The 143358-nt window shown below is 47.5% G+C and overlaps 2 protein-coding genes across 3 annotated transcripts; both read left to right on the top strand.

Annotated features, from left to right (window-relative positions):
• The first annotated feature begins 46911 nt into the window (after positions 1-46911).
• Garnl3 (GTPase activating Rap/RanGAP domain like 3) lies at positions 46912-125075 on the top strand. Its single transcript, XM_038337076.1, has 27 exons — positions 46912-46956; positions 56061-56160; positions 58547-58665; positions 63679-63743; positions 64859-64922; positions 68765-68791; positions 74814-74889; positions 75470-75568; positions 78094-78197; positions 82917-83025; positions 85904-85949; positions 86655-86761; positions 91544-91659; positions 93716-93820; positions 95958-96032; positions 99875-99986; positions 104240-104338; positions 104667-104783; positions 107045-107223; positions 108298-108456; positions 109350-109416; positions 114439-114546; positions 116025-116143; positions 118026-118164; positions 120442-120657; positions 121832-121958; positions 124728-125075. The coding sequence occupies exons 5-27, from the start codon at positions 64863-64865 to the stop codon at positions 124903-124905; spliced, it is 2544 nt and encodes an 847-aa protein (XP_038193004.1). The 5' UTR covers positions 46912-46956; positions 56061-56160; positions 58547-58665; positions 63679-63743; positions 64859-64862; the 3' UTR covers positions 124906-125075.
• Positions 125076-127682: 2607 nt separating this feature from the next.
• Positions 127683-135947, top strand: Slc2a8 (solute carrier family 2 member 8). 2 transcript variants are annotated; one of them, XM_038337808.1, is made up of 10 exons: positions 127683-127789; positions 127864-128026; positions 128163-128369; positions 129424-129523; positions 131660-131859; positions 132563-132628; positions 132761-132869; positions 133281-133454; positions 133814-133959; positions 135220-135947. In XM_038337808.1, the coding sequence occupies exons 1-10, from the start codon at positions 127734-127736 to the stop codon at positions 135355-135357; spliced, it is 1359 nt and encodes a 452-aa protein (XP_038193736.1). In that variant the 5' UTR covers positions 127683-127733; the 3' UTR covers positions 135358-135947. The 2 variants fall into 2 exon arrangements, with proteins under 2 accessions (XP_038193736.1, XP_038193735.1); XM_038337807.1 differs by having other exon boundaries at positions 132485-132628.
• The last annotated feature ends 7411 nt before the right edge of the window (positions 135948-143358 follow it).

Here is a 143358-nt window from a genome sequence, read left to right as displayed (position 1 = left end):
GTCCTATTGGCTCATACGTTAAGGGGCGGGGCCTAGCCAGGGAGGAGGGCGGGGAGTGTTTGCAGCCACTGGGTGGGCCACATTGCTAGTGGGGTGGCTGGTTTCCCTTTGGGAAGAATCACTTTAAGCACCTAGGCCCTGGGGAAGCTGCGGAGTGGTGCCTCCTGGGTTGAGACCTTCGCTGGCAGTCAGTCCTCATTGCCACATAGGAATGGGTGGATCAGGACTGCACTAGGGACAGACTAGACTCAAAAGGGTTTCTACTTGGAGTCCTTAGGAAAGCAGGCTAGAAAAATGTTTATTCATGAACTACCCCCATGCTGTGGGCTGCTCATTCATAGACTCATCAGCTACTCTCAGTCACCTGTGTACCAGATACTTGCGTGAACATTCACCTAAATTCGTTCTCTTATTTAGTCATAAAAAAACCCATAACAAACCAGTCATTGTTAACTGTGCTTTATGCTCAAGGACGTAGGGGACTAGGGTGGCCAAGAGACCTGTGCAGTTGTGGCTGACTGGGGATTTGATCCTGTGTGTGGTCTAGTCAGTGCCCGCCAGTTAACCTTGGTGCCTCAGGGGAAGTGCTGGTGGGACAGCAGTAGCCCCAGATCATGTTGGTAATACCGAGTTGTAGACAGAGACTGCTTTTTCATTTTCCAGCCGCTCAGACCCAAATAATCACTCAGAAACTCTATTAATTACAACACTGCTTGGCCTATTAGCTCAGGCTTCTTATTAACTAACTCTTACATCTTAAATTAGTTCTATTAATTTATTATTAATTATTTCTATTAATCTTTGTATGGGCATTAGGCTGTGGCTTACTGGTAAGGGCCCAGTGGCATCTGTCTCCCTTTGGCAGCTACATGGTGTCTCCCTGACACCTTCTCTCCTCTCTCTCTCTCTCTCTCTCTCTCTCTCTCTCTCTCTCCTCTCTCTCTCTCTCTCTCCTCCCTCTCTTTCATGCCTTGCTTTACTCTGCTAAGCCATTGGCCAAAACAGCTTTATTCATCAACCAATAAAAGCAATAAAAGCAACCTTATACATCCCACATCATCAAGTACTGTTCTTGGCAGACACCCATGGAGTTAACCAGAACGGTGCTGGATGCTTGCTAATGTTCTTGTCCCGCAGAAGCCTCTGGGAAAGTGAAAGTTTCCTGAGCATCTGTTTGTTGTGATTGGGTTCACACCAGGAGTTAGTTACTTGGGCATTTAATGCCTTCTCAGCAGGATGAGCAGCTGGAATTTGGGGACTTTTCAGTAAGTGTAGAGAGATCGTTCCTAAGGCAAGCATCCTAAGACACCCTGGGTGCTAGAATACCCTGAGCAGTCTGGTTTGGATAGCAGTAGAGTAGTGAACCGTGGGCCTGGACAAGTTGACAGAAGCCAAACCACTGAGGGACCTGGGCCTGGACTCTCCGGATGGGGCAGAAACTGCTCAGATTTGCTTCCAAGAGGATAATGACTTCAGGGCAACTAGGCTTAGGTAGGATGGGTCTAGTGGCAGTCTAAGTGCAGGAACCATGGGCGTGAGTTCCAAATGTTTTGGAGGAATGTTAGGATGGGCCTGAATATGCGTGGGGAGGCAAGGAGGTGAGCTTCAGGGTTCTGACTCTGGCATCAGGGTAGTTTTGGATCTTGTCACCAATGGGGCATCCTTAGGAGAGACTCGAGGAGTGGGAAATGGACTTGAAAAGCTATAGGACCTCCTTTCTCTTCTCTGTCTTCAGTGTATCTATAACTGGGCCGAGGTGTGTGGGTTCCAGGAGGCAAGGTCAGCATGGGCAAGGCACAGATGGGAGGAGCAATTTTCCTGGTGAGCTGGATTGTCAAGAAGTGACAGGAAGTGTAGAAAGTCAGGGTAGGGACTCGCTGTGAGATGCTGAGTTCTGAGGGCATTGTGAGGCTCCGTGAGCCTTGAGGCAAGCAACTGTTTGAGGTGTGTGTGCAGGAACAAGTCCCAGCCCATGTGTGTTTAACGAGGAAATGGAAGTAAAAGATGGACTAAAGAGTCCTGTCAGCTGTCAGTCACAGAATCCCAGCTCGGATCAGTGCGGCCGGGAGGGAGGGTAGAAAGCTGGTGACAGGCTGGTGACAGCCGTAGTTCTGGCTTCTGGCATGGCGAGATCCAGGGTCGCCAGCGCTGTTGTCAGGATGGTTTTTCTTTTCTCTCCACCCCTGCCTTCCGCCCTCCATCCCCAGCTCTACCTCATTTACCCGCAGGTTTCACCTGCTCCGTGCCATGTGGTTCCAGGCAGCCCAGACTGTCTTTAGAGCTTTGGGAAGACTCTGGGAGGGCTCCAGTTCTCCAGCCTGGGTCACAAGCTCTGTCTGGCCTCCCAGGGAGTGTCCCTATCGAGGACCAATGCGGTAGTGCTTACCTTGGTGAGCAGGGCAGCCTTGGAGAAGAAAAGGAGCAGCCGGGAGGCAAGAGGACTCATGCAGCTGGGTCATGAAAGCCGTGGCTGAAGAGAGTGGTGTGGCTCACCACAAAGATGACCCGGGAGGTTTTGTCAGAATCGTAGATCACGGCATCTGTTTACTGAGAATTCCTCATGGTAGGAGCCAGAAATCTAGGTGGTGATAAATGCAACAGAAGCCCTGGTGGTGAGAGTCGGTTGGCTGTGCTGATCAAGGAAGCATGACACAGCTCTGAGAGCAGGGTACACTGGGGATGCAGGAAGCACAGCTTTCTGGGTTGTTCTTTGCTTTTCAAATCTGTGAGTAGGGGCTGGGGATTTAGCTCAGTGGTAGAGCACTCTCCCTGGGTTCAGTCCTCAGCTTCGGGGGAAAAGAAAAAAGAAAATAACAAATCTATGACTAATTAGACCAGGAGATAAAATTTCTTCGCGGGGGTGTCATAGCTCAGTCTATAGGGGAAAGCAAGGGAGATGTCAGAAGGATGGCCATTCTGGGCCGTGTTCCCTAAAAGGATGGCAGTCAGGAAGGAAGGAATTTCAGTTTGGACTCCCTTCCATCATCTTCCTGTTCTTGTTTGTCGGGTCGTCTTCCCCATGCAATAACAGTGTGCGTTTGAAAAGTCTGTAGCTCAGACTCAGTTCTCTGCCAGACTTAAAGATGGTTTACTTTTGATCTTTTGAGGAAAATTGCCATGTATTTGAAAGTTTGTCACCAAGACGTATTGCTGAGCACTATTTTATGTAGGCATTAAAAAAATAGCTTTCAAAGGCGCTGAAAGACCACATGTGCTCCTGGTGAAAACCCAGTGCTGGGGGTAACTTTTTTGTTTACAATTAGGGACATTCTATTCCCTTTTTAAAAAATGTTTTTATGAGAAAGGGGGATATAGGAGATGGCCCTAATCCTGAGTGGCTGGCCAGAGAGTGGCAGTCCTGCTGACAGAGTCGGGAGAGTCTGACTGTGAGACAGTGTGTGTGTTTGCGGCTGCTCAGACGTCCTAACTGCGTCCAGTAGCTGTGGGGCATGTCAGACAGGGGTTTTTAGTGTGGTGAGTTTATTAGATTTAAACCCTCCCCACTCCAGGAAGAGCCTGGGCAGCTCCCATGACCCCTCAGTGACCCCAATCTTTTGATCTGCTGCTGCTTGGGGGCTTAGACTTTATTTCACCTCCTGATTCCGTTTGAAAAACCCACCTGAGTCTTCTAGAGGCGGGTGTGGAGGCGCGTCTGTCTCCTGTGGGAGTTTGATAGTCATGAGGGGGCAGTTCCCCTGGCCACCACCACAGCCATCTGTCCCTCTGCACAGGCCTCTCACTGACAGGGTTGTTCACGAGTCTGGACTTGAGGGAAAGCAGAGGAGCCTGGTCAGATGTAGAACTTGGCCTATTTTGCCAGCAAAACACTGACAATAAGGAAGTTTTTGTTTTATAACCATCTGCCCGACTCCTGTCACTCCTTCTGACTGCAGCCAAGGAGCAGAGGAAGGCTCCGTTTTGGATTCTGCTTTCTCCGCCACAATGCAGGTCTGTGCTAAGACTAAGAGGGAATAACAGACAATGCAGGTGCTGCAAGGTCCACAGGAGATGCCACTGGCTCGTCGCTAGTAATAAAGTGCCAGAGCCATCTAAGTGGAGCATGCTGGGTAAAATAGGACACGTTCCTTCAGTGTAAGAACACAGGAGCCATACTAGATTAGGAAAACCACCGAGGTATATTATGCAGAAACTGCAGCAAGGGCATGAATAGGGTTGTGTGCACTTATGACTTGCTTTCCGTGGGCAACTCGTTCTAGGACACTTGGCTTCCTGCAGATGCAATTCCTTGCGTTGTATAGACAGTTTGCTTGTAACTCATGCATCTCTTGTTCAGCACATCATCCTGACACCACTCGTACACCTGTGTAACACTGTGTAAACATGCACTGTGCTGTGCTGCTTAGGGAATGAGAAGAGGAGAGGGGCTGCACAGTGCAGTGCCGGAGCTGAGAGAATGGAGGGAGGGCTGTAGATATTCTCAGTCCACGTGAACCTGTAAGCGCAGGAACCTGGTTGTAGTACGCTGCTCTTTGTGAACCTGGTTGTAGTACGCTGCTCTTTGTGTTAGAGAAGGAAAGGGTGGGCTGGGCGATGACTTAGCAGGTAGAGCACTTGCCCCACAAGTGTAGTTCAGATGCAGGTGGTTTGTCTATAATCCCTGTACTCATGAAGTGGAGACAGGAAATCCCTAGTGCAAACTTGGTAAGCTAGCCAAATCCATGAGCTCTGGGTTCAATTGAGAGACCTTGCTTCAATATATAATATGGAGAGTGATGAAAGAAGATACCTGATGTATCTTTGACTTCCACAGGTGTGCCCACATGTATGCATACACTCACACACATGTGAACATGTACACACACCACACGTGCACACACATGCAGAATTAGAGGTAGGAGGATCGACAGAATTGCTCAGTGAGTAAAATGTTTGCTATGCTAGCCTAGCAGCACATGGATTCCATCCTCATGACCCAGGTGAAGATGGCAAGATTCTTATTGCCTCCACATGCTGTCCCCCCAACATACCAAACACACATCGATAATAAATTCAAAGGAGGCAGAAGAAGGTGTATCTGTACTTCTCTTTGAGAATGTGTGCATCAGAATGTCTGGTAGAAAGACGAGAAGCCGCCCTTGTTGCTGTGGGCAGGGCAAGGAGGGCAGGAGAAGGGGATTGTTCCACTTGTGTCCTTGTGTTGCTGAGTTTTGAAGCAGGTGTACACACTGTCTCTGAAGAAGGAAATCCAGATACTCAGATATATCCCACGGTTTTGAAAAGTTGATGCTGTGGAGGGGAACGCGGTGCCTGGTGACTCTAGCTAGATACTGGTAGGAAAGGCGAGACCCTAAATGGCAGGACAGAAGGTGGCAGTCTGGTCCATGAGATCCAGAGAAAGTCTGATTTGGGTGTGATGTTCGGGGGACTGCTAGGGTATGTATGGAACTGTGTTCAGTGTGGAAAGTTACCATTTGCAGGTGGAAAGATCTGAGTTGGGTATTTGCTGTGAGGAGTTCTGTTAACATGGAGATCATGTCTGCAGGCTCAGGAGCAGTGAAGCACACAGGGAGGGAAGTGGCCTGAGTTGGAGGGGAAGGTAATCACTGACATTGACGTAGAGTTAAGGGTGTTACTAAATGAAGCACATGAAGAGGACTCATTTGTTGCTGCTTCATGTGACCTAAAAACAGGCAAGAAGATGGCCTCGCTCTCTGTGGGGACAGCCTGGCCCCTTTCTGGATGCCCAGAGCTCAGAAGTATTTCTGTAGCCCCTGCAGAAATAACCACCAAAAGCTACCATTTCTCCCTAAGGAGGTTACCCACGGCTAAGAATGGCGTTCCTTTGACTGGAAAATGTCGTTCTTTCCTGTTTTATACTCCGTAAGGACCAGAAACTCATTTGGGGTGCTCAATTCAAAATACAGAACCAGAACACTATAAGGACGCAGTGTAAATGCTGATCGTGTAGTAGCGCGCTTTTTAAACATCAGCGGCCTGGCCCAAATCCACCTCACCACACTCATTTCTGTAAGCCCCGCTTTGACCTTAGAAAGCAGCCAGCTTTCTCTTGTTGTCCCTTGGAGTAATGCATGTTCTTAATTCTAATGCTTCGTCTTCTCTATTTCTGGGTGTCCAGTTTTTCTGTTCACACTGAAGAACAGCATCCTTTCTCTCAAACACTCTGTACCATGAGTTTCATAGTTTCATTGTCTTCGGAGAGTCTGAGATGCCAGCTTCGAGAGCAAGCATTCAGGAGACAGTTTAGGCTCGTAGCTAGATCTGTAAAAGCACCAAGGAGGAGTTAGCTGCTTCCCCACAGTGTGGTCTGTGTGTGCCTGGGGGGAAACTAAGCACCGATCAGCCAGAGTAGACCTAATCCAGGCCACTCACAAAATACAACACAGAAATCACTTTAAAAAGTAGCCTGGGCCATCTCTCTCCTGGGTTTCCCTCAAGGCAAGTGTCATGTCAGTTTAGCAAACTGGTTTTTTGTTTGTTTGTTTGCTTGTTCGAGACATTTCTGACATATTCGTATTGACTATGAGGGGACAAAGTCGGCCATTTTGGCATAAGGGACATTGTGAGCTTGCAAATAACAAAGACAAGACACGGGAAGCTCTCCTACCTCTGCCGACAGCAGGGCCTGCATCTCCCCTGGAAGTTGCCTCTCCCCGGAACCAAGAGGAGAGCCATCTCGAAATGGAAAATGAAGGTACCAGATGAGTCTGCATAACCAACCTTGCTAAACAGCCCTTCCTCCCTCCAGCTTCTGCACGCTCACCTTTCCGAAGTGTCTACCCAGGAGCTTCCAGCTTCCCTCTTTTGTCTTCTAGTCACCTCGCTGTGCCGTGCCCTTGGTAAAAGGGGTACTAGGTCCCCAAATCTAAGTGTCCCTTTGGACTTTCTTTCCTTTTCTTTCTTTCGAGCCTCCATTTGTATAAAATTGGAAATGGCCGTGTTTGCCCTTGCTAGTCTGTTACCCTGTCTCTGGCCAGTTTACTCTGCGGGCACGAGGTAGAGAATAGAGTGGGGATGGAACTTTGCCTTCCCTGACGTCTAGACGTCCCACAGCGAATGTCAGCTTCCTGCTACGTTTTCTTCTCTGGCTGCTGATGTTCTGGTACGTGGCTCTTGATAAGGGGCACAGATGCATTTATTTCTCTTTTTATTGTGCTCAAGTTGGACACCATCATACGTACTTTCATGTGCCCTCTGCTCATTCCACCCAGCGGGAAGTACCATGATCAGCATCTGTTGGATTAGCTCGTTGATCAGATCCTGTTGTCATTACTGAAGCCCATGAAGGGGCTATTTATTGTCAGAAGTCAAAAAGAGAGTGACTTGTGGGATTATCAGACAAAGTTTGTGAGCATGTAACTTCTCTAAATGTATAGATAATTCGTTCATCTAAGTTTTGTTTCCTAGTTCTCTATTTTCTTTGCATGACCAGAGTTTTCATTAGACTATAATTTGTATGCATAAAATACAAGAATTTTAAGGAGAACTGTTGGGTGAATTTTGATGGTTGCAGGTGATGGAGTTTTTAGTGTTATGTCCATCAGTCTCGGTTGCATTGCCTGCTTAGGAAAGCCACCAATCTCAACACTAACTTGGTCATGAAATGACATTTGGTCATTGTGATAGCTCTCACTACGTTTTTGCTGTTCAGTCATACTACTGGCCTTGTATTAATTTAATTAAATAAATCTGAATTTCCTTTTAGATTAGCCTGAGACACATTTTCAGTTTTCATGTCTGACTCAGAAGCAGATTTCTTACATACACTGTGTAACTGGGCTCCCCTCGGTCACTTGTGGACTAGGAGTTGTCTCTCCAGGCCTGACCCTAGAGAGGGCTCTGAAATGGTCTGCGCTTGTCCTGTCTTATCCTCGGTCACTTCTGCAGTTAGCCGACCTCATCTCTAGTGTTATTCTCACCCTCCAGGACATGGCAGCTCTCAGGCATATGAAAGACTTTGCAATAGAAATAGACTTGTTTGGTATGGCCCCACAGGGCCAGCTGTCTTGCATGCATGCATGCATTCATCGACGCGTCCATCCTTTGTTCAGAAAACCCTACTGAGGGCTAAGTGCTATTATGTCAAGTGCTAAGGATTTTCAGCATTGAACAGAAGCAACAGAGTTAAATTCTGATGGAGACACAGACAGGTATTAATCAAATCCCTCTTTGTAATCTCTAGCCTAGGGGAAAAGGGTATGGAGAAGGTGACATTCAGAGAGGACATTCTAGGTAAGGCACGAAGAAACTCAGCAAGTTGAAGAAAGAGGGAGAAAGGCTGTGTGGCTGAAGGGCTGGAGGGAGAGGGGAGCAGAGCCAGACGAGACAGGTGGCCGGGGGTGTAAGTGACGGCGGGGAAGTTGAGGGAAAATGGAAGGGTGTCGATGGAGGACCAGCTGGCGGAAATTAAGCAGCAACGGATTGCAACTTGATATAGAGAAAACCTGTTTAACAGGAAGAAAGGAGACCCGTGGGGCATAGTGTGGGTGAAGAGAGCTTTTTGAAGTAGTTGGTAAAGGATACTCAGTCACAGATACGGGGCTGGACACCAGATGCTCCGTCAATCTCTGTACCTGGGAGTTTCTGGAATTCTTCCCCTACCCGAGGGAAAGAGACAGAGATGAGGTGGTTTCTGGGATTTTGTAGAGGAAATGCCTTGCGCTGGCATCCAGTGAGTGAGAAAGGAGCCTGCCTGTTTCACAGGCTGGCTGTAACAGCATTGTGGATGGAGTGTATTTTTGTTAGAATTGCAGGTACATAGATCCCACTCCTGAAGCTGCTTATCAAGGAGTTGGCAGTGAGAACTGGGCATTTCTATATTTAGGTGAAAATACTCTTAGAGCAAACTTTAAAACTTCTGCATGACATCATGGTGGCAGAGCATTTTGTATGTAAGAAAAATAAGACCATATGGAAGAGATTGAAAGTTTATCTACGTTCACATTTGAGGATTTTTCAGCCTGATCCACGAGGATACCAGGAACAGAATAAAACCACTGTCTGGAAGATTTTTGTAATTGATTCACCAAGAAGTGGTTGGTATTCAAGAGATATAAAGCCCTACAGGGTGATTAGGAAAAGTCCGTAACAAATAAGCAAGGTGTGGGGTAAAAGATGTGAAATAGGAGCTCAGGAAAGAGAGAACAGTGGCCAGTAAGGTTAGCAAGAATGTCCTAGGATAACCCGGGGAAGCAAATTAGAACCACACCTCCCTGAGACAGTGTTGCCTACCCTTCACACCGGCAGCCCAAGTGTTGGCTAGGATATGGAGCAAGTAGAGCCTGTGAGCTTCTCAGAGGAGAGAGGAGGGGGAAAGGAATTTGTCACTTGGCAGGAAAAGTAACAGTGTTACCTGACCTGACCCCACAGTTCCACTCCTGGATCACTTGTCCCTGCTATCAAGGGTGTGTGTTACAACACTGTTTAAATGTTAGAAGCAAGACCAGTGAAGAACAGGACTGAGCCAGTGACCTGGGCCGGAGCAGGCCTGGGACAGTGAACTCCACAGGAGCAGGAGCAGATCCAGACCAAGGACATTTGCAGAGGCAGGACTGAGCCAGTGACCTGGGCTGGAGCATACCTGAGACAGCGAACTCCACAGGAGCAGGTACAGGGGAGCAACTGCTAAGCAAGTGGGCCAGAGCCAGAGACGGCTGCAGGTCCGGGTGTGAATCAGGACCCTTCAAGGGAGTAGACCTGAGCCAGGACCCCTGCAGGTCTGGGTGTGAGTCTGGGACCTCTAAGGGAATAGGCCTGAGCCAGGACCTCTGCAGGACCAGGCATCTGTTTAGGGCCTCCAAGGGAGTAGGCCTGAGCCAGGTCCTCTGTGTGTACTGGTGCACCCAAGTCTGGGACCTCCTAGGGAGAAGATCAGAGCCAGAGACCTTTGCAGGACCAACCCCAAGCCAGGAACCTCTGCAGGAAATGGATCCAGACCAGGGACATTTAGAGAAACAGGTCTGAGTCAGCAAATTCCACAGGGTAACTAGAACCATGGCACTGACTATACCACGAGGAACAGCCATATGACCCTTGGATCCACTGACACCTAGAAGATTAATCAACAGAGTCACACACATCCCCAACCACACCAATTAGAGGAAAAGATGGGTAGAAAAGGTAAGAACACATGCAACACCACAAAGAGCAATATGACACCAGTAAAACTTAAGAGACCCTACAGCAGCAAGACTTGAACAACCAAATATAAATGAAGCAGAAGACAATGACCTAGAAAATAACTTCAGGAGAATGTTTGAGACTCTTAAAGAGAAAATGAGAAATTCCCTCAAAGAAATGGAGGAAAAGACAAACAAAAAATCGGAAGACATCAGCAAACCCCTTAAAGAAAACCAAGAAAAAGCAATCAAACATATGAAAGAAACTATTCAAGACTTGAAAACTGAAATAGAGACAATAAAGAAAACACAAGCCAAGGGAATTATAGAAACAGAAATCATGAGAAAACAATCAGGAACCACAAATGCAAACATAAATAGCAGAATACAAGAGATGAAAGAGAGAATCTTTTTATTTATTAAGTATACAATGTTCTGTCTGCATATATGCCTGGAGGCCAGAAGAGGGCACCAGATCTCATTACAGATGGTTGTGAGCCACCATGTGGTTGCTGGGAATTGAACTCAGGACCTTCGGAAGAGCAGGCAATGCTCTTAACCACTGAGCCATCTTGCCAGCCCGGAAGAGAGAATCTTAAGCACTGAAGATACAGTAGAGGAAGTAGACTCATTCGTCAAAGAAAACATTAAATCTAACAAAAGCTTAACACAAAATATCCAGGAAATATGGACCACTGTGAAAAGGCCAAACCTAAGAATAATAGGTGTAGAAGGAGGAGAAGAAGTTGAACTCAAAAGCAAAGAAAATATATTTAACAAAATCATAGATGAAAACTTTCTGAACCTAAAGAAAGATATGCCTGTGAAGATACAAGAAGCTTACAGAACACCAAATAGACTAGAACAGAAAAAAAGTCCCCTCACCACTTAATAATCAAAACACTAAACATACAGAATAAAGAAAGAATAGTAAGAGCTGCAAAGGAAAAAGACCAAGAAACATATAAAGGTAAACCTATCAGAAATACACCTGTCTTCTCATTGGAGAAAATGAAAGCAAGAAGGTTATGGTCAAGCATTATGCAGCCATTAAGAGACCACAGATGCCAGCCCAGACTACTATACCCAGCAAAACTTTCAATCACCATAGATGGACTAAATAAGATATTCCATGACAAAACCATATTTAACCAATACCTAGCTACAAACCCAGCCCTATACAAAGTATTAGAAAGAAAACTCCAACCCAAGGAAGATGGCTACATCAACAAAAACACAGACAATTGATGATTTCACAGCAGTAAATCCCAAAGAAGGAAACAACACACAAATTAATATCACCAACAACGAAAACTAAATTAACAGGAGATAGCAATCACTGGTCATTAATATCCCTTAATATAAATGGATTCAACTCATATATAAAAAGACACAGGCTAACAGACTGGATATGGAAACAGAATCCATCCTTCTTCTGCATACAAGAAACATACCTCAACCTCAAAGACAGACATTGCCTCAGAGTAAAGGGTTGAGAAAAAATTTTCCAAGCAAATGGACCTTAGAAACAAGCTGGTGCAGCTATCCTAATATCTAACAAAATAAGCTTCAATCTAAAATCAATTTTAAAAAGACAAAGAAGAACATTTCATATTTGTCACAGGAAAAATTCATCAAGAGGAAATCTCAATACTGAACATCTATGCCCCAGATACAAGGGCACCCTCACATGTAAACGAAACACTTCTAAAGCTTAAATCATACATTGAGCCCCACACACTAATAATGGGAGGCTTCAACGCTCCACTCTCACCCCTGGACAGGTCAGTCAGACAAAAAAATTAACAGAGAAATAAGGGAACTAACAGATGTTTTGACTCAAATGACCTTAACAGACATGTATAGAGTATTCCATCCAAACTTCAAAGAATATACCTTCTTCTCAGCACTTCATGGAACCTTCTCAAAAATTGACCACATACTCGGTAACAAAACAAACCTCAACAGATACAAAAAAAATTGGATAACCCCATGTATCTCATCAGATAACCGTGGCTTAAAAGTAGAATTCAACAGCAATACTAATTCTAGAAAGCCCACAAACACATGGAAATTACACAGTGCTCACCTGAATCATCAATCAGTCAAGTAAGAAATTAAAGACTTCCTAAAATTCAATGAAAATGACCACACAACATACCCAAATTTATGGGACACAATGAAAGCAGTGTTAAGAGGAAAATTCATAGCACTAAATGCCTACATAAAGAATCCACACTAGTGAATTAATAGAACATTTGAAAAACTTTAGAATGAAAAGAAACAAACTCATCCAAGAGAACTAGATGACAGGAAATAATCAAATTGAGAACTGAAATCAACAAAATAGAAACAGAAAACAATACAAAGAATGAATGAGACAGAGAGTTGGTTCTTCGAGAAAATCAACAAAATAGACAAACCTTTATCCAAACTAACCAAAAGGCAGAGAGAGAATACCCAAATTAACAAAATCAGAAATGACAAGGGGGACATAACAACAGACACAGAAGAAATGTAGAGAATCATCAGGTCATATTTCAAAAACTCGTACTCCACAAAATTGGAAAACTTAAAGGAAATGGACAACTTTCTAGATAAATATCACTTACCAAAATTAAATCAAGACCAGATAAGCAAATTAAACAGACTTATAACTGCTAAAGAAATAGAAACAGTCATCAAAAGTCTCCCAACTAAAAAAAGCCCAGGACCAGATGATTTCAGCTCAGAATTCTACAAGATTTTCAAAGAAGAACTAATACCAATACTCCTCAAATTGTTCCACACAATAGAAACAGAAGGAACATTGCCAAATTCTTTTTATGAAGCTACAATTACCCTGATACCCAAACCACAGAATGACATTACTAAGAAAGAGAATTACAGACCAGTCTCACTCATGAACATTAATGCAAAAATACTAAATAAAATACTGGCAAGTCGAATCCAAGAACACATCAGAACCATCATCCACCATGATCAAGTTGGCTTCATCCCAGAGATGCAGGGATGGTTCAACATATGAAAATCTGTCAACTTAATACACCATATAAACAAACTAAAAAATAAAAACCACATAATCGTCTCATTAGATGCCGAAAAAGCTTTTGACAAAATACAACATCCCTTCATGATAAAGGTCTTGGAGAAAGCAGGGATAAAAGGAACATACCTAAATATAATAAAGGCAATATGCAGCAAGCCAACAGCCAACATCAAACTAAATGGAGAGAAACTCACAGCAATCCCACTGAAATCAGTAACAGTACAAGATTGTCCACTCTCTCCATATCTCTTCAATATAGTTCTTGAGGTCCTAGCTGGAGCAGTAAGACAACTAAAGGAGGTCAAGGGAATACATATTGGAAAAGAAGAAGTCAAACTCTCACTATTGCTGATAATATGATAGTTTACATAATTCTACCAAGGAACTTCTACAACTTATAAACACTTTCAGTAATGTAGCCGGATACAAGATTAACTCAAAAAAAAAATCAGTAGTCCTCCTGTACACAGATGATAAATGGGCTGAGAAAGAAATTAGAGAAACATCACCCTTCACAATAGCCACAAATAGCATAAAATATCTTGGAGTAACTCTAACCAAACAAGTGAAAGACTTGTATGACAAGAACTTTAAATCTTTGAAGAAAGAAATTGAAGAAGACACCAGAAAGTGGAAAGATCTCCCATGCTCTTGGGTAGGTAGACTTAACATAGTAAAAATAGCAATATTACCAAAAGCAATCTACAGATTCAATGCAATACCCATCAAAATCCCAGAAAAAGTCTTTACAGACCTCGAAAGAATGGTACTCAACTTTATTTGGAAAAGCAAAATAATCCAGGATGGCCAAAACAGTCCTGTACAATAAAAGAACTTCTGGAAGCATCACAATCCCTGACTTCAAACTCTACTACAAACCTACAATACTGAAAACAGCCTGGTATTGGCATAAAAACAGACAGGAGGACAAATGGAACCAAATCGAAGACCTGGATATTAACCCACACACTTTTAAACACCTGATTTTTTTGACAAAGAAGCAAAAAATATCAAGTGGAAAAAAGAAAGCATATTTAACAAATGGTGCTGGCATAACTGGATATCAACATGTAGAAAAATGTGAAAATAGATCCATATCTGTCACCATGTACAAAACTCAAGTCCAAATGGATCAAAGACCTCAACATAAGGCCAGCCACACTGAACCTCATAGAAGAGAAAGTGGGAAGTACGCTTGAACGCATTGAGACTACTTCCTAAATATAACCCTAGTAGCACAGACACTGAGAGAAACAATTAATAAATGGGACCTCCTGAAACTGAAAAGCTTCTGTAAAGCAAAGGACACTGTCAACAAGACAAAATGACAGCCTATAGAATGGGAAAAGATCTTCACCAACCCCACATCAGACAGAGGTCTGATCTCCAAAATATACAAAGAACTCAAGAAATTGGTCATCAGAAGAACAAACAATCCAATTAAAAAAATGGAGTACAGACCTAAATAGAGAACTCTCAAGAAAGGAATCTAAAATGGCTGAAAGACACTTAAGGAAATGTTCAACATCCTTAGTCATCAGAGAAATGCAAATCAAAACAACTCTGAGATTCCATCTTACACCTGTAAGAATGGCCAAGATCAAAAACACTGATGACAACTTATGCTGGAGAGGTTGTGGGGATAAAAGGAACACTTCTGCATTGCTGGTGGGAATGCAAGCTGGTACAACCCCTTTGGATATCAGTGTGGCAATTTCTCAGAAAATTAGGAAATAACCTTCCTCATGACCCAGCAATACCACTTTTGGGTATATATCCAAAGGATGCTCAATCATACCACAAGGACATGTGCTCAACTATGTTCATAGCAGCATTGTTTGTCATAGCCTGAATCTGAAAACAACCTAAATGCCCCTCAACTGAAGAATGGATGAAGATGTGGTACATTTACACAATGGAGTATTACACAGCAGAAAAAAAAAACAACATCTCAAATTTTGCAGACAAATGGATGGAGCTAGAAAACATCATTTTGAGTGAGGTAACCCAAACCCAGAAAAACAATTATCCCATGTACTCACTCATAAGTGGGTTTTAAACATTAAGCAAAGAAAACCAGCCTACAAATCACAATCCCAGATAACCTAGACAACAATGAGGACTCTAAGAGAGACATACATGGGTCTCATCTACATGGGAAGTAGTAAAAGACAAGATCTCCTGAGTAAATTGGGAGCATAGGGACCATGGGAGAGGGTTGAAGGGGAGGGGAGAGGCAGGGAGGAAACCAGAGAAAAATGTAGAGTTCAATAAAAAAAAATCAATAAAAAAAGAAGCAAGCCCAGCAAGATGGCTTTCCAGGTAAAGGTACTTGCTGCCAAGCCTAATGACCAAAGTTTAATCTTCAGGAGCCATGTGATGGCAGGACACGTGTCTTGTCTTCTGATATGTCACATACACCATGGCACACCACATCCATATACATATGCAGACACAAAAGTACATGTATTTTTTAAAAGTCACAAACAACAGAAATACCTGACACTGGAGAGTGGAGTTGCTGTCTGGAAATGATACTCAGGATGCATGAACTAGGTCATGATACTCAGGATGCCGTACCAGAGTCAGGTGCATGGACTAGGGCTACAAGTGTGGTAAGATGTTCATATATGTAACAAAGTCCTTATGTGCAGTGGAGTAGCAGGCTGCATCTGTAGGCTGTGGAGGTATAGAGTATGGGCCAGGAGTAGATACCTGGTCAGTTCATGTTGCAGCAGAGGAAGGAGGGTGAAAATGGGGCCAGGGAGCAGCTTACCAGTGTTTCAGGTGTAGCTATAGTATTCATTATATTTCAAAATTAAAAAATCAAAGGAAAAAGTCTAAATCATTTTCTTAGATTTTTAAAAATTATGTGTATGGGTGTTTTGTCTATATGTATGTCTGTACATCACATGAGAACCTGGTACCCATGGAGGTGAAGAGGGCATCAGATTCCCTGGAACTGGAGTTCGGGTATTTGCGAGGTACCATGTAAGTGTTCTGACCTCTGAGAATTGACCCTGAATCTTCTGCAATAGAACCAAGTACCCTTAACCACTGAGCCATCTTTCCAGCCCTTCAGATGATTATGATATGAAGACAGGATTAGGAAGCAAGGCCTAGAATCGGTGCTTCTGCTATGTCAGTGTGATTATACATCCTGGGGAAGCTGTTAGAATTCGATTCTGTCTCATTAGGTCCAGAGTGGGACCTAGCGTTCTGCATGTCTAACTCGCTCAAGTGCATAGTGACGGTTCTTGCCGTCTGGACATTGCACAGAAGAATGCACTCTGGGATTGTGTGTGTCTCTTTAAGGTCTCGGTCAGTTGGAAGCAGATCTTGTCAATTCCAGGTAGGAAACATGGAGACCTGGAGAGACAAGCTTTGAAGGGTGTTCTAGCTTGATCTCAGTTGCTCTGATGAAACCACTAAGGCCATAGACAACTTGGGGGAGGATGGGTTTATTTGGCTTACACTTCCAGGTCATAGACTATCAGTGAAGGAAGTCAGGTCAGGATCCTGGAGGCAGGGACCAAAGCAGAAACCATGGAATGTTGCTCACTGACTTGCTCACTAAATGCTCAACTATGTTTCCTCTACAGCCCAGGCCAGGCCCTAGGGATGGTGCCACCCATGGCAGGCTGTCCCTTCTCACATCAGTGAAGACAATCTCTCATGGCATAGTCAAAGGCTAGTCTCATTGGGGCAATTCTCTCGTTGAGGTTTCCTCTTCCCAGGCGACTTTGGATTGTATCCTGTTAACAGTAAAAACTAACAGCACAAAGGGATTTCCTCAAAGATTCAGGCAGTGAAGGGAGGTGGCAGCAGCATATGATGTTAGCTGATTATAGATTTTTATATTGACCTTAGTTGTATCATTTATAGATTCCATGTGGAACAATGTTTCTCCCAAACACAATTAGGCTTTGAGCCAAAAATCCCTCTGGACTTGATCACACATAAGCCAACATTGTCACTGAAAAGTTGGGTCTTGAGCTGAGAAATGTGTGTCAGACTGGCTGTGCTAAAGGCAGGCGCTTGACGGGCATCCTGGAGAAGGCCTATGGCTGTGGACTCTGAGCCTTCGGAGAACAGAGCACATGCCTCTTGGGTGTAGCTCCTGGCTGCTCCTCTGTGTCTTGTGGGTGCTCAGTAGCTGTTCTCTGAAAGAGAGAACACATGTGGGTGTGGATACACAGGCTTGAGTTTTGCTTTTCATGTGTACATATGCATGTGGGGGTTGTGTGCGGGTGGTGTGTGTACACATGGTTATGATGCCAGAGGTTAGTGCCAGCTGTTTTCCTCTGATGGCTGCTGTCCTCCTCTACCTTTTTGTGAGTCACGGTCTCTCACTGACCCTGACTGGCAAGTGAGCTCTGGGGATCCACCCTTGTAGTACTGGTTACTGCTGTGCCCTGCTGTGCTTTTTCATGTGGGTGAACATACATCCTTGTGCTCGTGTGGTAAGCACTTTACCCACTGAGCGCGCGCTTGCGTGCGCGCACACACACACACACACACACAGAGTTTCATATATAGGGGTTTGTTTGTTTCTTTCTTTGTTGTTTTGTTTTGTTAGTGATGGTTTCCTTTTTTGAGAAAGATTCTCACCACATAGCCCTTGGCTGACCTGGAACTTGCTGTGTCAACCAGGCTGCCCTCAAACTCACAGAGCTCCTCTGTCTCCCAAGTGCTGGGATTAAAGGCGTGCACCACCACTGGTTTAGATATAGTTTTTTTATTTATATGTGTATGTATGTATATCTGTGTGAGTGTATGTCACATGTCTGTAGGTTCCTTTCTAGGCCAGAAGGTAATAGTTTCCCTGGAACTGGGGTTACAGGTAGTTGTGAGGTTCCTGTGGGGGTGCTGGGAACCAAACTTGGGTCTTCCAGAATAACAGAAAATTATTCTTGACTACTGAACTATCTCTCTAGCCCTAGTTTTTGTTTTGTTTTATTAAACTTTTTTTCTTTGAAATAGGATTTTGTTAGGTGCCTGCGCTGACCTTGAATTGCTCACTCAAGCCCTCCTCTTGTCTCGGCCTCCCAAGAAGCTAGATAGTTACAGATGTGTTCCTACTTTAGGTAAACTCTTTATTTTGGCGTATAATAATAGGTTCGTGTGCAGCTGAGGTGAGGAATAACACAGAGAACACCACTGGGAAAATCTTGCATGAGGACGGTACAGCAGCATCTCAGTAGGAAACGGTGATGGAACCCATCGGTCTTGCTTGGATACAGTCTGATCTCATGGGTAGATGACTGTCTTGTAGCACAGATAAGAAACAGGATCATTCCATCCCCAGGCGTGGGAGCTGTGATAACCAGAATCCTGTTGTTTCAAGAATTCTGTATAAAGCCAGGAGTAGTGGTGCGTTATCTAAATCCCAGAACTCAGGAAGCGGGGGCAAGAGGATCAGGAGTTTAAAGTTATCCTTAGCCACACAGTGAGTTCAAAACCAGCCCAGGCTGGTCTCTAAAAATAACAAACAAAGAAAAATGTTATATCAATAGAATTGTAATGAGTGAAACCTTTGGGACTGGCTAACTCCACGCACCAGGCTCCCTAGAGCTGACCACACTGTTGTGCGTAGTGGTTGTGTTTCTCCTAGGCGCTCAGTGGTATCCAAGTGCGGATAAGTTGCAGTTGGTTTTATTCTTTGCTCCTGGGAAGACATCTGGATTGTTTCCAGTTTGAAGCTATTATTAATAAACATATGCTGAATGTGTTTTACACAGTTTTGCGGGTGGACTATTTTTAATCTTCTGAAATAAATACCCCAGAGTGTACCTGTGGTTATATGGTAACCCGCAGGCTTAGTTTAGTCAGAAATGGCCTCTTCCGCGGTGAGTGGGTGGTCTAGCTTCACGTCTTCCCCAGTGTTTGCCGCTGTGGCCGCTTCTCATTTCAGAGCAGCAGTTCGAAAGACAGGTGGAGGTTGTCAGTTATGATAGGACTCTGTGTGAACGAGTCAGGTCAGATCTAGATACATGCCTTTCTTAAAACTTAGTGTGCACATAAATATGGGAAGATTGTGTTTCAAAGCATTCGGTGGGCGGGGAGGACTAGCAGGCTGGAGAGCTGACTCAGCAGTTATAAGGGCACAATCTGCTCTTCTAGAGGACCAGAGTTCAATTCCCAGCACCCACGTGACAACTCCCAACCATCTCTTACTCCAGTCCCAGGAATCCAGTGCCCTCTTCTAGTCCCGGAGGGAACCGCACACATGTGATGCACATGCATGCACGCAGGCAAAACACCCGTATACATTAAAAACAAATATTGAAAGTAAAAGAATCAGAGGGCCCTGACTTTTGGGATCCATTCACTCCAGAAGCTGTCCTCCTTGATCCCTGACTCTGGTCCAGACCTTTGCTAGAGGAATTCTTTTATGTCATCATTAGAAGTTAATTTATAATCACATCTCTGCTTTTCTGTGTCTCTTGATGCATTTCAGAGAGCATGACACTGGTCCCTTGTATGCCATGAGCTATTCTGGTGCCTGTTGTTGGGAGCCCCGGACTCCCTGCAAGCCTCAATCTGTAGTCTGGTACCATTAAAAAGTTCCTTGGCCTTCAGTGGGGGTCCCTGCCATCTGTGTCCTGCTGTGTGCTTGGTGGTGGTGGAGGGGGGCTAAGGCCCTGTGTTGGGGCTCTCAACATTGAATTTCCCTACTGGTAAGCTTCAGAAACTGCCTGGTGTTTCTCACAGAATCCCTTCACTGACCCAGGGAGAGTATTTATTATTGATGCTGAGGTTTTAACCATTATCTGGGTCTGAGACCCATGGGAACCTGGCTGCGTGGATCTGGCCAGTTGTGAGTGTTGGTACTGATATCAGGGCCAGCTGAGGGAACCACCAGCCTCCACTGGTCTCCTTACTCAGTTTCAGCAGCTCTTGACTCTGCAGAGGGCCCAATCCATCCTGCTTTCCAGGAATCTAACTTATGTAATGGCAGTTGGTGGAGCCTGCGTGTGGAGCGGAAGGCTTGCCTCCACCCCAGGCCATATGTAGAGATTGAGCATGGAGGTCCTCTGCACTGTGCAAGCCTGCAAAGCGTGATCCAGCATCCTTACACATCAATTTGCTGAAACAGAAGGGTTGCTATTTAGAGCCTCGACCACATGGCGTATAGGGAATTGGAGGCTTCGTGGCTCCTGTCCACACCTGCCTGGTTCTGGTGGCCGACTCCAGCCAGGCTTCACTTGTGTGTTCTGTCATGTCAACAGTGGGTCTGGCGTATTTTCTAACTGGTCACCCTGCTGGGCCAACACTCTTAGGAAAGAGATCAGGTGCTAAAATTGGTGCGTTCCCCTCAGTCTGGTTCCAGGAAACATGCTGCTGGGACCATACTCTCTTACTGATGCATGAGGAAAGAAGTTTTACTTAAAAACCCTTTAAAAGTTAATTGTTTATGCCAAGTGCCCCTACCTGGATCTCTCTAAAAACCTGAGAGAAAATGAGATTAATTATTGAGGCAATAATAATAGCAAGCATTCAGATGAGCTTCCGTGTAATAAGTGTCAATTTCGCACATTGGCTGCTTTTCCTTATGGATTCTTTGTAATCCTGTTAAATGGGGTATTTTCACCCACAGTTTAAAGATAAGAGAACTGACGTCCAGAGGGGCTAGGAGCCCAGGTCTGTGGCTGAAGCAGTGCGTGGAAGGAAGGCTCTCACCTCCTCCCATCAACAGAAATCGTGACCTAGGCCCGGAGCTTCCCCATGAACATGCTATAGCACGGTTAGCAGGTTCCCAGGGACTCCAGAAGCATCCCAAGAGCAGTTTTCAAAGCATCACCTGTGAACGCCTGCAGCCGAGCTCCCCGGGCTGCTTGTCTGGCTGGCAGATGGGCTGAGTGCGGCCTCGGACCAGGACCAGGGAATCCACATTGTTGCAGAGCTTCCCAGGGAGTCAAGCTGAGCGCTTTTGTGGGTATTAGGAATGTAGGGTTATGCGCTGCCCTGAGACCACCACAGGGCATGGCAGTGTGGGGTTTTTGTTGTTGTTTGCTTGGTTTTGTTTTCTTTTGAGAACTGCTTAGTAAATAGCTTGGGCTTTATAAGTCATCAGGGTTTCTGTTGGAATTAGTTGAGTCCACTGTTGTAATGCCAAAGCAGATGGACAGACCATAATAGGTGTGGCTGTGTTCCAAGAAAATTGCTTCAGAAGTGGACAGTGGATCTGTGTCCTGAGGTAGAGTCAGCCTGGCCTGTGCATCTTCTAATCCCCTTCTATGGAAGTTACCATGCACTTTCTCCAGTTAACTACAGAGAGCTTGTGGTGGGAGATGCCCTGAGTTCTGTTTCTTGGGTTGCAGGGGGCATTCAAAGTAGCTATGTCAGAAAGCCCCATCCTCCCCAGGCATCCAGCACAAAAAGTTACTATGTTAGGCCTAGTGATATAGGTCTATCTTCCAGAGATTTTAGACGGAGGGAGGAGGATCCAAGTACAAGATCATCTTGAGTAATTTAGCCAGACTCTATTCCAAAACAGAAAGTTAAAACAAACAAACAAACAAACAAAAAAATGTGCTGGGGATTCAGCTCCATGGTAGAGCACTTGAACACACGAGGCCATAGGTTCAGTCCCCAGCACCAAAAGGGAAAAAATCAGCTAGAAATGCTATTATAGTAGATAACCTGACGCCTAGTAATCTCAGACAGTGTGCTGTTTCTAACCTGACGCTTAGTGATCTCAAACAGTGTGCTGTTTCGCATCCAAAGCACAGCCCAGGGAAGCTATCCTGCTCCGACTCTTCCTGTAGTTCTTTAAGATCCCTGTTGTACCCTCTGTGGTCCCCTCCATTCCAGATTCCAGCTACTGGTTAAGGAAACAGACCACAGGTTGTTCACAGGAAATACTCCTGCTGAGATTCGAACAAGGTGCAGACACACCACACTTCACTAGCCAGAATGCTTCTTGCTTGGGGTTCAGAAACTGGTTCAGAAACCCTTGCTCTCTGTATTTCTATCTTTACTATTTCTATCCATTGTCTTCCTTGCTTTTCTGCAGTTGTGGTAAAAACGTTCTAACCACAAGCATCCTAAGGGAAGAAAGGGTTTATTTCAGCCTACAGTGCCAGGTCACAGTCTCTGACTGAGGGACTCAGACAGAGCAGAACTTGAAGCAGGAACAATGGAGAAATTCTGCTTGCTGGCTTGTTCGTGGCTGATGTTCAGCTAGGTGACTTCGACAGCCCAGGCCACCTTCCTGCAGGCAGTGCCCCCTATAGCAGGCGGACACTCCCACATCAGTCTCTCACAGGCTAGTCAAATTGAGGCAATCTGTCGGTTGAGGTTCCCTCTGAAGAGACCCTGGCCAGCTCAGGCATGGCGAGCATGGCTCTGGCAGGCCTTGCCCTTCTCTCCCATTCCCTCTGCCTTGCTAGAAACCATTAGGTTACATCCCTAAAACTAGCCACCAAGGTCTGCCCCCTTATTTGGCCACTTCCTCCTCCTTAGGCTGACTACCAAGGTCCAGCTATCAAAGTATTGAGGTCCAGCACTCAGAAGTCCCCTTTGGCTCACCTAATTAACATGCCCAATCAAAATTAAACATCTCATTCTAACATGGAGTTTCCCTTTGTACCTCTAAATGGGTCACAGTGTTGGATAAATGTATGTAGGCTTGAGAGAGAGAGGAAAAAGAGTATAGACAGTTAAAATATAAAAGAATAGTCATAGATTAAATGAGTAAAGATAATAAAATAAATATTAGACTTGTATAAAAAGTAATAGAATAAAAAATAAGCCACATAAAGATGGAATATACACAGAGAGTCTAGATTATGTATACTATTGTGTTTCCTTTGAATTTTTGACTGTAAATAAACTAAGTACAGAGAAGACATTTACTAAACTAAGCCAACCTATATATTTTAAAGGTATCTTGACTTCAAAATTTGAGTCTAAGGCTATGTTGCTTTGGAAAAGAAGTTCTGCTCTTGTTTCTACAGAGGATAGAAAGCTGTGGATTCCTTACAAGCCAATATGGTTTGATCAAACAAACTGCCATTAACCTATGGTAAACTGCCATTTTCCTGTGTGTCTTGTTTGTCTCCTCTATGCAGAGGCAGTCTTTGGTCCCTTCAAGTCAAATACCCTGCCCCCTTTCTCTTGTTCCCTTCCCCATCTCTCTCATCCTCAATTTGTCTTTGTCTCTTATTCCCTGCTCTCTGTCCCTCTGGACAAATAAATTTCCTACCCCTCCACATTGAGACCTTGGTCTTGGGTCATGAGCAGATATGTTCCCTTTCAGCCTCTTCCCAGGTGATTCTGGGATACACCAGAGCACCCATTTAGTTCCTTCCAGACCCTGCTTTCTTCCCTGTGAAAGCCAGTGGGAGCCAGCATATGACTTCCTTCTGAATCTGTCAGCTCCAGACTCCAGGAGCTGCAGCCTCCGAAGGTGCGTGATCCACCTTCTAAATTGCTGGAGAGCTCACTTTTACCAACTATTTTGCAGCTGTGTAAAGCAGATCACTGCCTTTTTAGCCCCCACCCCAGTCAGGTTCCTTATCCCTTCTGTCAGGGCCACATATTATGTAACTGTGATCACAACCTCTAAGACTTACTTTGGTAAATGTGTGCCTCCCATTCCGCTTCTGATGCCATCCATGCAGACGCACAGAGACCTGGATTTCTTCATCTTGAAACTCTGCCTTGCTGCAGGCCTTTGGAGTCACCCGCCCCGCTACACTAGGAAGGCTGTTGCACCTCCCAGGGCAAGGGTCTACAAGTAGTATATGCCATTTTTGTCTCATCCTGTCTTGACCAGAGCTAGATCCCATGGTCTCATCAATAAATGAAACAAATCTGGTCCAACAGTGAGTCTGAGAGAAAGGAGCAAGTTTGTCCGTCTAGTACAGCTGCATCCTCACTGTCGGCCAGGCCTGCCGAGATGGAGAGAACGAGAGGCCCATCAGGGAGAATGGCAGCAGGCATCCTGCCTTGAGGCTTACAAAGAGTGCTGTGAGGCACTGACCAGAAGGACCTGGATGGTGTGGATATACATCCACGAGTGACTGTATATTGCATATCCGCCCTGTGCCAGACAGTGGGTGGAACAATGGGGCCAGGAGCAATCAGAATTCCTTGTAGAGCTTTAGATGACCCCTGCTCCTGGAAACCCACGTGTGGACACCTGGGGAGGAGGGATTTCTGACATAGCTACTTTGGATGCCTCTTCCAGGCCCAGATGTGTGCCCCAACCCTGGTTCTCGTCACGAGCAAGCTCTCTGCAGCACTAGAGGGAATGTGATTAGAGGGCCGGAAGGGCAGCCGACAGCAGGCATTCTATAGCTGTGGCATCCTGGATCAATGCCATGGGGTGCTGTTGCCCCTCTAAGACACATCTAGGGAAGGCAGATACTCTAGGGTGGCATATAGTCATAGACTGAGAGCTGTCATCTTGACTATGTTTGCTTTTGGCTGTTGGCAAAGATAAAGAGCTGACAGCATGTCCCAGAACCTCCTCAGTGGAGGGACTTAGAGCCCCTGTCTTTGCTTTTCATGTTGGGCTTGTTGAGTTTGAGCTGCTGCTGCCACTGCTGCCTTAATTATGGTCCTAACAGAAACCAAAGCCGGGATTGCAACCTGGGCAGAACATCCACGCTGCCTGGGCTTTGCCATGCAGAGACCTGCCTCTGAAGGAGATCTGCTGTCCACGGTAACCCAGCCTAACAGGAGAGAACCTTAGAACCAAATGCAGGGCCAGGACAGTGTCTCTAAGAACATTCTCAGATCACATTCTAATAATGGGCAGAGAGGCCGGACTGGAATAAACCAGAGGGAATTGTTTTAGTCTCTCTTAGAGATTTTTTGTGTGTTTTGAGTAAGGGGATAAAGGATGTCAATCCAAACAGGAAAGTAGCCTAGGCACACCTTCCAGACAGTCTTCACTGATATCACACATTTTCAGCTAAAGGAGTGAGGGAGAGAAAAGGTTAACTTTCTCATAGAAGATGAATTCAGCCATCTCTGTGAAATGGTGGAGGCAGAACACCATTAGACTCTAATCTCATTTCTCTCATGCTGTCTTTCTTGGAGCCTATCAAACAGTGTCCTGGCAGAGAATCAACTCTGTGGATGCTGAACATCAGACTCAGTCTCTTTCCAAATGTGCCAGGAGGGCTGTAATTTAGAAAATGTAGCTACCTTGTAAGAAAGGATGAGAAGGTACTGAGTGCACCTGTCTCTGCATGTGACAGTCTAACTGGTCTGAATAGACGAAACGTGTGATTCTTGTGGAATTTTGTTTTATGTTGTATGAAAGCTGTTTGCATGCATAGTCAAGCCAAACTTATTAAAACTGTTTGTACTGGGGGCTTTTTGCTGTGGAGTCCTAGGTAGACTAAGTAGCCAATAAGGCACGTGCCTTTTGAGAGGGGAGCTATGCATGCAAGATGCAAATGCAATGGCAATTTTCATCTTTGTTTTATTTGCTCTTGGACCACGGCATGTGAGTTTGCTTATCTGATTTAAGCTTGTTTGGGTGGGGATGGAGGGGAGGGTGGGAAGTATTAGTTGCTGCCATGTCAAAAATAAATATACTCAGATGTTAGATTTTTATATTTTCTATTAGTCCTTCTCTCTCTCTCTCTCTCTCTCTCTCTCTCTCTCTCTCTCTCTCTCTCTCTCTCTCTCTCTCTCTCTCATGTTAACACGTAAAAATCTTAAATTAAACGCTAGGGGAGGGGAGGAGAGCTTATGAGGATTTGGGAATTTTCTCTCCTTCTTAAAATACAGCTTTAAATGATGCTGGTTATTTTTATGTTGCATATTTGGGACAAAGAGACTCCACTCTTTTAAGCAAAAGATAATTGCAAGATCTGGTTCAGCAGCTTTGTCCCTTGCCTCAAGTTCCTGCAGGGCTGCCATCCCTTCGGTAACGCGGAATGAAATCATAATCCACCAATAGCTTTGGGAATTTCAATTGATTTCAAATGAACTAAATTTTTAATTTAATCATTCCCTGTACTTCTAGGGATGACTTGGACGTTTTTCTTTTGACTGAGGGCTTCATGAAAGTCTGGCTCTGCAATGTCTGCTGGGGACAGTGTCTGTTGCAAGGAGGTTCCCCTGCAGTGAGGTGCCCGGACACTGCAAGCCTGTTCCATAGCAGCCTTTTTTTTTCTCAGAAGGTGTGTAGCCAGATCGCTATGTGTAATACTGATGAAGCATTTTTGTTCCAGCTCTGTCTCAGAAGACCTAGGCTGTAGACGTGGGGATTTCAGTAGGAAACATTATGGATCTGTGGAGCTGGTAAGTTAATGCTGTCTGTTCGGTACTGGTTCATTGATTCAGACTTAGAGGTGATCGCCAAGCTCATCAACCCCTTTTGTTGTATGTTTACTATTAAACTGTATTAATTGGAATCAGTAACTGCTGAAAGATGATGGTTATTTGATCATCTTTATTTCTTTTCATTGCTACGTACTTTTAATCTTGTGTCTTCCAGTTTGTTAAACATATACTGTGGCTGGATATTTTTCTCTGTTAAGCAGTACATAGAATTAAGTAACTTATAAATTAAAAAAGGTAGCATTTTATTTTTATATTATCTTGTTCCTGCAAGTTTACAGATCTAGTTTTAAAAGTTTATTGATTATTGAAAAAAAAAGTTTATTGATTATTAAAAGTTTAAAAGATTATTGACATTTGCATTCTGATTTTGTCTTTGTTTTCTGGGTGTGGGACAAGAGTTAGAATATATGAAATGTTTTCCTGTTAAAAGCCTATTAGTTGGGCCAGATTGGTACTGTAACAGATGATAAATGTCTAAAATGAAGTATCTAATTTTTTAAATAATGAGACATTATAGTTTGTGATATGATTTTTAAGTGTACTTTCTTCTTAAAGAGGGAAAATAAAAACATGGTAGACTCCATTTTTAAAGATGGAATTGTGATTTAGTCTTCCCGTTGCATGGGATTTGAACCATTCTGAGAAAATGTGCCTGTAAACTGTACTGGTTATTATTGGTCACGGCTGAGGACATTAGCTCTGCTGTTCTGTTAATTAAATATGAGTTGTTTCTGTCCACTAGCATAGTAGCCGGTACCCACTGTTAATATAAGCGGCATCCTTACAGAGTTTAACTAGGAGAGCAGCTTACAGAGTTGAGTACCAGTGGCCCTCTGTTTGATTCTAAGCATACATAACAGACTGGACTGTGTGCCTGGCTGAATATAAATATAAGTATATTGTTATAAGTATAAAGTATAAAATGAAAGGTTTGGTCTTCGTTCCTAAGGGGCTGAGCGGATTCCGCACATCATCTAAAGAATAAGGGTAGCCACACCAAAGGCACGCCGATTGACTCCGTGCCTGCTGTCAGACATAGTCATCACCTAGCCCACTGACCCAGACCACTGCTTCTCCGAGAGGAGCCTGGGCGTGAATATAATTCAGAGTAGGAAGGGCTAATAGAGAAATACCATGATAGGAGCTAAGAGAAGGGAGGGAGCCACCTGCCCCAGCAGGGAACCTCAGATAACAGACATGGTGGGCAGCAGGATCCATAAGAGCAGTGAACAAATGACCCTGCCAACAGAGGTGGGGCAGCCGAGAGTAGTAACAAAGCAAGCGGGCTCTGGTTCTCATCTCCACAGATCTGTCAGTAGTCATCAGTAAAGCGGCTTGACTGCTGGCATGTGCTCTAAGTCTTTCTTGTTTCAGCTTTGACTGCTGATGTGATCTTGAGCATCTCTTGTCCTCAGTTTTCTCATCCGTAGAATAGGAATACTAAACTGGGTGGTGGCGCACACCTTTAATCCCAGCACTCTGGAGGCAGAGGCAGGCGGGTCTTAGAGTTCAAGGCCAGCCTGGTCTACAGGGTGAATTCCAGGACAACCAGAGCTACACAGAGAAACTGTGACTCAAAACAAAACAAAACAAACAAAAAGACTGGGGATACTAACATTTTCTTCTATAGCTTTGCCATGAGGCTGAGATAAGGCAATGGCACCCAGCACTTAGCATGTTCCATGTTAACCTGCCATAGTAGTGAAGCTGAAATTCAGTAACGGAAGTAGAACTTTCATAGTCAGATGAAGACTGGACTGGGTGGAGTAGTCTGGAGCCTTCATGAAGAGCAAGCATGATGACACTTAGAGAAACAGCCTGGGTATAACCGGTGAGCTCTACAGATTTGTGGAAGTCATAGAATACCCAGGTGGGCCTTGAGAGCAGCAGGTGAGCTGAGCAGACACCAGAGTCAGCAGGAAAGCTGTTAGGGCGTGGACTGCTGAGCTGCAAATGCAGCAGAGTTAGCCCACAGTCAGAATTTCTAACAAGTTCCTGCATTGCCATTGATGCTGTTGATCCAGATCACACCTGGAGGGCCCGAAATCACAAATGTAGCTGGTTACCAGTCACCCCCGACTTAATGGGATCTATGGCGGGACTGGCTCCAGGACTCCCTTGGATACTAAACTATAAGGGTGTTGATGTCCCACCCCACCCTCAAGGATCAACAACAGTCTCTCACGAGGTAGATTGTTTAAAAGGATCTCATGAAGCTGGGCAGTGGTGGCACACGCCTTTAATCCCAACACTCGGGAGGCAGAGGCAGGCGGATCCCTGAGTTCGAGGCCAGCCTGGTCTACAAGAACTAGTTCCAGGACAGGCTCTAGAAACTACAGGAAAACCCTGTCTCGAAAAACCAAAAAAAAAAAAAAAAAAAAAAAAAATCTCATGAAACGTTCTTCCTCTACTAGTAGTCTCATTCTGACACTTTCATTAATCCCATAAGAATGGATACAATTATTAAGCTCCCCCAAATGGGAATCTCAGCTGTTTGTTTGCTCATATAACCCCAGTACTAAGCACAATAATAGCATTAGTTGCTTAATGAGTGTTCTAGCTTGAGAGGAAACTAGAGAGCAGTTTAAGCCATGAAAAATAATAAAGGAAAAGATGAACCAAGCCTATTTGACCACCACCAACACAGTTAGACTCATTAGCTTGCTGTGTGTTCTGCCTTAACATATGCGACTTTTCTTCCTGATGGATTGCGAGTCTAGTCTCTCTGGCAACAGTCTAAGCAAGGCACAACTATCACACCATCAACCATCCCTCATCACTTTCTATGGAAAGTGCTGTCAGGGACAGCAAGAGATCATTTGTAGCTTTTATTGATCTGTTCGTGCCCTTTGACTGGATAGGCAGGAAACTGATGTGGTAAAAATGATAAATGGCATGAGCACAATATAGACTTCTGCTCAGTGCAGTCCCGCCACAGACTGTCATGCACCCCTGCGCTCAGCGGGGTCCAGCCTCAGATTGTCATGCATCCCTAAGCTCAGTGCGGTCCAGCTGCAGTTTGTCATGCATCCCTGCTTCTTGATGCTTCTAGAAAGTTACCATCTGCATGTGATTTCAAGTTATCATAAATCAAGCTGGAATATTGTTCATTCCTTTGTTGTCTGTGTCTTAATGGGTGAGCTCACACCCTCTGTCTGCATGCTGCTCCACTGTGCAGAAAAGAAGCACAGCAATGGTTCCCTCTGACGGTGGCAGGGTCTTGTTGTTAGAAACTCAGAGTGGCCTCAAAAATGTCTGGCATATGTGCTGTCTGAATGGTTGGCAATGAGCTTGTTGGAATCTGTAAACTTTCATATTGGAAGATCCTCAAAGGTTTCTTGTTGTTGTTTTCTCTCTCTCTCTCTCTCTCTCTCTCTCTCTCTCTCTCTCTCTCTCTCTCTTTCTCTCTTTCTCTCTCTCTCTCTGTGTGTGTGTGTGTGTGTAGAAGCTATAGGTCAGCACCAGGTGTCATTCCTCAGGTTCCACACTCGTTGCTTTTTGAGATAGGGTCTCTCACTTGGCTTGTAACTCAGCAATCAGGCTAGGCTGGCCTACCAGGAGACCCCAAGACTCCTCCTGCCTCCGTCTATTCAGAAGTGGGAATGGAAATCACAAGCGAATGCCACCATGCTCAGCTTTATAATACTGTTATTATTGCTGTTGTCATTATAAAAAGTTTAAACAATATATTTTGAGCACATTCTTTCCCCTTCCCCAACTCCTCCAGATTCTCCCCACTTCCCTGCCCACCCAACATCATGTTCTTTCTTTCTCCAAAAAAATGAAAATCAAAGCAAAAAAACCCAAAATGTACAAAATATACCAAAACAAAACAGAAATCACACATATACACACACAAATGGAGCCTATTCTGTCTTGGCCAACTACTCCTGAGCAGGGGGCTCGCCCGAGGTCGTGGTTGATATACCATTTCTCCATGCTGGGTTTTGTGTGGTGTGAACCCGTGCAGCAGGTCTTACGTGTGCAGCCACGGTCTATGTGAGTTCGCATTGCTTCAGCCCTGTGGGTCTGGAAGACACTGGTTCCTTGGAGTCACCTCTGCTTCTACCATATTTATCCCTGAGCCTTGGGGGAGGGTTGATAACGACACCCGTTTAAGGCTGCCTCTGCCATATTTATCCCTGAACCTTGGGGGAGGGTTGATAAAGACACCCGTTTAAGGCTGAGAAGTCTTTTCGTATTGTCCAGTTGTAAATTTCTCTCTCTCTCTCTCTCTTTTTTTTTTTTTTTTTTTTTTTTTTTTTTTTTTTTTTTTTTTTTTTTTTTTTTTGCTGTTCCTTTAGCAGAATAACAGGAGGAGGTTTTTCCCAGGGCCCACAACCTGCCTAGTCTTGGGTTCTTGACCACTTTACAGTATCCAGGTGTGGGTTCCATCTCATGAAGTGGGTCTTAAACCCAGTATTAAACAGACAAAAAGAGTGGTTGGTCAGTCCCATAACATTGTGCCAATATTACACCAGTATATATCGTAGGCCAGTTGCTCTTACTGATGGTTACTGTTCTCCAGTAGTGTGTAAAATACCTTCCAGCCCCATGAACGCTATCAGCAGGGATGGAGCTTCTAGTTAGGCATCAGCTCCATCTCTCCATATTCAAAGGCACGACTAATTAGTCTCTTCAGCAGTAGGACTTTACCATCAGGTTGTAGAGAGAAACTAATACCCTTGGCCATAGCCTATTATGTTTGGGGTGGGCGTGTCTGCAGGACCCCTCTGGGCACTACAAGTTTTTCTTGGCATAGAAGTCTAGATGGGTGCCTAGCTTTTTAAACATGGCTTCCGTGGACCAAGCTCAGCTCCCTGTGCTTGTGTAGCAAGCACTTTTCTGACCAAGCTATCACCCAGCCCCCTCAGAATTTAGGAAGGAGTCATTTGTCCTTTTGCTCAGGCACAAATATAAACCGCACTCGAGGGATTGTTCTACAGAGGCGATCCCTTGCTAATGAGCAGCTTAGATGCTGCTTCAGCATCCCTAACAGAACATTTTGCTCTCCGTTTGGAGCTGGTGATGCCTTCTGTTTTTGTGGACATTTTATGGACAGAATCATATTCCATGTGGTACGCCCAAATTGAGAGATTAGAGAAGGTAACAGCACATCTCCCTCAGGAATATCAAGAATTAAACATTCTACAACTGTGATCCCCAGATGTTCTCAGTGTATCTGACTTGTGTCTGCGTCTTTTGCAGCAAGTCAGCTCCCCGAGGAACCTCAAGACACACAGCTTGTATTCACCAGCATCTTAGCATGGTGTTGCCAGCCTGTGTGGATGCTCAGTCTTGCCGACTTTGCGATTTTACCAGGCTGTTTTCTGAGAGTCACACTAGAGGGATCTTCAGCATGTTAATGTATGAACATGGAGCCAGACGTCTTCTGTTTGGCTTTATTTTACTGTTGTTGTTGTTGTTACTAGTTCTAACATTTATTAATGCTTACCGCGCGCTGTGCTGAGTGGTGTGAGAAGCCGCTGAGAGTGAATACTTACAGACAACCAGATGAGGTCGGTGTTGCTTGGCTGTGCCTCATCCTGTGGATGCTCAGAAGACATCTGTGAGTTCTGAATGGGTCCCATGCACTGCTGGTCTGACATTTAACCCAGATCTGTGTGTGTGCCACACAACTGTTATTCCAGTTCCAAAGGCGCCTACGCCCTCTTCTGGCCTCTCTGAGTGGTACATGCATGTGGTACACATTTAGACAAGCAGGCGGGCATAAATAAAAAGTTTTTAGAGATTTACTTTTGGCTACTAGTCTATAATCCTCCGTTCTGGCAGTCTTGCTGCCTGTTGGGTGTTTTCTAAGAAAACCATGTCCATCGTGAGAGTGACCACCAGTGCCCTTAATCAGCAGAGCAGAGTAGCCTGCTTCAAGTTTGAGCTCAAAGGTATGATTTCAAACTATTTCTGTCCAAGAGTTACCCCAAGAGATGTCTGCTCTTTAAATGCTTTAAATTTCATTCCTGGATCGAGCCTGGCAAGACAGGAGCTAGGAACACACTTGGCCTGCCTTGCCTGACCCCTCTCAGACCTGCATTTCTTCTTGGTCTATGGCCAGACACTGTACCTTTAAATTCCTGTGATGGACAGTGAGAACCAGCCATGTGGAACGTGGAGTCTCTTGCAAAAGGCTGCTGAGATTTTTTTTTTTTTTGTCTGTCAGTGTCCCTTTTAATAGGACCTAAGAGAATTTTTTTTTCCTTAGGACCAGAAAGTACCACACTTTCCCTCAGACAGAAACTCCCTGTCAGTCTGCTAGCGGGAAGCTCTCTGGGTGAGAAGGACTTCTGTCTTTGCAGTAGCCTCCAGGAAGCTCAGAGCTGGGTTTGTTGTGGTTGTTGTTTTATTTTGTTTTTTAACTTGTCTCCTATAACATACAATGCCCTCTTGTTTTCAGATTGATTACCCACATCTGATATTCTCTTGTGTGCTGTGTCTAAGTTTATCCTTTGAATAAGATATATTTCCATAAGTGTCTTCAAATCCTCTTTAACACATAAGGTAGGGCATAAACAAAAGTGCATTTTCTTCATCCACCATGAACAGGATAGTCTCTCTGTCTTCCCTGGACACCTGTTGGTGTGTAAAATGGCTTTTCTCTTATTGCCCCAAGCACCATCCTACTTTTCTTTATGGTATGATTCTGTGACTCACTTATCCAGTACCAACAAAACGTGAATGGTAGCACGCCACCTGACCAACCATCTGGTGGCCATCTTGAGCACCAGGGTCTGGTTAATGACACGGATGGCGGGGGCACAAAACTGTACTAGCAGCTGCACAGTCACCACGTTAGAGCACCAGATGATGCCAGCAAATCCAGACAGTATGATCTCCACTCTCCACACTAGAGGTGCCAGCACCTGTTCTCCGCCCTCTGTGGGCCGTGGGTCACTCACACATCCCCGAGGCCACAGGTTTCCTCTGTGTGTTCTGATTTCCTCCTCGGCCATGCCCTCTGAGCCTGCGTCATTCTCTACTCCCACAGCCACCTTGACTCAGCTCCATCTCTGGTCCCACAGCTTGTGTGCTGCTCTTTGCCTTTGTGGTCCGTCCAGTGGTAAGATGTGGTGTCCTGCTTTACTTTCAGAGATACTCTCAAATCATGACCTGTGTATCACAGATTGTTTTTCATGGCCAAAGATACAAACTGCAAGCACCTTGCTTATTTGGGTAATGCTTCAGTGCAGCTTCCCACCTTATTGTGGGTGGCAAAGTTCTCGTGAATCTCTGAGCACAGTCTCTGGGATTGCCTGTTTGATTGTAGCCTTGGCCTCCCGTTTGTTCCTGTGTGTTCTCGCCTTCACATGTCCACTGCATGCCTGTGTCCACTTTCAGATCAGTGGCCAGAGTGTAGAAGTGTGGACCACCAGTTGTGACCATAAGCAAATATTTTTTTAAAAAAACTGTTTATATGTGTGTATTTGTACCTATTTGTCTGCACTACTTGCATGCAGTGCCCACAGAGGTCAGAGAGGGCATCCAGTGCCCTGAAACTGGAGTTGCAGATGGTTGTGAGCTGCCCCATGTGGGTGCTGGGAATCAAACCCTGGTCCTCTGCCATCTCTCCAGCCCCTAAAAGCAGATTTTTGACTTGACAGAAATGTGCGATTGCCTTGCACACTACTCAAATGAGAAAAAAAATATTTTCAGTTCTGAAAGTTTCAGAAAAGCCCCACATTTTCTTCTGAGTTTATGCAGCTCTGCCATCAAATCTGTAGAACTTGAGAGTGTGTCATAAACATGCAGAGCGAGAACCACACTCTTACCTCTTACGGTGCTGTTGAACAATGGGTAGGGACAGTTCCTTTGCCAGCTTTTCTTCACATGGACTCTGAGCTCTCAGAAATGAAGGCATTATTTCCTGTGTTAACTGACCCCTGGCAGACACCATGGGACTTGGTGCCCTTAGCCAAGACCCTCTTCTTCCAGTGTTTCCCTGAGTCAGGGCCCAGCATGGCCTTTACAGGGCCCAGCATGGTCTTCACAGGGCCCAGCATGGTCTTCACAGGGCCCAGTGTGGCCTTTACAGGGCCCAGCGTGGTCTTCACAGGGCACACACATCCATTCCACGTGGTCTTCACAAGGCACACACATCTATTCCACGTGGTCTTCACAGGGCACACACATCCATTCCACGTGGTCTTCACAGGGCACACACATCTATTCTGCATGTTCTTCACAGGACACACACATCTATTCCACGTGGTCTTCACAGGGCACACACATCCATTCCACGTGGTCTTCACAGGACGCACACATCCATCCACAGCTGGGGTAGCTTTGGTGCTTCTTTATTAGAGACAGGACCCATGGTCCTTTGTGTCCCTTTTGTCCTACTAAGTGAATTTAGCAGCAAAAATCACGGCAAAATAAATCCAGTGTCCCCTACCATGATTGCTGTACCAGAAAAGGCCCACAGTTTCATACCCCCATCTACTCCTGTTAGATGTGCATAATTGTTGGTAATGAATTACTTTACCCTTTTAATGAAAGCAAATCCTTAGAGGACTATGTGCTTCTTGGCCTCCGCTTTTTAGTTGGTCAGTTGCAGTTTTCACTGTGTTGCAGTATTTTAAAGCATCCTCTCAAATTGGGCTGGCTTGATAGATGTGAATATGTTTCTGTTACATTGGGAATACATTTCAGCATTCTCTGAGTTCTCGTTCTGAACCTCACACCAGTTCCGTGACTTCCCTCCTCACTTCTTCCCATGCTGCCCTTCTTGCTCCCACCCAAACTGGTCCTGACAAGAGCACCAAAGGCCTTTGCACATAGCCAATGCCAGTGGTCTTTGGGGTGCTTTGTATATGCAAACTAATTGGAATGTCACAAGACCCACAGAGAGGTAGAGTCTGTGATCAACCCCATTTTACAGACAAGATCACTGAGATTCTGAAAGGCTAGTTAATTTGCCTACGGACACACAGATGGTAGCTAAGGTTACCTATCCCCACCCCCACACACATACTTTATCTGCAGTGGATTGTATTTATTTTACAGTTCCATGATCTTGGAGCTGGAGATAATCATCCTGATTCAGAATGTCCTGAGCAGACTGGAGTGTGTGGGTTTTAGGAGATTTGATTTTGAGGAGAGTGACTTTTACTCCCTTAGATGCCTCTTGTCTGCCTTGCAGAAGTGCGGATAAGAACTGAACAGAGGTTTGCGGCCTGCCGTCTGTCTTATTCCTCCTTCTTTGACCTGGCATTTCCCTCTGGTTCTCCCTGACTTCTGAAAGAGCCCATTCAGAAGTCCTCGATAAGATGCGATCTAGCTTTGCCTCACTGTAATCAGCAGGAAGCTGCAGTTTTGGTTTCCTTACTGCTGCACAGAGTACTTGCCCTCACGTACGGCTCCAGCAGTGTCCGGATGCCTTTAGCCGAGCGGGTACCAGCATCGGGTCCTCAGCATCATGCTCCTAGGCGATGGCCATGCTTAGCTCCGTGTTCCAGGCCTTCTACAACCCTGCTCCCATCCATGAGTGAACCTCAGATCTTGGGGTCTGCTGATGGTTACCACACCTGTCAGTCCCCCCACACCTTCCCATCCTTCCTATCTCCACATGTCTCTGCCAAGTCTCAGCTTATTCATGCATCCTTTCCTGTCTAATGGACCACCCATCTTTGACCCCTGGAACCTTATATCTCGTTACATTTCTCCAAGATGCCATATTTTGTATTTTGTCTTGTAATTATTTGCAGGCATCCCTTACTTTGCCTAGTGTGGGGTGCCACCTTATTCTTCGTACCCCCGACAAGCCCCAAGCTCACTGCTGGATGTGTGTATACTAACTAGAGCATCAGTTCTGCTAGGACTTGAGTCTCTGATGGATTCTTTCTGTTACTTTTCTTACCTTTGTGTATATTCATGTGGGCATATACAACTGGATATATTTCTTATATCCTCAGTGGTTCCAAAAAGAAGATATGCTGGTTACAGGAGAGTTTGGAATACACTGAAGAGGCCAGACATGATGGTGCACGCCTCTAATCCCAGCACTCAAGAGGCAGAGGTGGGGATTTCTGAGCCAGCCTGGTCTACAGAGTGAGTTCCAGGACAGCCAGGGCTACACAGAGAAACCCTGTCTCAGAAAAGAAGAAGGAAAAGAAATAACACTGAAAAGAACAGAGAGGACAATTAAATTCATCTTTAACATCTACCACCTGCAGATAATTACTGGGAAGATTTAGTGTGTGTCCCTTTAGCAATTACATTAGCTACAAAATAGGCTTCTGTATTTCATTGTGCTTCTTACTTAAAAACAGTTGTCATCTTTTGAATACATAGACACTCTTCCACAAACAACATTGTCTCCTATCTAGATCCCTTATTTTTTATTTATGTCTAATTTCATTTGTTGGCTGTGACCTTTCAAATAAGAGGCAAGGTACCAGGGAAATAACTTAGCAAAGTGCTTGCTGCATAATCAAGGTCCTAAGTTCCATGCCCAAAAAGCAAGCATTTCCCACTCCTCCACACTCTGTGACAGCTTTTTGTTCTCCCTACCTTTGGTTCATTTTGTTCCTTTCATTCTGTGCTGGCATCTAAACTAAGGGTTACTACCGCCTTGTTTTCTTTGACTTTGTAAGAAGCAGAGTCTCACTATCTTGCCCAAACTGACCTCAAAGTCTTGATCTCCCTGCACAGTGCTCCCATGTAACTGTAAATACAGGCAAGTGCCGTGGCTTCTATGCCATGCTTCATGCTGCTCGGGTTTTCTACCCTCCGGTGGAGGTCTGAGGGAGCCTCCTGTCCTGTCCATGTGTGTGGCCTTTCTGTGCCACAGAGCGTGCTGTTGTAAACAGGCAAGTCTTCTGTCTCCCTCAGGGCAGCAGCTGCTTCCCTAAATTTTTATAGTAAAGAGTAGTTACAGGCATGCGTGCTTCCATTTTATCTTCATGGTCATAGGCAGCACGACTTCATGGCTCCTACCTTAGAGGGTTGTCCTGTTGTTTTTCTTCCTACAGAATCCTCAAGCAAAACAAAACGGCCTCCAGACCTTATGTCTTCAGCATTCAGAATATACACACCTGGCCCTCGGGTACTGCCAGCCTCCTGGCGCTCTTACTTCTGTGATCTGAGCATCTGCACGGACAGTCCCTACACAGAGCTTCCTCATAATTTCCAGCATCTAGCTGGTATCTGTCTTGTGGCTGTGTGGTGGTGTGAGGTGGACAGGGCCTTCTGTGCTGGTCTGAAACACATGCTTTAGAGGTTTTGGTTGGAAGAGGAGTATGGAAGTAGTGTTTGCTCAGCTTACAAGAGCTTGAGAAAATGCCAACTGTCTGAAGCTCAGAGCAAGAGAGCAACTATGAAGGGCATTGCCCCTGCTCCAGCCATCCTTTGGTACAGGCAGCTGCTGGCCAGAATGGCAGATTGTTCTCTGAGACACTTGCTCCAGGACCCTCCGTGACGCTCCCTACTTGCAGTGGAGCCCTTCCCTCCCCCTTTCTGTTTCTTTTCAGTTTGTGAGCAGTCACCATTCGTTAACTGGCCGGACTACAAAAAGACCACACAGACACCTTAGTTCATCCTCTGTTGTCAGCTCTAACACAGAGTCCTTGCCTCCTTATTTGCTTCTCTGGAGCATTTTCCAGCTGCATATGTCTCTGACCTCTGACCCTCATGCAGATGGTGCCGTGTTACCAGGCAATCAAACAATCAAAGCACTGTCTTTCAAGGCAATTTGCTCTTGAGAGATTTTGCCACAATCACGTGGGTAGCCTGTCTATTCATGTGACTTCAAGTGCAAGAACCCTATGCGGAAATATGGCTTGGCCCTCTGCATATTAACTGGAGATCTGTTGAGCTTAACAAAGTGTCATTGCTGAGATGACAAAGGCCAAGAAGCCTCCCTCCACAACCTCTGACCTGGCTGTCAGATGCCAGGGTCCCTCCATCGCAGCTTGCTGAGTCTCACTTCTGTCCCCTGACCTGGTGACAGAGTTTGGGTCCTGCACAGATGACCTTTCTGCTTGCTCCTCAAAGTGTCCTCTGGGCAAACTTCTTTCTCTGGCTCTTCACCCCTCAGCTCTGCAGAATCCTTTACCTTTCTTCAGTCAAGGGTCTCTTGGACAGCAGCTGGAAAGCCCTCTCCACATCTTGCCCACTGTTTTCTTAAAGGAAAAATCGAGTTGCTAATAAGCAGGACCCTTGTAATGCAAAGACTACATCCCAGGTTTGTAAGTATCTGTGTATGGAAGGTGCCACAGCCAGCATCTCCCTGCTTTCTGCTGCTGTGCTGTGGACTCTAGGCTAGCGGGCCTGTGCACTTCAGGCAGTTCTTCGTCTCTCTGTGAGAATGCCTCAGTACTTCTTGAAATACCAAGATGTTGAGTACCCTGGCTGCCAAACTTCCCATGTCTGCCTTGCCCTTTGTCCCAACGGAACAGGACTGAAGGGTACCCCACCCAGAGCAGGCCTCCTTTCCCCCTCTCTGCGTGCAGTGGACATGAGCTACAACAGAACAGACAATGGGACACACGGCATCACTCACCGATGCAGCGTGGGTCCTTTCCGCCTGCCACCCCCCTTTTCATTTATCGTTATTGGTAGTGTTGGAGATAGAACCTAAGACAACCACATTCCAGACTCTACACTTCTGTTGGCACAAGCCTTCTTCCCTTCTGAATAATACTTCTAAGCAGGATATGTGTGTAGGGTGTGTGTGTGTGTGTGTGTGTGTGTGAGAGAGAGAGAGAGAGAGAGAGAGAGAGAGAGAGAGAGAGAGAGAGAGAGAGGAAGAGAAAGAGCGTTGCATATAAAATATCAAACAAGTCTGTTTTCTTAACCAATGTTTATAGTTTTATGAACCTGTTTATATTGAAAATCATTTCTCAAAGGTCCTGTACCAGAATAAATTGCATTATAGCTGCAGAATAAATTGCATTATAGCTGCAGAATAAATTGCATTATAGCACTGGAACCTTCCAAAGCTCCCTCAGGCTGAACTGGTCTCTATTTTCTCTGACATCCCCTAGACAGCACCCTATGCTGGCTTCTGTTGTTATGGTATTTAACCAGGTTGGGTTGTGATTTATCTGTTTATACGTTTCTGTCCCTCTCACGTGTGCCCAGTGGGGTTGAGGTTCTCTAGGGCAGGAGCTGGGTTGCATTTATCTTTGTTAGTGCAGCAGTTCCTATAGGTCCTGAAAAATAGTCTGTCACCATTTTTTGCCAGATATACCAGCGTTTAAACAGATCTTCCAAGATTTTAAATCAAGCTTTAAGACAGTTTCATCAACAATACATTAATTAGTTCTTTAATAGTTACCAGAGCATCTTATATTAACCATTATCACAATTATGTGATAATATAATATAATAGTATATTAATATAGTAGTATAGTATTTGTTGCATGCCTACAATGTCCAGGCACTATTCTGGGCTTATGATATGTTTTACATTATTGAGTTCTCTCTATAAGCTTACACGCAGATATATTCATCTGTTTTACACACACACACACACACACACACACACACACACACACACTGCATTCATTTCCCAGAGTCTCACTAGGTAGCTCAGGTTGGCCTCAGACTCATAGCCAAGACTGACCTTGAATTTGATTCTCCTGCCCTACCTTGTCCTCACTTTAGAGATATGGAGGAAGAATTGATCCCCCCATCAGGACCACAAAACCAACAAATATGAAACTTAGATTTGAACTGGTCAGCCTACATTCCCAACCACCATTTTTTAAAGAAAGGGGGAAAAATGTGAAATACTATTTTTAAAAATGTACTTTACATAACCTTTTTAAAACTTGTTTTTTCTAAGTGCAGTGTATTCCTATGGCTTATACACTTGAATGCTGAGTGCACAGTGCAGGCCAAACAGGAATCATGAGCCCAGAGAATCAAAGCAGCTAAGTAGAACAGAGAGGATTTTTGGTTTTGAAATAATATAGAATTTGCATTAATTTAAAAAGGATTGTCATTTAATTACCTTTAATATAAAACTAATAACATTTTGCTAAATGGTAGTTAATAACATTTTTCTTCCTGTTTTTCATTTTCTTTTAAATTAATTTTTAAAATTATACAAATGTGTGTTGTTTAAATAGAATTTTTTCCATGAAGTCAAGCATGTAATAAATACATTGACTCCCTTACCCCGATTGGCCCGCTCTTCCCTAAGAAAGTGGCCCTGCTTGCTGATGAGGCTGTGTGTCACTGCAGTGTGTGGACCCCAGGCCCCACCGCCTCAGAAGAGCCAGGCCACCTCTGTGGTAGTGTCCTGACACCTTTAGTTTGACCATTATTGACACATTTGAATTTCTTCCTTCTGTTAATTTCCACTGTTGGTTTACCTAGATAACTGTCTATCTCATTAATATTATCCTTTCTTCTTAGTGCTTGTATTTTCTTCACTTTGACGGGGCACATCTGTCTCTCTTTTGAAGCAGGATTTCGCCGTGGTCGAGGCTGGTTCTGCAATCCTCCTGCCTCGGTTTCCAAGTGCTGGGATGAGAGGTGTATCCCACCTCACCCATCAGTCTGTCACCTCTGTCCTTTCTCGTTCTGCGTTTTGCTCTCTGACCTTCACTGGTCCCTGTCCTGCTTGTTTTGGCTGTGCTCTGTGGGCCTTTGTCACATCTCCTAGACACCAATGCCTAGCGTCCTGCGTGCAGCCTCTTGCTTGATCAGTTCAGAGTATGAGTTCTTTTCGAATACCTTGGCCACGTGTTGTGACTGTCCTCATTGCTGTGGCTGTTCAAGTAATCCTCACATTTGCTCTTCTTGTTGAACTCAAGAGTTTTCTCAGATGTGTGGCTTTTACTCCCAGTTGCTTTACCCTTTAAACTCAACTTCTCACTCAGTCGTATTATACTGAAATAGGATCTACACAGTTTTACATAGTTCATTTTTTTTATCTTTTATAGTATTTTATAGGATTGTTCATGCTACTGTTCAATATTAGCTCCATATTTTAAAGTTGAATAAGTAGCCGGGCGGTGGTGGCGCACGCCTTTAATCCCAGCACTCAGGAGGCAGAGGCAGGCGGATCTCTGTGAGTTCGAGGCCAGCCTGGTCTACAAGAGCTAGTTCCAGGACAGGCTCTAAAAAAGCCGCAGAGAAACCCTGTCTCGAAAAACAACAACAAAAAAAAACAAATAAAGTTGAATAAGTGCTTTGAAAAGTTGTGCATTTGGGCTGGAGAGATGGCTCAGCGGTTGAGAGCACTGGCTGCTCTTCCAGAGGTCCCAAGTTCGATTCCCAGCAACCACATGTTGCCTCACAGCCATCCGTAATGGTATCTGGTGCCCTCTTCTGGACTGCAGGCATGCATGCAGACAGAACACCATATACATAATAAATAAGTTAAAAATAAAAAGAAGAAAAAGAAAAGTTGTGCGTCTGTGGGCAGCTGCGGTGCACACACCTGTTGTCCCAGCACTCACACGGTGAGGCGGGAGGCGCATAAATTCAAAGACAGCCTGGGCTACACAGCCAAGCCCTTTATGCTCTTAGTTCTTTAACTACACATGCTCTGATGCTTCAGGTCAGTTTCCACATTTTGAGCTGTGAACTTATCACAGGCTGCGTGACTTCCTCCCTTGTGGACAGTAAGACAGTGAAGAGAAACCTGATGAGCTCGTTCTTCCTCACATCCCGCTAGCTACTATGAGCAACTGGGGGCTACTCCACACACTGAGACTCAGCATGATTCTGCCATCTTTATCTGGGTTTTGTGGTCTCTGTGGTATCTGGATTATTGCCAATGGCCAGAAAAGGGCCCATGGGTGAATCATACCTGTCACAAAGATGGTTCTGCCCAGGCCACCCAGGACTTTGGCCTATCCACAGATGGAGAGAATCAAGTCAAATGATCAGCCACCTCATGGGAAATGAAGTCCAGCCTTGTGTCCAGCTATGGCTGACACCATGGTAGATGGCATGAGTGGACCCTGCTAACACATAGATCTCTGTGCCCTGGGGATGGGCTGGAAGAGAGATTTCTGGATTGTGCTATGAGCATTCAGATGGCTTGGGGGGGGAGACTGAGTCATTCCTTGGTACAGGTTTTTTTTTCTTTGTTTATTTTATTTATTTATATTTTTATGTGTGTAGCGCTGGCTGTCCTGGAACTCACTCTGTAGACCAGGCTGGCCTTGAACTCACAGAGATTCTCCCGCCTCTGCCTCCTGAGTGCTGGGATTAAAGGCATGCACCACCACTGCCCAGACTGAGTACAGTCTTTTAACAAAACAGTTAGTGTCAATTTTCTGTCCAGATTTTCTGTGCTTTTAAGCTGTCAAATAAGAAGTTTGTGGGCAGTAGTTGAGATGTGGAGGCTGCCTGACGAGCAGCTTCTCTGCTGTGGTAAAGGACTCTTTCTGTAATGTTGGGTATTTTTGTTTGGGTTTTTTTTGATTTTTGGGGTGTGTGTGTGTGTTGTTTGGTCCCTTTGTTAGGTCAGGCACTCTGCTTTTCATCTCTGATGAGACAATCTTCATAGGCCCTAGCCAGCTGCAGAATAGGGAGGGATAAGCTGGTCCTCACTGTGCATCCAGCCCACATGTCACTAGTGGGACCTCCTCCCCAAACACTGATCCATATCACTCATCTGGGAATCCCTCCATCCCACGCTCAGCAGCATTTGGTGAAGCCTATACAGTTCTATTAAGTGACTCCTCAGGCTCTCCTTGCACTTACTGATTCAGGCTTCTTGGCCCTCCTATTTGGTCTTTCCCATGTGATAGGTCAGAAGAATGTCTTTAATATTTCTCCCACGACTAAGGAGCCTACTATGCCTTCCAGGGAGTAGCCCCATTTCCATAGGATCTTAGCATCCATCTATTGCTTATAGATGCCCAGTAAACACCTATTCTACAGCACACAGTGGCCTCAGCTCTGCAGATGCAGTGGTGATGCAGATGCATGCAGATGCTGTCCTCATGGAGCTTAATAAGAAACCAAGGGTGTGCCTGGAGAGAGACCCAGTGAATCAAGTAATCGCAGGAAAGAATATAAAACACAACTTTGCCAAGTGGACCTTTGCCCAGGCAGGAGGTGAGGGAAGACATCTTGAAGCTGTAGGAACTTGGGGGGATCAGGGAGAGGAGTTGGGACATCTATGTAGAGAGGAATAGCTTTTAAGTGGGGGAAGAGGAGAACCTGCGGAGATGTGGGGTTATGGGCCAGAAACACTTGGGGTTTACTACATCTGCCTGCCACTGCATGAAAATGGGTTGAAAGGAAGCAGTGGGAGGTGATGCTAGACTCGTTAGGAGGTAGCCATGCGTGCGCATGTGAGAGACGGGGGGTGGGGGGGTGGGGGGTGGGGGGTGAGGAGGTTGGATGGTGATGGTGGTGGGGAAAGGTAGAGGGAGAGAACTGTAGTGTAACATCTGAGTTCTTCTCTGCCTGGGTTTCATGACCCTGAGTCCAGAGGGAGCCAACAATAGTTAAATCGTGAGCTTCTCCAACTGAGACAAGTGAGGTGGGAAACAATGTATGTTCATTCCGTGGATACATGGGTGAGTCATGAATGAGCATCAGCTCTTCTCCCAAGTCCTCCATGAGGCTGCGTGGCCAGGCCTTCGCCAACTTACACTTCAGGATTAGTAAGTGAGAATGAGTGGCCCCTGTCCCTTCCCCTGCCCACAGGAAACATTGTGAACTAACTGTGATACTCTGTTCCTGCCATGTCCTGATGTGACCCTCAAACACTTCATGCCAGGCCCCCTCAGCAGCCTGCACCAGCACCGCGTATCAGGTTCTTTTGTTGTTCCCTGAAGTTTTAACAGTGCATGGGCGTCCACTGTCCTGGAGACATCGACCCTGCTGCCTCCTTGCCTTTGACTTGTACTTCCTCATGAGGAATAGTTCTGTGTGTTTGTGTGTGGGGACACCTCCCTGGACACATGTAGACAGGAGTCCAGACAACAACTTTGTAGAATTTCCTTTCTCTTTGTAACTTATGTGGATTCTAGTTGATCTCCGGTTGCTAGTCTTGCTGAGCCCTCTCTCAGGCCCTTCCACTTGCAGTTAAGAGCTGACCTCAGGGAAAGTCAGTGCACAAGCTCACCCTCCCTCTGACACCATCTGCAGAGTTTAGAACTTGCTAGAAGGACTCATTGAACTCATTGTCAGCCATTAGCACACTTAGTTTTGTGACAGCCAAAGGACACAGACTCACCTCAGCACAAGCAGGACCCAAGTGAATCCCAACATAGAGCTTCCAGGTGTCCTGTCTTGCTTGACCCAGCCTTGTATACGGAGATCTGCCAGAGTGACTGGTTGGCTTTCTAGTCAGATTCGATCACATGACTGACCTTAGCCTTCAGTCCCTCCGGAAGGAAAGCTAACATACATGACCTAAAGCCCCACCATCAACTACTGTATTACTTGCTAGTATGTCTTAAAGTCCTTAAGAAGAGACACTCACATAGGACATTACTAGACTAACAAGTCACCTCCCAAGTGCCAGGGGCAAAACCAGTCTTGTTTAGTTTGGGATTTGTTTTGTTTTGTTCTGTTTTGTTTGTGAAAAGGGGTCTTGCTGAGGATGGTCTTGAACTCAACAGTCTCCTGCCTCAGCCTCCTGAGTGTAGGGATTACAGGTGTGTGCCACCATGCCTGGCTAAACCTGGCTAGTGAAATTCTGCTGCTCACTCTATGCCTTATGGCAGTGTGGCATTATACACTGCCAATAGCCAGCCATAGACGTAGACCGCTTCCATCTGTGTCTGGAGGTTACAGCTGAGGATTAGTCATAAAACCTAGGCTTGTTTTGGACCTTCTAGGTGAGGCAATGTTAGACGAGGGTAGCTGTGAGCTTCTGACGCCCAGCTGCCATTGTCACACCCCAGCTCTGCTTCTGTCCACTGCTCCTGTAACCTAGCTGAGGTTTCCTCTCAGTACCAGTGCAAACTCTGTGCTGTTGTTACAGAAGGTAAACGAGGTAGTACTGTCGGGCAGAAGAACACACGCTGTATAGGAGTATATAATAAATAAAAAGTGGGATACAATTCTTTATATTTGGGGTGTTTTGTATTCATTTATGTATCTGAATATTTTGCCCATATGTTTGTATTGCACCACGTGCATACCTGGTGCCCACAAAGCTAGAAGAGGGCTGGTTCCCTAGAACTGGAGTTACAGGCATTTGTGATCCACCATGTGGGTGCTGGGAACTGAATCCACTTCATCTACAAGAGCAACAAGTGGATCTAAACAAGTGACCTATCTCTTCAGGACCCTCTTTGGTTTGTTGTTTAATGTGTGTATTGCCCACCATATAAATGCCTGGTATCTGTGGAGGTCAGAGGAAGGGGTTAGATCCCCTGCGACTAGAATTACAGATGGTTGTGAGCGCCCATGTGGATGCTGGGGATTGAACTCTGCTCCTCTGCAAGAGTAACAGTGCTCATAACTGCTGAGCCATCTCTCCAGCAGCCCCTCCCCAGGTTTTTGAAACAGAATCTCACTGTGTATTCCTGGCTAATCTGGAGCTCTCTATGCAGACCAGGCTGGCCTTGAACTCAGATCCTCCTACCTTCTGTTTTCATATTAACCATGAGAAAAATATTCCAATCTTTTTTTTTTTCAGATCTTTTACAAAATATTTGCTTGTGGGGGGTGGTTCAGAAAGTGTGTCCTTTCTTTCACACCTTCATGTCTCTTAAGCACAAGTTCAAGTATGAGGTATCGGTATGAAGAGGTTTTACTCTGCTTTTGGGGGTGAGCCTGAGTTAGAGGTGAGATGCACCCCCACCTCATACAAGTGTGCTTAGATATGTTTGAAATGTGATCATTTTGGCAGACCTTTGCTGCAAACTGCAGGTAGACTTTAAAACTTGAAAATCCTATATATACCCCATTCCCGTGTTGCTTCTGAGAGAGCTGGGAAGAAAACATCCTGAGAGTGGATTCCGGGCTGCGGGGCCAAGCTCCAGCCTCCTTTCTGCTCACCTCTGGCTAGCCCCGAGCTCCTCCAGGCAGTCAGCTGGCAAGCTGCACCGTTGGCCTCGAAGGGCCACATTGGCCTTCCAGAGACTGTTTAAAACTGAACGAAGCAGAAGAGCTTCCTCTGATGGTTACATCTTGAGTTCATGCCAGCCACTAATTGTTCTCTGGGCCCTCCTGAGAAGGTGGCTGAGCTTGGGGCTTGGCTCCGAGTTGTGCCATCTGCGAGCTGCCACTTGTCCACATGTGATGTGGATTAAGACTGTTTTCTCATGAATCATAGGCTTTAATGTTCTCCAGTTTGTGAAAGTGTTCCCTCTAGGTGGGACTTGCTCTTGGACTTGTAAGGCCTTGGGGCTCACAGGAGACTCCTTCCTTCTAGGCTGGGTCTACCAGCTCATGTCAGTAGATGGGACTGCTTCTAGGAGGGAGGCTTGGGAGCCTTGCAAATGGAGGCCCAGCTAGCTAACAGAACATTTTTTTCCCCAGCTCATTTCTAGTGACGCTGATGGAGCCATCCAAAGAGCAGGAAGATTCCGGGTGGAAAATGGGTCTACAGATGAGGTAAGGACACCCCCGGTTCCTGTATTGTCTCCAAGCTCTTAGCTGTAGCAGTGGACAGTGACCCCATGGGCACAGATGAGTTGCTTCAGCTGAGCCCTGAAAGGGACAAATAAGAGCTTTTCAACGCTTTACACCAAGAAGACGTGAAGGGGAAATGCCATCGTGGGGTATAGAAGGTGCTGCCATTCCGTATGTCCTTTTAATGGTCATAAAGTCAGGTAGGCATATGAGGCTGTTCAGCCCCCAGCAGACCAGAGGGAGATCTGCAGCCTCTTTAATGAGTCTCCTTTTCTCTAAGAATGACCTTGAACTTGTAGACCTCCTGCCTCCATCTCCACGGAACATGGGGATTATGGGTGTAATCTCCACACAAGTTTATGCAGTGCTAGACATTGAACTCAGGGCCTCATGTATACTAATCAAGCACTCTGCCTGAACTACGCCACAATAAAGTTTCAGTACATATATATCTCATGGACTTATCAAGTCGGGGTGATTAGCATATCCAACTGGAGACATTTTATTATAGTTTGTTTGCAGTGCTGAGAACAAGCCCCAGGTCTCACGTATCCTGGGAAAGTGCTGTAGCACTGCAGCTCTGAGCTGTCCTCAGGATCCTGAACCTTTTAAACTGAAGTCCTCACAGACTCGTGCAGGACCCTGGCTGTGCTCCACAGAGCCATAGAAGAAGCCGGCCTCGTCTATTCCTTACGTAAGATGCTCTGAGGGCTGTGAGTTGCCTCTGTCCGGCAGTCTAGCTCCGAGGGCTGTTGCTGATGTGGGACAGCATCAGGGTGTAGTGTGGATGGCTTTAGGCTCAGACTTTTGAGCCCTACCACTAATTTGTGATTCAATGCCTCTGGGTCGGTTTTTTGCGGAATCAGGAGGGAGTTGGGTCGTGCCTTGCAGCACCTGGTCTCCCCATGAGCAGTCTGTGTTTCTACTTAAACACAGGACTTGGCATAGTGCACACGGATTGTAATCTCATTAGCATGTCTCACGATTGCTAATTGTCAGGAGTTTGTGACATCTTGATTCTGTCACCTGTTAGCTCACCCACTGTGTCTCCTAAAGATGTGCTTGTCCTGCCATCTGTGTGCTTGTTGCAGTATTAATTAAAACGTGCCTTGCCCCGGAGTCGACCACTGGGGAGCTCCCTCACTGCTCCCCGCACATCAATTAGTTGATAGCAGAACAGAGGGGACGGTCTTCCAGCTTTTTACATATCTGCCTTTGCTAGCACGGGAAGGACTGTGTACTGTTTGAGGACATGAAAACCCAGTTTTGGGGGGAGAACAGTTAACAAAGGTGTCTCATTTAGCTAGCAGTTCTTCTGGGGGTGTAGTAGGTGGCTGCTTGTTTGTTTCCTGGCCACCCAGACTCCTGAAATAACCACATAGAAACTGTATTAATTAAATCATTGCTTGGCCTACTAGCTCTAGCTTCTTTAAAAAAATAAAATAAAATAAATAGAAAATTTTAAAAAGGATTTATTTATTATGTATACAGCATTCTACATGCATGTATGCCTGCACACCAGAAGAGGGCACCAGATTTCATCATAAGTGGTTGTGAGCCACCATGCGGTTGCTGGGAACTGAACTCAGGACCTCTGGAAGAACTCTTAACCTCTGAGCCATCTCTCCAACCCCCTAGCTCTAGTTTCTAATTGACTAGCTCTATGTATTAATTTAACCCATCTCCATTAATCTGTGTATCACCACGTGGTTGTGGCTTACCGGGTAAAGTTCCATCCAGCGTCTGTCTCCAGCGGGGGCTACATGGTTTCTCTCTGACTCTGCTTCCTTTCTCCCAGAATTCAGCTTAGTTTTCCCCACCTAACTAAGTTCTACTTTGCTATAGGTCCAGTGCAGTTTCTTTATTAATCAATGGTATTCACAGCATACAGAGGGAAATCCCACATCATGTGGATATTATAACAATGTCTAAAATAGGGGAGACCTAGAATAACCTTAATTTCTGTCGTTAGAGATTGATTGCGATTTACAGTCCTGCTGCACACTAGAATTCTACTTAGACAGAGCAAAGTTGGACTAGAGATGTACTCAGTGGGCAAGAGCACTTTCTCTGCAATCATAAGGACCCAAGTTCTATTTCCAGGCACTCATGTACAAAGCCATGACTGCATGCATCTGTAGCCCCAGTATTAGAGGACAAGGATGGATAGACCCTGAGATCTCACTGGTCAGCCAGCCTACCTGAAAATACCTGATTTGATTCAGAGAGAGATCCTGTCTCAAAGGAAATAAGGCAGAGAGCAATAGAGGTAAACACTGGTGTCTTGATCTTGCTTCTACATGCCTGCACACAAGAGCACATGCCTGCATACTCACACACACACAATGCAAAGTGGGGGTATATACTATCATGGAAGAAATGTTTGAGTACTGAACATAAAAGCCAGTTCCAAGATAATGGAAAAGATGTTTTACAATCGGTGAGAACATTTCCAAAAGGACAAATAAGAATTTAAAACCATTTGTTCTGGGAGCTGAAGCAATGACTCAGCAGTTAAGAGTGCTTGCTGCTCTTGCAGGGACCCAAGTTTAGTTTCCGGTACCCACATGAGATAGCTCATAACCATGTAACTGCAGCTCCAGGAGATCAGTCACCTGTACTCATATGCACATTCCCACATACTCAGAGAATCCTATGGAATAGGGGGAGGAGGGGTTGTAGGAACCAGAGGGCCCAAGGACAACACAAAAACAAAAAAAAACCTACAGAACCAACTAAACCAGGCTCATAGGGGCTCACAGAGACTGACCCAACAACCAGGGAGCCTGCATGGGACTGACCTGGCCCTCTGCATATATGTGACAGTTGTGTAGTGTGGTCTTGTGAGACTGCTAACAATGAGAGCAGGGGCTGTCTCTGACCCTGATGCATGCTTTGGGACCCACTCCTCCTACTGGATTACCTCATCCGGCCTTCATAGAGGAGGAGCCTAGTCTCACTACAACTCCATACACTTTGACTGGCTGATGTCCATGGGAGGCCTGCCTGTATCCGAAGAGAAACAGTGGAGGAGGAGTGGATGGAGGTGGACGGATAGAGGGGGTGTTGGGGAGGAGGAATTAGGAAGAGGGGAGGGGAAACTTTGGTTGGGATGTAAGAACAAACAAACAAAAATAACACGCTCTGGGAAGCAGCAGTGGAGGGTCAGAAGTGGCTGGAGTGCCCTAGCTCCCAGCTCTGTGTCATTCTGTGCATAGTTTACAAGGGCTTTTAAATTTTTTGTTTCTGTTTCTGAGTCAGGGTCTCACCATATAGACCAGGTTACCCTAGAAATCTGTGTAGTTTATGGGAGCTTCAAACTCATGATCTCCCTGCCTCTTTGTCCCAAGTACTGGGATTACAAATGTGTTTCCCACCATGCCTGGCTCAAGAGTTTAACTCCTTTAAAAAATAATAATAATTTTAAGTGGGGTGATGGTAGTTCACACACCTTTAATCAGAAGGCACAGGTAGTTGGATCTCTGTGAGTTTGAGGCCAGTCTGATCTACAGAGAAAGCACCAAGACAGCCAGGGCTGCACAGAAAAAATCCTGAGTTAAAAAACAAAGAAATGAGAAAAGAGCTTAAGCAGTTATTAACAAGAACAGAGTAGATTCTGATGTTCTAGCAGAACATTTTCCCAGACCTTTCCCTTCCCTCCCTCCCTCCCTCCCTCCTTTCCGTCTTCTGGTCTCGTGTACTTCAGCCTAGCCTCAAGCTCTCTGTGTAACCTAGGATGAAATCACACTGCTTTTCCGGCTTCCGCTTCTCAAATGCTAGGATACAGCCCTGTGCCACCATGCCTAGTTTCTGTGGTTCTAGGACTGAAGTCCAGACCTTGGGGCATGCTCAGCAAGCATTCTACCAACTGAGCTGCATTCCCAGCCCCTAGGGTCATCTCATTATCCCTTCGCGGGTTTTTTGATGTCAGATCATGTGTTTCTCTTTCATTCCCACCTTAAACTGCTATTATTTGTCTGTCTCTGAAAGCCTCCAATAAAGCAGGTCATACTTAAAAATAGGACTTGCTGAAAACTAAGAATGCACTTAGGCACCACCTCAGCACCTCAGAACGTCTGAAAAGAAGAGGCCTGGGATGCCCAGAGCTTAGCTGGAGACCATGGAGAAGTGAGAGCACTGACATATGGTGCCAACAGGAGACAGGGTGATGGATCTTCTCTGGAAATCTGTCTGTCTGCTGCTACTAGAACCAAACACGTAAGAGTGTGTGTTTTCACCGAGGCCAGAGTCCTATTCACCGTAGCTTTGGTCGTGAATACTCTAAACCATACAGTTAAACATCCAGCAATAGGAGAGTGAATACATCAGGCTTGGCGTTTGTCCTGTGGTGATGAAAAATAAGGAATCACTGCATGAACAAAAAGATGAATGTCACAGACATAGTACTGAAGGATGAAAAACACACGTGATGCATTTCATTCCTGTGAAGTCCAGCAGCAGATGAAACTAACCCATGGAGAGAAAAGTCGGGCTGTGGTTAAGTAATGGCTGGGGGCTGCCTAGAAACATTGTATCTCTGTCCCAGTCACTGTTACAGGGTTGGACAGGTGGAAAATCAGTTGCCTTCACCCTCCTGCGTACCCTTTGCTCTCTGCCAGTGCTGCACGTCATCAGGATGCAGAGTTCCTTTTCTGTGAGGTCCTGGACAGGGTTTTCTTTGGTCCTCCATTTCTTTCGTCAGCTCCCATGTATACTCTTGTCTCGCCTGCTTGTGTGCATTTAACAATGGACAGAATGGGTCTGGGTCTGCAGGACTCACAGGTTTTGGGTATTGAGTTCCCCACTCCATCTCAGTTAAGTATTCAGTGAAGATACAAGTGAAAAAGCTCTTCAGTCCTTAGAAATGACCTCATCATTAATGCCTCACTCTCAGTAGAGGTGCGCAGCATGGCCCACGGTCCTGTCTTTTGCTCTCAACTGCTGTCTGCCTCTCCCTGAACTATTCTGTACTGCAGTTGCGGTGCTCAGCCCTGGGGTAAGCACTTGCATGACCAAGGCAGGAGCTTCAAAGGTTCTGACAGTCAAGCCTATAGGCTCCTCTCAGAGTTTTGTTTTTAAATGCAAAAAACACAGACTATGATAATGGGGAAACATTTTAAACATAATTTATCATGCCATGATCCAGAGGATTTTTAATGCATTAGGGAGCCAATCCAGCAGCAAGTTTCTTTTTTTTCTTTCTTTTATTTTTTTTATTAAAAATTTTCATCTCCTCCCACTTCCCTCCCCTCCCCTCCACCCACACCCCTACTCCCTCCCTCTCCAAGCCAAAGAGCAGTCAGGGTTCCCTACACTATGGAAGTCCAAGGTCCTCCCAATTCCCCCCAGGTCCAGGAAGATGAGCATCCAAACTGACAAGACTCCCACAGAGCCCGTCCATGCAGTAGAATCAAAGCCCAGCGCCACTGTCCTTGGCTTCTCAGTCAGCCTCCACCGCCAGCCACGTTCAAAGAATCCGGTTTGATCACATGCTGCATCAGTCCCATTCCAACTGGCCTTGGTGATCTCCCATTAGATCTGTCCCACTGCCTCAGTGGGTGAATGCACCCCTCGCGGTCCTGACTTCCTTGCTCATGTTCTCCCTCCTTCTGCTCCTCATTAGGACCTTGGGAGCTCAGTCCAGTGCTCCAGTGTGGGTCTCTGTCTCTATCTCCATCCATCACCAGATGAAGGTTCTATGGTGATATGCAAGATATTCATCAGTATGGCTATAGGACAAGGCCAGTTCAGGTGCCCTTTCCTCCAGCAGCGGGTTTCTTAAACTCTGTAATGTTGAGTCCCTGGTATAGACCATTGCTTCTCAAAGCTCATTGTCACTGGAGTCTCCTGCATGTTTGCTCATAGGAAGGAGGACCTGGCTTTGGGCCTCAGTACTTCAGGGAGAGAGGGGAGGATGGAGGGGAAAAAGAAAGAGAAGGAGCGGGAGAAAAGAGAAAGGGACGAAAAGAAACAATGGAAAAGAAAGATTCGCAGGCTCCACCTAGAGCGTTCTGGGGCAGCAGCTAAGTAGCAGAGCCACATTGCATATTTAGCTTGTCGAGAACCACCTAGCTAAGGCTCTGCTTGGAAGAAAATTCTCTTGTTTCTCCAGCTGGGTCTTGGAAGCTCCAGAAGCCTGACTGTGCCAGGGCCACAGAGTTCTCTCCAAGCTCTCCTGAAGCTTTTAGGGTCTAGGGCCTTGAGTCCATGACACCAACCTCTATGGAGTCTGAGTGAAGGAGGCCAGCCTTGTTGGGTGGAGTAAGACCTGAGGCTGGTCACGCCTTGGCTCTGTGTACCTGGTTGCGCAATGGAGAGGTCTGGGAACAGGAGTACTGCCAGGGACTCTTGGTGAGAGACTAGTGAGTGTAGATAATGAAGCATACGAAAAGCCTCCAGAGAGTAGAAGCCAACTTGCGGCACCTGAGTCACCCCAAACGTTTAAACAGAGGAAACACCTTGGGGTGATCACAGTTAACCTGTCCACCAGGGGGCACATAGGCAGCTTAAGCAAGTTTATCTTGATGCGCTGAGGACAGCCTTACCTACATAGTGCTCTGACTAGGTTTGCGGACCCTGAATATGTTTGTGGAGGTGCATTAGACAGCCACAGGATAAAGAATGCTTTACTGAAAAGAAAAAAAAGCAAGGAAGGGAGGACACTACGTGCTTCAAAATGCCACTGTCACAAAAGACAAAAATCTGAAAATGTTCTGAAGGGAGTCTAAATGAGATGCAGCAACAAAATGATCATGCACTGAAGGGATGGGGTGGGTGGAGCTTACATTGGCGTTAAGTTGACAAATTCAAAATACAGATGATAATATATTGTTTAGATATGAAATTTCCAAAGTTGATAAAGCTGAATTGCATGGTGTAGCTCAATGGTTGAGTACCTGCCTATCATATGGAAGGATCCAGATTCAATCCCCAGCACCAGGGAAAGGGCTGTATTCTAGTTATGTAAGAAAAGACCCCTTTCCTGAAAAACAGACACTGTTCAGAGATAAAGAACTTTTACTTGTGTAACCGAGTCTTCAGTGACTCATGGAAAACATGGCTGTGCTAGATAGGTGACTCTGTGAGTAAGATCCTCGCGGTACAAACATGAGGACCTGAGATCAGATCCCCAGCACCCATGTAAAAAGCCAGGCATGGCGAGAGGCACCTGTAATCCCAGCACCCATGTAAAAAGCCAGGCATGGCGAGAGGCACCTGTAATCCCAGCACTGGTGTGGAGGTTAGAGATAGATGGAGCCCTGTAATTTACTGTCTGGAAAGCCTAGCCAATCAGGGAGCTTCAGGTTCAATGAGAGACCAGGTCAAAAGCATTAAGTAGATAGCAACATCAGAGAAACAGCCAGAAGATCAGCAGATGCCCTCAGGAACAACCATGACACATCCATCTTTTTAAAAGTCTAGTGGTCTGTTCAGAGAATATACCATGACTTAGTAGGGAAGTCCAGAAATCGAAGAACCATTCAGCCTTAGACCTATTGCAACGTAATATTCTCCTCCATTTAATCTCATCTACAAAGATCTGGCAAAGAAAAGTTTTAAAAGACTCTTTGTAAATTCAGAATTGATGAAAACTTCTTCAATATGATAAAGAACTGATCAGAACCATCTAGAAAGTCACCAAGGCATGTCAGAGTCACAACGCATGCCCTGTATAGTCTGCTTCCCACCATGGCAAAGGTAATGCTCTTGGAGCTTCTCTCTGGTGACTTTAACAGTCTCAGCCTGGCCATCAGAATGTTCCCTGGAAGGAACTGGAGATATGGCTCAGAGATTAAGGGCACTTCCTGCTCCTGCACACGGCCCAGGTTCAGCTCCTCGTACCCACATGGCAGCTCACGACTGCTTGTAATTCCAGCTCCGGGAGCTCTGATGGCCTCTTCTAACCACTGTGTGTATCTGTCATCTTCCGATCTGCATGATTTAGTATGATTCTGTGTTGTTATGAAAAAAAAAAAAAGATACCTGCGTATGGGTCGGGGGAGACTGTGTTAGTCCGAGTCTAAAGCTACAGAAGTGATGGAATGAATATCTACTTGGGAGGCAGAGGCAGGTGGATCTCTATGAGTTTGAAGCCAGCCTGGTTTACAGAGCAAGTTCCAGGACAGGCTCCAAAGCTACAGAGAAACCCTGTCTCAAAAATAAGGGGGGAAAAGGAGAGCTATTAGATTGGCTTACATGATGGCTATCTTCACACTGGAAGGGCTGAGAACCCAATCGCTGCTTGATCCACAAAGATAGATGTCTCAGTAATCCCAGTCTGGTACTGAAAGTCTAGAAGATTCCTGGAGATCCACTGGTCTTCAGGGTTCTGATCAGCAAAGAATAACAACAGCAGTCGTAGCAGCAACAGAGGTGTTGACCCAACAAGAAGACACAAAAAAGCCTTTTCCCCTGGCCCACCTTTTTCAGACCTCTACCAGAAGGTGTCCCCCCACACACAAACATTTAGGGTAGATCTTCCCACCTCAAATAACCTAATGAAGAAACTCTCTCACAGATGTGCCCAGTGGCTTCTCACAGATGTGCTCAGTGACTTTCTTCTTAGTTAATTCCAGATCAGTCAAGTGGGCAACCAAGATCAATCATCATATATACAATAGCTATCTTTTGATAGGGTTACTCATTGTGTTTGTACACATTTTCCACACCAACTGGGTAATTGCTAAGATGCATTTAAAAACTCTACAAAGCAAACGAACTTGAGTAAGATGCTAAGAAATGTCCCCTAGGTGTAGTGTGCTGGTGGTAGGGTGGTAAGAATCGGTGCCCTGGGGACAGTAGTTCCCATTTACTGGGATTCCATAGGCCAGAGGAAAGAAAGGCTTTACACTGCTGTTAGAACTGGGCCCGCTCGTCCTTATTCCTGCGCCCTGCTGGCTTCTAGCATGTCTCTTGGATGTGACTTTGCACCACATGTCAGTACTAGTGAGAGCGTGTGGTCACAGCCTTCATGTGTATGCATTTAATGGTGACTTTTCCCCTGGTCCTTTGGCTTCCGGTTATTGCTAGTTTCATGTTCATTTTCTAAGCACACCTTTTAACAACACAGCTTTGTTCCATTACAGAACGCAGCTGCTCTGCCCGGCACTTGGCGAAGAACAGACGTGCACTTGGAGAACCCAGAGTACCACACCCGATGGTATTTCAAGTATTTCTTAGGACAAGGTAATTGTGCCTTCACAGCAGCTGGGGGAAGAAGTGATGCTCGAAACTGCATAATCTCTAACACCCTGCATGAGTGGAGTGAAATAATTTAGGGGCAACAGTGTCAGAGCAGCTCTCATCAGGGTCCGTGACGAGCATTGTAGTTGAGGGCTAAACTCGGAGCTTTCTTGATGCGGGCTACTGTTTGCGAGGAGTGTTGTGGGGCTGGGTTTTGTTGTTGGGGATGTTTGTTTGTTTGTTTGTTTGTTTGTTTGACTTGGTTTTGGTGGAGGGGTTGGGTTTTTCTCATTACAGGGTTTCTGTGTGCAGCCCTGGCTGTCCTGGAACTTGTTCCATTCCTGGCCTCGAACTCAAGGCTCTCTCTGCCTCCACACGTGCCACTGCCACCGGCTTGTTGTTTTAAGCCTAGTAAATGGGGACTTAGCTCATCTCGTCTTTGAGAGATATGAATTTTCAGGACGGAAAAGGCTTTAACTTAGCAAGGTCAGTACACGCCTGTGTGAGCTGTGTCTCGCTTGAGACCCTGAAGGAGAGCAGTGGTTTCCCCGGGCAGATCTCAGCCGTAGGACTGTGGCTCTACCACATTCACTCACCAGTGACATGGATTCAAGCTCTACCTGCTTGTCTGGTGGGCAGTGCACATCGCAGAGGGGTACAGTGCAAAATGAGCCTGTCCCCTAACCTCATGGAGCCTGCAGAATGGGTTTGTAACTTGATTCTGCTCTCGCTAACTCGAGGACTTGGACGTGGCTTCACCGTCTGTAGAGAAGACCTATTTCTAGTCCTTCCCTCGAGGTCTGAGCAAAGCTTCCAATGAGACTGCAGAAATAACACATAAGTCGGTGCCTGACACATGCCAGGAGTTCAGTCGCTCATAGATTTTAGACTACATTTAGAGAGAACACATGGAAAGACAGAAAGCAGGTGTATTGCTAATGAGAGGGGGGCTGGGAATGGAGGGAAAAGACTCATGTGGGAGGTGAAATGTCAGAGAAACTCAATGAGACATCTACTGTAGAGCATGATTGATGTGGGATGGCCTTCTGTACACTGTGAACATGTATTCCTCCCTTTGGTTAATGAAGAACCTGCTTTGGCCTATGGCGGGATAGAATAGAGTTAGGCGGGAGATTCAAGCAGAGAGAGAAAGAAGGCAGGGTTAGAGAGATTCCAGTGAGCCACGTATAGAACGAGATACCAGAACACCTAAGGAAACACCACGGCCACATGGCAACATACAGACTGTTAGGAATGGGTTGGTTTATAGGTGAGAGCTAGGCAATAATGCCCTAAGCCATCAACCAAACAATATATTAATATTAGCCTCTGAGTGATTGATTATTCTATAAGGTTGCTGGTCTAGCAGGCAAGAGATAAACTGATCCAGTGGGCCCGGGCAAGACGGAGAAAAGCCTCTAGCTACACATGATTCTTAAGCCAGGAAATGAGAGCAGTGTCTTTTTAAAACCTGTTACAGGCTCAGAGGGTAAGAGCGCGGGGAATTACTCTGCGACATGACAACCTGAGTTCAAATCCCCAGGCCCCTGTAAAATATCTGAGCATGGCTAAGCATTCCTACAACACAGCACTGGAGAGACAAAGACGGGTGGATCCTGGTGGCTCACTGGCCAATTAAGTGAGAGGCCCTGCCTGAAGACAGTAAAGCTGAGAGCAAGGAAAACTGTTGCGGTATTATTCTAAAAGGTTAAAGTTCAGGTCTGGCCAGGCAAGGTTTGTGTAGGTTGGTGGGAAACATAGAAGCATTTACAAAGAAAGAAATATGCCAGCCATCTTCCCCATGGCTGTGTCCGGAGTGCCTACAGCATTGGCTTTTCAGCAAAAGGGTTGCTGTGAGTTTGAATGCCAGCAGCATCCAAAGAGGTAATGCAAAACTTACCTCAAACTGGTTTAAACAAGAAGGAAATGAGCAAAGTTTGAGGCCAACATAGTCTACGTAACAAGCTCTAAATGAGCCAGGGAAGGCCCTGTGGTTGGTGGTGTCAAGAGTTCAGTGATATTAGAAACCCAGGCCCTTTTTCATTTTCTGCTTCCCTACTATTAGTGCGATGGCTTTGCCCTCCTTATGACCACAAAAGGCTGCAGTAGCAGACATCACTTGTTGTAGCAGACACTACAACATCCGGGGGTAAGGGACGTCTTTAGAGTGGGAAGTTTTTCCAGAAGGCTCTTGGCAGATTTCTCATCCTGTCTCAGCTAATACTGAATAACATACTCGTTTCTGAACCTGTTGCTGGCAAAGGGAAGTGGGCACACAGTTAGTGGTCAGTTCCTACCCACACAAGTCTTAGGATGGCTGCTCGTGTGGGCACTGGCCACTGCTGGCTGAAAGAACCTGCTGGGTCTTCACCAACTACCTCTCCTCCAGTCCATCAGAATTACATTGGAAATGATGCGGAGAAGAGCCCCTTCTTCTTGTCTGTGACCCTTTCTGACCAGAACAATCAGCGTGTCCCTCAGTACCGTGCAATTCTGTGGCGGAAAACAGTGAGTATCTGGCTCGCACTTCCACTCCGGTATCTCCTGTTCAGCACGTGCTGGGAGGGCCTTATCTCAGAGTCCGGTTAGCCGCTGTCAAGTGGTCCCTCACTGTAGATAATTCAGAATGTCATTATCCTGAGCTGGGACCACCAAGCCTGACCTTAACAGCAGCTTCTCCCCATCTCTAAGCCACAGTCAGACACAACCACTTCCTCAGTCTTGGCCTCAGGGGAATGGCAGTGGGTTTTATAGAGTGCATTAGTTCAATAGCCTTATCTACTATACTTGGGGGTTTAGTGGTAGCGGTAGGTTCACTTTTGTTTACGGGCTGGAGGGGAGGACATGAAGGGGTTGGTTTGTTTGTTTTCGTTTTGGGGGACAGTCTCATATAACCTGGGTTATCTTAAGACTCACTTTGTAGTTGAGGTTGACCTTGAACTTCTGGCCCTCCTCTCTCTAACTCCTGGGTTATGCACCACCATACCTGTGTATGATGCTGTAAGACTCAAATCTAGGCTTCACGTGTGCTAGGCTCTGCCACCTGAGTCGTATCCCCAGCCGGAGTTTTGTTTGTTCTTATTTATTGTTTTGTTTGTTGAGATAGGATCTAACTTTGTATTCATGAACTTGCTATGTTGACCAAGTTGGCTGCAAACTTTACTATCCTCCTGCCTCAGTCACCTGAGTATTGGGCTTTTAGGGGTACACCACCACACCCAACTGACCCTAGCTATTTTTTGATTACATTTCTTTTTTCTTTTTTTCTTTTTTTTTTTTTTTTTTTTTTTTTTTTTGGTTTTTCGAGACAGGGTTTCCCTGTAGTTTCTAGAGCCTGTCCTGGAACTAGCTCTTGTAGACCAGGCTGGCCTCGAACTCAGAGATCCGCCTGCCTCTGCCTCCCGAGTGCTGGGATTAAAGGTGTGCACCACCACCGCCCGGCTTTGATTACATTTCTTGTAATTTTATGTGTATGAGTGTTTTGTATGCATGTACAACCGTGTACCGTATATGTGCCTGATGCCCAGGGGCTCAGAAGAGGGCACCCAATTCCCTGCAACTGCAGCTATGGGTGAGTATAAGCAATCATATGGGTGCTGGGAACCAAATCTGGGTCCTCTATAGGAACAGTTACTGCTCTGAACCACTGAGCTGTCTCCTCGGGCCCCGACCCGAGCTATTTTTAATAATTAAATCTATGAACTAGCCTACCTTTTAGTTTTCTGGAAGAACAGACCATTATTATTTGGCTGTAGTTCCTATGGTGTCCCCATCTCTCCAGCTTGCTCAGCCAACACCAGCATCCAGCTGCACTGCTGGAATTTGTCTTAGATTTCATATTTTCCTTATGTGCTTTTATTGTCTACTTGCTACTCTGATTCAGAAATTTATTTTCTAGTAATTCTTGTATTTGATTTTTTTAATAAGTTTTTCCCATTATTCTCTTCTATTCATATTATTTTCTAGGACATTTTACACAGACAATATGATACCCTGGTAAAAGCATATACACATACACAAACTCACACCCCTGCACACCTACATGCACACATACACATATATCCATAGGGTAACAAATTTAAACAACCTAAAAATAAGGGCTGAGGATAAGACTGTTGATAGGGTGCTTGCCCAACATGCATGAAATCCCGTGTTCAGTCCCCAGCATTGCATAAACCAGGTATGGTGGCATATGCCTGTAATCCCAGCACTTGGGAATCAGAGGCAGGAGAATCAAGAGTTAAAAGTTATCCTCATTTACATAATTAAAGTTTGAGGTCATCTTGGGATATGAGACTCTATATCACAAAGAAAAAATTTCTAGGAACCACTACTATTAAACAAATTATGATTAGGCACTTCAAAAATAGTGAGCTAAAACAGTAAAGAATAAAACCTAACGTTTATTGTGCACTTACTATAGTCTAGAGCAGCGGCTCTCACCCTTCCTAATGCTGTGACCCTCTGATACACTTCCTCGTCTCCAGGTGACCCCAACCATAAAATTCTTTGTTGCTACTTCATGGCTGTAATTTTGCTACTGTTATAAATCGTAATGTAGCCAGGTGTGTTTTCTGATGGTCTTAGGCAAACCCTGTGAAAGAGTCATTAGACCCCCAAAGGGGTCACGACCCACAGTTGAGAACCACTGTGGTAGATAATTTCCTAACTACCCAAATTGTAATACCTGCTGTTAAATGGCAGGGCCAAAGTCCCTCCCAGTAGATGACAGACCGGATGTATCCCAGGGCTCAGTGACCAAGGTATCACTACTGTACATAATTAATTCTAGATGTGAGTCTTTGACTCACTGTGTCTTCCTTCGATGTCCCCACCATGTGGCAGAATACCTGGCACATAGGCACAGCTCGGGAAGTAGATGGCACCAAGGCCTAGCTTAACATCTCTGGATGCTGCTGTTTCTGTTTAAATAAACTTGTATAGTATTTTCAGAGATTGTCTTGTTTTGAAGCAGATTTGGGGTAAAAATCTTTTTTGTGCTGCTCATGAGCTTATTTCCAGCAGAGGCATGTTCATAACAGGGGACTTTAGTGGGACCAAGGTTTACAGGGATAGGTACTTTCCAAGACTCAAAAGAGCTGGAAGGACCAACACATCTTCTCCCCGTGCCACCACCATAGCTGGGGCCATCACCCTGCTACCAGCACAGCTATGTGACAAGCAGAGCCATGAATGAGCCTAGGAGACCCTGGCGTGTGTGTGCCCAGTTTCTGGAATGCCTGCATTGTAGTCTCTGCCCATTGTTCTCCTGGTGACTGACAACCGTGCTTTCATCCAGAGCCCCTGTCTCCTGAACCAGACAGGTGATTTGATCCAGACCTTCTGCTGTCAGTGTCCTCTTTGGGAAGACTGTCATCTTTTCCCTCTTTCTGCTCCTCTAGCAATTGATATGTAGGTGCATGAGGAAAGGGTTGAGCTCTCGTGGCAGTAGAACACACTTGAGTCAGGGGTTAACGTATAGAATGAGTTATGTACAATGACATGCGTAACCCATTCCCAGATTATTTTGCTATTTTTTTGGACATACTTTCCTATGACCTTTGGGATAGAGCAGGTCCTTTCTGCTCTCTCAGGCCAGGGGAAAGTTTGTGTTCCTAAAGTCTGTGGGTCTTGCTGTTTTTCCTTGTGTGTGGCCCAAGCTCTGGTCCCTGCTAGCCTCTGAACCTCAGCTCTACAACTTACCCCAGGGCTCACCCCTGCAAGCCGTGGCCTTAGGCCCATATCTGTTTTCTTGCCAGGCATCCATGTTGGCAGCTACTACCCTTCACCTTGTCTCTCCAGGTGCCACGTGGGCTTTAGCTCCTGCGAGAGGTCCTACCCAGGAAGCAGCCTCTTGCCCCATTGCTGTAGGTGCCTACAGGGCTCACTTGGGTATCTCTGCAATGTTTTCCTGTGCCCTCATGGCCTCCCTCTCCTCTCTTCCTTCCTTCCCACCTCCTCTGACTTCCAGGGATGAGTTTACTTGATATCCCATCATCTTCCTTCTTGACAGCCACCCCTACTTCCTTATCTTAGATGGTTGCTGGATACTGAGCAAGGGCAGGCAGGACAAACTCAGGGGAAACCTGGCTTATTTCCATTTCTGAAGGAGTTGTCTGTATTACGTATAGACTGTGGTCAGCACCCTGAAGGTGACAAAGCTAATGAAGATGCTGAGACCCCTGAAGATAAGGTCAGGGAGATCTTCCACAAGGAGATCCAAAGGATAAATGCTGTAAGCAGAGGCAGACTAGAAGGGGAAGCTGGAGAATAGTCTAGGCAGAAGGAACAAGAGTTAACAAAGTAGTATTTTGTGGAGCTGCTTTTGGCCACCATTAGAGAAGTGTAGATGTGACATTTAAGCCCCCAGATCATTGTGAAAGTTGCCTAGGGCTGGCCATTGGGAACATTAATCCCACTGAGAGTGTCCATGCCTTCATCTAACTCCTCTCCTGTAGGTGCTAAACTTGTGGGCCAACAGCAGGGTAAGTTTTGCTCATAGCTACAAATGGAAATATTGAAGGGGGAGAAAATTAAAATCAGAATTACCAGCAGAAGCCAGTTACTACATTCCTGTAACTGCAAGCTGGCGCTGGAGGCTGTGGGAAGTTCGGCTATCAGGTTCTGCCCAGCTCCCCACACCCACAAGCCCATGCTGTGTAAAGGCAGCTGGAAGACCAACCAAACACATAACCCTTCTGCAAGTAGTCTTTCTGTGTGTCTGTGCATGGTTTTTGAGGTGTTGGGGATGGAGCCAGGATAAAGCACATTCTAGGCTAGTGAGTATCCCCACTATTGTGTGGATGTTGTCTGAACACGTGGGGAAGATTTTTATATAAAAACAATTCAGACTCACTGTAGAAATTCCACCCAGAAAACACAGCAGAAAGAGGAGGATCAAAGTCTTCTGCTCAGAGAAATTATAATATCTCCTTCTGAGAGGCTCTACACATGCATGTTGGCAGGTGAACACACATGTGCATGCATGCACACATCCATTGTTATACAAACCAGGTCATGTCCAGCTTGTACTTCTGAATCTGCACAGTGCTCCCCTCTGGTTGCCTGATATGTGCAGACACAGGCTTCCACCTAGGGCATTTGATGTTTCTACCAGAAAATACAGAGTGGTTTTATTTAAATATTGACTCTAGAAAGCTGCAAACAGGAGATGGGAAAGGAGAGCTGTGCCAGCTTGTAATGAAGAAAACCACAAGTCCACAGCCCCTGGCTCCCGTCCACATAGTTACTCATGAAGATACCATTGTCAGCTCCCACAAGCTGTACGGGGCTTGTCTCTTGAACAACTGCCTTTGGCTCAGCTGTCTACCTTGGTACCAAGACGCCGAGGCCTGGTGTGTTGAGTTCTGCTCAGAACCAGAAGTTTGTATGAGAGAGGGGGGTGCCATCAGCCAGAGCAGAGAGAAAGAACAGGCATGGTTTTACACAGCCACCAGGTGAGGCTCTTCAGAGGTGAAGGGCACCAGACTCTCATCACTGATGGTGCTTTGTTTCTTCCAGGGTACGCAAAAAATATGCCTTCCTTACAGTCCCACCAAGACACTGTCTGTGAAGTCCATCTTAAGGTGAGTTCTCACGGACAGTCAGAGGCCCATGAGGATGGATTGCATGGTCCTGGGATCCTTGTGCATTCGCTTTTCTTGATTGGCATGCCAGGCATTCCCTCCTAGAGTCTCCAAGGCAGCCCCAGAGAGCAGGACAAATGATGAAATGGAGACTCAGAGCGGGAAGCCAGGGTTTCCTGTGGTGGCTAGGCATCCCTCTGTGCTGTGTCCTGCGCCTGCGGGAAGCCAGGGTTTCCTGTGGTGGCTAGGCATCCCTCTGTGCTGTGTCCTGCGCCTGCTGCTTGTTTGTTTGTTTTTCTTGGGCTCAGTTGGATACTTCAGGTTTAGAAAGAAAATCAAGAAATCTTTTCATTTCATTTTTATACTTTGAAATAGAAACCCAGATGTCAGCAAAGGCTTCCTGGGGGGATGTGCCTTATTCTTCACTGAACAGCGAGTGAAGGGATTGGAACATCTGTCTCCTGCCCCCGTTTGCCACCTCCCTCTCGTCTCTCTCCCAGACCTGGGGAAAGCTGCCACTCAGATGGAGCTTGTCACTCTGTCCCCAGCTGAGATATTGCATCCTAATAACAGTAGCCTCTTTGTCAGACACTGCTGAATGCTTCCCAGCATTTGCTCACTGACTCTAACTCGGCTGCATGAAGTCCACCTGCAGTTGTCTCCATTCCCCTAAGAGGACTCAGGCCTCGGAGAACAGGAGAGTCCTACAAGGCTAGTTAACTGCAGGGTTTAAACTAGATATCTCTGGCTCTGGGACTCGGCAGTAAAGGGTGTTGTAGACGTATGAAATTGTCAGTAACAGAACAATAAATAAGTCAGTAGCAATCTGGGAGAATAGCAGGACAGAAGGATGCCTGACGCCGACGTCTCTGATGACTGCCACTCTCTTACTGCATGGGTGCCCTGGAGGGACAGTTACCCATGGCAGTTGGTGACGTTCATGGAGTTGCGCACCTTTCCTTCACTTGCTGATCTGCGTTTCCAGTGTGTCAGGCCCTTCAGAGGATCCACCATGACTTTTCTAGACAACATTGTCTATCTTCTCCAGAGAACTGCACCTTACTCCCTCTTGCTTCAGCTCCCACCTCCCTGACTCACTCTGTTTGCTGTTGCAGTGCCATGAACCTGGACAAGTTTGAGAAAGGCCCTCGGGAAATCTTTCACCCCGAGATACAAAAGGTAAAGGAAGCTGTGGGCTTCATAGCAATGCGTGGACTCAGTCTCACCTTGCCAGGATGGTAGGGCAGGCTGGTCTGCCCAGAGAGAAGGAAGTGTGGTGTCATGGTGAGGGTCAGGGGTGTGTGTGTGTGTGTGTGTGTGTGTGTGTGTGTGTGTGTGTGTCTGTGGAGGGAGGGAGGGAGGGAGGGAAGAAGAGAGGGAGGGAGGGAGAGAGCACAGTTGTACCTTCATCGTGCAGCTGTAACTGATTTAGTTCTGAAATTTTAGAACTGTAGCCATCCTCCCTAGGATGCCAGCCAGCAGAGCAAAGCTGGGCTTCCAGGAGGTGGGCTGTGCCCACCTAGATGACAAGGAAGAAGCTTGAGAGGCAGCTTGATCTGTGTCCAGGAGGCAGCAGGGGTCTGTAAGCAGAGTGGGGTGGATGAGTTCATTTGCGGGGGTACCTCAGATGAGATGTGGAGGACTGAGCAGACCATAAACAGTTATTTCTGTATCCCTTAAAGGTAAACTTTGAACTGAGGTCATCGTTGCTAAACCCGGACGTACAGAGTGGAATGTCCTCATGCCTTTGCTTTCATTTAATTTATAAAATACTATTTGTTTGACCACCGGGGCAGCATGGTAGAAGGAGGGAAGTGACTTCTGCAAGTCACTGATTTCCACATGCGTGTCAAAGCACTGTGTGCATCTGCACACACAGACACATGCTAAATAAATAAAATAAACAAGTATTTGTGCCCTGCTCGAATAAACTCAGGCAAAATTTAGTGTGTTAAGTTCAGCTAAGCAAATTTAAGATACGCTATGCTTAAAGTAGCTTTGGAAACCTTAAGAACAAATTAAAAGTATAAATACATGCCTTTACTGCTTCATTGTACAACTTAGATTTGTTTTTTTGAAAAAAAGACAGTATCTCACCATAAAGCCCAGGCTACCCTGGAACTCACTTTATAAACCAGGCTGACCTCACGCTCACATCCTTCCCCTTAGCCCCAGCAGTGCTGAGAGCATGGTGCCTGGGAGTGATCCCCACTCCCAAGACCCCACCCCAGAGTCCTGGAGGGGCAGGCCTATGCTGTGCTATGTGTCAGCTGCTGTGCTAGCCCACCCCAGCTGCCTTCCCTCCCGCAGAGTAACAGATGACCAGACAGGAGTCGGCAGTACCTGCGACTGACGTCACCATTCTGTGCCTATGGGAAAGCTGTTTCGTGCTCTCACAGCTCTCCTAGTTGTGCACCCCCTTACCCAGGAACGCTCATGAGCCTCCCTGGGCCTGAGTATGAGGCCCAGTCCCCAGAGTCACGCTGCTAGAGCCCTTCACAGTCACAAGATCGACACAGTGAGTGGAAGCTGAACCAGCCTCATTATGAGAAGGAAGGGGGCTGTCCCTCTGCTTCTGCTTGCTAGGATGCAGTAACATTTTTCTTGACCAGATTCCTTCTAGAGGCAGTGTGTGTGATTAAGTTGGCTTTAAGTAAGTGGAAAGTGGGATCTCTGTTTTCTTCCTGCCTCTCTATCACCTTGAATCCTAGACAGTTGTCAATGGCTTTCCTTGTGACCAGGGATTGTATAAACATCTACAGAACTAAATCTGAATGTTCAAAGCATGTCTAGGACCTTAAGTATATATAACATTGCACCCTCTTAAATCTAATATTTATTTTTGGTTTTTGTTGGTGGTGGTGGTGGTTCTTATGGGATTTTTTGTTTTTTGTTTTTTTTGACATGGGGTTTCTTTATTATGTAGCCTTTGCTGTCCTGGATCTTTCTCTGTAGACCAGACTGGCCTTGAACTCACAGAAATCCACCTCCCCCTGCCTCCTGAGTGCTAGGATTAAAGGTGTGTACCACCACTGCCTTGCAAATATTTATTTTTTAAAAAACTTAATATTAGCTACAAACTGATGCTTAAAATCAAAATTCCATAAAACAATAGCAGGGATTGGCACAAGCTTGAAGAATGATTTCAGATCCCCAGAGCCGACTGAAAGAAGTAGCGAGCATCTGTGATCACAGCACACCAACAGCGAGAGGAAAGGCAGAGATGGGAAAATCTTCAGAAGCCTGTGGGTCAGCTTAGCTTGCTGCACACAGTGGAAACCAGTAAGATACCCAGTGCCAGACAGTGTGGAAAGCAAGAGCCAACATCACAGATTGTCTTCTGACATCCACGCATGACCTGTGACACACGTCTCCCACCATACATACATACATACATACACACACACACATGTCACACAGACACAAAGAAAAACAACATCACTTTATTAAGAAACACCATTACTGACATAAAATTAGACCTTTCAGGCTAAAATTACAAATTGGGAAGCAACAAAAAGAGACCTAGTTGGTCCTCATAAATCCAGAAATGAATTTTTAAAACTCTGAATGCTGTCAAATTAGACATTGATCAACCCCGATGCCTGGCAGGAGCACCCACTTCTAAGCAGATATAATCAAAACCAAGGAAGATACAGAGGGAATGTGGCCTGGCGGCCTGTGGCATCCCTCCTGCCACCAGGGCTGGATGTCAGGCCCCTGGGGACTCCCACAGTCTGCCTGCCAAGGCAAGCCCTCACCAGGCCTGGGACAGTAGCAAAGTGCCCAGTCCTGACACTGCTGGACTAAAGGCCGCTGGGAAGCTCCCGGTGTCTTATTCACCATGACTGTGTACTTGCAGGTGTCAGAAGAACCAGGCCACATGACCTTAACCCATGCTCTGCGGAATCTCCAGTTCCTTACCTGTAATTCTGGAGTGACACAGCTGCATGGCACGGTGGTTGAGATAGAAGGAAACTCTGGAAAAGAGGATCTTGCAATAAAATGTGTAATGATGTGCAAATAAGTGTGTCTAAAAGTATAAGACACATGGCAGTTTCATTTTTTCCTCGGATTCAAAAACAATGATGACCGCATTCGTAACAAAAGCCCTGTGTCAGAAACGACAGAGAGCTTTGTGTGCCTCGTGTACTTCTTTAGGAATTGCCAGCTTCCCAGGTGACAAGAGGGTGAGGGTCCCTCAGCCTCTTCTTTCTCTATCCTGGCCCTCCCAGCCATTCTCATGGCTGCCATGGCTTGACTGGACCCACCTTCCCTACCTCCACGCACCCATGGCTTGACTGGAGCCACCTCCACGCACCCATGGCTTGACTGGAGCCACCTCCCCACCTCCACGCACCCAGTGACCTCTGCTGGAGTCCTTGGCCTTGGTGTCTGCTTGCCAACTTCTTCCGAAGTTCACTGTGAAGTAACTGTGTGCCAGGTGTCCCTACGCTCATTCTGTCACTCTCCGTAGTGACCTGCACAGGGCAAGAGAGTGGGTGAGGAATAGACCCAGATAGGCCAAATGATTTGTACACAACACAGTTGTAGGCAGCAGAGCAACGTCTCAAAGCCAGGACCCTTTAGGGTCATCACTGCTCCTGCTGACCTAGGAGAGGGTCCTTTCAGGGCAGCTGACCTAGTGCGAGGCAAGCAATGAGACGCAGCGGACCAATTCCTTGACCCTCCTGTCTGCCTTTGGCTCTGGTGTTCAGTTCTCTAGTTCTCAGCTGTGTCTCCTTACCAAAGGGATGCTTTCCTGAAGCAGTGAGTGTGCTTGATTCAGGGAGGCTGAGCAGCGGTTAGTATCCGATTCCAGAGGTTTTCTGAGAGATGTGTGGCCCAACCAGGGTTTTGTTTTCAGTTGTTTACTTTTGTTTTTGTTTTTCCTTAAAGAGAGATCCCATAACCAAAATGTCATAGCATCAAATCGTGTGAGTATGTAAAGCTTGGCGTTCTCAGAGAGCCAAAATCCAGTCATCACGATATATAAATGTAACTTCTGAAACTTTCCTTGGCAGGACTTGCTGGTTCTGGAAGAGCAAGAGGTGAGTGGTCTATCAGCGTATCTGTCCCCTGCCCTTAGCAGCCAGTGCCGTCCCTTCTCTCACTGTGAGCTCAGCCCCTTCTCTGTGAGCGCAGCCCCTTCTCTGTGAGCGCAGCCCCTTCTCTGTGAGCTCAGCCCCTTCTCTGTGAGCGCAGCCCCTTCTCTGTGAGCGCAGCCCCTTCTCTGTGAGCGCAGCCCCTTCTCTGTGGGCTTCACTGTGAGCGCAGCCCCTTCTCTGTGAGCTTCACTGTGAGGACAGCCCCTTCACTGTGAGCACTGCCTTCTCTTTGAGTCAGACCTTGGTCATCTGCAGTGTGGGTTTGTTCTCACAAAGAGACCTTACTGAAGGGGCTGTCCGAGGTCTCCTTCAGAACTTTCCATACAGCTGTCTATAGAGCAGTGTACTTAAATCTGCATAATGTATGAATACAGTGTAAAGAGGGGCTCATTTCCATTCAACTAGGATGTCAGTGCCTTAGCCGCACATTTTACTGCACTAGATGCCAAAGAAATCTGCATGCTTCATTCCATTACCCCCACTGTGTGTATGTATGTATGTATGTATGTATGTATGTGTGTGTGTGTGTCCTGGAAATATCCGGCATGTTATCCATAAATAACTGAGTAAGGAAATGATGGCTTGTGCATATGATCCGTAGCAGAAATGAAAAATATCATTTGTCTAGTTGCTTGGGTCAAACTTAGTAAAATCCTAACTCCTCCATTTCTGATACCCCAAATCTAATCTATCTCCTCACCTAGTTGACATAGCTTTATAAAATGTCCTGAGCTTAAATGTCTCAGCGGCTTTGGCACAACCACTCCAGTGGGTTGACAACACCCACTTCACCTCTGGCCTACACTGTACAGGCCAGATCTCTGTTTCTCAATGTTGTCTCCTTATTAAGGGGATATTTGCTTGAAGAAGCAAATGTTCCCTGTTGATGACTTGGAGGGGCGAGCAGAGGCACCATCCATCAGAGCCTTTCTGAGAGATGGTGGCCAAGCCTTCCCATTTAATCATGCAGTTTCTCAGTAGGGAACACTGACCTTGGTTCTAGTCCATCCTAGTAATAAACTATGAGTTGTGATGATGGGCAGGAAAAACAGAAAACAGAACTTAATATGGAACACTGATAATGAAGTTGCTCATGACAGCACAGACAGCCATCCCCACAAGAGACGTGGGACTCTATGTTGTAGTCCACGCAAGGGGGAACCAGTGACCTGCGAGCAGCAGGGCCCCTATGAGTAGAGAGACTGTCTCAGCTTGGGTCACTGTTGCAGTGACCAGAAGTGGGCGGGGCGGAAAGGGTTTGTTTGTCGCTGTTCGTCACTGAAGGAACTCAGACAGGGCCAGTGAGGTGCGAGCTGTGCAGAGGCCATGGAGAGCCGTTTGTTACTGGCTTGCTCAGCCTGCTTTCTTATAGAACCCAGGATCGACAACCCAGGGATAGCCCCACCCACAGTGGGCTGGGCCCTCCCCCATCAATCACTAATTAAAAAAATGCCCTACAGCCAGATTACAGAGGCATTTCCTCAGTTGAAGCTCCCTCCTTTCAGGCGACTTTAGCTGTGTCAAGCTGACATAACACTAACCAGGACACTGTCCCAGCAGCAATATCCGGGGACCAGCAGTGCTGTTTTTGAATAAGGCCATCCTTTCTTAGTTCCAGCGATTCTTCTGGATTCGCTGGGAGTTTCTGCTCAGACTTCCCTTTTTACAGAAGGAATATGATTTAAAGAATTAATTCCGTAGATAAAGTTAGAACTAGGGGCTGGACAAGTGGCTGAGCATTAAGGGCACAGAGAGCAGGTTCAGTTTTCCTAGCACTGACATAGTGTCTCACAACCATCTGTAACTCCAGTTCCAGTACCTCTTCAGGCCTCCACAGGCACCAAGCACACATGTTGTGTGCTTACATATATGCACATAAACATAAATAGATCTTTTTTAAATTTAGAAATATTTTAACTTCCAAACAAATAGAAATGACAAAAGTGGCCTGTTTCTGTGCTTGAGCAGGACCATGTCCTGAGGAAACCAGTACCTAGAACTCTCCAACAGGCAGCTCTCTCCAGGGGCCCAGACTGAACTTGGGACCTGGAAAACTCCCTACGTCCCTCAAAATGATGTTATGATCCAGTAGTCCCAAACTATCAAACTACCTCTCCTAAGATACGAAACAGCTCATTATGTTGACCAACACCCTGGTTTTTGAAAACAAATAAATGTTTTCTGCTCATTGTGGACATCATTTGGGAAGCCTCAGATGCCAGATTATTTCAGGAGAGTCCTGGAATGTTCAAGAACTTAAAACAACACCAGTCTTCCTGGAATGTTCCTGAAGCAGAAGGTTCTACACAATTTCTCATTTAAACTGGGACTCTCTGGAGACAGCAGAGGAAAGAGATGCAGGCCAGGGCCATCGTGGCAAACCTGGAGTCATGTTCTCCTTGTAAGTGGCCTAGAAGACTGGAAATCTCTGCATGCCAGGGAACCTGGGCAGTCCCCGTCCTGCACCCTCCACTCCCTAAGGCTTTGCGGTGCCTCAGCCTGACTGGGATAACGCGTCTTACAAACCCGGCCCTTCCAAGGCCTCAGCCAGGGTACTGGTAGCATGCTGCCAACCTCACAACATCCTCATGACATTGCATAAAGTTTTGGCTACTTACATGAAGGCCCCATCTCTGCCTGTGCTCTCAGCTTTGCTCAGTACAGACCTGTCCTGGGAACACTATGTGCTATTGGCAAGAACCTTGGTCAAGAGTCAGGAGGCCTAGATCCCAGCTTCAGTCTGCTTCTCACTTATGACCAGTCTTCGGCAAGTCTCTTCTTCCCTGGACGTCCCTGTCTGTGGACTGTGGGCCCTTTCTGGTTGTAATGAGCCGCTAGTTCACCTAGTCCTTCTGCCCTGTGCTTACTGTCTATCGGATCGGTTGAACCTGATCCTGGGTCGCCTTGAAGCCTCCCAGTTTGTCCCTTAGTCCCCTGGTTCTCAGTCTGTTTTCAGGACAGCAGCAAGATCATCTAATAGAAACCTTTTGGAGGCAAACTTCCAAACCTTTTTGATGCAAACTTCCAAGCCAGATATCAGACCTAGTGAGCTGGAAACACTGGACCATGAGCCAGTCATCTTCTAACAACCCCTCCAGGGCTCCCGAAGCCTGGAGGCCAAGTTTGGAGGACCATTGCTTCAGACGTTTTGTGATTGCTCTAAAAGGGCTATCTGCTAGACTACAGATTTCTATGGATACTTTTGCTGCTGCTGCTGCTGCTGCTGCTGTTGTTGTTGTTTTGGTTTTTCAAGACAGGGTTTCTCTGTAGCTTTGGAGCCTGTTGTCCTGGAATTCACTCTGTAGACCAGGTTGGCCTTGAACTCACAGAGATCCATCTGCCTCTGCCTCCCGAGTGCTGGGATGAAAGGCGCGCACCGCTGCCACCTGGCTATGGGTGCTTTTTAAGAGGGTGCAAGAACAGAAGAGATGCCACCATCTTGGAGACACATGATTACTACTGCCGTTTCTCCAGAATAAGGAAGAAAAGTGATGGCGGTAGAAACCCTAATAGGTAGAGGTTCCTGATGAAACTGCAGAGATCAGGGCTGGAGGGATAGCCCAGTGATTAAGAGTATGCTCTTTCATGGAGCCCGAGTTTGGTTCCCAGCGCCCACTCAGGCAACCTATACTACCCCCTGTAACTCCAGCTTCAGGAGTCCCACACCTCTGGCCTCCACAAACACCTGAAGTTGTGTGCACACACTGCCACACACACAACTTAAAACAAGAAAGTAAGCCTTTAAAAAAATCTCCCCAAAAAATCAGCCAAAAGCTGGCTAGCAGAGAAAAAGCAAGTGCTTTCTGTCCACCTTTGCTGTTTTCCTTGCTCCTTACGCAGTCACAACGCCACATTTGTCCCCAGCCCTGTGCTCGCTCTGCAAACTCAATACTAATTAAAGTGTGGGGTCATCTTTCAGCAGCTCAGGCACCAGTGAGAAACAGAGACATGTACAACATAAGAATTATAGTGGGGGCTGGGCAATGGTGGCGCACATCTTTAATCCCAGCCCTTGGGAGGCAGAGGCAGGTGGGTCCCTGTGAGTTCAAGGCCAGCCTGGTCTACAGAGTGAGTTCCAAGACAACTAGGGCTACACAGAGAAGCCCACCACCAGTCTTGGAGGAAAAAATTATAGTGGGGATAGTGGTATAAAGGCTGAATGGTGGCAGTGGTAGGTGACCTCTCTGGAAATTGCTGTTGGAGCTGAGGCTTGTCTGCTGGGGAAGAGTTCTGGGTATAGGGATAAGGTAGCAACGCCCTCCCTATTTCTGTGTCTGTACAGAAAGTCACTGAAGGGCATGTACCTATTTGCCAGGTGTATTAGGGAGAGAAAGGTTTTGAAGAACAGCCTCAGGCATGGCTTTTCAGATTCTTTTCTTTTTCTTCTTTTCATAAGTATATGTGTATGCAGTGTGTGCTTGTTTGTGTGTGTTTGGGTACATGTGCACTTACATATGCCTTGGGTTGACGTTAGGACTCATCCACTATCCCTCTCCTACCTTATTCATTGAGTCAGGATCTCCTAGTCAAATACAAAGCTACCTAAACCATTCAGTTTTGCTAGCCAACTTGCTCTGGGGATCCCCTAACTCTGCGTTTCTGGGCTAGGAAGCAGGCACCTTGTCATACCTAGCACACTTCCATGTGGGTTCTGGGGATCTGGATTCCAGTTCTCTTGCATGTGTGGTGAACACTTTAATCACTGAGCCATCAACAGGCTGGGTTTTCAGAGTCTTAATTTTACCACTCCACTTCTGAGTCCTGGCGTTCTTCCTTGACCCCTCACCCCTGGCCCCATTGGCTAGTACTCTAGATCACCCACACCTTGACTGACCAACACCCGGAATCCTTCACCTAGTGGCGGGTCAGTCGGCCTTGTAATGCTGATGTTCTTCCATGAAGAGGCTTTTATTATTACATAATGCAGGCACGCGCAGAAGTATAGAGAATAACATACAAATCCCCTGCCCAGATTAAGGACAAAATCATTAAGAACACAGAATGGATGGGCTAGAGAGATGACTCATCAACTAAGAACTTGTACAGCTCGTGCAGAGAACTCTGGTTTGGTTCCCAGCGCCCACACCCAGCAGCTCATGCTGCCTGTAACTCCAGCTCCAAGGAGCCCAATGCCCTTTTCTGCGGGCACATGGACTTGTGTGATGCATAGAACCACCACATACATATATGATAATGAATTGTGGCAACACGTAACAAACACATAAGTAATAACCAAGTCTTTAAAGAGTAACAGCTGCCCGTCTGCTTTCTGCCCCCTGACTCCATCCCTCTGTCTTCTCTTCCCTGAAGCAGCTTCCATCACTCATTGGTGTTGGTCCTTTCTGCAGGGTCAAATTCTATGAGTCCTCTGCAGAGCTGAGAATCATAAACTCAAACTGGGAATAGCCGTGCTTGCTTGGCTTGCTTTGTCTTTCATTTGCACATCTGTGACTTGTTCAGATTAAATATCTTCAGGAGTGGGGGCGAGCTTTTCATATAAATTGCCCACAATTTCCATATCTATTTCTAGAAGAGCCTACCAGACTTTAGTCTAAGATTGTTATGTTTGGCTCTGAGTTACAATTAGCTCCCCTAGTCTTCTGGGAACTGTTGCTGACGGGTGGATCAGAATGTGATGCCAGACCCATGGGTGCCTGTGGCCGTTTGTCATCAGCAGAACCCTGCTGCCCCTGCTCGGGCTTGGAATCCTCCTGATGTCAGCAATAATGAAATTACAACTGAACTGGTAGAGAAATGGATCGCCTCACCTGCTAGCTATTTTGTAAGCTACAGAAAAATGAGAGTCTCTTGCTAACAATGGCCAGTCGGGGCCAATGGGAGGAAGGACTCCCCCAAGTGTCCACTCTGGCAACTGCAGTGATCCGAAATGACAAACATCATACCTTAAAACTGTGTGCTTCAGTGATAAAATTAATTTGCATGTCTTTTGCTGTCTCATTGTAAGGGCTCTGTGAATTTCAAATTCGGGGTTCTTTTTGCCAAAGATGGACAACTTACAGATGACGAGATGTTCAGTAATGGTGAGCAGCCCCTCCCCACCCCTGCTGAGAGAGACCCTGCCCTTCACCTCACCCCTGCTGAGGGAGACCCTGCTCTTTGCTGCTTTCCTGCAGCCGAAACTGAATATTTGGTTGGGCTGGCATCTCCAATCCCAGGAGGCGGCTTACAGAGTTTCCTAAGGACCAGTTTCATTTGTTTGCCAAGTATTTTACTGATCACCTGACATCTACAGGTCCCTCGATGGGCCCTGGGGAACACGGCTGGGAGGGGAGGAGACCACATGAATTTGGAGAATCTGGTTCTACAGAGTGCAGGGTCCTTCCTCGCTGGTTCTGGTTGAGTGTAAAGATGGTTTTCTCTCCCTGTATTTGTACCCTTCATGTCACAGCCCTGTTTATCACTGGGCAAAGCGCAGTAGAACCTGGTTCATCTGGATCTGTTTTCCTCCCTTGGCCTCCTCGTGGCCCCTGGGTGGGGGGCCAGGTGACCTCGTGTTTTGATACTATGCACGTCAAAACCACCTCACTGTCCATTGAATTCATTATGGCCAGGAAATGACCAGAGATCGATGCTTTTCTCATCCCTTGCCTTTTCTTGCAGAAATTGGAAGTGAAGCTTTTCAAAAATTTTTGAATCTCCTCGGAGACACCATTACTCTAAAGGGCTGGACAGGCTACCGTGGCGGTCTGGACACCAAAAGTAAGCTTGCTCCTTGTTGGAATTAGTAAAATTCTGTTACTTGAGGGTCATCCCCAATGTGACATGGGTCACTGGGCGTGATCGTCAACTCCACTAACTTTATAAGACCCATAGGATGCACCAGAGACATGATCAATAAATACATGAAGTCATGAGCAAATGAATGGCATTTTCATCAAGGAAGGACCACATCTGTTGTGGAATCTCATAAGGCTATACCGCCTGGTATCGTATATCATCATATCATATCATATATATCACCTGGTACCACTGTGGTTCCCGTCAGCCAGGGGCACTTACAACACAAGTTTCAGTTGTCCCATAGCTATATTTACCAATGAGCACCATGTGTTCCAAGACCCTGCTGGTCTCTGCGGTCAGTATGCATAAAGCAGCAGGGTCCCTGCCTATGCATAAAGCCGACAGTCCCCTGGGCAGCACAGGCGGCACACGGGTAACAGTTATGAAATCGCTTGGCAGTCACTGCTCACAGGAATCAGGAGCCACAGAGAGTGCCACAGGCTCTCTGCCGAGTCTGGAGAATAGAACACTTCTCCGAGGGAACAAGGGAATGATGAGTGGGAACAGTTGGAGTCTTGAGGAAAGAATTCCAAACAGGGAACATCTGTGAAGTCCCTGAGGCAGGAGAGAACATGGTGTGCTCTTCTAGAAACTAAGAGAATATCTTTCTGGCTGGAAGGAGCAGAGGGACCAAGAAGGTTGCAATGAAGACTAGAGAAGGGAAGGGATGGCCCCGTAGGGAGTTTGAAGTCCCCTTGTATGTCACCGAGTAGGAGAGTAGTGAGGGTCCCTTAGGGCAGACCTGAAGGGAGCAGGCCAGGGAGCCATTGGAGAAGCAGATTCCACAGTCTGAATGGGGGGGAGGGGTGACGATGACTGTGGCTGCTGGAGCGTCGGGCTGGCAGGGAGACTAGTGCACGTTCCAGAGCCTCTGAGGCAGAGATCACAGGATCCCATGGTGATGGAGAATGGGGATGAAGAGGAAGGAGGAGTCTCACTGGGTGCCGGCTTTCTGGCCTGAAGTGGCTGATGGAGAGAGATCTCGGGGATTTGAAGGGGAGACTTGGAATGGTAGGAGGGGATGAAGAGAGACTAGTTGGCAAGTTTGGACTTGAGTCACTTAGGTTGGCATCTGTCTGAGGGGCATTTCTAGCACTTTTTTGTGTGTGTGCTCCTGTGTTTGTAGTTTCGTTTGCTCATCGGTCAAGCCCATAGAAAGCCGGGAGGGTGGTACAATGCTCCTTCCGCCTAAATGTGACAGACTCCAGGCCAGGTAGCCTGACTGTCTGGGAGCCTGTCTTCCTGGAAGTCCCCACAAATTCAGCATGAAAGCAATGCATGAGGACTGCCATGGCAATGCCATGGTACCAGTTCAGAGGTGGAAGGTGCCACCCAGCCTCCCTCTGACAAGCTTTCTCGTGTATGTGACGTGCTCGCGAGCTCATCACCATGCTCGGCTCTCAGCCTCACTGTGGTGGTCCTGACCGCCATCTACTGAGCTGTCTCATAGCCCAGCTCTCCTGTTAGGTTAGCACTTTTCAGGGACCATCTTGCTGAGTCTTCCCGGCATCCCTGAGAGATACTACTGTCCTCATTTTTAAATTAAGAAACAGGATCAGAGAAACTGTCTGTAACTCCAGTTCTAGGAGATCTGATACCCTCTTTTGGACCCCATGGGCACTGTAAATTCTTGGCGCACAAACATACATGCAGGCAAAACACTCAAACACATAAAAATACTTAACTCTTTAAAAATAAGTGTTAGTCATTGATTTAATCCTCCAAGTTTAGGAATAGCTTATACAGCAATGGATAACTGATATACTGGCTGTAAATCCAACAGCCAGGCTTGGAGAAAAGATCCAGTAGAGAGCAATTGAAGAAGACCCTGGACATGGACCTTTGGACTCCCACACATGTGCACACACATACGAACACAAAGTAACATAGTTCTAAAAATTGAATTACAAAAAAATGATAAAGCCTTAATTCTGGGGAGGGGCACGGGAGCAATATAGCCAATGAAAACTCGGGTCCTAGTCCGTCTACCTTCAGAGCCTTTAATCAAGCACAGTTCTTAGAAACCTCAACTTGATTTTGTGGGCATCACAGCCACATCAGCATGCGAGAATTGTAGCCCTTACCTTACAGCCACAGGAAGATGGGGTGCTGCAGCATGCTCTCCCTTACTAGCCAGACTTTTCCTGACTTCCTGTAATACAAGCTAGATGTGCAGCAGGCAGCAGGGAGCTTAGAGAGTGTGAGCGAGGTCTTTCCTCATGGGCAGGAGCCTCGAGGGAAGGGCAGAGTTGGCATTCAGGTGATCTACTCCTGCTCACCAGCACGGATGAACCCAGGCGGTCTTTGAGAATGTACTGTGCACTGCACGCCTTCTTCTGTATATACCCTGACTACGTTCTTGTGTTTTACAGATAACACCACAGGGATTGTGTACTGCACGCCTTGTTCCGTATGCCCACTGACTGTGTTCTTGTGTTTTACAGATAACACCACAGGGAGCCACTCAGTCTATACTGTGTACCAAGGGCATGAGGTCATGTTTCACGTTTCCACCATGTTGCCGTATTCCAAAGAGAACAGACAGCAGGTACTTGTGACCACAGCGGCTTTGGAAACACAGCCGTCAGACAGTGACTGAATGTGGGATGACCATTGCAATGATTTATAAACTAGAGACTGGGTGTGTTACTGTGAGCCTGGCTTCAGTTACCAGGGCCAGTTCAGACACTTTTTTTTTTTTTTGAGACAGGGTTTCTCTGTGGCTTTGGAGCCTGTCCTGGAACTAGCTCTTGTAGACCAGGCTGGTCTCGAACTCACAGAGATCTGCCTGCCTCTGCCTCCCGAGCGCTGGTATTAAAGGCGTGCGCCACCAACGCCCGGCCCAGACACTTTTTATAGTCTGTGTGTGAACAGCAAACAAGGCTTAGGAAGCATATTGTTACTGCCTTTGTCATCTAAAGAAGGGTCAGAGATGCTAGTGAGTGTATGGTGTACACATATATGTACTTGTACATGTTCGGCTGTGGTTTTAAAGACTTACTAGTCTATGTTGTGTTTGCCATAACCAAATACTTGAGGACTGGGTACTTTATAAAGAAAAGAGGTTCATTCTGCTCAGTCATGTAGCTTCGAGAACACTGGTGCTTCCTGGGCTTTAATGAGATACTCATGGTGTCATCATGTTAGTGCAGATGTAGAAGAAATTGCATGGGAAAAAAGAAGCATGAGAAATCCAGGTTTGGTTCCAGACAAACCTAAGTGAGTAAAATTGAACTCCCACGAGAAAAGCATTAACCCCTCCTAAGACCTCATCCACCGGCTACCAGGCCCCGCCTCTCAAAACACCACCATCCCTTAGCAACACCACGCTGGGAGCCAGGCTGAGCACATGTAACTGGGAGACCCACTCAAACCACATGAAGCCTTACAGACTGTCCTGTGTTTAACATGCCTTCACCCTGTGGCTTCACTCAGTGTGCCTTTGGCCTTGTCAGAATGAGATTCTAGAGCATGAAATAAGTTGATGAGCTGGCTAGTTTCTATCAACCTGGCACAAACTAGAGTCATTTGGGAGGCGGGAACCTCAATTCAGAAAGTACTTTCACCAGAGTGGCCTGTGGTGCATTTTTTTTTAATTGATAATTGATGTGAGAAGGCCCAACCCATTTATAAAAGGCTGTAGCCATGAGGTGGTGGCACTTAAATCCCAGCACTCAGGAGACAGAGGCCAACCTGGTCTACAGAGCAAGTTCCAGAACAGCCGGGCAACACAGAGAAACCTTGTCTCAAGAACAAAACAAGCAAAGAACAAACAAACAAACAAACAAAAAAACCACAGACTGAGCAAGGCATGGGACAAGTTAGTAAGAAACGCTTCTCCATGGCCTCTGCATCAGCTCCTGCCGTGACTTCCTCAGATGGTGGAGTGTGGCAGCTGTAAACCGAAATAAACCCTTTCCTCCCCAAGTTGATTTTGGTCGATTGTGTTTATCATGTCTAGAGAAGTTCTAACTAAGATAGTTGGTTATGTGGTGTTAAAAGTGGCTTTCAGATTGATGTTGAAGTTAACCTTGAGTGTCTGCATGGGCTGGCCATGCTGGGAATGCCCACCCCCCAGAGTTCTCCTTACTCACCTAGAGGTTGGCCATATTTAGGAAAAAAATTTCCAACTTATTGGAATTTAGACACAACAAAGATATGGGCTGCTGGAGTTTGGTTTGTTTTAAATGTGTATAAGTGTTTTGCCTGTGTGTATGTATGTGCACCATGTGTGTATGTTTGTGTTGCCCCCAGAGAAAAAAACAGGGAGTTTGCTCACCTAGAGCTGAAGTTAAAGATGGTTGTGAGCCACATGTAGGTGCTGGGAATCAAACCCAGGACCTCTGCAAGAGCAACAAGTGCTCTTAACTACTGAGCCATCTCTCCAGCCTCCAGCTGCTAGGTTTTGACAGATGGGATTTGGGGGGTTATGCTTACATTGGATGAGACTCTTGTCACCTTTTTGTGCATTGAAAGAAGTTATCTGCATGAATAAATGTCACTGGTGTAAATGAACCTTTATTCAGCAAAAGAAATGCAAACTTAAAGGGGCCACAAAGGCTTTTTACTGAACACATAAAACTCTTGATTCTAGGAAGAGGGAAAGGATACAGCAGCCCAGTGTCCTGGGGTGGTGCTGTAGTACTGGGGGGGGCCGGAGGTGGAGGGGAATGTGCAGAGAGGGAGGAAATAGCAAATGCTGTTGTATGGTCTGACAGAAAGAAAGAAGTAATGGGGCTCTCGTGGACCCTGGGGACCATAGGGGCCTTGAAGCTGTTCTTGTTTTAGGAGAACTCTGGTCAAGGGTATGTTGAAGCAGGAAACTCAGGGGCTGAGGAAGCTGCATGTGCTGAGACTCCTGTGTGCAAGATGTCTTCTCTGTTTGGTTGGGAAGACCCAGGTCTCTGCTGCTAGGCCTCTTCATGGCAGCTGAAACTCTTAGGATCTTGGGGTCATGTGAAGAGGATAGACCTCACCCGTCTTCTCTACCATCCTGAATGCTGTTAACCTTACATTTCAATAGTAGCATCAGAAAACTTACACTGGGGGGTTGGGGCTCAGGGGTGGAGTGCTTGTCTAATGTGTGGAACCCTGGGTTCAGGCATCAGCACCCCACTTAGAGCAAACAAACAAGCTTCAGTGAAAGCCTTACAGTCCTCTCCCCAACACTGGCCAGCACTGCCTCGTCAGATAGCAGATGAAGCATTAGCCGCATATGGAGCTATGGAGCGTTGTGTAATGCAAGGTCTTTAAATATTTGTGTGTGTGTGTGTGTGTGTGTGTGTGTGTGTGTGTGTGTGTGTGTGTATGCCTGAATATAAATGTACCCTGTGCATTCAGTAGCCCACAGTGGAGCCCATGCCAGATCCAATGAACTGAAGTGACAGATGGCTGTGAGCCACCAAGTGGGTACTAGGAACTGAACTGCAAGAGCAGTCAGTGCTTTTAACCTCTGAGTCATCTCTCCAGCTCAATATATGGTCTTTAGAAACTGGCATCTAGTAGTCTCCTTATTTTTAAGGGTTGTGTTATAGTGTATATGTCTGATTCACTCCTTTTTGTTTGCTTTTTTTCTGATTATGTGTACACATATAGTCCAGCACACATCGAGACCAAAAGAGAGCATCAGATCCCCTGGAGGTGGAAATACAGGTTGTTATGAGCCGCAGGCATTGGTGCTGGGAATGCAACCTCAGCCCTCTGCAGGAGTAGCATGCCCAGTTAGCCACTGAGGTCTCTCTTCATCCCTGTTACTTTTGTTTTTGGAGACACCATCTCATGCAGCTCAGATTAACCTAGAACTCACTGTGTAACTGAAGCTGGCCTTGAACTCCTGATCTTCCTCCCTGCCTCTGGAGAGCTAGAGTGCTTCCTTACTTTTTAAACTCTTCGTGTGTGTGTGTGGGGGGGGGGGTGTTTTGCCTGCATGTGTCTGTGTTCCACATAAGGTACCCTCAGAGGCAAGAAGAGGTTATCCAATCCCCTGGAACTGGAATTACAGGCCACTGTGTGCAGCCTAATGTCAGTGCTGGGAATTGATCTCAGGTCCCCTGCAAAAGCAGTTATAGCTCAATTAATAAAAACCCAGAGACAGATATTGGGGTTCAACCTGAAACAACCAGCCACTGGCTGTTACCTCTACCTTAGTCTGAAATGACAATCCTGCCTCCAGGAATCCTCAGAATGAGACTGTGTGAGAGCTGTCTCCTCTTATATTCCTCTCTAGTGCTGGGATTAAAGGTGTGCACCACTACCGCCCGATTTCTATGGCAAATTAGTGTGGCTACTGGGATTGAAGGTGTGTGTCACCACTGCCTGGTCTGTAAGACTGACCAGAGCAGCTCTTTTGCTCTTGATCTTCAGGCAAGCTTTATTAAATACAAATGAAATATCACTACAATACATAAATGCACACATATATACACAATATATACAAAGATGCACATATACACACAGAGACACACAGACACACCGGCTCAGTTGGTAGAGCAGGCAGTGCCCTTAATCACTGAGCCATTCCTCCAGGCTGCTCAGTCCGCGCTCCAGGAGTTTATGGTATGGAATAGAGACTCAACGGACATTAGCAGAGCCGCCCTTCCCCACAGCATGGAGTCTGAAGGCTTCCCAAGGCCTCTCAGTGGTTCCCTCATCAACACTTCTCCACTGGCTCAGGCCTCCCAAAAGCATATGTTCTGAGAGGAATGTGGGAAAGCTGATTACCCTTTTATTTACTTATTTGTGACTGACTATTTTGTTTGTGTGTGTGTATGTATATATGTATGTATGTATGTATGTATGTATGTGTGTGTGTATTTATGTATGTTTGTCTACATGAGATCAAATTCTGTAGAGATATTTTGTCGCCATATGAATGTGCAGATTACTCAGATGAGCTGTAGTGTAGATCAGTGGCGGGGCACACAATAGCCTGCTTGAAGCCCTGGTTACATGTGTGCTGTCTCCCAGACACCCTCATGTAGGCCTCCCGTACTCCTGTTTGGACCTCAAACACAGCTCTGGGGATGAGGAAGCCTGTTAAACATGATAGAAGCAGTAATGTTTGTTGGGAATGGGGGTCTTGAGCCTGGCAAGGGGCATTAGCTGAGGGCAGAGGAAATGAAGAAGCCTCACTGGGAGAGTCACCCCGACAGTTTGCAGAGGCATAGCGGTGGGGCTGTGGCGGCTGTGGCGGCTGCTGCAGTGCGCTTTACCTGGGTGTGTCCTGGGGGAGCAGCTCTTCTCACCGCGTCGTTTATGCTCCCCACAGGTGGAAAGGAAACGCCACATTGGAAACGATATCGTCACCATCGTGTTCCAGGAAGGAGAGGAATCTTCTCCCGCCTTTAAGCCTTCAATGATCCGCTCCCATTTTACACGTATCCTGGGCCTGCATAAATGCTCCAGCTCAGCAGCCTCACCAGACCTTGGTGATAGACGCATCCCGGGTGGCCAGCCTGACGCGTTGTCGGGGAATTTTTGCCTAAGCACTGCACTGTCCTTCTCCAAAGTCTTCCACCTCTGCAGTGGTGGGGAGTAATTCTCGGGGTGTTGTGGTTATCTTAGTGCTCTTCCTCAGGGTCACACACATGGCCTTGGTCCTACCCTGACTTTCTCAGGGTCACGCGTGCACACACACACACACACACACGACCTTGGTCCTGCCCTGACTTTCTCAGGGTCACACACATGGCTTTGATCCTACCCTGACTTTCTCAGGGTCGCACGCACACACACACATGACCTTGATCCTACCCTCCACTGTCCTCTCATCGTTCTCTCTCCCCTGGTGAACCTCGTCTTCCCACTCTTGGCTTTCTTGTCTCTGTGTGTCCCACTGTATTTAATCAAAGCTTGCATAAGCATTGGGAACAGTTATATATTTGAGCAAAGGCAGTTTACCAGCAGCTCCGCCACTGAGGCTAGGACTCTGTATCACAGCCACTGTTAACTGCCTACAGCTCTTCAGGGAAGGGGTAGGGCCTCATGAATCCCTCCCTGTCCACAATGGAATGGTCATGGCCTAGTCTTGGGCAGGTAGCCGCTATGGCTGTGTTCCTGAGCCCATCAGCCATGCCGTGGATAGAAGAGTATTCCACAGCTAACCCTCAGGGAGTCTAGAACTTAGCTTCCCTGCCTCCGACCTCTGGGTGCTAAGACCACAATTACATGCCACCACTCCCAGCTTTAACTTCCAAAATGTCTTCCTTTTCTCAGAAAGTCTCTGAAATGAGGGGAACATCCCGTTATCCACTGGTCATGAATGAATCTGAAGAATAAGTAGTGGATCCTCCGGGAAGTTGACCTCAAGTACCAAAGCCCCACACACTGACGCCTGGGCAGGAGGGTCTACATAGCGAAACCTTGTCTCAAACATGAAAAAAATATCTGGGCATGCTGCTCATACCTATAATTATACTCAAGAGGCTGAGGCAGAAGGTCGCCATGAAAAATGATTCTAATGCTGGGTGGTGGTGGCGCACGCCTTTAATCCCAGCAGTTAGGAGGCAGAGGCAAACAGAGAGAGAGAGGGAGAGGGAGAGGGAGAGGGAGAGGGAGAGGGAGAGAGAGAGAGAGAGAGAGAGAGAGAGAGAGAGAGAGAGAGAGAGAGAGAGAGAGAGAGAGAGAGAGAGAGAGAGAATTTACTCTAAGCCCTGGTGGTAGCTGCTAAACTGAAGGATGAGATATGGTTGAATTAATGATGTTGTTCACTTTACCTAGTCCTGCTCAGCTCAAACTGTCTGTAGATGGAGGGGTGACCTCAGCAGTGCTCAGCCAGGCAACTCCAGGGCATGATGGGAAGGGGTGACCTCAGCAGAGCTCAGCCAGGCAGCCCCAGGGCATGATGGGAAGGGGTGACCTCAGCAGTGCTCAGCCAGGCAGCCCCAGGGCATGATGGGGAGGAGTGACCTCAGCAGAGCTCAGCCAGGCAACCCCAGGGCATGTATTTCTCATCCTGGTCTGCCAGACTTCAGCCATTGTTCACTTGCCTTGGTCACAGACCGCAAGAGCAGAACTCGGTAGGTTAGCCACAGTAAGTAAAGGACATGCAATAGCTTTTCAGAATGAAGCTTGGCCTCACCACACCTGTACCCAGAGACAGAGCCCTGTGCTTCCTGTGTCTGTGGGTGACGCTGCTCCCTATATTCTAGCCGTCTCCTGAAACTGAACTTGCAAGGAAGTGTTTAGAAGTAGAAATGGCCAGATTTCTCCCCAGGGTAGGCGATCACAAGTAAGTGGAGGCCAGCCCATGCGAGTGCCTCTGCTCACCCTGCTTATGCCCTGGTGCCCACATTCATTGTCTGTGGCACTAACAGTCACCGTTTTTTATGGTGATTTTTCTTGCCTGACAGGAAAGTTCTGAGTGGAGCAGGGAAGACGGGGATTTGTGGTGTCAGGGAGGCTTTTGGATGCTCCTTATTGGAGATTCTCCACACTGGACTTGACACATGGAATTCTAAAAAGAACCAAAAGACAGTTACTATGAGTTCATCTCACAGAGCACAGGAGTGGGTACCCGAGGCTGCTGGCTTCAGCCCTAGACAGCAGCAGGGCTGGCCATGAGAAAGGAGGGCAGGGCAGGCAAAAACCTGCTCCGTGCAGGTGGTTGTGCTGTTTGGGTTTTTTTTAAGAGTTATATTGAGATGGAAGTCCCATAACATATTTATCCTTTTTTCTTAAGTGCTGGATGGAAACCAGGCCTCCCACTTGTTAGACAAATGCTTTGCTGCTGATCCACACCTGAGCAGTTAGCTATTCTGGACACTTTGGGCTCCAGCCCAAGCAGAGTCGACTCTGCTTTGAAGCTGCTACCAGCTGCCTTGGCTTGTTCTCTGGTGCTATTTTGTCTACCACGGCAGGAGGAGAGGGAAGGTGTACGGTAGAAACACTGCGATTGTTTTCCCATCTCAGAATGTGTGGATGAAATCGATGAGTCATCCATGGCAGGATCCCTTTCGGGTTCCAGGCGAGGGAACTGCTCCTTTGGTTCTGCTGGCTGCTGCTTTGGGGGAGTCGTCTAACCCTTTCCCAGCAGAAGAGCACACAGAAGCTAACCCTAGACACGGGGCTCTGATGTGTCTTCTCTGAAGCTGTCTGTCCTAAAAAAGGTGACTTTCTGTCCCAACCTAAGAGCAGTAGGTGCCTCGTCACAGAAAGGCCTGCTCAAGGACTCTTCTATAGCAAGGATTTTCAGGGCCCAAGCTGTCAGGTGGGAGCATCAAGGGTACTGATGAATTGCCTTGACTGTCCCCACAGATATTTTTGCCTTAGTGAGGTATGACCAGCAAAATGACAATTACAGGTAGGTGATGACCTCGTCTCTATTGTTCTTACCCTGACATTTGCTTCACCAGTTGGCAGTGACGCTCAGAGAATCCTTATGTGCCTTCTTCTGGATGGCTTATTAGACATTTCCTCACCTTTTAAAATATCCTGAAAAGCCACCTCTCTTCAGGAAAAGTTTCGCTCCATACAGTTTCACTATGTCCAGCGGCCCAGGGGTCAGGGGTAGTTTGGTGTTTTGTAGGGAAGTCATTCTGTCTGACCCTGGCCGGTGTGCCCTTTCTCTAGACTACACCTTGCCCACATATCCATACATTTCCCCACACTAATCTGTTAGAAGGATGTGAAAGTAATGACATTTCCACCCGTCAGGGGAAGATGGCTTGAATCTCAGCTCAGTCTTGTACTGACTTCGAAGATTTGTGAAAAGTATTCATCCCCCTGGGACCTTGAACCTGGTGTAGAGGGAGTATGAGTACCTCTGGCGTGTTTAGCAAGCCTTAAAGTCCAGACTTCCTGCCTGTGTGCGTGGTTGTTCAGGGCACCATTACTGCTGAACAGCCTGTCCTTAAGCTAGTCAACTAACCCTAAAGACTGGGTCTCCCCTGGAAGGGGGTGCCCAGGGGTGGCATAGTACACAGATCTCTGGACACAATTGACTTGCAAAAATATTGGTGATCTTTGAAGAAGAGAGCCAACTAATTCTGGAATGTTTTTTATGTAGGCTGAAAATATTTTCAGAAGAAAGTGTGCCACTTTTTGGCCCACCCTTGCCATCCCCACCGGTGTTTACAGACCACCAGGAATTCAGGGACTTTTTGCTTGTGAAATGTAAGTTGTCATTTTGAAATGCTCCTGTCACTCGTTCCATACGAACAATGATGTGTCTCTTCATACTCTCCCAGACACTGTGTAAGAACGCGTCACGGTTTAGATAGTCCATACCTGTTCGTCTGTTGCCCAGGTTTAGTGTCTGGCAGTACTAGGTAGGTTTCCTGCTGGGTCTTCATCTACACTTACTGTCCCGGTGCCTGCTTTGCAGACTGTCTACCTTCACCCCTCACAGTGCCTGGGGGCCTCAGACTTGCCTTGCTACCCCGGGTTCTGATGCTACCATTCTGAGTCTCAGCCGTTACTTATCTGTGTCTTTATCTGAGCAGAGTGGGGGTGGGGAAATGGTGATGACACACCCTGGGGCAAGGAGAGTGTGTACGTGCAGGAGTGTGGGGTGTGAACAGAGTACGCAGAACTTCCTGCCCCAGCCTCACTAGCCGGTGGACTAGTGCACATGCATCCTAGCTTACCGATGATTCCCAAGGCCTGACTCTGAGCTCCCATATTCACGTGACAGAAGCTGGCCACACCTCCTCAGAGCATCCTTGGTATTGTGTCTAGAAAGCCCGTCAGGACCTATTGGTCAGAATCAGGACTCTGGTCTCCATCCACTGCAGTCTCTTCCTAAAGGCCCAGACTGTCAGCCCTGGAACCCTAGGGGTGTCACCTGCTCTGTCACCTGGCCTGTGCCCTCTACAAAGAGGCCAACTCCAGTCTCCTGCCAGCACACTAGAGGCTGCAGCTGCCCCTCTGGCATCCGCCCCCACACCCACGCACACAGTGCCTAATTCTGTCACTGTTGCTATGTAGTTTGAGAGCATTTGGGAAAGCTCCTGTCCTCTCATTGAGTCACCTGACTCCACAGTGGCATTGACTGAGGCCAGAACCTCACAGTATCCCACATCTATACCTGATACTCAGCTTCTAGTCGTCAGTCTCCTTCAGAGTTGGCCAAAACTAGTGCCACGGGCCAGGCAAGAGCTGGATGACATGTTGTCCTTCCTTTGTTTCTTCTTTAAAGATTTATTTAATTTTATGTGTATATGTGTATTGCACCACATGCATGCAGGTGCTGTGCCCACGGAAGCCAGAAGAGGGGACACTGGACTATTCCCTTGGACCCGGAGTTATGAGCTTCCCAATGGGTGCTGGGAATGAAACCCAGATCCTCTACTAGAGTAGGAAGTTCTGCAGTTTTTGGTTTTGGTTTTGGTTTTTTGAGACAAGGTCTCATTATGTAGCCCTGGGTAGCTTTGAATTCACTATGTAGACCAGGTTGGCCTGAAACTCTCCAGAGATCTGCCTGCTTCTGCCACCTGCGTGCTAGGATTAAAGGCCTGTGCCACTAGCAGCAAGTGCTTCTTAAGCCCTGAGCCATCTCTCCAGCCCCCCCTTTGTCTTCTTATCTACTAGTCTCCTCCATAACCCTACACGCGAGTCCTCCATCAGCACCCACGCAAGGTTCCCATGCCGTATCAGTCGTGACAGTGCACTTGAAGGGATGGATGTCACATAACTCCAGTTACCAAATGCATCCCACTCACAACCAAGCTGGCTGAAGGGGCTCTTCCCTCCAAAATCCCAGCAGCCCCTCCCAGGGCTTCCACATGCTTCACAACTGTCTCCTGGTGGGGACAGCCCTTAAAGAGGTGTAGCTGGGTACTCTCCACACTGTTAGCTTTGGCCCATGGCAGGGTCATAGGGAAATATTCTGCCCCCAACGTTAGAAGCAGCAGCAGATTGCAAACCACTTGGCAGAGGTGATGATTCTGTACCTTCCATGTCCATGGGCCAGTTCAGTGGCTGGGACACGGGTCACATATTCGTGTGTGGAGGGGCAGGGGCAGAGGATAGGAGATGACAGTGGGGAAGACTGGAGAGAGTGCCAGGCGGTGCTCTCCAGCCGATGAAGTACAGTGTTGCCAGATAGGCTGTGTTTTCAGAGCATCCAGACTTGGGAAATTCCATGTGGATCAAGCCCAGGGTGTCAGATAGGAAGCAACAAACAAACAGTTGCTGCAGCTCGAAGGAGGGAAGGAGCCAGGCAGAGTAGACGAGTGTTCTGTAGGACGCTGGTAGCATAGCAAGAGCCCAGACCCTGTGGTGCTTTAGCCTCAGATGTTCAGAGAACAACACTGGGGACCCACTTGTAGCTGGAATCCATACATCAGAATCAAGTGGCAAAATTAGGTCAACAGAGCAAGTTCCAGGCCAGCCTGGTCTACAGAGCGAGATCAGTATAGCAAGTGCAATGTAGAGAAACCCTGTCTCAAAAAAAAAAAAAATACAGAAAAGCTTGCCCACAGCCCTTTGAGATTCCTCCACTGAGAATTCTCTGTTTAGATCTGTACCCATTATTTTAATTGGATTATTTGATTTGTTGATGTCTAGTTTCTTAAATTCTTTGTATATTTTGGAGATCAGCCCCCTGTCAGATGTGGAGTTGGTGTTTTCCCATTCTGTAGGCTGCCATTTTGTCCTTTTGATGGTGTCCTTTGCCTTACAGAAGCTTTTCAGTTTCATGAGGTCCCATTTATTATCTGTTGATCTCCGTGCCTTTGCAACTGGTGTTCTGTTTGAGAAGCTGTCTCCTGTGCCAGAGCTTTCAAGGCTATTCCCCACTTTTTCTTCTATCAGGTCCAGTGTATCTGGTTTTATGTTGAGGTCATTGATCCACTTGGACTTGAGTTTTTTGCAGGGTGATAGAAATGGATCTATCTGCATTCTTCTACATGCTGACATCCAGTTAAACCAGCACCATTTGTTGAAGATGCTTTCTTTTTTCCATTGTATATTTCTGGCTTTTTTTTATCAAAAATTTGGTGTCCATAAGTATCAGTGCCCAGCAACTGATGGAAACAGACACAGAAACCCACAACCAAACAATAAGCAGACATCGGGGAATCCTATGGAAGAGAGGGAGGAAGGATTAGGGGAGCCAGAGGGGCCAAGGACACCACACACACACACACACACACACACACACACACACACACACACAATCAACTAACCTAGGCTGATAGGAACCGCCAGCCACAGAGCTTGCATGTGACTGACCTAAGCCCTCTGCACATATGTTACAGTTGTGTAGCTTGGTCTTCTGTGGGGCTGTCTCTGACTCTTGCCTGCTTTTGGGCCCTTTACTCCTAGGTTGCCTCGTCCACCCTAATAGGAGAGGCAGTGCCTAATCTTACTACAATTTTGGTATGCCATGGCTGGCTGATATACAAGGTCTGCCCTCTTCTGAAGAGAAAGGAGGAGGAATGGATTGGGGTGGGGGGAAGGAGTGGGAAGAGAGAAGGTTGGGAAAACAATTAATTAGTTAATAAAAAACAAAAATATGTAATTTTCTAATGTACTAATTTGGAAAATCCTCAAGAAAGAAAAAGAGAACTTCCTAATGTGTGCATTTCAGAAACTCCTAAGGGATGCCATTGAATAACAAGCCCAGCGTGGCCCCAGCCCATAGGAAGTGTCCAGGGAATCCCTTGTCCCCAGCAAGTTCTGTTTTCAGTCCATGAACAGACCTTCCCATCGACCCTCTGGATGAGAAAACTGAGCGAGAATAAAAACTCTGCTCAATGTGCCTAGCACTGTACTGAGTGTGTGTGGTATTACTTAAATGACAGCAGCCATCTATAATAATAGGATCGTGCTTAAGACTCCACATCAGTCACAGACTGGGTTCCACACCCATGACTTCAGGCTAAACCTCTTGGACACACCTGTCTGAGCTCTGGCGTGTAACCGCAAACTCAACCTTGTTAGATCATAGTGCCTGTAGGCCATGAAATGCTTAACCGCCTCCAAAAGAAACATTCAATCAGCTAAGAACCCAAGTCCTGTGCTAAAGCAGCTCTTTCTTTTCAACAAACATACACACACACACACACACACACACACACACTCTTAGTCCCATTGAATGACACCCTAGGGGAATAAACTGGGAAAAGATGGATGAGCTGATGGACGGCTAGAGAGGTCTTTAAGATTAGATCTGCACTCTGCTCTGGATGCTTACAATCCAACAAGAAAGGGAAGATAAATACGCCTACAGATTATATAAATCCATACTTTGGAATTTAAATTTGAAGCATTCTGCTATGAAAGGAAGGTTAGATCAATGGTAATGCCAATTTATTTAGTCATTTTTAATCACTGTAGTAAAATACCTGAGAAAATTAAAAGGCCGGACAGCAGTGGCCCAGGCTCTCAGGAGGCAGAAGCAGGTGAATCTCTGAGCAAGTTCCAGGACAGCCAGGGCCACACAGAGAAATGTTGTCTGAAAGAAGGAAAGGCTTGTTTTAGATAATGCTTTTGGAGCCTTCTCTTGTCTCCTGGCTTAAGGTAACAACCATCATTGTGACAGCAAGACACGATGGGGGGGGGGGGCCTGCTCACCTCGCAGTAGCCAGGAAGCAGAGAGAACAAGAGAAAGGACCAGGGGACAAGAGCCATCCTTCAAAGGCACTACCCCATGTCCTGCTTCTTCAAATAGACCTCACTTACATATGTCTCCACCACCCACCAATAAACAAAGTGTTAACCAACCAGTAGGTTGGCCGCTGATAAAATCAGAGCCTTCCTGATCCAAGATAACTGCCAATGATTGGATCCACCAGCTGGGGCCATGCCCTTGACATTTTTGGGGGATGCGCCATTTCCCAATTATAATGCTAGCATTATAGTGACAGGTGGCATTCACCGTGCGGCTTTCCTTGCAGCGAGCACTCGTCACTAGCTATTAATGACTGCAATGCCCTTTTCCCTTTGTTTCAGTGATTAATGGTGAGAAAGCCACTTTGGAGACCCCAACCTTTGCCCAGAAACGCCGGCGTACTCTGGACATGTTGATTCGCTCCTTATACCAGGATTTGATGCCAGATTTGCATAAGGTACCTGTGTTTCCTTTTTCCCATGGGGCTTCTGGAGAGCGTAGATCTAGCCTTGAGCCCTGGGAAAAGCCCTGAGCTCCCACAGGGCTTGCTGCCTGATACCCTGATGCCACACAGCTAGCATTCTCCGTGACAAGGAGGGTCCTTGAGTATCTTTATGCAAGAATACGGCCCTGACGAAGCTGTGGCCTAAGGTATAGGTGGGCACAGAGTATGAGTCAACACCCGAACCCCACCACCGCTGTCCAGTGGTGCTGTCCTTGGTACTAGAGACACAGCTGATGAACCGGCAAAAATGCTGGGTTTTGGAGAGGGAGGAAACACCAAGCACTTTCTTGGGTTTTCTGGTGGTTTTCTGTCTCTCTATGATCGGATGCTGAAGAAGTGGCTCCACTGAGGGACACCCACTGTGTGCTGGATACTTCGTAGGCCCAGGGCATTGTCTACACTGATGAGACTCAACTCCACCCTTTCCTGTCCCCTCAACAGTACACATGCTCTTAGGAGGTCTCCCGCCTGAGTATGAGGTCACCAAGAGAGTAAAATCATTATTTATAAACCATTTCCCCGAGACCAGTGGGATGGCTCAGCAGGTAAAGTCCTGGACTCCAAGCCTGGCAGCCTGAGTTTGCTTCCATGATCACACAGCAAAAAGAAAGAGCCAACCCCACAAGTTGTCCTCCAACCTCCACATACATGCCATGGCATGTATACACACACACACACACACACACACACTTATTTATTTATTATTTATTTTGGGTTTTTTTTTTTTTTGAGACAGGGTTTCTCTGTAGCTTTGAAGCTTTGAAGCCTGTCCTGGAACTAGTTTTTGTCGACCAGACTGGCCTTGAACTCACAGAGATCCACCTGCCTCTGCCTCCCAAGTGCTGGGGTTAAAGGTGTGCACCACCACCGCCACCTGGCTTTAATTTAATTTTTTATTTTTTCTGTCTAATAAAGAAGCACTGAACAAGTTAAAAATAATCTTAAAATTTTGTCATTCATTCCAGAACTCCAATAAAAGTAATTAATCTCTGGTGATGTATGTAAATGAGAGCTGTCTGCCTGTCACTCACCCAGGGAGACAGGCTGTCAAAATGAAGTAGAACATATTGGTCCCTTCTCTCTGCACATGACACCTCCTTTTTTCTAGCAGCTCTTGACTTCCGTCTGGCTGGTAGTATGGCAGGTCTCAGGAAATGAGCAGGCTAAACCCAGGACCTGACAGAACAAATACTAGCAAGTCAGGGAAGGCTTCAGAGAGACCAGCATAGTGAGGAATCATGTGCCTCGGGCCTCAGCCCAGGTACTGTTATCTCTAGATGAAGTCATCTCCCTTCTACAGCTCCCCTTTCTATCAGTGACCAGACCAAACACGTTAGTCCTGCTAGCCTCTTCATCTGTTATTCCACCAGCCTCTGTGATCTACCAAGACAGAAGCTGTGTCTGCCAGATCCTGAGACTGGTGGAATCGGGGCAGTCAGCCAGGGCTTAATGAGCCATTTGGAAGGAAAGACCAAGGGCCACACTAAGTAGCCTCTGTCCATTACCTCACTGATCCCCACCACCCTCCTGGGAGACAGATGTTGGCCACACAGGACTCAGAAGTTAACTCATAGGGCCCCAGAGCCACACAGGAGAGGGGTGCCAGCCCCATGGAATTCAGTGTGCTGGGTTCCCAGGGTGCCACTCCATGGGACTGGCATCCTGCAGCTGTGCCATGAGGGGGGCCTCAGTTACAATGCTAGTGAGTGAAGGAGCTGCTGGTTTGCCTGGTCTGAAGGCTGTGTTCTCAGCTTTTACACAGTGCTGGCTCTACATGTCTAGACTCTGTCCCTGTGTCTGCCACAGTACTGAATGAGTGAATGCTGCCGGTAGAAATAGTACTGTTTGGATGAACATGTGCATGTGTGTGTACGTGTGTCTGTCTGTGTGCATGCATGTGTCTGTGTGTGTGCATATGCATGTGTGCATGTGTGCGCATGCATGCATTGGACACCAAAGGATGAGACTTGACTGTATGAGGAATCCCAACCTTGTTTTTCTTTTTTAGAACATGCTCAATCGACGGTCTTTTAGTGATGTTTTACCTGAGTCACCCAAGTCAGCACGGAAGAAAGAGGAGGCCCGCCAGGCCGAGTTTGTTAGGATAGGACAGGTACGTCCTGGAAGTGCGCTTGTGAGTCCCTCCAGATCAGACACCCCCACAAGAAACTTTGTTAGGATTTTTTATTTTGGAGGAGGAGGGGATTCTTGTTATTCTGTTGTTTTGTTTTGTTTTGTTTTTCAAGATAGGGCTTCTCTGTGTATCCTTGACTGTCCTAGAACTTACTAATAGACCAGGCTGGCCCCAAACTCAGAGACCCACCTGCCTTTGTTTCCCCAGTGCTGGGACTAAAGACTTGTGCTACCACCCACCCAACTGATAATTTGTTTTTCTTGCAATCCTTGTGTGATAAACACCATTACCAAAGGCAACCAGGGAAGGAAAGGGTTTACTTCCTCTTTACAGCTTACAGTCCCTCACTGAGGGAAGGGAGCTGAAGCAGAGGCCATGGAGGATGCTGTTTACCACCTCTCTTTCCATGGCTTGCTCACTCTGCTTTCTTATACAACCCAGGACCACATGCCCTGGAATGGTTGGTGCCTCTCAGTGTGAGCTGGGTGCTCCTGTGTCAATCGTTAATCAAGAAAATCACAGACTTGCCCACAAGCCAATCTGATGGAGGCATTTTTTTTTCAATTGAGGTTCCCTCTTCCCAGGTGACCCCAGCTTGTGTCAAGCTGTCAAAAAACTAACCATCCATCTGGAGGCTCATGCTTCCTCTCACAATCATAGTGGAAAGGCAAATGGGGTTTTGACAGCTGTGTAGATTCAGTTCCCCTTGCAAAAGAGTAGTGCTCTAGTGCAGGCCATGGCTCCTGCTGTCCAGACCATCCCGGCAAAGGCTAAGACCTCTCGCCTGCGTACAGGAATTGTCTGAAGGGGGAGAGCATTTTAAGTATCATCAAGCTGACCACTAAAACCCTCCCTGGTAGGAGGGGACACACTATGCAGTCACTAAACTCACCCTGGTAGGAAGCCAGGCCTTGGAGGAGGACACCCCCCCCCCCCCCGCCGCCGCCTTACTTCCCTGGTAACAGTAGCAGCTCTCAGCTCCAAGTTTTCAGTAGGAAGGGGAGGGGCCTTCAGCCATAGACAGGGGGGCCAGAGGAGGACCCTAAGCAGCAAGGCAAGTAGACAGTGAATGGTCCTGTGACCAAGGACTGCTTGGAGATAGAGGTCACATTGTTTTAAAAATATACATCAGTCTTTGTTGAAGATAACTGGGACTGGCAAGATGGATTAGCAGGTGAGGGGACTTGCCACCAAGCTGACAACCTAGAGAACCGAATCTTGCAAGTTGTCCTCTGTCTTCCATGGAATTGCCACAAGTTGTCCTCTGACCTCCATGGTTGCACCATGGCATGCATAATACACATAACATACATACACACTCATGTACATACATGAACATGCAAAATACATAAGTAAACATAATTTAAATTTTTTTTTATTTTTCAAGACAGGGTTTCTCTGTGCATCTCTGACTGTCCTGGAACTCTCACTGTAGACCAGGCTGGCTTCTAACTCACAGAGATCCGCCTGCCTCTGCCTCACTGAGTGCTGGGATTAAAGGCGTGCGCCACCACTGCCCGGCTAATTTTTTAAAATCTTAAAACTAAATGGCCTGTCCCTTCAGGGACTCTTGAGCCATCAAGACTGGAAAGGTCTGGGGGCTGGAGAGATGGCTCAGCGGTTAAGAGCATTGCCTGCTCTTCCAAAGGTCCTGAGTTCAATTCCCAGCAACCACATGGTAGCTCACAACCATCTGTAATGAGGTCTGGTGCCCTCTTCTGGCCTTCAGGCATACACACAGACAGAATATTGTATATATAATAAATAAATAAATAAATATTTAAAAAAAAAAAGACTGGACAGGTCCTGGGAATCTGTATTTTTCAGCATTCTTAGTTTTGAAATCACAGAATAGAACTAGTTTAAATGCTAAAAACAGTAGGTGTGGTCTGGGCCATAACCCAGGTAGGGAGTGCCACTGTCTAGTCTGGGCCTAACCCTGGTATAAAGCACCACGGTCTCCCTAACTCCTTATCAGCGATGAGTCAGCGGAGGATCCTGTAGTTTTAACCCCAAGTTTCTCCTGACTCATTGCTGTCTCCCAAGCCTTGGCTGTTTACCCTGCTGTTTGTTCACTGTCTGACACCAAACCCTAAGTAGCATCTCTGCCCCTTAGGCCCTGAAACTCAAGTCCATTGTGAAAGGGGATGCCCCATCGAGCTTGGCAGCTTCAGGGATGTGTAAGAAAGAGGTAAGTGGTTGATGCTTTCTCTCTGAATTGTGGATGTTCTTTGTGCTCAGTGAAGTTATGGCAACAGTTGGGGCAGGAGGAGGTCCCTTTCAGAGTCCTCGGGAGCCCAGGTCATGTAGTGCATGCCTGCATTCGTGTGCAGACAGAGTGCTGGTTTCGAAAAGTGCTCCTCACACGAAGCTCCATGTGCTTTCTTGTCATCTGACCTCAGCCCAATACAAACAGCAAGATTCTGGAGCCAGGATTCTTAGAGGGAGTCCGAGTCAACGCCAGCCTCTAATCTAGTGGTTCTCAACCTGTGGGACTGGACCCCTTTGGGGTCACATATGGATATCCTGTGTATCAGATATTTCCAGTTCATAACAGTGGCAAAATTACAGTTATGAAGTAGCGATAAAATGATTTTACGGTTGGGGTCACCACAACATGAGGAACTGTATTAAAGGGTCGCCGTGTTAGGGAGGCTGAGAAGCACTGCTCCAATCCAACAGGTTGGACGTGGGCTTGAAAGGCTGCTGTCCTAGTTCCATACCTGTGATGTTTCAATGCTGTAATAGAATATTCTGGCAGAAAGCACAGTAGGAGACAAAGGGCTTATTTTAGCTCGCCTAGGTCAGTCATCACCATAGAGAAGCCTCAGTGATGGGAGCTTCTCACATCCACATCCACACAGACAGACTAACTGCACCCATGCTTGCTTGTGCTCAGCTTGACTGCCTGTGTTGTACAGTTCAGGGCACCCTGCCTGGGGAATGGTGCTGCCCTCAGTGAGCTGAGTCTTTCCACATCAGCTCAGACAGCCCCTGACAAGCCACCCAGTGTAGACAGTTCCTCATTGCGACCCTCTTCCAAGTAGCTGTGCTTCACAGAGTTCACTGTCAGGTTGTTCTTCTAACTAGTCCTCAAGGACTGCTGTTCAGAGGAGTGTAGGTGAGAAACCATTGCAGTGTGTTTAGCTACACAACCAAACAGCAAGCCTCGTAGCCTGTCTACTTCCTACTTCTAGTTTTGCAGGCTGGGGAGAGTAGGATAGGTGATCACCAAGGACAGAGCAGGGGACTGGAAGAGGACTTACCGCTCTTACAGAGAACCAAAGTTCAGTCCCAGCACCCACATCAGGCTTTCCACATCTGCCTGTAGCTCCAGCTCCGAGGGGTCCTCATCTAGCCTCTCTCAACACCCACGTGTGTGCTTACAGACACACACTCACACGTAAAAATAAAAACAAAACTTTTTAAGGCAATTAAGAGCCAGCGAGATGGTTCAAATGGGAATTGCCACTGTGCATGACCACCTGAGGTCAGTCCCTGTCACCCACATGGTGGAAGGACAGAGCTGATAAGTTGTCTTCTGACCTCCTCAGGTGCAGATGCAGACGCACGCACATGCACGCACATGCATACACATGCACACACAGAGACACACACATGCACACACAACGCGCACACACACTAAATAAATAAACAAGAAAATAAATAAGCAGGGTTTTTTAAAATTTAATGCAACTGACCCTGACAAAGCACAGCACCTTCTGATCAAATGAGACAGACATCCTTTCCCAAGCTGCAGAAGGTCCGACTCTGCCATTTGTGTGTGTGGTGGGAATTCGCAGTGTTTCTAAGTGCTTTATAAATGGTACTGAGATTTCCTGACATCCTTAAAGCCCTTAGGCACATATTCCAAACAAATGTCTGATCACAAAAACTTGTCCTAGTGTACAAGAAAAAGCTGCTTTTGTTGCTAGGATCATCTAGCCAGAGAGCTCCGTGGTCCACCCTTGGAGAGACTCTGCACCAGAGAACCTTGGGTCTTCCAGGTGAAGAGCCCTTCTGCATGTGTCCGCCTGCCAGGGGACGCTTTGCTATTAAGATTCAGTTGATGACTGCTCATCCAGAGGACTGGGATCCCATCCCCACCCCCACATGATGCCTAACAACTGTCTGCCACAAAAGTCCCAGGAAGTTTGATACCCTCTTCTGGCCTCCAAACACCCTACATGCATGTGGTACATGGACATACAGGCAGGCAAAATACCCATACACACGAAAGTACTAAAATCATTATATATTTTAAAAGACTCAGTTGAGGACTCGGGTGCTATCTCAGTGAGGAGATTTAGGACCTGAGTTCAGATCCCCAGCTCCCACAGACAAGCCCTGTGTGGTGTTTCATGCCTAAACTCCAGTGCTCAACGGGGTCTCTCTAAACCCTTGCTGGCCGGCTAGTCCAGCAGAACTGGTGAGCTTAGGGTTCAGTGAGACCTCGTCTCAGAGGGCAAGCAAATACGTAACTAAGGGACACATCATGGTGTCAGCCTCAGGCCTGCACATGTACCTGCACAAATGTGCATGTGCATGCACACATGCATACACACATGCACACACACACACAACTCCATTGTTCTGTCTTGGTATTACCTAAAGTGTCGGTTTCAAAGTCTGTCTCCATATATATATATTTTCTCTTCATTTTCAATTCCTGTAGCTATACATCGCCAACTTGGAATTGCCAGACCCCTTCTAGGGGAAATATTTCAGTTGGTGACCTGTCTCTGTGTTTTCCTTTTTCAGCTTAGAAAATGTGTCCGTATTCTCTAGGCTGCCTCTTCAGAACAGTGCAGTCCCATCTTTGCAAGGCTGAGGCTGTGGGTGTCCTGAAGGGGAGAAGCCTGCTCTTTGCTCAGCTAGAGACAATCCAGTATTAGGCTCAGTTCTGGAAGGTGGTCCTTGGCCTTCCTTGAACTTCGAGGATGTGAACATGTCTCTCCTGGACAGTCACACATACCACAAGAGCAAACACAGGTTCTTCTGCTGCCCAGCTGGGTCTGTCGGCACTTAGGACGGGTTGAGAATAGAAGTGAAGATGGAAGCCTTCCACTTATCCCCAGAAACCACAGAGGTTTTCAGAGCATAGGGCTAAGAGAGGTGTCGGAAAGAAAATGAATGCCTGTTGGAACTGTTTACAGTTCTCAGCACTAGGGGCCTAGCTCTGTGGGAGGGCTTTTGCCTGGCATACGAGAGGCCCTGGGTTCGATTCCTAGTGCTACGAAAACAAAAACCATCCACAACACCGTGTGACTAAGATCCTAGCAAACAGTGCTTGCCGCCTCCTGGCCTTCACACCCACCTCAGGGGCTGTTGTGAGGGAGAGCTAACTTTACCCCTGAAATGGAAATGAATAAGGTCCCAGGAAGTGTTCGTGCAGTGTGACATGTCACCTGGGGACCAGAAAAAGTGTTCGTGTGGTGTGAAGGTCCACACAGCGACCTGGAGGAATTTCCTGAGCAACCTTTGCTGTTTTCCTGTAAACATGTGCTGTTTTCACTTTAAGATTTTATGGCCTTATATGGGTCAGTAAGCACCTATATATTAAGACAATATCAATCTCTTGTAATATGTAATGTTTAATGATTTTGTTGAATCAGCAACACAGAAAAAAATTAATAGCTACCTGGGACTTCCTTTTATGCTAAACTAACATCAGCCCTCTTAAAAAAAAAAAAAAAAAAAGTAAAAGGCACCAATTTGCCCAGCTACTAGGTGTTAAAGAAAACCGATTACCCGTGTTTCTATTGCCCAAGGAACATGATGGTCGTGCAGAGCCAGGCCATGATGCCAGAAGCGTGAAGGCACTGCTTTCCTATGGCACCCATGTTTGAAAGGAGGCTTTCTCCTGAGGAAGATAATGGAGCCCAGGCCCCGGTCGCTGCGCAGCCTGGCGCAGCTCATCCCGTGGGCTGTCTGTGTTACTGTTTCAGGTGTTGTACTCTGCATTTCCGTCTGGTGGGACACAGTGCGTTCTGTCTGGTCCACTCACTCTCCAATGCTTGTGTCACCTCACAGCCTTGGGAGCCCCAGTGTTTCTGCAGTAATTTCCCTCACGAAGCCGTGTGCGCAGAGCCCTGGGGCCAGGCCTTGCTGGTTTCCACTGACGCCGGCGTCTTGCTAGTGGATGGTTAGTGAGTAGCAACTCCTACAGATGTCCTTTTTTGTGTGGCTTGTGGTACTTCTCAGGTGGGTGACTGCCAGTCAGCTCCCAAGGGGGAGTTAACCAGGTTTGTTTTTCCAATCAGATTAACCCCTTGTTTCAGACAGGCGCTCTGAGGGGTATATTTTGAGTTAAGCATGCTGGAATGTTCATCCCTTCCTCCAATCTCCGATTCGTTCCCAGATATTAAGCCACCTACTAAAAGAGTATTCTTCAGCAAGCACTCATTGTGGTCCCAGGACTTATCTTATGATGACAGACATACTATTTCATATCATTTTCTTAGGGACATGTGCTCTCTTGAAGCCTTTAAAAAAAATCTTAACTAGAAAAAAAAAAACTTGATACCTAAAACAAATCATATAAATCTTAGAAAACTGTGTTTATGGCTAGAGAAGCAGGAAGATTTTGACAAGAAGACAGATTGCAGCTCGGTACTAAATGGCAGGTTCTGGCAGCGAGCTAGACCAGTCAGACCTCGGCCATAGCGATGACGGGATGCAGACTCTAGGACAGCAGCAGCTGCCTCCAGATCACTCCAGACTCCTAATGAACGACAGAGGACTCATGCACAAACATTACGTCTCCGGGGCTTCTGAGGGAGCCACAGGCCCCAGAGAAGCCTCAGCTTCACAAGCGCATCCTTTGGTGAGCGTGGCTTGGTGCTCTGAAACGACATCTCCTCCCCACCCTACTGCGGGGCCTAGTTGTCCCTCTGACATTTGCCTAGCACACTCGCTACCTCCTCCTCCCCCCCCCCCCGTTCCAGGCCCTGTGCCAGGGGCTTCCTGTGGGGTGGCAGGAGAACAAACTGGCCTTACCTGTGATTTTCCAGAGGTCCCATAACCTAATTCTATCTATGGCTGTTTTAATACAATGTAGAGAACTTAAAACCTGTCATGTTTCCTGTAACCTAATTATATCTATGACTAAGTTAATAGAATGTAGGTAGCTTAAAACTCATCAGCTCAGAATTTAAATCATTAATTTGAGAAACTCTGTGGTTTGAGGAAAACATAGGGCAAGTGTATATAGTTTAGTAATACAGCACTTGCCTGAACCGTAAGACCTGGGTTCCTCATCCCCCTGCTCCAAAAAGAAAATTTACTTTCTCCGAGGCTCTGGCCTCAAAAGGCTGAGGAGTTGTTTACAATAGTGGAGCGTGTGAGACACACTGGGACGAAGACTGGAGCTGCGGGGAGGGACGGCAGGACTACTGGCTTCCTGTGCCGAGTGCCTGCATGGTCTCTGGTCCAGGCAGCTGCTGTCTTTACCATGTTTCCAGGGGTCTTCTAAAAGCTCACAAAATCCTTAGATTTTTGCCAAAAGTTTCTTTTTATTTTCAAAAATCCAAACCGTCTTTAGTTATTTAGTCTTCTGATTTTATCGATGACAAAGCAGAGGCCTGAAGTAACAGCTTGGCCTGTGTGCAGTCAGGCTGGTGACACACACCAGCCACATCGCTCTTCAGCACAGTAAACCCCTCCAGCATTTCTGGTTTGACCTCGACACCAATTTCCAAAACCACAGTCCCAGGTAAAAAGGTCTGAGAATTTTGCACTAGTTTTCCTTTCAGATCAAAGAAAGTATTCTGTGTCAAGACTGGATATAACCTCTGATCAAAACCCAGAACAAATATGAATTGTTTATTTTAAAAAAAAGTTAGGATCCAAACCAATATTATCAAGTGTTTTCTGAAGCTGTCGCTCTGCATCCAGAGTCTCGTGGCGGCACTGGTATAAAGGCTGCTGTGATCCTCCAGGAAATCCTTCTTTCCGCCTTGGAGGGGCGTGCAGGCTGTCCCCCGCTGTCCAGTGATGCCTGCCGTTGGCATTTGCAGGGCAGAAGCCTGAGCTCTTTCTGCATCTCGCTCTGTGGCATCTTTCTGTTATTTCTTAGTCTGCCTTCTGCTCTGCACACAATCACATTACAGACTGTTTTCTGTGAGCCGGTCTGTCCCTTTCGCTTCAGGCTGAATCCCACTCTAGCCCATTAGCCTTTGCTCCACGTCATTAGCCTTTGCTCCACGTCATTAGCCTTGCCCTGGAGAATCTGCTTCTTTCAAGGTCATTGTCTTTAAAGTCTCAGGACCCTCTGCACTGGGAGTGCAGCAAATCTGCTTTGAGGGACAGGTCACTGAGTAAGCTGTTTTATGGTAATAGAAACGCTCTCTCTAAAAGACTTCGTTTTCATACCACGATTACAAAATGGAAGAATGAATCAAGCAGCCGTTAAATTTGTCACTTTCTCCTGTCCTTGCCTTCTCTCCTTCCTGTCTGCATACAAACCCTTCAGCTAACTGAGGAGTGGATGGGGAATGCATCCTAATCAACTCTGGGCTTGGCAGTATACAGTGCACCTGTTTCCAGTGTGTGAGGAGGTGCTCTATCCTTTTTGGATTCATATGTGTAAGCAGTGACCTTGAATGAGTTTTATGAACACTTTAGAGCATCCAGTTCCTCCTTGGTTAAATAGGAACATTACAAGTGCCAGCCTATTGGGGAAATAAGGCATCTAAATTCAAGATCATAGGAAGTGAGCCCTTAGTGTAGTGACCTGCCACTTCTCATGCTCCTGTGGACGCATAAGATAACTGCAGTTGTTCACCCAGATGGGACAGTACTGGAATGATCATTCCTCGTTTGGAACAAGCAGCATTACAGAGCCCCTAGTATCAATAGAGAAGGGCAGACCATGACTGATGCTCCTTCCATCTAAAAGGGAGGACTAGAAGCAACGGGGGACTCTAAAGGGGGACTAGAAGCAAGCCCTATGTGACTAAGGGAGACAGGGACAGGCTGTTTATCTCATGGGACCTGTTATAGGCAGATCCAGAGCCCTCCATGCCTGCTGGAGCTGGAACCCCTTCTCCATTGAGGATGCTGTCCTAATGACAGAGGCCCTGCCTTGATGGGAAGCATCCCGAGATGGATCAGCTCCCAGCTCCATTCCTACTTCTGCAAGAGGACTGAGCCCCACACCCCCTTGTACCTAAACTGTGAAGAAACAGACCAACCCAAGCCCATAGCAAAGCCTTGAAGAGAAAGTGCAGAAGAAGAAGGAGCCAGCCACCTGTACCTGAGATGTCCACACTATCCCTGGTGGTCTCGGCCTTGTCCTTCCACAGCAGAATACCCCTAACAATTCTCTTAGGGTCCCTGAGAGGCAACGATGTAGTTATTACCGCTTGCAAGTTCCAGATAACCTCAAAGTCAGATTCTGTTCATAATCACAGTGTCATGAGCCGTCCACCCGAACTCTCGCTGGGTGTTTTACTTCCCATTGTCTGTTCCTGATATTTAGACAATTTAACTGATACTTCTCCCATTCTTTTGTCTCAAAAAATTTCAAATTCCTATCTGAAAAAGTATTTAAAATGAATAAGCAGTAAATTAAAGAGATGGTTCAGAGGTTAGGAGCGTTTGCTGCTCTTCCAAAGAGTTTAATTCCCAGAACCCATGTGAGTAACTCACAACCACCTGTAACCCTAGCTCTAGGGCATCTTAAGCATTTGACCTCTGAGTACACCTGTGCTCTCATGCACATAGCTGCATGCAGATACAAACACACATAATTAAAAATAATAAAAACATATATATATGCCAGGCATGGCGGTGCACACCTGTAATCCTAGGACTCAGAAGGCAGAGGCAGGCAGATCTCTGTGAGTTCAAGGCCAGATTCGTCTACTAGTGAGTTCCAGGACAGCCAGGGATACACAGAGAAACCTTATCTTGAAAAACAAAACAAAACAAACAAAAACCATATAAGCAGACTACTGTTGATACAGACAGAGGGCCTGTGAGGGATGGGACATGTCTGTACTCACTTTAAATGTAAAAAGAAGTATTAAATTTACTTTCTTGAGAGATGCATGAAATAATACAAAATATAATACTTTGTATTATAGTATTAGAAATAAAAGAAGTAGCTGCTCTTTTTTCCCCTATGGTGTTCAGTCCTTTGATAAAACCCCTATAAATTTGGAGTTGAGACACGCTGCTCTTTCTTTGGTGACATGAACAAGAAAAACAACTTCCTTTGTGTCCCTGCTGATATGCCTGCTAGCCAGACCCCCACAGAGAGTTCTGGATGCCACTGAGCAGTGCTTCTGCTCCATGAGAGCTGGAGAAGCAGCTCCATCCCTGACTAGAGAGGCTCAGGTCAGCCCCAGGCATGCATCATGGTTGTGCAGTGGAGTAACCAAACTTCTTTTCCAGACGGCCTTCCATCCGTGCCTGTGTTCGACAGAACTCTGCCTGTGAAGCAGATCCACGTGCTCGAGGCCCTGGACATCCTTGTTCTCCGAGCAGACAAAGGTGCTGCCCTCAGATGGTGGCTCTGGGAAGAACATGAGGGCGGTGCCCACTGCAGCAGACCTCAGGGTCACCGTTCCTTTTCCTGCTGCCAGTGCAGTGGTCCTTCGGTGGCCCATGTGTCGGGGTAGCTGAGGGATGGAGAGTATCATTCTCCCATGATTATGTTGAGTAAACGTTCTATAGCATGCCCCGGACACCTCCCAAGCCTGGTGTGCACATCTGCCCTGGGAGTCCCAGCAGGTCATGGCTTCTCTATCCATCCTGGGAGTCCAAGCAGGTCATGGCTTCTCTATCTAACCCCTCCTCTGCCTTCCCTCACTGTCACCAGGGAAAGATGCCCGCCTGTTTGTCTTTCGGTTGAGTGCCGTACAGAAAGGCCTTGACAGCAGGCAGACTGGAAGGAGCAGATCTGACTGCAGAGAAAACAAGCTGGAAAAAACCAAAGGTAAGGGCCGGGGAGTAACTTAGCTGGTGCAGTGCTAGCCTGGAAGGTGTGAGACCCGAGGTTCAGTTCCTGGTGTAAGCCATCCCTGGCTGCAGAGTGAGTTTTAGACACTGCCATAAAGGGAGAAAGAAACTTTGTTAAAATTTTCAAGCTACTGACAATAAAAATGAAAATCAGGGAACAAAAAAAAAAAAAAACATAAACCAATTCCTCCTCTGTGGGGAGATAAGCAAGAATATGGGGCTGTGGATCAGGGAAGCACTCTTGCCAAACACCCACAAAACCCTGGGTCCGAACACCCACAAAACCAGAACTGCCAAAATAGAACCTCGGCTTCTCTCAGAAGCCAGGGAAATAGGAAAGCAGGTTAAAGACAGGACGTTCCAGCCTTGGGCCACAGGTTTCCGGCCTTGGAGGTGAGTTCAGTTCTCTCAGCTAATGTATAACAAAGGACTTTGGTTCCTGGAGTTCCCATCAACCTCTGCTTCAGCTCCTGTTGTGTGGTGACTACAAAACCAAGAGACTACCCAGAGGTCAAGAGCAATTGTTGCTCACACGGCAGCTCACGGCTGCCTGTAACCCTTCTGACATCCTCAGACACAAGACACACACATACATACGTGCAGGCCAAACACTCACACACATTGCTGTAGTTACTCTTCTGCTGTGCTCGGATACCGTGACCAAGGCAACTGTTGTAGTACTATGATGTTAAGCTCTTTGGACTGTTTTAGGGAGCCCACCAACCACCTCCCAAATGGAGGCTTATTCTTAGTTATAAAAGCCTTAGCTTGGCTTGTTTCTTGCCAGCTTTTCCTTAACTTATATTACCCCTCTACCCTCTGTCTCTGCGCTTTCTTTCCCGTTCTCTTACTTCTGTAGATCTTACCCTTACTCTGTGGATTGCTGTGTAGCTGAACGGCTAACCCCTGACGTCCTCCTCCTTCTTGGGTTACTACTCCGAACCTTCTCCCTGCCTGCCAGCCCCACCCATCCTTTCTGCTGCCTCACTATGGACTATTCAGATCTTTATTAGACCATCAGGTGTTCTAGACAGGCAACACATCACAGCTTTCACAGAGCTAAACAAATGAAGCATAAACAACAGTAACACACCTCAAAATAATAATCCCAGCAGACTGTAGAAGAACTAATCTATTGGGGGATTACAGTTTCAGAGGGTGGGTCAGTGACTGCCATGGTGGCAGCAGGCACTAGAACAGTGACTGAGAGCTTGTATCAACTTTGAGGCCGAGAGCTAACTGAGAATGGTGTGGGCTCGTGAGACCTCAGAGCCAGTGACACCTCCTCTGACAAGGCCACACCTGCTAATGCTTCCCAAACAGTTCCACAAACTCAGGACCAAGCACTCAGATCTGTGAGCCTATGTGGTCCATTTTCATTCAAACTACCTCACACATAATCCAAAAAGAAGACAGATAGATAAAACCAGGTCCACCATAACTTTGTTTTCATGTCCATCTTGCCTGGTGAATTAGTGTCTTTACTACTAGCTGTGACCAGATATCAGGCAAGAAGCAGCTTAAAGGAAGGAGGGCTTTTTGCTTACAGTATAAGCAGGCGCAGGAGCACGCAGTGGCTACCTGTGTTTCACCTCAGTCAAGAAGCAGAGAGCAGCCGGGTGGTGGTGGCGCACGCCTTTAATCCTAGCACTCGGGAGGCAGAGACAGGCGAATCTCTGAGTTCGAGGCCAGCCTGGTCTACAAGAGCTAGTTCCAGGACAGGCTCTAGAAACTACAGGGAAACCCTGTCTCGAAAAACCAAAAAAAAAAAAAAAAAAAGAAGCAGAGAGCAGCTGGGCGGAGGTGGCACACACTTTTAATCCAGCACTCAGGAAGCAGAGGCAGACGGATCTCTGTGAGTTTGAGGCCAGCCTGTACTACAGAGCTAGTTCCAGGACAGTCAGGGCTACACAGAAAAACCCTTTCTCCAAAAACCAAAAAAAGAAGAAGAAGCAGGGAGCAGATGGGAAGTGGGAATAGGCCATAAGACCACCAACAGTGACTCACGTCCTCCAGTGAGGCTCCACCTTCTAAAGATTCACAACCTTCCAAAATGGTGACACCAGCTGGGGACCAAGTGTTCAGACATGTGAATGGGGATAGCTGGTATCAGAGACATACTTGGTCCGTCTCAATTATGCTTCATTCCAAAGGTTCTTAGGAACTATTGCCAAGGTCCCCAGACCTGGGGGCTACCAGCCCTCCCTACACTTTTAACGTTACCCTTCCTCTTCCCAGGATGCCACCTATATGCTATTAACACTCACCACAGCAGAGAATTGAGAATCGTGGTTGCAATTCGTAATAAACTGCTTCTCATCACAAGGAAACAACACAACAAGCCAAGCGGGGTGTCAGGGGCCTCGCTCCTGTCGCCCCTGTCAGAGTCACCTGTGGAGGAATTCCAGTACATCAGGGTAGGTTTGCTGTCTAGCTTCTGCTCTCCTGGCCAGGGTTAGCTGCCTCCCTGTCTAGTCCCGAGACAGTCCTTACTCTTCAGTAACCCCTGCGGAGTCCCAGCCTCCTGTGCCCTAGCTTGCCCAGATGTCTAAGCTGTGTGCTCTTTCACAGTAACCTCTGCAAGTTCTGGGCATGGCCGTGCAGCAGTGGCCTGTGCAAAGTCTCTCTCCCACAAAGCTTGCCCTCTAGTTGAGCAAGCAAACACCTGATAGTCGGCAGAAATGCACTGAGGCTGGGTTTGGTGATCACGCCTTTAATCCCAGCACACTGGAGGCAGAGGCAGGAGGATACCTGTGAGTTCGAGGCCAGTGCGGTCCACATGGTGAGTTCCAGGACATCCAGATTATATAGTGAGACTGTGTCTCAAAAAATAAAAATGACTACAGCTCGTCAAGCTATGGAGTGCTCCCAGCATTGGCCGTCGGAGCAAACCGAGAAGGCAGTTTCACTCAGTTAAGGCCTCCCGAACGCTGCACGCTGGTTTCTGCAGCTGTTCTGGGGACAGAATACTCTGCTGGTTACACTAAAGTTAAAATCTTATTCTAATTAGGTGTCTGCCTTCTCAAGACTAATTACCACCCATAATGAATATTTATATAGAGTAGTTAGGTAGTGTGAGCTCTGAAATCAGATTCACAAATCATAGCTTTACCACATAGAAACTTTGTGTCTGTAAGCGAGCAGCTTGACCTTGGAGCCACCGTTTCTTCCTCCATAGAGTAACAGCCAGACCTGATTCCAGGGGTCGCTGCAAGGATTCTGTGAAAGCACTTCCCGGCATGTGTGACACAGCCAACTGTCATATGCTATTACTGTCACAAGACAGACAGTAGGGACAGGGCAACTGGACAGTGAAATCAGGTTGTGAACAGAGGTCTGAGGCTTGAAGGGAAGTTACAGGAAGGAGGAGACTGGCGGGACCCTGTCTGTGCAGCCCAGCTCTGCTAGCCGCCGGGCTGGACTCTTCGGAGAGGCTGTCTAAAGATGGCCACTGTGTGCTAACTGTGTGCTGCTCATCCTCGCCCACACAGGAAATCTGTCTATGTGACTCCCCAGCTGTGATGACCTTAGTGGATGGGCCAACGGAAGAGAGTGACAACCTCATCTGTGTGGCATACCGCCACCAGTTCGATGTGGTAAATGAGAGCACAGGAGAAGCCTTCAGGCTGCACCATGTGGAGGCCAACAAGGTACGCTGACAGTTGTAGGAACTAATCACTAATCTGAGAGAGCAGGGGGCTCTGTCTTCTAATTCCAGACACTGTGATGGGGCTTCTTAAAAATTACACACTCTAGTAAGATGTGGAAGTTCATGCCTACAGTTCTTAACTTGTGAAGCTGAGGCAGGAGGATCATGAGTTCAAGGTTAGCCTGGGCTGCATAGTAGTTTGAGGCCAATCTGGGCCACATGAGACCTTATCTCAAACTAATAATAATAAAAGTACATGCTGTGCATCTGTATCATATGATGTGCTCCTTAGTTTGAAGCACATGAAGCTGCCATCAAAGGGCAGAGTTTCTGGACCCCAGGAGGACAAGAGATGGCTACAGTGCAGGCTGAGCACCCTAGTCTCAAGTCTGGACCATAGTGGCCCAGAGCCGCATGTGCCGCAGACCCACTCCACTGCCTTGTTCTGCTTTTATAGGTAAGACAAGTGGAGGTGGAGACATACTGGGTGACCTAAGAGCCCAGAGACCTCACTCAGTCTCCTCAGAGATGTCCTTTCCTCTCGTGTCAGACACAGTGCTGTCTGCTTGGGTCAGAGTGGCACACGTGACAACCCTGTGAACCTGAGCATTCTGGGTAAATAAGAGCACTTGGGAGCACAGCTGGATTCAGACCTAGAAGGGCAGGACAGTGGGTGAGAAAGTCCCACCCAGAGTAGAAAGGAAGCAAAAACATTTCTCTCCCACCTCAGTTCCTTGTAACCCTGGCCCAGCGGCTTACGAAGTATAGTGTGGGCGCCGTGCAGCACCCTGGTTTCCGAGAACTGAGGACCACTGCCGAGACACCCCTAGCTCAGGGAGGTTTCTCTGAGTGTCCACATCCCACCACTGCTACCACCGCCTCTTATCGCTGCAGGTTAACTTTGTGGCGGCTATTGACGTGTATGAAGATGGAGAAGCCGGCCTGCTCCTGTGCTACAACTGTAAGTCAGGGAGCTGTCTGCTCATGCACAAACAGCCCATTTCTCAGTGTGGTAGAATGGGCTTTCCCCCTAGATGACTTGAACTCTTGCTGGGTACACCAAGGATCATCTAAAATCCACATCCCAACCTGCACCACAGACTGTGCCCAGACCTCTCGGTGACATGCTTACCAGAGCTGCCACCGTGCCCTGCTTCCAGGGTATGGGATGAGGACGGTGGCCTCCAGCTAGCAGGCCCTTACTATATGCCAGGTACCCCTGTGTCATTCAGATTTTCACCTACAATGGCCCACAGCAGGCTCAGCTTCTCTGCTGCAAGTGGAACTAAGGCAGAAGAGGCTTGGGTTGTATAGCTGCTCAGCATCAGGGCCCGGGTTTGCATCTGACCCTCCTGACCCCAGTACCAGACTTTATCTTCTGTTACTACAGGGTGAATGTCCCTCACCTGAGGTGCTTACACCCAGAGTGTTCCAGATTCCTGACTTTTAGACTCTGGGTTAGTTCCACATGTATAACTAGCTGTCCCGGGAATGGAACCCAAATGTAAACACAGAATTCATTTACATCTCATAGACACCAGCCCTAGGCCAGAAAGTAATTTCTTGTGTTTTTATTTTTTAGTGTATCTTAATTTTTTTATTTTGCTTTATTTTTTTTATTTTTGTTTTGAGATGGGTTCTCACATAGATCTAACTGTCCAGGAACTCAATATGCAGACCAGGCTGGCCTCGAACTCACAAATATCTACCTGCCTCTGCCTCCCATTTGCTGGATCAAAGATGTGCTTCAGAACACCCAGCAAGAGTGTCTGAATTTGGGCTGTAGCCCATCAGATGAGGTGAGGTTTGGGATTTTCCACCTGTTAGCACTTAGAAAGTTTCAGGTGTTAGGTCAGTGTAGACTTCTGATTCTTTCGGAATAGCGTCAAGATACTCTGTCAACCTGGCTGACCTTGAACTCAGAGATCCTTCTGCTTCTGTGTCTGCCTCCAAAGTGCTGGGATTAAAATGTGAACCGGGATGCCTGGCTTTTAACCTATAACTTTTTTGTGGGTTTTTTCCCTGTTATTAATGAATTTAGCATAAATTGGGCTTATGTAGCTCAATTAGGTTAGTTTGGGTCCACCATCAGGGTGGGTTTTGAGCAGAGCAAATGTATCAGATACTGACTTCTAGCATTTCCAGGATTAATTAATGGTTCAGGGGTCACCAGTATTTGTCAAACATGTAGAAAACCCAGGTTCAGTTCCCAGCACCCACATGTCAATCACAGCCATCTGTGACTCCAGTTCCAGGGCACACAACTCCCTCTTCTGACCCAAGGGCACCAGGCTTGCATGTGGTGCACAGACATATGCACAGCAAAACACTTATATACATAAAATAAGTAAATCTTTTTTAAGTTATTTTTTAAGCAAATGGAAGTAAGATCATTTCCTGGGTAATGATCTTACTTTTTTTAACCTAGAATTTTATTTTTTTTTTTGAGATGGGTTCTCACATAGTTCTAACTGTCCAGGAACTCAATATGCAGACCAGGCTGGCCTTGAACTCACAAATATCTACCTGCCTCTGCCTCCCATTTGCTGGATCAAAACGTGCTTCAGAACACCCAGCAAGAGTGTCTGAATTTGGGCTGTGGAAAATCCCAAACTTTATTCTTTTTTTCAACCTAGAATCATCAATTTCTAGAGTAACAACTCTGGTTATAGCTCATATATCAGATCAAATACTTTTATAAATAATTTATATTTAGTATGGGAAACCCAGTTATCAACATAAAAATTTGTCTACAAGGTGTCATCTTCGAAATTCAGGATTTAATAGGGAATATCCAGAGTAGGCAGGGCAGCAGTTCTCCCTGAGAGGGACATTCATCCACAAGGTTGAGCCTAAGAATTCCTCAAAACAGCGGATCTTAAGAATGTAGGCCTGTGACTTTATTTTGAAAATCTATGGAGAAAGAACTGGCCCTCCCTACCCAACTCCCCAGGAAACCTGAAAACAGACTGGAGAGATGGTTAAGTCGTTAAGCAGTTCTTGTAGAGAACCTAGATTCCGTTCCCAGCACCCATATGGTGGCCCAGAATAACTGTGGTTTAAGAAGCTCTAGTGACCTCTTCTGGCCTCTACAGGCACCGGGTTCACATGTGGTGCACAGACATACATGCAGACAAAGCATTAATACACATAAAATAAAAATAAATAAATAAAAGTTTGAGTAAAATTCTTTTCATATTTTTGTTTAAAAAATTTACTTTTCATTTTACATACCAACCCCAGTTCCCCCTCCCTCCTCTTCTCCCATTCCCCCTTCCCCTCCCCTCAGAGAGGGCAGGGCCTTCCTTGGGGAGTCAACAAGATCTGGCATACCAACTTGAGGTAGGACCAAGTACCCTCCCTGCCTTATCAGGGTTGAACAACGTATCCCTCCATAGGGAATGGGCTCCAAAAAGCCAGTTCATGCACCTGGGATAGGTCCTGGTGTCACTTCCAGGGCCACCCCCAACAGATCAAGCCACATCACTGTCACCCACATTCAGAGGATCTAGTTTGGTCCCATGGTCCCATGCTGGTTCCTCAGCTGTCAGTCAATAGTATGTGAACTCCCACTAACTTGGGTCAGCTATTTCTGTGGTTTCCCCATAATGCTCTTGACCCACCCTTTGTTCATATGACCCCTCCTCCCTCTCTTCAACTGAACTCCAACTGCTTGGCTGTAGGTCACTGCATCTGCTTCCATCATTACCAGATGTAGGTTCTGTAATGACAATTAGGATAGTCACTCATCTGATTACAGGGGAAGGCCCGTTCAGACACCCTCTCCACTGTTGGTAGGGGTCTTAGCTCTCCCCCTCTGCCCCTCCACCAACTCGGTCTTCTTGATCCCTCAAGATCAAGATCCCATCCCCCGTCCCCTCCCTTCTATGCCCCGCTCCCATTTTATCCTGGAGATCTTAACTATTTTCTTTCCTGAGGAATCAGTCAACCTCAAGACCCAGAAATACCGAACTCTTGGGCATATACCCAAAGGATGAACAATCATACAACAAGGACACTTGCTCAACCATGTTCATAGCTACATTATTTGTAACAGCCAGAACCAGGAGACAACCTAGATGCCCATCAACTGAAGAATGGATAAAGAAAATGTGGTGCATTTATACAGTGGAGTATCTCTCAATGGTTTAAAAACAAACAATGACATCAAAAAAAAAACAATGACATCTTGAAATGCAGCAAATGGATACACTAGAAAAATCCATCCTGAGTGAGGTAACCCAGACCCAGAAAGACAAACACAGTATGTCTTCATTCATAAGTGGATACTAGATGTAAAGCGAAGGATAACTAGACTACAATCCCAGGGATGCTAGATAAAAGGGGGACCCTAAGAGGGACACACATGAGTAAAGTAATTTCAAGACAGGTTGATAGCACAGGCTTATAGTACCGCACTCAACAGCCTGAGTCAAGAGGATTATACAGTCCAGGCCAGGCTGGGGTACACAGCAAGACCTGTCTAAAACATATATAACAATCATAGTTGTTATTATCATTATTTTAAAAGTGTGGGAGAAGGCAAAAACAGCTTCTATAATGAAAGGGGATTTTGTTTCTACAAAGTTTTCTTACTCTGAAGGTCTGAGCTACATACACTGATGTTCAGAGGTCAAAATAGACAAGAGCCAGGTAACTGAATTAAACTGTCCTTAACATAGCTGAAGTTCAGTAAGGGGGACACACATGGTCCAGGTTCTCTAGCAACATGTTAGCAGAGTGTATTAGTCAGGGTGCTCCAGAGTAACAGAATTTAGAGAATGGATCTCTCTCTCTCTCTCTCTCTCTCTCTCTCTCTCTCTCTCACACACACACACACACACACACACACACACACACACACACACACATGCACACCTATTATGTATTATACATGTATATCATACATTATATATACTATATATACATATCATTTACTGTCTATATAAAGGGGATTTATTAGACTGGCCAAAGGCTGTGGTCCAGCTGATCCAACAATGGCTGCCTATGAATGGAAGGTCCAAGAATCCAGCAGTTGTTCAGTCCCTGAGACTGGATGTCTCAGCTGGTCTTCAGTATAGGATTGAATCTCAAAGAAGCAGGCTCTAATGCCAGTAAAGGAATGGACTTGCTAGTGAGGGCCGACAGGCAGAGAGTTTTTTCTCCCGTGTCCTTACAGAGGCTGCCAGCAGAAGGTGTGGCCCAGATGAGAGGTTTGTCTTCCCACCTCAAAACCAGTTAGAAGCGTATCTTCCCACTTCAAGTGATTAAGGAAAAGTCCCTCACAGGTGTGCCCAGTCATTTGGGTTTTAGTTAATTCCAGATGTAGTCACGCTGACAACCAAGAACGGCCATCACAGAGGACACATGCAGCTCCTGCGGTGTTGTAGTGAGGGAGGCTCCAGAGCGACCTGCCTTGTAGAAACCCGTGGGCTACCCATTCTGCGTCTTTCTCTGGCATGATGATACAGCACAGGCAGGAAGCATGTGAGCACCATAGCCCGGCCTGGCCTCATTCCACCCCTCCGCCCCGTAGAGCTGCTGGACTCAGGACGGACCGCCTCCCCTCTCCCAACCTCAAGTTCTCTGCAGAGTGTGCTTGTAGGGTGACAGCTTCTACCTTCTGCAGCCAGACAAATTAAATGGACAGTCTTCTCAAAGCTCCATGCTTGACACACTAAATTTTCTCCATGTGGCAGCTGTTAGCATACATGGTAACAGTGTTACACTTGCTGCCACTGCCTCCCAAGGTTGGCAGTGGCTGTTTAGATGAGCTGGCAGAGAGAACCAGGTGTGTGACTAATGCCTGTAATTCCAGCACATGGGAATCTGCGGCAAGAGCATTGCTACAAACTCAAGTCCAGCCTGAGTCCAGAGACCCAGCGGGGAGGATGCAGCCCTAGCAGCCTGCTTTCTGTTTCTCTGACTGCAGGGATGGAGGTGTGGCCTCTAATGGAACACGTTGCTGTTGTTCTCTTTCCAGACAGTTGCATCTATAAGAAGGTTTGCCCCTTTAATGGTGGCTCTTTTTTGCTTCAACCCTCGGCATCGGATTTCCAGTTCTGTTGGAACCAAGCTCCTTATGCAATTGGTAAGAGCAACCTTTTCTATGGTCCCTGCCTGACTACCTGCAGGGCTCGGTCTCCTGTGAGCTGCTTGGACTCCCTCCGTAACTGCCACACCTCCTGGGGCATGAACATTCTGCAGATATCTGCAGTGGGGTAATGTTTATGCTCCCTGTTTAGACTCTTATGTCCCTCTGGCTCTTCTGAGTTCCTAGGCAGATGATATTTGAAAGCAACTAAACAGTTTGTCAGTATCTGGCAGGCCTTTTCTAAAACTCACGCGCTAGCTTCAGCCAGTGCATTGACTGGCTTGGGGAAAATCACAGTGCTACTCTTACCTGCCTTAAAACGGAAAGTCCAGAACCTCAGGGCCCAGCAAAATACCTACCACTAAGATGTCATTGTGGGGCTGGCAAGATGGCTTACCTGGCAGTGATACTGCTGAAAGTCTGAGGGGCTGACTTTCGATGCCCAGACCTGCATGTTAGAAGGAGAGATTGACTCCCACAAGCTGACCTCTGACCTCCACATGTACACCCCGCCCACTGCCACAGACACATTAAAATGGAATTTTAAAAAGGTAAATTAAAGCCGGGTGGTGGTGGTGGTGCACACCAGTAATCCCAGCACTCGGGAGGCAGACAGAGGCAGGCGGATCTCTGAGTTCCAGGACAGCCAGGGCTACACAGAGAAACCCTGTCTTAAAAAAACAAAACAAAACAAAACAGGTGGTGGTGGCGCACACCTTTAATCCCAGTCCCAGCACTTGGGAGGCAGAGGCCAGTCTGGTCTACAAGAGCTAGTTCTTGTAGGACAGCTAGGGCTGCTACACAGAGAAACCCTGATACCTGGTCAGGCTGTGATGACAGGTGAGATCAACCGAAAGGAGGAATGGAAATTGACTCTGGGCTTTGAGCCAAGCACTGGAGAGATCAGGACAAGAGGCATCAGGTAGCAGAATGAGTCGCCAAGGATACCCCCCAGAGTGGACAGGTCACCTATGCAGAGAACTGAGGGAGAAGGACCAGTCAAGTCCACTTACACAGGTGTAATCGAAGCTTAGTTGTGGTGTGTGAAGTCAGCATTGCAAGGAGGAGTGCCACCTGCAACAGAGAAGAGAGCATCTAAGTTTGGTAGCTTTGAAGGGCACAGCTACTGCCTGTGACACAAGGCCAGAGGGGTGCAGGGAAGGGGTGACAGTCTAAACCAGGAAGGAAGAGTAAAGGAAAGATTCCAGACAGCTGTCACATGCTGAAGGCTGTCAAGCTGTAATCCGGAGAGTGTGGGGAAAGGCTCACAGGACTGGGTAGCTGAGCCACCAGAAAACCAGGCAGTAGGGCATCAGGCAGGGATGTAGCCATGACAGCTGGCTGGCATGTATACCTGAGAGGCAGGCCTAGCCATGCAAAGCAGACAAGAATAGAAAGGTTGGACGTTTCTAGAGTGGTAAAGACGCCTGAGCAGTTGCAGCCTTCTAGCCAACAGCCCATCTGTTCCCTTGCAGTCTGCGCCTTCCCGTACCTGCTGGCCTTCACCACCGACTCCATGGAGATCCGCCTGGTGGTGAACGGGAACCTGGTCCACACGGCAGTTGTGCCTCAGCTGCAGCTTGTGGCCTCCAGGGTAAGTGGAATGCAGCTCTGCAGCCTTAGCACCCCAGGTGTCATGTGAGCAGGATCTGCTGTTTATCACACCAGGACAGCTGTCCTGGGTCAGAACGCTGGAGGGAGGTGGGTTTTGTGTCTGCCCTCCTTGCGCTTCCAGATGCTCCCTTGAGGCTGGGGCGCTGGCTCAGCATGTGTAGCGCTTGCTGTGCTGACCTGACAGCCTCCGTCCAGTCATTACAACAAGTAAAGAAGGACAGCGCCACCGCCACATATGCTCCCTGCCTTGTGGAGAGAGCGGGGTGAGAACTAAGTGCTCGTGGGGTTCTCACAAATACGCTTTTTAATGTTTGCTGAGACCCGTATCATACCCAGACTACAGGTTCAACTCCACCTACGCTGGAGTCCTACCTCAGTCTACTCATTATCGTTCCAGTGGGGTTATGTCGAGAAATCTTTCATGTAGTTGGGCGTTTGGCTACATCTGTAAGCTCAGCACTGGTAAGGCCATCAGTAGGATTGCTATGAATTCGAGGCCAGTCTGAACTACAAGCAAGTTCCAGGATAGCCTGGGATACAAAGTAAGATTTTGACTCAAGAATAAAAAATGTCTAATATGTATCCGAGTGTTACACTGTTTTTCTGGGCTGGAGAGATAGCTCATGGGCTAAGTTCCCTTAGTGTTTTTGCAGAGGACCCAGGTCCAGTTCAGTTCCAGCATCCAGCATCCAAGTGGTGGCTCACAGTGTCTGTTCCAGGGCATTCAGTCCTTCTGACCTCCCTAAGCTCCTGTATGTACATGGCCGTAGATGTAGACTCAGGCACACACACACACACAGACAGTTAAAGTTTTTAAATACTTCTCACCAGAAACAAATCATACCTCTTAAACCAGAACTTACTCCAGCTGCAGCCCTAGGCTCCACACACTGTAATCCAGGCTCTCATTGGGAGCACTCACCAATATCTGTGGGACAGAGAATCCGTCCACTGGATGTGGCTGACGCAAGAGTTAGGAGGAGCCCAGCAGGAGCTCCAAAATAATAGTAAATGTAGCCAGATAATTAGGAATGTTGTTGAGACTCTTTGCCTCTAACATATTTAAGTTTGTACCATTTGGCCTGGAGAGATAACTCAGCGGTTAAAAGTGCTAAACAGAACAAGATGAGGAGCTGGGTTCAAATCTCCACAACCCATGTAAAAACCTGGGTGTGTTCACATGCATGCCTGCAGGCCCAGTGCTGTGAGGGGCAGAGACAGGAGGATTGCTGGGGCTGGCTGGCCAGCAGCCTAGCTCCGGGTTCAGTGAGAGACCCCGCCTTAAGTAAGAAGGTGGACAGTGATAGAAGCAGGACACTTCCTCCTTTGACCTCCATGCAGGGGCATGGATGTGCCATACACCTGTGGATCAATACCACACACACACAAAGCTAAATTTATACCTTTTAATATTTAATGATGGCTACATTTAAGCTCTGACTTGCAAAATTCCTGAAAGTTGACTCTCAGAAGCACATGTAATGTCCCACTGCTGCTGTTACCAAAGTCAGCACACGTGGGCATGCTGGAGACTCTAGGACAAACATCCATATTTCTCCCTGCAGAATGCGCCTGACCGAATTCCCGGGGTCCATCCCAGTTCTGAGACTCCTGAGAGAAGTGTGTGCATTGTGTTGGGCTTGCACATGTGTGGCATGTGACTGTTTTCTAGTGTAGGCCAGTGCAGGGAGAAGGGAAGTAAATCCTTGGGAGAGGTCTAGCTGGATGAAACCCAGGTCTGCTCTGTATGCTCCGAAGAGGTCAGAGGTCACTGCCAAGCCTGGGAACCAGTGGTGCAGAAGGTCAGTGGGAGCAGAGCCTGGAAGACCAGGCAGCTGGTAATGTTTCTTCTTTCTTTGCAGTCGGACATATACTTCACAGCAGCCGCGACTGTGCACGAGGGCTCGTCTGCAGGCAGCTCCAAGGGTGCCAGTGCCCACACGTCTCCTCAGACCCCTCCGGCCCGGGACACGCTGCTGTTTCCTTCTTCCCCGGGGGAAGGTGAAGTCCAACTCCTACTGCCTTATTAATAGATACTCTAGCTCATGATTTCTTTGGCTTACTGTCAGAGCTGGACATAATCACTGCTGAAGAAGTTACTGTTCAGGTTGGGCATATATATACTATATATAAATGCCACACGCCTTTTACCCCAGAGGCAGGTGGATCTCCATAGTAAGTTTCAGGACAGCCAGGGCTATATGGAGATCCAACGCCTCAAAAACAACAAAAATGAAGAAGTGAAGCCTTTGTCTAAATTGTTCTATTATTAATAAGATCTCAGGAGTCAGATAGTGGGGTAGGAACCTGAGAGATCAAGAAAGCAGCAAAGGAACAAGCAGCCGACCTTCTGCATGTTTCCCAGATATAAAAGGCCCATGGAGCCGGGCGGTGGTGGCGCACGCCTTTAATCCCAGCACTCGGGAGGCAGAGGCAGGTGGATCTCTGAGTTCGAGGCCAGCCTGGTCTACAAGAGCTAGTTCCAGGACAGGCTCTAGAAACTACAGGGAAACCCTGTCTCGGGGGGGGGGGGGGGAAAGGCCCGTGGATCTTTCTAAGCCCTCCCTACTCTTTCCTGTGCCTCTCTATGTTCTCGCATCCTAGGTCCTCCAAAATCTCTATGGCTAATTCCAGTCAGTTAGTTGTTGACTGCACTCTCTAATTCAAGGTTAACTTTGTTGACAATCTTGGAGTGTCACAGCAATATCAAATATCTACGACAAAGAAGACCAAGGGAGGAGGAATTGTTGAAGTTGTCACTATTTAAAGCAAGTGACAAAGAACTCTGTTGGCTGCACGCCCAACACTTGTGAGGATAGGTGAGACAGAGGGTTTAGGACCAGCCTGGACTAGGTGATGAGACCTGTCTTAAAAACAAACCAATAAGTAGACTTTGTTCTTTGAATTGTAATAATAAAAGCCAGACATGGTGGTACACGCCTTTAATCCTAGTACTCAAGAGGCAGAGGCAGGTGAATCTCTGTGAGTTCAAGGCCAGCTTGGTCTCTATATTGAGTTCCAGGACACTCAGGGCTACACAGAGAAACTCTGTCTCAAAGTAATAATAATAATAATATATTATTATTATTATTTATTAAAATTTTTAAAAATAAAATAAAAGTAAGACAAATGGGACTGAATAGATGGCTCATTCAATAAAGTAAAGACCTGACTTTTGATCTCAAGCAGCAACATGAGAAGTCAGGCACAGTGGTACATACTCATAAGCCCATAAGCTGGGTCAAGGGGATCCCTGGGGCATGCTGATTAGCTAGTCTAGCAAGTTCCAGGCTCGCTGCAAAGCCTCGTTACAAAAAGTAAGCGGATCTTTGTAGTTCGAGGCCAGCCTGGTCTACAAGAGCTAGTTCCAGGACAGGCTCTAAAAAAAAAGCTGCAGAGAAACCCTGTCTCGAAAAACCAAAAAAAGAAAAAAGAAAAAAAAAAGTAAGTTGAAAACCTATGTGATTTACACCTCTGGTCTCCATATACATATGTACACACACACACACACACACACACACACCAAACAATTAGGAGAAATCCCATTATGTAAATTTCCGTGGGGCAAAGGGAAATATGCCAGGGCACAGCCAGCCAGCAGCAGCCAGCCTTCAGCAGCCAGCCAGCAGCAGCCAGCCAGCAGCAACCAGCCTGCAGCAGCCAGCCAGCAGCAGCCAGCTGCAGCAGCATCTCCTCTGGGGTTGGCAGTGCTGTGGGTTTCACAGCTAAATCTGCAGCCCAGAGACTCTCACTTTGCTCCCAGAGGCCTTTGCTGAGCTCCTGTAGGGCCAAGGACAGCATTCTCCTAGCTGCTGGCTGCATCGGTCATCTTTATCACCGTTGTTAAGATGAGAGCCCCAGACGAGCAGCTCCTTGCTCCCTTTATCTGCTTCTATTCTGGAAGAAGCAACTGCACTTTATCAAATTCAAAGAAAGCCCTTGGGAAACACAGGGCCATTAGGCATCATCAACACGTGACAAAAGTCTTGCTTCACGCTAATTATATTACATAATTATATTAAAGGACAAGAAATTATTTCCAGGCCAGCAGGATGGTTCACTGGGTAAAGGCAGTTGCCGTCAGGCCTGGTGCTCTGAGTTTGACCCCTGTGTCCGCTGCTGGAAGGAAAGAACTGAGCCCTACAAGTTGTTCCCTGACCTCCACACATGGACACATGAACACATGCCTGATAAATGTAGTTTAAAACTTTTAAAGAAATTGTTCTGTTGTAAATAACATGAACCTAAAGTTCTGGTCTTTTCCAAATTGTGTTTCAGGTGAAATTCAGTCTAAAAATCTGTACAGGATTCCACTTAGAAACCTTGTGGGCAGAAGCATCGAGCGGCCTCTGAAATCGCCCTTAGTCTCCAAGGTCATCACCCCGCCCACCTCCATCGGCCTTGGCATTGCTGCCATTCCTGTCACCCATTCCTTGTCCCTGTCTCGCATGGAAATTAAAGAAATAGCAAGCAGGACCCGCAGGGAACTTCTAGGTAATCACAGCTGCTTGTAGACAGCCCAGCGGGGGCTCATTGTAGACAGACCGGGGGGGGGGGGGGGGGGGGGGGGCTCGTCTTCAGGTAGCTCTCATTTTCAAAACCTGAAGCTTAAAAAGGAAATTTGGGGCCAGCAAAATGGCTCGGAGGGTACAAGCACTTGCTGTCAAGCTTGCCGACCTGAGTTCAAGCCCCAGGACATACATGGCTGAAGGCGAGAACTAACTTCCACAAGTTGTTCTCTCATCTACACACATGCATGCACACACGCACACACACAAATGCCTGTATACACACAACATAAATAAATGTAATAAAAAATTAAACTCCCTTTCAGAAAAGATTTATAGCCGGGCGGTGGTGGTGCATGCCTTTAATCCCAGCACTCGGGTGGCAGAGGCAGGCGGATCTCTGTGAGTTCGAGGCCAGCCTGGGCTACAAGAGCTAGTTCCAGGACAGGCACCAAAGCTACAGAGAAACCCTGTCTCAAAAAAACCAAAAAAATAATAATAAGAAGAAAAGATTTATAAATTCGTCAATAATAATTACAACTACCCCAGAGAATATTGGACCATTTTCCACCAATGATGGACAAAAAGCTAACCAAGCCATGTTAAGCAGGGGGCGGGGACAGGAGCTTATGAGAACACTGTAGGACTTTAGGGATTTTGCCACTGTTAGACTTCTCTGAGATTGTGCGTGTGAGTCACAGTGTATACATACTTTATAATCAGAGAGGAAAGACTTCAGTAAGGGGAAACTGTTCTGATCTATCTCTGTCATCTTTGCTGCTGCGTCCAAGTCTAATAATGGCCCAGTAAGGATAAAGGGGCAGGAAACCGATGGGGAGCAGGTAGAGGTGATCTAAGCACATTGTACATCTGTGTGAGATTCTCAGAGAACTACATTCTTAAAGAATAAAAAAGGTGGGCTGGAGAGATGGCTCAGCAGTTAAGAGCACTGCTGACTGCTCTTCCAGAGGTCCTGAGTTCAATTTCCAGCAAACACATGGTGGCTCACAACCATCTACGACAAGATTTGACACCCTTTTCTGACATGCAGGCAGTACACTGTATACATAATAAATACATAAATCTTAAATACATAAACAAGGCATCTTCTGTCCCCTGTGGTAATGACCCCTGACCTCTGATCTTCCTCTGTAATGCAGGTCTCTCTGATGACAGTGGACCACGATCAGAAGGAGCGCCAAGGGCCAAATCAAAAACCCGGAAGCGGTTAGAAGAAAGTCAAGGAGACCCCAAGCCAGAGGCTGTGCGGTCAGCTAGCAGTGACAGGTAAAAAGAAGCCCCTGAGTTGCATGGTCACCCAGCGAGTGCCAGCATGCCCAGGAGGTCCATTGGCCAGCACCCTACCCAGTCCCAGAGAGGACAGCTGCCACAGTGGGGCTGAGACAAGAGGACACTGTCACCAGCAACTGAGCTAATGTTCACTAAAATATATTCAGAGGGGCTCAAGACAGTCAGCTGGAGCCTTGCCCAACATGCACAAAGTGTACACAGAGCACATACACGCACATACATGAGACAGAAACAATAGAGAAAGACATTCTGTTTTAGACAAGGGTTCACTATGGCTAACCTAGAACTCATCATATAGACCAGGCTGTCCTCAGACTCAGAGAGCCACCTGCCTGTTTCCGAATGCTGGGATTAAAGCCCATGCACCACCACACCTAGCCCTACAGATAAACTGTTAACATGTATATAATGTATTTTAATCATGGTCTCTCTCTCACACACACACACAGACCCCAGTTACTCTCTCTTGTCCCCCTCCTACTCGTATTGATCTCTCTCCTAAGAGACTATTTTTGGCTCACTAGTTTGATGAAGATACACAAAAACAAGGTTGCTTAGTAAGAGTGTAGGGTCAGCCACTTTCCAGAACTGGTGGACCCTGTACACAGGAAGAGCCCTTCTGAATGGCAGTTCAGCACTTAGGAATAGATGCGTGTTGCCTCACAGTGGGGTGTCTGTCCCTTCAGCAAGGGTACAGGTGCCCTTCTGGAGAGCAATGGAACACCTGTTCAAGCATACTCAAGCTGGGAGTACAGGGAGATGACCAAGCCCCTGTCTGTACCTTCAGAGGGCCCGTAGGCCATTAAGCACCAAGCCATTGCTGCATGGCAGAGTGGCAGGTGATGCAGGCAGTGACAAGTGTCCTGCCACCTGAGCAGAGGGTCTCAGAGCCTGCGGTGGGGAAGAGCCAGCCTCACTCAAGCTTCAGCCTCACATGGAGAACCAGATCTAACTAACACAGTTCATCTCAAGCAACCACGGTGTGCTGTGAAGTTAAAGGGACTGGAGAGCACTGGCTGCTCAAGCTCCAGCACCCACATGGCCAGTCACAGCCATGTGTAACCCCAGTTTCAGGGGATCCAACACCTTCTGACCTCGGGCACCAGGCACTCAAAGGTTGCCAGACACACCAGACACAGACATAGATGCGTGTAAACAGTTATGTACATAAAATGAACATTAAATAATCTTTTTTAAAAAAAAGATAGTCAGCATGGTGGCACATGCTTTAAATCCTACCACTCATGAGGACAAAGGCAAATCTCTAAGTTCAAGGCAAGTTTAGTCTACATAATGAGTTCCAGGCCAGCCAGAGCTACAAAATGAGACCCTGCTCAAAATATCAAACACAAAAATAAGAGACTGGAGAGATGGCGCACGGTCAAGAGCACTGACTACTCTTCCAGGGCACCCACATGGCAGCTTACAACTATCTCTGACTCCAGGATCCAACACCTCACACAGACATACATACAGGAAAAATATCAATGCCCATAAAATAAAAATAAATTATTAAAAAAACTCTAAGTGTTTCCAGGACAGGCTCCAAAGCCACAGAGAAACCCTGTCTCGAAAAACCAAAAAAAAAAAAAAAAAAAAAAAAACCTCTAAGTGGCCAGGCATTGTGGTTCAGGCTACAATAATGACAGGAGAGTCACTGTAAGTTCAAGGCCAGCTTGACCCGGCCTCACAATAATTATGTAAAGGGCTTGGGCTGGGAAAACAGCTCAGCGGTTAAGAGTATTCATTGTTTGACCTTCCAGAGGACCCAGGTTCAATTCCCAGTACCCACATGGTGGCTCACAATCATCTGTATCATCTGTAACTCCTGTTCTAGAGATCTAATACCCTTCTCTAGCCTCTGAGAGCGCAGGGATGCACATTGTACGCAAACATACATGCAGACAAAGCATCTATTTCTATAGTCATAAAATAAAATCTGGGGTTTTTTTTAGATTTTTGTTTATTTGATTGACTGATTGGTTGATTTTGAGACAGGGTTTCTCTGTAACCACCCTGGTTGTCCTGAAACTCATTCTGTAGACCAAGTTGGTCTTGAACTCACAGAGATCTGCCCGGCTCTGTCTCCTGAGTGCTAGGATTAAAGGCGTGCACCACCACCAACTGGAAAAATAAATCTTAAAAAAACAACAATAATAATAAATGATAAAATGGAAGTGGCAGGTAGAAGCCCACTTTGATAGATCCAAAAGGAGTCCAGCATAGGGCTGGCTTGGGATGAATGATAAGAATGTGGGAACAGCCAGGCAGTGGTGATGCACATATTTAATCCCAGCACTCGGGAGGCAGAGGCAGGCGGATCTCTGTGAGTTTGAGGCCAGCCTGGTCTACAGAGCGAGTTCCATGAAGGACAGGGCTACACAGAGAAACCCTGTCTTGAAAACCAAAGAGGACAAAGGAAGAATGGGGAACAGTACCTATGATAGCAGGGACTCTGGGCAGTTGCTCTGAGCAGGCAGTGTGGCCAGAGATGCAGGGAAGAGGGACAGACTTGACCAAGTGTTAGGGAGGCTGCTGGAGGTTAAATGGGCAGAGCAGAGCCAGGTGCTTTCCTAGGCCCTGGGCATTTGTGGAATCCCAAACTCTGAGAACTGAAACCTTTCTTCTCCTTCCTCCTCTCATCCCGTGGTAGATACACTGAGCCCAGAAGGACAGGAGGCAGCAAGCAACCATGCCATGTTACATCCTGCCCACAGAGCCCTTAACAGTGCTTCTCTCTTGCAGGATCCCATCGGGAATTTTGGAAAGTCCTCCTGCTTCTGAAGCCAATGCTGAGGGCCGTAACCACTCGGCAATCTCTGACCAGGACCCTGTAGTGGACAAAGAGGGCAGCTCAGGCTCAGGCAGCAGCCCCTTCCAGCTCATGGCCTCCTCAGAGGAAGACATCATTGATTTGAAATAGAGTCTGTGTCTCCTTGGCAATCCTTAGTGTTCTTACGCAGGTTTATACTGTTTAAACAGCTCCAACAACCTGTCTCAACAAAATGCGCCTCCAGCCAGGCAGCAATCTATTGGACCAAACCTCCTGCACCCTCAGCCAGTTTGGGTCACTCTCCAGTGTCCAGTGCCATCTTTCTTGACTCCCGTTTCTTTCCATTCAAGAACCGTCAGTCCCCTTGTAATAAAGGTGGTAGATTTCATTGAAGTTTTAGATCAAAACTTTGAATAAATCAAAAATGTTCATTCTTATTCACTGCAACCCTTCTCTTATATTTTATAGATTTAGATGGAAATTATTTTTTGTAAGTTTTGACTTCTGTCACATACTATGCTTCTTTTATGAAGAAAAGATGCTGCTTTTTAATTCTACTATAAATAAGTTTTCTTTCTGCACTTGGCCCTGTTGCTGCCTGTGTTCACTGGGGTGGGGCCCCTGCACTCCTGCCTGGAGACCTGGGACAAATGGAGACACTTCCTCCTCCTTTGATCTCAAATAGTAGTAAGGCAAAGGCACCTCAAAGTCTTAGGATACATTCATCTGCGACTGTGATCCAGTGTTTTCAGATTCCCTCCCTTGAGTGGGTTTTGCAGTGTTGGGTATGAACCCCGGGTCCTCACACACATTTGGCAAGCAGGCTCTGCTGCTGAGCTGTGTCTCTAGCCCCTCCTTGCTCTTTCGTCCTTCAGAGCATGGAGATAAAGAGGCAGAGAGCTGGGGAAATGGCTTCATGGTTTGATTCCCAGCACCCACATGTGTCTCACAGCCATTTCTAACTACAGTCCCAGAGGATCCAAAGCCCTCTTCTGATCTCCAAGGGCAGGAGGCACACACGGTGCACAAACATGCATGTAAAATACTTAAAAAACAAATCTGATTTTTAAGATGCCTACCCCAGCTCCCTCCTGAAGAGTGAGCAGGAAGTAATACGGACGGAGCAAGACACGAATGAAAGACTGAAATAGCAGTCCTGTGTCACAGGTCACAGGGCCCATGCAAAGAAACCCATCGTCTGCCCAAGGGGAAGCAGCTCCAAGGAGTTCTGATGCCACGGTGTCAGAGGTTAGAGCCGTGGCATCTTCCTCCTTTGCAGGCCTTAAGATGGACCCGCCTCCCCTCCCTCTTCTGCACAACAGTTCCAAAGGTGCCTACGTGAATCCTCTTTAGCTGTAGAGGCAAACTTGATGCTACATCTCAACCCCACCAACAGTTTTATTAGGTTTATTCTGGCTTTTCTCGGGGTTCCCACGTGGAAGCTAGAGGTCAGCTTCGGCTGTTGTTCCTCAGGAGCCACGCACTCGGTTTCTTGAGACAGGGTCTCATTAGGATCTGGTGGGGCTCACTAGTTAAGCTAAACTGGATGATTAACTTGTTTGTACCTCAGTGCTGACGTTACAGACAGGCACCACCACTCCCAGCTTTCCCTTAGAGAGGACTCTTGGCCCAGGGAGGAACTAGGCGCCTCTCACTGGTTCTCTCCGGAATTACACATATAAGCCACTGATGCCGCCTGCCCACAAAGCTGTGGGTAGCAACTAAGCTGAGAACAGTGGTGGCACACAATCACAGGGAGACTTGGGGAGGTAGAAAGATATAGATTCAAGGCTTGGGATTATCTGTGGGGCAACCAGGGAACAGGAAACCACTAAGCTCCACTCCATCCCACCTCTGGATAGGGTCCTCAGCATCTCGGGGGCCCTAGGCTTTGCAGTACTCCTGATGCAGGTGAGGCTCTTTGTCAAGGCTGGGGAAGAATGGCTGACCATGCTTCAGGGAATTGTTCTGTAGTAAGAGTGGGAAGTCTTGCCCAGCCCATGTGCTCCACCTTTGACCCACTACTACCCTCATTAGTAGAGATTAGCTTGAGAGACAACTCCATAAATAAATAAATACATAAATAAATAAATAAATAATAGTAAAACTATAGATCTGGAGAGTGTGGCTCAACACTTAGGAATGCTTGTTCTTGCAGAGAACTCAGATGCAGGTTCCAAGCACACCTGTGCATGGTGGCTCACAACAATCTGTAACTCCAGTTTCAGAGGATCCGATGCTGCCTTCTAACCACCGCAAGCACCAGGCACGCGTGGGGCACGCATATATATATGTAAGCAAAACACACAAATAAAGATGTTTAAAATAGGCTGGAAAGTGGTGGCGCACCTTTAATCCCAGCACTTGGGAGGCAGAGGCAGGTGGATCTCTTTGTGAGTTAGAGGCCAGCCTGACCTACAGAGGGAGTTCCAGGACAGCCAAGACTGTTAAACAGAGAAATTCCGTATCAAAAGATTTTTAAAAAAAGACTAAAAGAAAAATAAAGAATAAAAACAAATGAAACCATCAAAACATGGGCCTGCTGGTTGCTGGTAAAGGTGCTTGCCCCAAGCCTAACGACATCAGTTCGATCCCAACGACCTAATCCACATGGTGGAAGGAGAAAACCAAGCTTACTTCTGACCTGTCACCTCCGCCCAGGATCGATGTTAAGAAATAAACATCTAAAACACCCAAACAATCTTCTCCATCTTCATTGGCTAGCTCAGTCCTAGGCCTGCTGGCCACGCCTCCAGACTCATCCTACAATCCAATTGGACAATCTTGCCAACAAGCTCCCCCCACCCGTACCTGGGCCGCGGGGGCGTAATTTGGGTCCAGTCAGCTTTGCAACCGGCTCTGTGCTTCCATTGGTCAGCTCCGGCTGGGGGCGGGTCCTGGCGTCATTGGCCCCGCCTGCCGCCGAGGCCGCGCTCGCCCGAGCTGCGACAGTTCGCGGGTACTCTGCTGCCGCCGGCATGTCGCCCGAGGACCCAGAGGAGACGCTGCCGCTCTTGCGGCCCCCGGACGCCAGGTGCGGACCCCGGGGGTCTGCGGCCTCTCCCTCACGCCCCGCGGCGCCGCTCACGCCCCGCCTTGTACCCGCAGCGTTCCCCGCGGCCGCCGGGTCTTCCTCGCCGCCTTCGCCGCCGCCCTGGGCCCGCTCAGCTTCGGCTACGCGCTCGGCTACAGCTCCCCCGCCATCCCCAGCCTGCAGCGCACTGCGCCCCCCGCCTTACGCCTCGGAGACGATGCGGCCTCCTGGTTCGGGGTGAGCCCCGGGTCCCCCACTCTCTGCCGCACCCCAGGGTCCTCCTCATTCTCTTCTGAGGCTGCGGGGCGTGGGGTGGAGGGATCGTGGACCATGGGCCCTGGTGGCCTCCTCCTCAGCCCGTCCGGGTCCCCAGGCCATCGTGACCCTGGGCGCTGCGGCAGGGGGCGTACTGGGCGGCTGGCTCGTGGACCGAGCGGGGCGCAAGCTGAGCCTCCTGCTCTGCACCGTGCCCTTCGTGACCGGCTTTGCGGTCATCACCGCCGCCTGGAACGTGTGGATGCTGCTCGGAGGCCGCCTCCTCACTGGCCTGGCTTGCGGAGTCGCCTCACTCGTGGCACCGGTGAGTGGTTTGGGCCTTCTAGATGACCTTTGCCAGGCAGAGGGCAGCGAGTCAGCAGTGGAGCTGTTCCTCACCGTCAGCATTGCCCTTAGCTGTGCCTCTTTTACTGCACAAATGATGAAATCCCTGTATACTTAACAGTTATGACTGACTATACCCCGTTTTCATGTTAGCAGTTCTGTTCTTTTTGTCCCTGGGACAGACTTCTCGCTCCCTTCACTGCTTGCAGCCAGCCCCTGACCCACACGCCGGGATCCTTTACCTGGGCACAGGCTCCTCTGTGAGCCTGTACGCTCCCTGTGTACTGAGACTTATTCCTGAGGTGGTAGTGATGCCTTTGCACAAGAAGTTGCTGGTCCAGGCATGGCCCCCAGGAGGTCTTGGACCCTGGTAACTGAGATCACCAGCACCCTGCAGCCACAGGCTTGCATGCCCACCCGTCCCTTCCTCGTCTCTGTGGCCACATGCTTAGTCTCTGCCCCTGTGGGAAGTGTGAGGGAGCGGGAGGAGAGGGAAACTGTAGATCTGTAGGCTGTTTTTTTTTTCTTTTTTAAACTAGATTAGTCATGGGCATAAGGTATAGAATAATCTAGAAGTATGGATGATGCCTAGTGATCCCTGAGCTTTAAAGAAGCGATGGGAGCCCCTGGTAGAATTAGGCTGGACTTTCAGTGTCCTGGGTAGCACCTGGAGCTGGCCAGCAAGGGAGAAGTCGTTTGTTCTAACTCACATCTGTGCATATTAAGCATGTACTGAGCTGGGCCTGACGGCACATGCCTGCAGTCCCAGGACTTAAGGGCTACGTACATAAAGATCAGGAGTTCATAGTTATCCTCAGCTCGTTGGAGGTTAGCCTGGGCTACATGAAACTCAATCTCAGAAAATAAAATAGGGAAGTTCTGTGCACTCCTCTCTCCCCTTGCTCACACACAGCAGCCACCATTACCCACGATCCTCTAAAAGTCTGCAGAAGATAGGGTGTCGCTCTGAAGCAGTACAGTTAGACCCTTCTGTTGAAAGAGCCCAAGTGAAGTCTCACCTTAACTCCCCACAGGTCTATATCTCGGAAATTGCCTACCCAGCCGTCCGAGGACTGCTCGGCTCCTGTGTGCAGTTGATGGTTGTCACCGGCATCCTCTTGGCCTATGTGGCAGGTAGATTTGCATGCTGTCTTTTGATCCCCGTTCATGGATACGTGGCTGCTTTGGAAACTGAGGTTTATAGAGGGTAGGAGTTTGCCCTGTGCTACCAGCCAAGATGCCAGGTTCTCAGTCCCACTCCTGGGAGCTTGGTGTGTGAGGGTCTGGTATCTGAGTCTGGGAGAAGTAGAGCAGGAGGCTTCTTCATTGTCACAGAAGCCACTGCACTGGAAGGACTGAGTTCCAGCGCAGGAGGGGCTGGATTTGGGAAATGCTTTAGCTCCCTGCCTGGGAGAACTGGAGTTTCAGCCTGTTATCACTGGGTTGGCAGTCAGCAGAATGTCACGGGTAGAAGGCTGTTCCCAGAGTCCCTGAGGGGCGGAGCTGACACACCTACCACCTGCTGTGTGACTTTGGCCAAGTCCCACTGCCCCTGAGAGCCTCAGTTCCCCATCCCTAAACGGGCCCCTCCGGTAGGGGGAGAGTAAGAGCAGTGCCCGGTAGCTGATAGCCCATCCCCAGTGAGAGCCATGGGGGGTGGGTGGCTGACAGGCTGTGGTTACCTAGCCTGGGGTGTACATACGGGATTTTTACAGTAGACCCCACACAGTCTTAGTCTTCTTTTTTTAACTCCCTTACCATCCCGGCTCTTCAGTGTCTTCTCTGCAGCCTGACTGCCTCAGGAGTCCCACAGTGACCAGAGCACCTACTGGGCACTGGGGTCTGGAGACAGTCAGTGTCTTTGCCACACTGCCTTACATTGATCTGGTCCTGTCCTTTTCACCCCTGGGATGAGTTGGATGTGACACCACAAAGTGGCAATAATGCCCCAGTCACGAGATGTTGTGGAATGGTTTGTGGGACCTTATTGCTGTCGCAGACTCACCCTTGCAGGCTGTCCTCTGACCTCCACACGCATGTTGTATCATGCATCATGCATGCACTTTTTGTTTGTTTGGTTGGTTGGTTGGGTTTTTTTTTGTTTTCAAGACAGGGTCTCTCTGTGTAACTCTGGCTGTCCTGGAACTCTCTGATGACCAGGCTGACCTTGAATTTATAGATCCGCCTGCCTCTGCCTCCTGAGGATTACCGTGCTCAGCTTAGTTCACTTTACATCGCTATGACAAAACACCATGGTCAAGGCAGCTTACAAAAGTAAACTTGTAATTTGAGGTGCTTGGTTCCAGAGTATCCATGGCCATCACAGTGGGGAGCGTGGCAGCAGGCAGGTAGCCATGGCACTGAAGCCACGGCAGAGAGCTAGCTGGGAGTGGCAAAGGCTTATTAAACCTCAAAGCTGTGCCCAGTGACACACCTCCTCCAACCAGGCCACACCTCCCGTTCCTTCCCAGATAGTTCCATCAACTGGGGCCGAGTGTTCAGACATATGAGCACATAGGGCCCATTCTCATTCAGTCTAACACACATAAAAGAGTTGAATAATATAATAAAATTATGATAAAAGTATAGCATAGGGGTTGGGAAATAGTTCAGTTAGTAGGAGAGCTTGCTGCTCAAGCGTGAGGACCTGAGTTCAAATCTCCAGAGCCCACATAAGACGCTAAGTACAATCATGAGTTCCTATAATTCCCGGTGTTGTGGTAGGGCGAGACAAGAGGATGCTGGGGCCTGCTGACCACCAGCCCAGCTCCAGGTTTAATGGAAGACTCCTGACCAAGGAGTAAGGTGGACAGCAATGCACACTCAATGCTTCCACGCTCATGCATGAGTGCATACACACACACTCACACAGATAAACTAAGAATTAAAAGTATACGCGTAGTAAATACATCAAAGCAATAGCGGTCATTCCTAACCATTGTCAAGTATTTTACAGTATCCATCCATGCCTTGACGTGACTGGTTTACACCAGCATTGCCATGGCAGTGTACTGTGATATGTTACCATGGCTACAAGACATGACTTGGCAGTTGGCATCTTTCAGCTGTTACTATTTTATTTCTTATGTGCAGTCCATCTGTATTTCCCTCAACAGATGTCACCTAATGGTGTCCTGGTGGAACATTCCTAGTAGCAACAGTCTCTTTAGCCCAGCAGCTGGGCAGAGGCAGTGATGGGCCCACCATTGGAGCGAGTCTCAGGGCTAGCAAGGGGCTAGCTCTCTCTGGCTGTGATGTCTGCCTTTGCAGGCTGGGTCCTAGAGTGGCGCTGGCTGGCCGTGCTGGGCTGTGTGCCCCCCACTCTCATGCTGCTGCTCATGTGCTTTATGCCTGAGACCCCACGCTTCCTCCTGACTCAACACCAGCACCAGGAGGCCATGGCTGCCCTTCGGTTCCTGTGGGGCTCTGAGGAAGGCTGGGAAGAGCCCCCCGTTGGGGTTGAGCACCAGGTGAGAGACTGAGAGCAGGGCAGAAAGCATAGCCTGTTCTTAAGGCTACACACTGAGTGGCAGCACCCCTCCACCCTTGCTGAGGACCTTGCTGCCTTGCCTGAGCAGCTGGAGGGCCAGCTTGAGCCCCACTTTAGCTCCTGCTGTCCCAACAAGTGAAAGGCCAGGCCAGCGAAGGGAAGCGGGTGAGGGCTTCATCACTTAGCGGAAACCACAGGCAGGGAGTCTTCAGACCAATGGCACGCAGACACTTTGCTGTAGTGTGACCTGACCGTCTTTGAGTCTCAGTTCCTTTATCTGTACAATGATGGTCCTCACCTCATGGTGACGCTGAGGTCTCTGCAGATGGCTGCAGGAAGAGCTCTGCCCCTGCCAGGTGGAGCTGAGCTCTGAACACACACACGTGCTTGGACTCGGGCACAGGATTCTTCCCCCGAGTGCTGGAGTGTGAGCCTTCCACCTCCCCTCCCACTGAGGGGGCTGCAGGGGCCTGTCTGCACACTCAAGGCCACGGGTGTGGTGGGGCCAGCAAGCTGAGGCTCAATTCCCTGCACTTAGGCTTCTGGGCTGAGAGAAGGGTCCTTGGGTCAGGGGGGAGGACACTGATGAGCCATTTTGGTGGCAGGGCTTCCAGCTGGCTGTGCTGAGGCGCCCGGGCGTCTACAAGCCCCTCGCCATAGGCATTTCCCTCATGGCCTTCCAGCAGCTCTCCGGGGTCAATGCCATCATGTTCTATGCCAAGACCATCTTTGAGGAGGCCAAGTTCAAGGTAAGAGGCCTCTGCCCAGCCTGCTTCATGCCACATGTGTGAATTAGCCTCCCGGAGCCTGGGGCTTTTTGACCCGGCTCACAGCCAGAGGGAGGGAGGGACTCTAGCAAGCCAGCTTCTCCCCTCTCCCAGGACAGCAGCCTGGCCTCCGTCACTGTGGGCATCATCCAAGTCCTCTTCACTGCTGTGGCCGCCCTCATCATGGACAGAGCGGGGCGGAGACTACTTCTGGCCTTGTCAGGTGAGGCCTGAGCAGGAGAGCTCGGTCTCCCCAGGGAGGTGGCAAAGGGACCATCTGTCCCCAAGCCTCCTTTTCCCACTCTGAACTGGGGAAGGGCTGCAGTGGGGTCAGGTCCTGGGCAGTAGCTTCTGCCCACACATTCATGGTGCCCACTGGCATCTGTGAAGGCTGCTGTGGTTACAAGGGTTGAACACTGTGATTGCTGTTCCTGCTTCTGTGGGTGAGAGAACACTCAGGAACATCCCGGTATTTACTGAGGTCAGAGGGCCAAAGCACAGTAGGGGGTGCTATCCAGTTGGGCTACCATGGCCAAGCTGAGACTGCTAAACCTGGCCTTCCTCTCTCAGGGTGGCCACGCTGCCCTCTAAGCCATGTCCCCCGTGTCCGGCCTAGCCTGAGCCCTTCCTGCAGGTGTGGTCATGGTATTCAGCATGAGTGCCTTTGGTACCTACTTCAAGCTGACCCAGAGTGGCCCCAGCAACTCCTCCCATGTGAGTCTCCTGGTGCCCATCTCTGCGGAGCCTGTTGACGTCCACGTGGGGCTGGCCTGGCTGGCTGTAGGCAGCATGTGCCTCTTCATTGCTGGTAGGAAGGGACTCGAGGGATGTGGGTGGGGCTGTTGTCCCTGTAGCCCACCATGCCGAGTTCTGGAACTCTCAGCTTCATATCTTGTTTTGCTTGACTTTGCCCTTCTGCCCCAGGAAGCATGACATCTGTGCATGCGGCTCTGACCATGTGCTGGGCACGGGGCAAAATTCTTTCACATAATCTCCATGACAACTTGCAAGCAGGTCCCATCCTTGTCCTGAAGTCTAAAATGGGAAGGGACTGGCCCAAGGCCTCCGCGCAGGGTTGAGGGCTGGTAGAACCCCTAAGGCCCACAGGCTAGGAAGCGTGGTGCAGGAGCCCGGCATGTGTGCCTGAACACTGCCTTGCTCCCACAGGCTTTGCAGTGGGCTGGGGACCCATCCCCTGGCTCCTCATGTCCGAGATCTTCCCTCTGCATGTCAAGGGTGTGGCTACTGGTGTCTGTGTCCTCACCAACTGGTTCATGGCCTTTATGGTGACAAAAGCGTTCAGCAGCGTTATGGTGAGTGCAGACGCGTGCCTTCCCTTGGGCTGTCAGCAAAGGCATTTTCAGAGATTCCCTGCCCATGACCCTGGGTGTAAGCTGAGGTCCCTAATGGCTTAGACACAGCCATCTCAGGAGTGAAGTGGAGCCAAAGGCTAAACCAAAATAGGAACCTGGTCCATGATCCCCTAAGTCTTCCATCTGTGTTGGGGTAAGGATACTATGGCCAGCCTTCCACATTAATGAATGTCAGGTACACAGGCCAGAAACCCATGATTCATATCTATAAGAAAAATAGACAGGCCTGAGCTCTGAGACACACACATGCACAGAGAGGGTGGGGGCTGCTACCCTGTGTGTGGCCTTGTGTACTGCTTAACCTTTTAGCATGGTCCTGAGCTAGAAGTGTGGACACCTAGCAGTACTTTCTTAGGCTGAAAGGCGTGCCAGTTCCACTCAGCCTTTATTTCCCTCTGCGTCCGCTGATGCTCATAGGGCTGCTGCCTGCCAGCTTCCTCGCCACGAGAGAGAACTTCTGGTCCAGATAAGCAGGCCATCTGTTCGGTCGCTGGTGCCCTCCCTGTCTCCTAGCATGTGCCATGCCCAGGCCTGTTTAAGGCAGCAGGGAAAGCAACAACTGAACAGGGTCCCTTTCATGACAAGTGCCAGGAAGGTAATGGGTGGCGTGGACACCCAGCTAGCCAAAAACGTGCTCAGACAGACGGGGCTGCCCAGAAAACCCAGAGGAAGGCAGGCAGAGGTTCGCCATGGAATGTAGGAGGGAGCAGGCAGCAGAGGACCTGAGGGAAGGTAGGTATGGGCCCAGGATATGACAGACCCAGCAGTGACCCGGGGAGCAGCCTGTCAAAGCTGAAGAAGGCTCACCCGGTGACCTCTCCTGCAAGGACTCTGCTCTGCCACCTACAAGGTCACAGACTCACCCTCACCCTCTCAAGAGCAACAGTTCCCCTTCCTCACCACACAGAGAACTCACTTGTAGCTGGGACACTGGAGAGGCGCAGGTGGCTATAGGCCTGGGATGCCCAGAAACGGGAGCCTAACTGTTCCTTGACACTTCTGCTCTCAGGGCAGTCACTACATTACCATGAGCCTCAGTTTCCCACAAACATCACCTTGGGTGACAGTGAGCTACCACGCACACAGCTGGGTCTGCAGAGCCATGATAGGCCTGGCAGGGCAGGCTGCGGTCAGGGTGCTCCTGACTTGTATGGGGCCTGTTGACCTCTCCACCCCCACGTGTGCCTTTCCTCTCTGCAGGCGATCCTCAAGCCCTACGGAGCCTTCTGGCTCACCGCTGCCTTCTGTATCCTCAGTGTTCTTTTCACGTTGACCTTTGTCCCCGAGACTAAGGGCAGGACTCTGGAACAAATCACAGCCTACTTCGAGGGACGGTGACAGCCCCTTTCTGTGCTGGCAGCCCTGAGCTGGCTTAGCTCTGGGTTGCAGGAGTACAGTGGCATGTAGCTGAGCCACACCTCAGTTTGAGCCTGGAGCACCCCAAGTCCTCAGGCATCAGAGCCCCTCTTTGTCCATCCTGAGGTTCTCTAGATTCTGGATCTAGTCTCTTCAGCCTGCTGCACACAACAGGCCATCTGAGGAGCTGTGCAGTCACCTTTGGTCTTCTTCCTCAGACAGAAGCATCTGAGGCAGCTCCTGTTTGCTGGCTGGGGATCTTTTGGCTCCTGGGTCCTAAGCCCCCGCCTATGCCTCACACCTGACTGTGGGATCAGAAAGGACTTTGGCTACATAAAAGTTGGGCTCAGAAACAAGGCTGCGACCTCTTTGAATGAGCCCAGATGGAGAAGAGAATGTTGCAGTCAACCGAGCCCTCCTCGGCCCTGCCCAGAGGGGCTGTGGATTCACCTGGGGTCAGCTCACCCGTCACTCACAGGTTCTTTCCAGCGCTTTCCTGGGCTCAGTGTCCTGAGTCATTAGCCACCAAATCTTGTTTTGTTTCAGAAAATAAAAAGCCTCTTTCTGATTAACTTCGTGGAGCCAGAAGTCTTGTAGGCGCTTATATCACGACTCAGTACTTACTCACTGGAGTAAGTGGAGGGCAGGTGGAGTTAGCATGATTTCTGCAGCTGCCAGTCTTCTGCTGGCACTTTCCTCTCACGGAGAAGCTGCCCTCTCCAGCGGTAACCCAGTTAGGACTATGGCTCTCTCTGACACCCACTCTTTCACTGTCAGTCATTCAAAACAGCAGGCTTGCCGGGCGGTGGTGGCGCACACCTTTAATCCCAGCACTCAGGAGGCAGGGGCAGGCGGATCTCTGTGAGTTTGAGTCCAGGACAGGCTCCAAAGCAACACAGAGAAACCTGTGTTGAAAAAAAACCATTGTAGTTTTCCCCATCCTACTAACTAGCCCTCCTTTGCACTGTTGGTGCTAGTGGACTCTCCTTTTGATGTTTTGTTTTGTTTTGTTAAAGACAGGGTCTCACGGTAGCTGTGGCTGCCCTGGATACAGACCATAAAGAGGTCTGACTGCTGAGATTAAAGGTGTGCCCAGCACACCTGGCTTTGTTGTTTTTTAAGATAGTGACTCACAATGTAACACAGGCTAGCCTACAACCTATTAGTATTCCAGGCTGGCCTGGGACCCACTGCAATCCTCCTGCCTCAGCTTACTAAATGCCATTCTGTTCTTTCTGACCAACTTGAAAAGCTGTGGTCCTAAGTTTTCAATCAGTGAACTGTTGGGACAAATGTTCCTTGCTCCTTGGAGCCCAATTAGTTTGCTGAAATCTTCACAGAACGACGGCCCTTTGGTATCCCAGGGTTTTTGTCTCAGGCCACCAGGTGTGATGGCGATAGGCTGTCCCCAAATCCTGAAAAGCTGCCACCCTCAAGTGATGGTTCTGCCCAGACACTTTTCTTTTTCTGTCACTGGAGATTGAGCTCAGAGCCTGGCTCACATCACGTTAGCCAGCCAAACACTCTCACACCTGCTGCACCTACCAGCCGTCGGGTGCCATCTTTATTTTCTTTTTTATTTTTGTGTGGGGGTGTAATGTATGAATGTGTGTATGTGCTGGTGTGTGTGTGTCTGTCTGTCTGTCCATCCTGTCGGTACCTACAGAGGCCAGAAGCATTTGATCCTCTAGAGATGGGGTTATAGGCAGCTGTGAGCTGCCTGACGTGGGGGCTGGGAAGAGAAGTCTGGTCCCCTGCAAGGGCAGTATAGGTTAAGTCATCACTTCTCCAACCCATCCCCTGAATGTTTTGAGACAGGGCCTCACAGAACCTGAAGTTCATGGACCAGGGATCCATGTGTCTGCCCCGCCTACCAGGCACATGCTGCCGTTCCAGCTTTGAAGACTGAGTTTTATTCTGTGGGACTGTGTGAGCCACAGCACACAAGTGAAGATCAGAACAGCCCGCAGGAGTTGGTTCTCTGCTTGCACCATGCGGGTCCTGACCCTGGACAGAGTCGTCTTGCCAGCCCTCATGCCTGGCTTTCTGTGGACGTGCTGGGATCTCAGTGCGGTCCTCACACTCATACAGAGACCACTTTACTGACCGAGCACCCCTCCAGCCCCTGGAGTTGTTTTTTGTGGGTTTTTTTGTGGGGTTTTTTTTTGTGTGTGTGTGTGTGTTTTAGATTTATTTACGGCGAGGCAGTTATGTCAGAGTTCACGTCTGAAGGTCAGAGGTCAGCTTTTAAAGGTCCCAGGTTTCTCAGCCTTCACCCACTCAGCCATCCTTGCCAACCCCAGGTGTCTGGTAAGGCCTGCAGGCTGATGGGAAGTCTTGCCAGCTGATCCTGCAGGTAGAATCCTGCTGCAGATTTCACAAGCTTGGTCGTCAAAGCTGGGCAAGAAAGAATATAACTGTAAATCTAGTGATGTCGGTGAGGGTTTTCTTTTTTATTTTGGGGACAGTCTCAATTCTGTAGTCCATCTCTTACCTCTTGATTCTCCTGCCCCAGCCCTTGGCTTCCCTGTCCCCTCATGCTCTGTCAGGACACCATTCTCCTGCTGTCAAGACTGTCCAGTGCACGTCGTTTCTGTGCCGTTCCCGCTTCATCCCAGCTGTCAGGTGGACGCCGTTCCCGCTCCGTCCCAGTTTAGTGGACACTGTTCTTCCTGGTTGATGCTTTTTCTCTTTTTTTCCACTGAAGATTCTTTCGCAGGGAGGCTATGGAGACAAGTTCTAGCTCTGTAACAGCCTAGGTTGGCTTCAAATTTAATCCCAGATGGTGAATTCCAGGCATGCAAACCACGCCCACTATCCTCTGGCACTCACCTTTTTGTCTTTGCTGTTTTGCTCTCTTCTACAAATATTTTTGCTTTGCTAGTCATGCTTTAAAACAATTCTAATACTTTTCAGTCTATTGATTATGAGACCACACTGTCTCCTAGTGGATGACATACTCTTCTGTGAGTGACATAGCCAAGGTTGGGTGGTGTGACCCAGAATGCATGTGGGGTGTACAGAGAGACAAGGTGTACAAAGGGACAGGGTGAACAGAGAGACAGGATGTACAGAGAGACGGGCGTACAGAGTCGTTGCAAGGGGCCAAGGAGGCCTAACGTGCAGAGTCAGCAAGCTGGTGGCCCGGAGTGCTGACAGTGCGACTCCAGCCCCCAGGCATGCACGCACAAGACTCAGGAAATGCCACTGCTGCTGACCAGTGACCGTGTCCAGCTGTAGTGTGGGTGCTGGGGACCCAGACTCAGATCTCAGGCCTGCAGAGTAAGCACTCTACTGACGGAGCCAGCTCCTCAGCCCTTTTTTCTTGTTCTCTGTGCCTTCATAGCACCGTCTTATGCTGTTTAAGGGGATGAATGTCTTTTCTAAGGATATACATTTTCACCATTTAAAATCAGATAGAGTCAGGCAGTGGCGGTGCACGCCATTAGTCTCAGCGCTGGGGAGGCAGAGGCAGGCAGATCTTTGAATACAAGGCCAGCCTGGTCTACAGAGTGAGTTCCAGAACAGCCAGGGCTAGAGAAACCCAGAGAGAGAGAGAGGGAGAGGGAAAGGGAGGGGGAGGGAGGGAGAGAGGGGGAGGGAGGAGGGGGGGAGGGGGGAAGAGGGGAGAGAGAGAATCAGATTAAGGCATGATTTACATAGGCAAAATCCAGCAATATAAAATCTAAGTATAAAATCTAATGATTCATAGCAAACTGTAGTTAGGGACCACCACCACACTCAAGGACAGGACACTTCCATATCCCTGTCCAGTGTCACCTCCCTGCATCTGTGACCCTGGAAACCAGTACCCTGTGCGCTGTTAGGCTTTCTAGGGAATTTTGTGGAGGTAATCATAGTTTGAGGCCTGTGTACCTGGCATCTTTAATGTAGCACAGCGCCTTCGGATTCATTCATGTGCTTAGGTGCATAACCAATTCATTTCCCGTATTTCTAAGATCATCACTAGGCACTTAGTTACTTCCGGTTTGGAGCTATAACTGGGGGCATGGAGACATATCTTGTGTGGAGTGGTTTTGCTGGACATGTGCTAAGTGTATTTTACAAGCTGCTTTGACTTCCAAAGTCTCCCATCCCATCAGCAGTGGTTCCATGTCTAAAATGCTTATTTACTGCTATAAAGCAAGCTATAGGTTCTAACTTTCTGAAAGCCATCTTCTATTTTCTGATTTCTCCTCCGATGAGTTGATCTGGTTATCCTGGCTCATCTCAAACAGCTGATTTATCTCACATATCTGACGTGTTTTGTCCATGCTTACGCTTAGGAGTGAAGAACCGCAGGCTGCATTATAGTACCTGGCATCAGTCTCCCAACGCAACACACACACCTCCCCGATGCACTATAGATTTGCTTCTATTTATACACCGCCAATGTCATTTCAGGGGGATCTGACAGGGAAGAAAGGAGGTATGTGTATATATTCGGCCCACCATCAGTACCTGTAATCACCACGCTGACATGGTGCCTGGCAAGCATAGATGCTCAAATATTTGCTGGATGTACAATTATCCCAGTGTATATCAGTACTTAAGTCAACTCTGTATTAAATAGAGAACTTAAATCAATTCCATATTCCACATTTACGTTGCTTCCAGTCTCTTTATTGAGAATTCAGGTGCCATATATAGATTCATTGAAAATGGGGAGGGAGGAGACTAACAACAGATGGGAATAAAGGGGGATAAAGGACAATGGTAGAGATGGATGGGGAAGCAAGGGAACGCTGATAAAGGAAGTAGAGGCGAGGGGCGCTGAGGGTGAGGGTGGACGTGAAGGGGTAACAGTAAGAGAACAGATGTCTGAATAAACCTTCACAGTATGAAACCTTACAGGTGTGCTTGTTGGTAAGGTGCACACTGTCAGGGCAACTTCTCCATCTTGATAAGCTGCAGTGGGCTGTCTAAGAAAGGCCTTCCCTCCATGACCAAGTCAGTTCTCAGGGAGTCAGGCCATGGAGTAGGACCTCAGACAGGTACGGACGTGACTATGCTAGGGAAGCTGTCTGGCTCAATACATCAGGCCCCAGGGGCTGAAGCATCAAATGGCCTGCTACACCCATTCTTAGCCTCAGACTGTAGCCTGGCCATTGTCCAACCTCTGTCAATGGACTAGTGAAAGACCAGAAGGCAAGAGTAGAGGTCGGGCACATACACCATCAGAGAGGTGATTTAACATGTAGGCCATGTCATCGTGGCTCCAAACTGTACTCTCTATAATCTGGGGGAGGAGCCAGGCGGCACAGGGAAAGGCTAATTCAATGTGCAAAATTCAAATTCTAGTGTACTGCCCACTGCCGTGTGGCCTGGACCATTACATCTTCTCTGGGCTAATTATTTACCTTTAAATGACGTGGTGCTGAGGAACGGAGGAGGGCATGGTCAGTGCTGGGTCCACAGCAGCTGATGGAGGTGTGGTAGGGAGCCACATGCAACGTCAGTGTGAAACTCAGGGATGTATCATAAATGGACACTTGAAAGGGAGTTTTCAAGGAAGGGCTTCACTCTGTAAACCAAGCTGGCCTTGAACTCCCAATCCTTCTGCCTTAGGTCTCTTGCCCCGCTGTACTGGGATTCCAGATATACACTACCAAGCTTCGCCTGGGGTTTGAAGTGTCTCAACCCTGTCTCCTGTTTTACTCTCCACCTTCAGACTACCACCACCCACTTCTAGATGCCAGTGCTTTGGGGAGCCCATACATTCCCTAAGGTGTCCAGTCTCTGGAACCCTCCCCTCAGAGTATAAATTTTGAGAAACGAAGGGCCAGTTCCATCAGACAGTCCTGCACCTGCCCCCACACTCCCGGGAGCCCATGTCAACACCGTAAGAACAAAGCCATGGAGAGGGGCAGATAGCCATCCCCAGAGAAGAGCTGCAGCAGACACAGCTTTATGCAACCCGGGGTAGAAATCTGCACTTCCCACAAATGTCAACTACCCCTTAACACATCCACACTACCATCCCCAGAATAACGTGGGCAAATCCTGGTTTCTGCAGAGCGCAGGAATGGCCTAGCACCCGCTAAATAGCCATATGCAGAATGACGTCATCTGACACCTGAAGCGCTCTACTACCTCCCGGCGGCCGAAAGTGAGATCACAGGACTAAGACAGGAAACCTGGCCCTTACAGGAGTTAGCTGCTACTAGGCCTTGGAGCCGTGAACACGGTCAACACTAGCGGAGGTGTGATACTCTTTGGACTGCCTCGATCCCAAGCAGAAAAAACGATGACGCCCTGGGCTCCAGAGCTCATCCTGCCGGCAGAGCATGGCAGGTCAGCAGAACGGCGTGAGTCCAAGCTGCTCTCATCGAAATGGTAGTTCTCCCTTCCTAAGCCACCCGGACCACGCTCCACCAAACACTTGCTTGAGAAGAAATGGCATCGGTTCTGTGGAAAAGTCCACTGAAGCAGCCTTTATCGTCGGTGCCCACTGACAGCATAAGCACCCTTCCCGGCATCCCTGGCGGCCCGGTCGCTCCCTGTCCCGGGTTCCGCATCCGGATCCTGGCGCTCCTGGAAGATGCGGAGTTCTCAGGATGGACTCCGGAAGCAAGCACGGGCATTGCGGAGCTTCTCTGTGAAACACACCACACGAGGCAAAAAGGGCCACAGTCCCGGCGGCCGGGAGGAGACTGCAGAGGAACAGACGCACCGAGACTTGCTGAGCTGCGCGTGGCCGGAAGTGACGTCCTTCTGGCGCGCCCGCCTGACTCCAGGTTAGGCGGTCCGTCCGGGGAGGTGCTCGCAGGCGATGGCGTCAGGTGCGCCCTCTGTGCGGGACGGAGAGCTGTGCAGTTGTTTGCCCACTGTGGTGCGCAGTGGCCCCAACCAGAACAAAGTTTCTACGAGCGGTCTGAGCGAAGAGTGGGATCTGGGGAATTTAAGTACGCCCGAGTGATCTCTGCATACATAACTGCCTGTTGTCCGGTGCCGAGACTTTATCCAGGGCGACTTAGCCTTCCGCCCCGGGGGAGGCAGCTAGGGATGCCTGGAACACGGGACACTTCGAGGGCAGGTTCAGCCTCTTAGCAGCCAAAACTTTTGAGGCCAAAAAAGAAGCGGACATCCTCAATGTGCTTGTTTTAAGTCTTTAGTCAGAAGTCTGAGGTTAGTGCCACATTCCCTGTAGCTATTTCTAGCCCGTGTATTTGGGTTTTGTTGGTTTTTAGTACTTGAATTTGCCCCATCCTCTTAAAAAAAATTTTGTCTGTGCGAATGAATGCACCATATGTGCCGGTACCCACACAGCAGAGGTGTCAAGTGTATAAGGACTGGAATTACAGGTGTTTTAGTCACTAGTGTTAGGATACAAACTCAGGCACTGCAGAAGACTTAAAATTAAGTTAACCCTTGCATTTATGTGCATCATATGCATGTCCATGTACATACATGCCCTCAGATGCCAAGAGGGCATCAGCATTATTGAACAGTCATGTCTGCTGGGAATGGAATCCAGGTCCTCTGGCTGAAGAGCCAGTGCTCTGCCAAGCCACCTCTACCCCAACCCTTTTTAATCTTTTCGACATTGTTCAGTGGCCTCATTATTTAAGAAATTCCTATTTCAGCGTCCAAAATAGCCAAAACTATGGCCTGTGCCAGGAGGCAGCTTGTTCTGTCTCCCACGTGCCCGACTCAGGTCACAGTCACTCACAGTGATATAAAAGACATGCTAGACAGTTACCCACTGGCAACATAATTTTCAGCCACTTCCTCCAGAGCACTAAATAGAACGTATTTCTAAGCACCCATAACTACATGGGAGGCATTGTACTACCAACTGGCTTACCCACAGAATCCTAAAACCAGCTAAGTCGTGACTCAGCCAGGTTGAGTTCCAGGACTGAGGCACAATTACACTGTCTTGAAAAAGCAACACCTTAACCTTTTGAAGATCATCCATCCCCCTTCCACTGAACCTAAGTTATGACTCCCAGTGTTGAACATTGGGAGTTTATATTTTTA

This window comes from Arvicola amphibius, chromosome 7 (assembly GCF_903992535.2).
Source record: "Arvicola amphibius chromosome 7, mArvAmp1.2, whole genome shotgun sequence".
Lineage (NCBI taxonomy): Eukaryota > Metazoa > Chordata > Mammalia > Rodentia > Cricetidae > Arvicola > Arvicola amphibius.
Note: the sequence above shows the minus strand (reverse complement) of the source record. Positions and strands in the feature narration are given on the sequence as shown.

Coding starts and splice junctions, on each gene's coding strand:
- Garnl3 (XM_038337076.1), top strand. CDS start 64,863: ATGAACCTGGACAAGTTTGAGAAAGGCCCTCGGGAAATCTTTCACCCC. Junction 96,033..99,874: donor CAGGGATGTGTAAGAAAGAG/GTAAGTGGTTGA, acceptor GTCACCTCACAG/CCTTGGGAGCCCCAGTGTTT. Junction 114,547..116,024: donor CCAAGCTCCTTATGCAATTG/GTAAGAGCAACC, acceptor GTTCCCTTGCAG/TCTGCGCCTTCCCGTACCTG.
- Slc2a8 (XM_038337807.1), top strand. CDS start 127,734: ATGTCGCCCGAGGACCCAGAGGAGACGCTGCCGCTCTTGCGGCCCCCG. Junction 127,790..127,863: donor TTGCGGCCCCCGGACGCCAG/GTGCGGACCCCG, acceptor TTGTACCCGCAG/CGTTCCCCGCGGCCGCCGGG. Junction 133,455..133,813: donor CATGTGCCTCTTCATTGCTG/GTAGGAAGGGAC, acceptor TTGCTCCCACAG/GCTTTGCAGTGGGCTGGGGA.